At 44.5% G+C, this 144,179-nt stretch overlaps 2 protein-coding genes across 2 annotated transcripts; one reads left to right on the forward strand and one right to left on the reverse strand.

Moving 5' to 3' along the window:
• Positions 1 to 6,863: 6,863 nt before the first annotated feature.
• Positions 6,864 to 65,130, forward strand: LOC147115886 (integral membrane protein 2C-like). Its single transcript, XM_085990539.1, has 6 exons — positions 6,864 to 7,095; positions 36,471 to 36,608; positions 61,022 to 61,213; positions 62,099 to 62,209; positions 62,869 to 63,019; positions 64,566 to 65,130. The coding sequence occupies exons 1-6, from the start codon at positions 7,003 to 7,005 to the stop codon at positions 64,655 to 64,657; spliced, it is 777 nt and encodes a 258-aa protein (XP_085846665.1). The 5' UTR covers positions 6,864 to 7,002; the 3' UTR covers positions 64,658 to 65,130.
• A 58,038-nt stretch (positions 65,131 to 123,168) lies between these two features.
• On the reverse strand, positions 123,169 to 137,654 carry LOC147115887 (lysophosphatidic acid receptor 6-like). Its single transcript, XM_085990541.1, has 2 exons — positions 136,623 to 137,654; positions 123,169 to 124,151 (listed from the first exon to the last, which is right to left on the reverse strand). The coding sequence occupies exons 1-2, from the start codon at positions 137,325 to 137,327 to the stop codon at positions 124,107 to 124,109; spliced, it is 750 nt and encodes a 249-aa protein (XP_085846667.1). The 5' UTR covers positions 137,328 to 137,654; the 3' UTR covers positions 123,169 to 124,106.
• Between the last annotated feature and the right edge of the window lie 6,525 nt (positions 137,655 to 144,179).

Here is a 144,179-nt window from a genome sequence, read left to right on the forward strand (position 1 = left end):
CTCTTCACATATCTATAGAAGCTTTTACACTCAGTTTTTATGTTCCCTGAAAGCTTACTCATACTCTAGTTTCCCCCTCTTAATTACTCCCTTTGTCCAATCCTAAACTGCTCCCAATCCTCAGGTTTGCTGCTTTTTCTGACCAATTTATATGTCCTCTCCTTCGATCTTATGCTATCCCTAATTTCCCTTGTTAGCCACGGTTGAGTCACCTTCTTTGTTTTATTTTTATGCCAAACAGGGATGAACAAATTCTGTAGTTCATCCATGCAATCTTTAAATGTTTGCCATTGCCTATCCACCGTCAACCCTTTAAGTAACATTCCCCAATCCATCCTAGCCAACTCGCGCCTCATACCAGCGTAGTTTCCTTTATTTAAATTCAGGACCCTAGTCTCTGAGTCAACTACTTCATTCTCCACTTAATGAAGAATTCGATCATATTATGATCGCTCTGCCTCAAGGGGCCTTGCACAACAAGATTGCTAATTAATCCTTTCTCATTACATAATACCCAGTCTAAGATGGCCTGATCTCTAGTTGGTTCCTTGACATATTGGTCCAGGAAACTATCCTGTATACACTCCAGGAATTGCTCCTCCACAGTATTGTTACTAATTTGGTTAGCCCAATCTATATGTAGATTAAAGTCACCCATGATAACTGCTGTGCCCTTATTGCACGTGTCTCTAATTTCCCATTTAATGCCATCCCCAACCTCAGCATTACTGTTTGGGGGTCTGTATACAACAACCACTAATGTTTTCTGACCCTTGGTATTTCTCAGCTCTACCCATACAGATTCCACATCATCAGAGCTAATATCCTTCCTTACTATTGTGTTAATCTCCTCTTTAACTAGCAATGCTACCCCACCTCCTTTTCCTTTTTGCCTGTCTTTCCTGAATATTGAATACCCCTGGATGTTGAGTTCCCAACCTTGGTCACCCTAGAGCCATGTCTCCGTAAACCCAATTATATCATATCCGTTTACATCTATTTGCGCAGCTAATTCATCCACCTTATTACGAATGCTCCTCTGACTACCACTAATCTTCGCAACATTGTATGTCTTCTTTCAATTTGATACCATCCTTAACTTCCTTAGTTAGCCACGGATGGTTCATCCTTCTCGTAGAGTCTTTCTCACTGGAAAAAGCCTTTGAGAGTTATGAAATATCTTTTTAAATGTCTGCCACTGCTTATCTACCACCTTGCCCTTTAATCTATTTTCCCAGTCCACTTTAGCCAACTCTGTCTTCATACCATTGTAATTGCCTTTATTTAAGTTTAAGACACTAGTTTCAGACCCAAGTTTCTCTCCCTCAACAGAATTTGAAATTCTATCATGCTATGATCACTCTTCCCTAGAGACTCCTTTACTATGAGATCATTAATTAATCCTATCTCATTACACATTACTAGATCTAAAATAGCCTTCTCTCAAGTTGGTTCCACAATGTATTGTTCTGAGAAACCATCCTGACTACATTCTATGAACTCGTCCTCAAGGCTACCTTTGCCAATTTGGTTTGTCCAATCTATATGAAGATTAAAATTTCCCATGATTATCGCAGTACCTTTCATACAAGTACCTATTATTTCTTGATTTATACTCCTCCTACAGTGTAGCTACTGTTAGGGGGGCCTATAAACTATTCCCACCAGTGACTTATTTCCCTTACTATTTCTTATCTCCACCCAAACTGATTCTGCATCTTGATATTCTGAGCCAATATCACTTCTCACCACTGCACTGATCTCGTCCTTTATTAAGAGCTACCCCACCTCCTTTTCCTTTCTGCCTATCCTTCTGAAATGTCAAATACTCCATAATAATCAGTTCCCAGCCTTGGTCACCTTGCAACCACATCTCTGTAATGGCTATCAGATCATACCCATTTATTTCTATTTGTGCCGTCAACTCATCAATCTTGTTACAAATGCTGTGTGCATTCAGATAAAGAGCCTTTAATTTTGTCTCTTTTACCATTTTTCTCTACTGTGACCCTATTTGCTGGTGCACGCTTATGTTTGTACACTCTGTCTCCTCCTGTCACACTCTGGTTATCAGTACCCCGATCGCTACCACCGGGCAGGCAACACAGCCTTCGGGAGTCGTGCTCTCTGCTGCAGTGAACAGTATCTATCCCCCTAACTATACTGTCCCCTACTACTACTACTACATTCCTTTTTACTCCCCCAACTTGAATGGCCCCTTGTACCATGGTGCTGTGGTCAGTTTGCTCATCCTCCCTGCAGTCCCTGCTCTCATCCACACAGGGAGCAAGAACCTCGTACCTGTTGGACAGGTGCAAGGGCTGAGGCTCCTCCAATGCTAACTCCTGGATTCCCCGTAGTCACACCCTCTTGACCACGGAACAGATTTGTAGTAATTAACCTAAGGGGTGTGACTGCCTCCTGGATAAAGTATCCAGGTAACTTCCTCCCTGATGTATCAGTGTCTGAAGCTCATCAACTCTGAGTCGAAGTTCCTCGAGCTGCAGACCCTTACTGCAGATGTGGTCACTGTGGATCACACTGGGGTCCACCAGCTCCCACATGCTACAGCTGTAACACATCACCTGCCCTGCCATCTCTATTATATTTTATTTAACTAATTAGGTTTTCAAGTTTTGGAATATCATTCAATTGTCTATGTATAATTTTTAATCTATAATCACCGGCTCTTAATTTAAACCAATGCCTTAGTTTAGAGAAGGAGAAATACTCACCAAATACTCTGTATACTTGCGGCATCTCCCGCTTGCGGCATCTCCTGCTCAATAGGATATCTCCTTAATCAAATGAGATTTAAGGACTGGGAAATAAACACAGGAAGGAGGGTGAATTAAAGGGGTAAATTCAATGTCAAATCAAGAACAGAAAGAGAAATAAAAGATTGGATTAAGAGAAAAAAAAGTCAAAAGAATAGTTTTTTTTTAATTTGACATTTTTAAAATCGCCCTGAAAATGTTAAAACTTGAAGGAATGAGACTCCACACTTGTAATAGTTAATTTTTGGTGCCAGAGAGGTTGATTGGCAATAATTAGCAATTATCACATTGTTAAAAGGGTACTTGCACTACTAATTACTAGCCCTAAATATCTTCCGGTTTCGTTCGTATCTACCACGCAAACATAGCAACTCCATGACATTTAATGCATGTCAATGGTGAGCCAGCAGCGAAATGCCATTTTTGCGAAACGAGCGACGCAAATCAGACAGCAACTTTTGGATATTCGCAATTAACCGGGCACTTACCCCTCACCTGAAATTGTACCATTTATGCATAAATAGCAGCAAGCACCATTAGCCTCACTGTTATTTTGACACAAAATTCTGACCCATTTTATTGAGAGTAAGAAGAGGCAAAGAAGCAAAATTTTTAAAAAAATGTTTAAAGAATTAATGACATATAGGAATGAGACTTGATAGTTTAAATTGTTCCCTTTCTGATCTGGAGATACTGATTGGCATTGCATTAACAACGATCTCATTGTTAAAAGGGTACTTGCGCTATTAATTATGAGCCCTAACTTTAATAGGCAATTAATGTGTAAATCCAGCAAGTCCTTAAAAATAATGGGGAAGCTAAGGGCGAGATGCCGTTTGTCCGAGGCAAACTGGACTGGCATAAATTGCCCAGCAAGTTCTCACAGAAATCACAGAAAGTTCTGGAGATAAGCAACTCACGCCGTATCTCTTAATCCCCTGAACTTGCTGGCCAATTTGCACATTAATAACGACGTGCGTCATCAACGCACCGTTATTTTTCCAGGAAGATTTGGCCCATTGTTTCTGTAGTTTGAAATGCCCAGCCATCTGGTTTGAAACCCCAGTCAACCTTTGAGCTTCAACTAATTAAATAATGTACCTTTTGGAAAGATTGATGTTTTCACCTCTGATTTTTATTTATATTTCAGCAAATATGGATGACTGAACTACGTTAGATGGAAGTTTTCTGACTCTATTGTTCATAACATGATGAGGGAGCCAAAGGGACTGCAGAGCACAAGACAGGTGCTTTGCTCTGTGCCAGCCAGCTATCTCCAGGTCTAATCTGATTATTCCTCATCAAAGCATTCATTCAAAGTGCTCCCAGTATGTCTTTTATGCTGGCTTTGAAGCTCAGAGGGCTCCTGTAGATAAATACTGCTAGTTTGGCAGTTCACGTGTGAACTGAAACTCCGTGGTGCCCAGAAGCTCATTGTTATAAATTTCAATCTGCTCTGGATTTCAGGTTCAGCATCGCTACAACAACTACTACTTGCATTTATATAATGTTTTTAATGTAGTAAAACATCCCAAGGCATGTCACAGGACTGTTATCAAACATAATTTGACAATTAGCCACAAGAGATATTGGGGCAGATTGGTCAAAGAGGTAGGTTTTAAGGAGCGTCTTAAAGGAGGAAAGAGGAGGCTGAGAGGTTTAGGGAGGGAATTCCAGAGATAAGGACCTCTGCAGCTGAAGGCACAGCCTTCAATGGTGGAGTGATTAAAAGCAGGGAATGCAGAATAGGCCAGAATTGGAGCAAAGCAGAGATTTTAGAGGGTTGTTGGACTGGGGGAGGTTAGAGAGATGGGGAGGGACGAAGCCATGGAGGGAGTTAAAAACAAGGATGAGAATTTTAAAATCTAGGTGTTCAAGTGGGAGCCAATGTAGGTCAGTGAGCACGAGTGATGGGTGAATGGGACTTGTGTGAGTTCGGATACGGACAGCAGAGCTTAAGTTTATGGAGGGTGGAAGATGGGAGGCTGATCTTCCATCACTAATATTTCTCGTAAGCAAATTATTATTATGGTCCGTCTACCTTTACTACTTAATGTCTAGTCATACAATAGTGTGAGTTGGGGGTTGTAATAATGAAACTCATTTGGTATATGAACTGGATACTCTGATCTTGCACATGCAGCCACTCCAATCTTCTCTAATCTTTTGAAAGGGAGACGGACTAATACTTGAGTGACTAGGCCAAATGCAAATCAACAAACTGATTTATTTTACAATCATGTGAACAAAGAGTAATATTAATGGTATATCTCAGCGCACTTTAACTTAATTTGGTAAACCTCCCCCCTACTGTAGAAAATAACACACTTAACAGGAAAACTTTTCTGACCAAGGTTTCTCTGGGCCTGTGTTATGATGAAAAGAGGTCTAGTCTCCTCTGCCTCTCAGCAAGTTTTCCAGAACTGACTTTTTTGGGCATGTGTTCCCTGTGCTTTTGTCCACTTTGCAGCTTGCCGTGTCTTAATTCATACTTCGTCATTTCTCATAGCACATAAAAACTAGCTAATTGTTTGTTAACTGAGCAGCAAAAGCATCTAGAAAAGTGGAATATTAGGGTATAATTAACTTGGCCATTAAGTGAGAAACTATGAAAGAACTTGCATTTATATAGCACCTTTCATATCCGCCAGTCATCACAACGTTACCTCCTACCCAATGAATTACAGTTGGTTTGAAGGCAATTTGCACACATCAAGGTCCCACAAAGCGGTGTTGGGTTAAGGGGTGAATGGTGGTTAGGATATCAGGAGAGTTCCTTGTTTTACTTCAGATAGTACCATGGACTCTTTTATAACCCCCCCCCCCCATATAAGTAGATTTGACCCCAGTTTAACATATCATCCAACAGCTTAGATGACACTTTCGACAGTGCAGCATCTTCTCTCCTCTCCCCCCCCCCTGCGCTGTAATTTACTGTGGACTGTGATTGGAAAGTATAAAATCAATAAGGCTCCATTAAGATTAGAAGGCATTCCCCTACCCCCACACAGCATAATGGGCATGTGGAAGAGATTCCTGGCCAAAACAGTTGTTAATGTAAACACCTTTGAAAATGAGCTGGGCGTAGGCCACAACTCAAAACTACCCTAGTTTGGTACAAAAGGGAGATTTTCTGAGTGGAAGTACGTGAACCTGTCTCTTGCCACAGGTGTCTCTATTTTCTGAGGTGCCTTCATTTCAAGAATTATGCAGGGCTGAATGACCTATGCAGAGGGGGAGTGGAGGATAGTGGGGATGAGGGGCTCTTATTGAAAGGAGTCTATATAACCACATGGTTACTGGTGCTGAGGTTGGGAGCTCAGCCACTCTGAACAAGCGCAGAAGCCGCTCGATGGAGGTCGTTGTACTTGGGGGGAAAAAGTGATCAAGTCCTTCACCCTGGAAAGCAACGGGTCAGTACAGCGGAGCGCTGCAGGTTGAAGCCAGTGGCATAAAAGTTCAAGGAAGCAATAACTTTTAAAAGTCGTGGATAAAGTTTGGAGGTTTGAATACAAGAGACCGAATCATTAATTAAAAACAAAATTATCATTGAAATTAACCACCCGTACGAAACCCCTCTGTGGGCCTCACTGACTATGACCCTCCGGCCACTCAGATTTATGCGAATATTAATATGTTTGCCACGCTCACCGCTTCCTCTGATATTATTTTATCCGCTATTTTAACTGAATGTTACTCCATTTAAAATAACGCCTTATGTGGTATGCTAATGTTGCAAACTGTAATTTCTCGGTGCTTCGGTATTTTGATATCAATAATATTGGCATCTGTGCTTTAAAGTCTTCTATTTCCCACCACACTCAACCTCACCTTGATCAGTACAAAAAAATTGTTGCCCAAAATAAATAAAATGGACTGTGGCGCAAGATGAAATTTGTAATAAAGATATTGTACTAACATTGATATAAAAGCAACAAGACGGGAGAAATCAAGTTCTTCATACTTTACAATGAAATGAACATTGCTTTCAGCCCCACCTTTAAGCCTTCCGTGCTTTCGCGTGACCAGTTAAGAGAATGAACAGGAGAAAGGCGTTCCCCTTCCATAAAACACACGTACACAAACCCTGAAACTTCCGGAAACCGAGGAGGGAAACCGAAAGGGCAGATCAGAAACAGGAAGCGCAGACAACTGACGACATTTTTTATATTTTTATTTTAAGATCCGAGGGGAGAGAGAGAGTTTAATATATTTTTCTCCCAAAATGGTCAAGATCTCGCTCCCCGCAGCTCTGGGGCAGAAGCCGGAAAAAGCAGAAAGCGAAGCAGATAAAACCGAGATCCTCATCCCTCAAGATGTAAGTCAGTTTAAATTTTTGATCAATTGCACGTTAAGAGCGTCACAGCTGTAAACATCGCTACATTTCTTCCTTCGCTGTCTCCAGTTGTGGACTGACAGCGACAAGCCGTGTCTTTAATTTCCATTAAACTGGAAAAGGGACAGTCAGCTGCCTCGGAGAAGGGGATGGAATCGCGCTGGCAGTGCACCTCACTGAGTTTTTCGCTTCTTTTCACTGCGTATTGACAAAGGATGAACTGGAGCAGTTGAACACTGTTTGGGTTACGCTTTCCGTACAGTGAAGTGAGGGAGAGCGGGCGGGGGAGCACTGTCTGTTATTTTGTTTATCTGGTAACGTTTTAGTTAAAGCGCAATATCGTGAATGTCGATTTCTTGGATGGCACTCTTTAAAAAATATATGAACATGCGAATGGGGCTTTATCTCTGGGAAATCTCTGCTGCAGAGTATCTTTTATTTCAAAAATTACAACAACATTTTGAGTATTGAAAATAGGAATTAGCACAACCAAAATTCCCCTGTCATCGTTCTTTTTTAAGTGCCGCTTCTTAAATTAATGGTCAGTTGCTTTGAAATAAATGCATTTCATGATGATTCAAATGTAGAATAATGACCGATCAAACTATTTATCTTGCATCCATTATAGCAAATTCCTCGTATTTTATTTTTGATACTAGCTATTTACATTCCATTCACTCCTCGAGTCTCGGGAGTAGTTAATAGGGTTGTGATTTCAAGAACTGAAATTCGTTGTTGGGTTAAATTATATTGGAAAGAAGTGACAACAATGTTCCTAAATATAGTTGGAGCTGCTCAAAACTATATTTAAGTTTCAGTCAGGAAGCTTGGGCAAAACATGAGTAGGAGGAAGGAACAAGGTACTATATCAAAGTGAAATGCAGTACAGAAGTCAATGCTCCATGTATGATTGTATTAGTACTCGAGAATGTTCATTGTTCTTTTTTTAAGTGCCACTTCTTAAATTAATGGTCAGTTGCTTTGAAATAAATACATTTCATGATGATTCAAGTGTAGAATAATAACTGATCAAACTATTTATCTTGCATCCATTATAGCAAATTCCTCGTCAATGGATAACATTTAAATTCAAAATCCTAACTGAAACACACAATATTCCCCAATCATTTAGTTTTTAATACCTGCTATAGTCTGTTGCTAATTTCAGTTTAAAATAACAGCACAATATAGATGGCTCATCAGTCTAGTGTGTTTTAAAAAGTATTTTGTCTTGAATCACTGAATTGGTGATTGTCAATTATGATAGAGACTTACAAATTGACAATGTTTTTCTTCATTTTATTGAAATCCAAATCCAAATATAATGTCTTGCAAACTGATTCACCAGGATTCAGATATCTGCACTTAATTCCTTCTTGCTGTACTGATTAGATATTTCTTTTCTTGATTTATCAAAGGGGAGTTACAAAACCCAAAGGCAGCCATTTCCAGTATTTTACACAATCTTCTACATTGAGGTGACAAGCTTGAACACTGGTTATAGACTGTAATGAAAATGTTTCTTTAACCTGCTTAGTTTTGGGGTAGTCTTTATTGTTTTACTGCAAAGGTGCTATGCTGCAAAGTGACCAGAAGGAATGTACTCCTAAAAGGGAAAATCCAGCCTTCAATCAGCTGCAAATCCAATATATAGGGTATTAATCCAGTAGACAGTTCCTCACGCTAAATGATTTCCATCACTTGACCTCTGCTGTGAAAATGAGTTCCAAGTTAAATGTTTTCTACTTACCTGTCAACTATTAACTGTGTTGGAAAAATTGTCATTAAATAATGATGACATAGAGATTTATTGTACTAGTTGAATCCACGTAAGAAACTAAAATTGGCAATAGAGATTTTTTTTAGACTGGAATTTTCACTTGTAATTAAAGAGAAATAATAAAAAAAAGAAATACTTGCCTTTTATAGTGTCTTTCATGACCTAAGGGTGTCCCAAAGTGCTTTAAGTCAATTAAGTACTTTTGAAGTGTTGTCCCTATTGTAATGTGGGAAACATGACAGCCAATTTACACACAGCAAGCTCCCACAATCAGCAGTGAGATAATGACCAGGTAATATGTTTAGTGGAATAAAAACAGAAACTGCTGGAAATTCAGCAGGTCAAGCAGTATCTGTGGAGATAACGTTTCAGGTCAATGACCTTTCATCAGAATCTATTTTAGTGGTTTTGGTTGAGGAAGAAATATTGGCTAGAACACGGGAGAATTCCCCTGCTCTACTCCGAATAGTGCCATGGGATCTTTTACGTATGCCTGAGAGATCAAGCGGGTCTCAGTTTAACGTCTTGTCCAAAAGACGGCACCTCTGACAGTGCAGCACTCCCTCAGTACTGCACTGGAGTGTCCGCCTAGATTTTGTGCTAATGGCCCAGAAATTCGGGTCGAGGGCTTCCCACGGGTGCAAGCCCCCGACCTGCACTTACCTAGCGCGCCGGCCGTTGTGCTGTGGGCCCCCGTGGAATTGCGATCCTGGGCCTCCTCCAGCTACCGGCGCGCAGTGCTTGCGTATCCCAAGGGCACAGTTAGATCGATGCGTCCCCTGGGATCACGTGGGCCATGGGGAGCCAATCGGAGCAGGGAATGCTTCATTCCTAAGTTTGACAGGAAGGGCTGTCAAACTTATAAATACTATAAGCCCCAAAACATCACTAAATCTTCAAATAAATGTTTAAAAAATCACATTTTTTAAATAAACTATAAATTACATGAAATAACTTTTTACATTTTTGAAAAAATAATTTTATTTTCTAATGGGGCTAAAAATAAACTTACCTTTCTTTAAAGTATTTAAAAATAATAAACCTATGGAAAAAATGTTTTAATTTTAATTAATTCACCACTTACCTTGTAAAAAGCAGGCCTTGCGACTGCTTTTTACATGTCTAACTTCTGGAGACTTACCCTCCTGGGAAAACCTGCAAAAAAAAACGTAAGTTCGATGCGCACGCGCAGCCTCTCCTGCGCACGTGTTCGACCTCTGAACCCCTTCATTCAGGGGAACGGAAGTGCCGGTTTCCCGCGCATGTGCAGTGCATGCAGGAAACCGGCACTTCCATTGTGCCTACGGGCGAGTACCCCATGCGTACTTACCCGTGGAGACCCGAATTTCTGGGCCATTGTCTCTGGAGTGGGGTTAAAACCCACAACCTTCTGACTCAGAGGCAAGTGCTACAACTGAGTCAGACTTTTCCTTATCGTAACAGCTGTGCAGCAGTACAATGGATGAAGAAAACAGAAATTAAAAAGGAAGAACTCAGTCCCCAAGTAAGCTCTGTTTTCCCTTACAGCAGTTGTCTTCAGTCCATTGAGTCTAAAGTCCTAGTCTCCTATTCATTATAAGGAGCTTTACCAAATAGGCATTGTACTTTATAAAATTCATTCTCGGGATGTTGGCGTCGCTGGCATGGCCAGCATTTATTGCCCATCCCTAGTTGCCCTTGAGAAGGCTGTGAGCCACTTATAATGTATCTTTATTTTCTACTTGTTGCTAATAAGTATGAACTCTGTGCTGAAATAGTGGATTAATAGTGGATTCAGCATGCCTTCCTGTGATGAGGAATTCCATTACTTTATTGAACATCTTTATAACCCATAAAAACCCTGAATTTACAATTTCCTCTGAAACATTATGCGCTGAGCAGTTTTTTTCCAAATTTATTTCTGACTTGTGATTATGTCCTCTTTAATCACATGCCAGATGCCTAATTTTAAAAAAAATTATGGAGTGGGAGATTTTAGCCAATGGTCTGGAGATAACTGCTTTAAAGAGGAACTGTCTCAAAAACTTGGACGATGAGTTGTGCCTTTTAAGTTTGACCCACCAGTAATAGGGTGGAACATGCTGCACTCAAGGCTGATAGCTTGGACAGCAACAACTTGCATTTATATAGCATCTTTAATGTAGAAAAATGTCCCAAGGCACTTCATAGGGGTGTTACCAAACAAAATTTGACACCGAGGCACATAAGGGGATATTAGGGCAGATGAGGTAGGTTTTAAGGAGCGTCTTAAAGGAGAAAAGAGAGGTGGAGAAGTTTAGGGAGGGAATTCCAGAGTTTAGGGCCTCGGCAGCTGAAGGCACAGCCACCAGTTGTGGAATGATTAAAATCGGGGCTGCGCAAGAGGCCAGAATTGGAGGCATGCAGATATCTCAGAGGGTTGTAGGGCTGGAGGAGGTTACAGTGGCGAGCGAGGCCATGGAGGGATTTGAAAACAAGGATGAGAATTTTAAAATTGAGGCGTTGCTTAACCAGGAGCCAGTGTAGGTCAGTGAGCACAGGGGTGATGGGTGAACGGGACTTGATGTTGTGCAAACAGGGTTCACACTACTTGGGTACCTCGCTATTCTTTCTGCGCAGTCTGTGAGATCAGCATATGGTGGGTTAAAAGTTAAAGCAGCTTTCTGATGAGCATGGGTTGTAAATTGGCTAAGAGGATTTTGGGGAAAGGGTGTCTTCAGGGGAAAGATAATAGTAGGATGTGTAAGAGGCATATCAGAATTTGCCAACTTGATAACTTTTTAGGGAGTGGACCATTTTATTTTGTGTCAATAAAACAATTAGAAGGGTTGAGAGCCTGGTTGTTTAGTTTATGTTGTTATTCTGTGGCATTTGTATGTACTGTGATTTATTGATAGTATGCATGGAATGTAGTGATCAAAGGTGAAAATTAGTATAAGAAATGTAAGGGAACACTGTTTAGTGGCTCACACTGGAATCAGATAGTGTGTGTCTCAAAAGCAGCTTGTACTCACACTGGTTTTGTGAAGTGTGTGTCTCAGCAGCTCTCATACTGGTTTTGTGTAATATGTAAAGACTTGTGCACTCATACTGGTTGTGGATAGTATGAGGTTTCAATAAAGACCTGATCCTGCATTACTACAACTGAGTGTGTGTGTAATCTGACGTTTAAAGCAACAAAACGAAAAAGAACAAGAAAGCAGCCCAACAGATGTGAGTTAGGATACGGGGAGCAGAGTTTTGAATGAATTTAAGTTTATGGAAGGATGGCCAGGCGTGCGTTGGGATAGTCAAGTCTAGAGGTAACAAAGGCATGGTTGAGGGTTTCAGCAGCAGATGAGCTGAGACAGGGGAGGAGTCGGGCAATGTTACGGAGGTGGAAATAGGCAGCCTTAGTGATGGCACGGATATGTGGTCGGAAGCTCATCTCGGGGTCAAGTACAACACCAATGTTGCAAACAGTCTGGTTCAGTCTTGGACAGGTTGCCAGGGAGAGGGATGGAGTTGGTGGCTAGGGAACGGAGTTTGTGGCGGGGACCAACGACGATGGCTTTGGTCTTCCCATTACTTAGTTGGACGAAACGTCTGATCATCAATACTGGATGTCAGACAAGCAGTCTGACAATTTAGAGATAGTGGAGGGGTCGAGAGAGGTGGTGGTGAGGTAGAGCTGGGTGTAGTCAGCGTACTTGTGGAAACTGACGCTGTGTTTTCGGATGATGTTGCCAAGGGGCAGCAGGTAGGTGAGAAATAGGAGGGGGCCAAGAATAGATCCTTGGGGGACATGAGAGGTAACGGTGTGAGAGTGGGAATAGAAGCCGTTGCAGGTGACTCTCTGTTACGAGTAGATAGATAAGAATGGAACCAGGCGCGTGCAGTCCCATCCAGCTGGACGACAGAGGAGAGGCGCTAAAGGAGGGGATGGTATGGTCAACCGTGACAAAGGCTGCAGACAGGTTGAGAAGGATGAGGAGGGATAGTTTACCATGGTCACAGTCACATAGGATGTTATTTGTAACTTTGACAAGAGCTGTTTCGGTACTGTGGCAGATAATGCACTTATACTTTTTATCAGTCACTAAAGATGCAGACAAAATATACAGTCACCATGTGCCAATTGCAACTGCAGACTTCAGCTTGTTTCAAAGCTGGGAGTGCTATCTCTGGGTGGAAAAAAAATAGCTAGAGAAAAATAACGATTAGCTACTACAAGTACAGACTCAATGAAGTTTGGTACGTTGACAGGGCAGCCTGCTTTATAGAAGATTCAGAGCAGATTGTTATGAAATAGCTATAGACTTTTATAACTTACTGAGACATCCAAAAAGGATTCTACACTGGGATTTTGCCTTTAGTCTCAAACTACTAAATAGATCAGTACCCTGCTAGAATACACATAGAAACATAGAAGATAGGAGCAGGAGTAGGCCATTCGGCCCCTCGAGCCTGCTCCGCCATTCAATGAGATCATGGCTGATCATCCAATTTCAGTACCCTGTCCCTGCCTTCTCCCCATATCCCTTGATCCCTTTAGCCTTAAGAAATATATCCAACTCTTTCTTGAATATATTTAATGAAAACTGGCCTCCACCGCCCTCTGTGGCAGAGAATTCCACAGGTTCACCACTCTCTGGGTGAAGAAATTCCTCCTCATCTCAGTCCTAAATGGCTTACCCCTTATCCTTAGATTATGATGGGTAAAGTTTCATCATAATCATGATGTTGCCAGTTGGTACTTTACCAGCTGGGCCTAAATATGATTCTTGCCATCAGCGATTCTTTATGATGTACAGTTCAGTTGCAAAGTAAAATTGACTTGATTTGTATGTGACAAATTGGTGAATAACTTTAATGAAAAGTACAATGTTTGGTAAACCACTTCTGCTTCAGTCAATTTGAAAATAAAAGACCACTGCCAGAAATTTCTTGCTTTCGTGTCAAAATTTCTTTGACTTAAATAGGGTTGTTCGTCGGTGTCAGAAAAAATGGTGATGGGTCATCCAAGCTTCTTGTATTCTAAATAATTTGTGATTTTTAGGGACCATTTCGGAACACCCCAAATGGGATGCTGCCATAGTGTTCACTCAATGTAAACACAAGAAATATATTATCCCCCTGATAACTCAGATTATCCAGTACCTGAACCATACAAAGAGAGAGTTGAAGAGGTAACAGAGAGCATAGACAAGGGTAATGTAGTAGATGTAATTTATCTAGATTTTCAAAAGGCCTTTGATAAGGTACCACACAATAGACTAATGAATAAGGTTAGAGAATGCGGAGTCAGGGAACAAGTAGCAGAATAGATAACTAGCTGGCTTCAAGACAGAAAGCAAAGAGAAGGGGTAGCTATTCAGAGTGGCAGAAGGTGGGGAGTGATGTTTCACAAGGATCAGAACTTGGACCACTGTTCAATTTTTATTAACGATTTAGACTTTGGAATCAAAAACACAATTTCTAAATTTGCAGATGACACCAAATTGGGGGGGGGGGAATAGTCAATACTGAGAAGGACTGTAACAAATTACAAGGAGACAGTAATAAACTTGCAGAATAGGCAAATGAATTTCAGCACAGAAAAATGTGAGTTATTACATTTTGGTAAGAAAAATAAGGATCACATATTACTTGGAAAGTAAGAATCTAAATGGGTAGAAGAGCAAAGGGATCTGGGAGTACAAATACACAAATCGCTAAAGGTGACGACACAGGTTAACAAGGCCATAAAAAAAGCAAACCAAACATATTAGGGTTTATTTCTAGAGGGATTACATTGAAAAGTAGAGAAGTTATACTAAACTTGTATCAAACCTTGCTTAGACCTCACTTGGAGTACTGCGTACAATTCTGGTCGCCATATTATAAAAAGGATATAGAGGCACTGGAGAGGGTGCAAAAAAGATTTACAAAGATGATACCAGAAATGCGAGGGTGTACCCATCAGCAAAGGATGAACAGGCTGGGTCTCTTTTCTCTTGGAAAAAAGAAGGCTGCGTGGTGACCTAATAGAGGTCTTTAAAATTATGAAAGGTTTTGATAGCGTGGATACAGAGAGAGTGTTTCCACTTGTGGGGACGAGCAAAACTAGAGGCCATCAATATAAGATATTCACCAAGAAATCAAATAGGGAATTCAGAAGAAACTTCTTTACCCAGAGAGTGGGTGAGAATGTGGAACTTGTTACCACAGGGAGTGGTTGAAGCGAATAGTATAGATTCATTTAATGGGAGGCTAGACAAGCATATGAGGGAGAAGGGAATAGAGATTTTTGCTGATAGTTAGATGAGGAAAGATAGGAGGAGACTCGAGTAAAGCATAAACACCGGCATGGACTGGTTGAGTCGAATGGCCTGCTTCTGTGCCGTATAGCCTATGTAATCCTATGTAAAACAGTAAGGTCTCCATTTTGATGCCTGATCTTTACTGAGGTAGCTGATTGCAGCTGCGCAGTATTGGGGCTACAATTAGCTGTGGTGCCCTTGCGTTAATTGCTCAGGGTGCCTGCTACTAATCACCAACCAATGACCCCTACTGGAAGTACATACATGTAAATGCCAAGTAAGGGCAGGATCGGGCCTCTATAGGTGGATAGCCTGCTAGAACTCAAGTCTCCAGGTTCACACTTGAATAATGGCCACTTGGTCAAGGTACCAAAGTGTGACCACCACCGTTGGAAACCTACCCAGTGAGAGAGGCAATATCTTTGGGATGATAGAGGAGAAAATTGCTTCAATATTCGAAGACCAAAACTATGACGGCTTTAAGTGTGTTTGTGATCACATGATGCTGGCTAAAAAGAAGCGTACACAAATATGTGGACAAACAAGATTAAAGGCCCATGTTGGTGTCAACCCCTTTTCCAAGCATGCTTTATGAATCTCAACAGCAGAGGATATTCTGTAGTTTTTGCTAATCACAGGGTGGGGTAAGCTGAAATGATTATCAAGGAACTCAGGTTGAGGCTGACAGAGTTCAATTTTGAGAGTGAGTGAATAATTGTAAATAAAACAAAATCATACAGATTAAGGAAGTTGGATAGCGTGCCATAGTAGGACAGACTGTATAAGATCTCTTGGAGGAATACCCTTGCTGTGCTAAATGGTCTTTCTTTGTCCTGCTCATTTACATTCTTTTTATTATAGTTCAAGCTGACCAGTGTGACACTATAGAACAGATCTCTTTCACTTTGTACTGTAAGCTTTCATAAGGGAAGATTTTCTGGGTTCCAAATATGCATTTACTTATGAAAGGAACAGCTCTCCATTGAACAACCAGTTCCTTTTAGGAGCTATGATGTCACCTGGAGGATCTGGGTGGCAGCTTTGTAGAAGAAGCAGGAGTTCTCATCAGAAGTGCAATCAGCCTGAATAACACTCTACCATTTATCCCCAGTTACTAAAGCTGTGCTGCAGATTTGTATTTGTTGTAAATTTTCAAAACAAGTGGTAACCTAGTTTTTAGTCTTTCTGTTTTTAATTGCTGCTGTTATTTGTGAAGGTGTCTGCATAATCACAAAAGTTTGTTCTGTCCCACTTAAAGATCTGATGTACTATTGATAACCGTCACCATGGAGCAGCTGTGTTCATCATCATGTCCCTGTACTGATTTGTAAACAGATTTATTGTATGTTTTTTCTTCATCCAGATATTGCCTCCTCTGGTCATGTGCTGTTCTGATGCTGATTTGTTAAGTACATACTCTATCTACTTTCTAGATCTTCTAACGCTGAGGTGCAGTATGATCAAAAGTGTTGTATAACAAATCTCTACCTGGAAGAGCTCTCTGTGCAGAACTGTATTATGTGAAGTATAGACTAAGCAATTTCCTCTCATAAGCAAGCTGTTTAATGTGCATTAACCCATACCCTGCTGGATCAACAACAACTTGCATTTATATAGCGTCTTTAATGGAACAAAACGTTCCAAGCCGCTTCACAGGAGCGCTGTGAGACAGAATTTCACACCAAACCACATAAGGAGACATTAGGACAGATGACCAATAGCTTGATCAAAAAGGTAGGTTTTAATGAGTGTCTTAAAGGAGGAGAGAGAGGTTTAGGGAGTGAATTCCAGAGCTTAGTGTTATCTGAAGGGATCAGCAACAACTGACAGGGGACTTGCTGTTTGATTTCTACTGGCTATTTGTAAGTTTGTGCAACTGTTTGGAGCTTTCCACAGTTATTTAAAGTTGGTCAGGTGACAGGGACTGGTGCTGCAAGTGGAGAAGGCCTTGCTTCTGATTTCAAGGGTTCTGCTCAGACCACTTGCTCCCAGTCAGGAGGAGGGGCAGGAGGGCTCTCAGCAGGAGGCCTTACCCACTTAGGGTCTTCCGAAAGCACTTTTCTTACCTGCCCTTAAGCCAGGAGCAGTGTATTTGGATGCTCCCTTTCACCAAGGAGGTGGTCACAGAACTCTGCTACCTCCTGGAACCAGACCTGCAGCCTCAGAGTAGGGCAACCGTGGCTCTCCCAGTGGCCTCAAGGTCACCGTGGCCCTCAATTTCTTTTTGCCACTGGATCCTTCCAGTCTGGAGCAGGAGACATAGCTAACATCTCCCAGTTCGCCTCCATCGTTGCATCCGGGAGGTCACAGAGGCTCTGTACTCCTGGAGAAAGGACTTCATTGTCTTCTTTCTGATCAGAGAAAAGCATGGCCTTTTCAGGATATCGGGCTTCCCCATAGTGAAGGGCGCCTTCGACTGCACACATGTTGCTTTGCGGACGCCATATATCAATCCTGAGATGTACCGCAAAGGCTACCACTCACTTAATGTTCAGTTGGTGTGCGACCATGCCCAGCATATCATGATGGTGAATGCCCGGTATCTTGTCAGCAGTCACGATGCCTTCATCCTGCGCCAGTCCGGTGTGCCAGCAACCTTCCAGCCACCACGTCGAATCTGAGGGTGGCTGCTAGGGCGACAAGGGCTATCCGCTCTACACCTGGCTGATGGCTCCCCTTCACAATCCCACCACTCGTGGCCAGCACTTATATAATGAGAGCCATGCTGCCACAAGGAACCTCATTGAGCAGACCATCGGGGTACTCGAGCAACGGTTCCGCAGCCTTGACTGCTCAGGAGGAGCCCTCTAGTATATGCCAAAGCAGGTGTTTGTTTCGTGGTGGTCTGCTGCATTCGCCACAACTTGGCCATCATGACCTTGCCACCATAGGTTCCGTGACCACCTGAGGATGAGGAGGAGGAAGGGAGGAGGCAGGCAGCAGATCCCCATTCTGGATGGGCTGTCTATGAGCACCTCATCAGAACCTGGTTCCTCTGAATGAAATCCCAGATCCCTGTTGCTCCCGACTTCCCCACCTTACCATCCCTCTATCACGGAACATCACAGCATCCTCTTGGGTACAAAGCTGAAATGAGAGCCACCACAAAACAAACATTCCAAACCTAACTAATAAATTAATCAATGAAAAACTACATAACAGCATCAACTAATCAGCCTTGTGCATTCCCTTAGTGTCCATCTTTTGTGTTCCTTTGCCTACTCTAGTGCTCCTATGCAGTGCTACCTCAGTGGCTGCAGCATGGCTGCTGGAAGGCTTCTGACTTTCCATGGAGGAGACTGCAGATGGCCTTGCAGGATGACCTTGAGCAGCTCTGGGCCTAGAAGGCCCTATTGTAGACTGCGCCACCTCTGCATGTGCGGCAGCAGTCTGGGCTGGCTGGCTGACGGGCAGCAGCAATGGCATTGGCAGTGTGGTAGTGGTGGGAGTAGGAATGCTGTCATCCTGAGAGAAGATAGCAGGTTCTTGCCCCATGGAGCCACTGCCAATCCCCACGGTCAGCGCCTCAACATTCCTAGCCATCCATTGGAGCACAGATTACTGGACTGATGTGAAACCCTGCAAGCACCTTGCCACACTCGTAAACCCAGCTACGATGGCATCAGTCTGAGCCTGGGTGACAGCACTCAGAGGTTTGGCGCTTCCACTTGTGCTGCAATGGAAGCTGCGACATTGCCCATCACACCCAGCATCATGGTTGGGCCCACAAGTGTCCTAATGGAGTTGCCCATCATTTCCATCCTGGAAACCATGGGCTCTTAAGTTCTGCGCAAAGTGCAATGTTGGAGCCGGACTCCTCGATGCTCCTTGACAGTGACAAGAGGCTCTCTGGCAGGCTTGCCATTGCACCAAGCATTTCTGTGTGCATGCCCATCACCCTTCTTCTGAAGGCCACACCATCAAGGTCATCATCTGAGTCCTGTGCAGCAGAACCCATGCGCGAACTTGCCCTCCGGGGAGCTGGCACCTGAGCTACCCTTTCCCCCTGGCCTGGCTGCAGCCCACTCATGCCCGGTGACCCACCATGTGCAGGTACCACCTCTATACTACCCTCTAAAGTCCATTAAACTTCTTGCGGCACTGGATCCAGGTCCTAGGGGCAACACACGTGGCACTGATGGCTTCTGCTATCTCCTCCCACTGCTTTCTGGAGTGCTGCCTGGAAGGCCTCCTGCCCCCCTGCGGATAGAGGACATGTCTTCTTCTGTGCACCCCCAGGACCAAGGCCTCCAGTGCTGCATCTAAGAACCTCCTTGCCCGCTCGCTTCCCTGTTGAGCCTTTCCTTCATCAAGAGTGACAGTGAGGTGCTTCTGCAACAATGCACCTCCCCTTTAAGTAGTGTAGAGGGCCTAGGCAAAATTTTATTGGCCAGTAAACTGCACCCGATATTGGTCCCCCTCTTGTGCACTAAGCCAACCAGCAGCGCATTTAGCGCTGAACTCAGCGCTCCAATCATGTAAATGAGCAAGCAGCATGAATTTTGCGTGCTGCCTGCACCACCTTGAACGGGCGCAGGCAGATCGTGCCCGTTTTTGAGCTTAATCGAATTTCACACCCCCATTTTGTTTGCAACTATCTTAATTTCATCGTGTGCTATTTTTGGCACGCTTGTGGTGGTATATAGCATATTTAATTCTGAGTGGTTTAACAAGGAACCGTAAAAACACTCTAATTATCTGCCACTGATATAGAAATCTTTATGCGAGGACAGCCAGTGACAAAATGACATGTAATATTTTTTCTTTTCTACTTTGTTGCCTAAGTCCTTTAGGATGAAAGGTCTGGCAGTTCAGAGGATTCTTTAGAACCTGAAGATCAGAGAAGGTTATTACCCCCATAGCTAGAGACTTGGTTCTTTTCAATTATTCATTTCTTAGTAAATTTATTTTATTGCAACGTAGTAACACTTATCCTGCTACAATAGAATTTGTGCCATGGCAACATGCTACGTGTGTGCAGGTATTTTTGGTCCAGGTGTTGGAGCAAAAAATAGGTTTAATTTAATACCTGCAGTTATTTTATTTTGAACTAATGGGTAGCAATGTTAAGAAGCCTGGAATTTACTTAATATAGGAGGCAGGGGAGAAAGACTAGGGATGGAACAGACCAGACCTCTTTAGAAATAAAAAGGAAAAAAAATGCAGAAATAAAGACAGAAAATGTGGGAAATACACAGTATATCGGTCGGCATCTGGTCTGCAGTTCAGGTGAAGGATACTGTTATAAGTTCAGGGTTTGATCTTGAATATTTTTGAATACGAGGGTGTTAATCACTCCTGTAAGCAGTCTGAGCATCTTGTGTTTAGGGCATGCCCATACTGGCCAATATCTAACTATCAAATAGCATAACCCATGGGTATAACAATGGTACCCCTTGTGATCTGAACTGGATATTTGTTTCCTTCACGTGCTCCAGTGTGCACCTCCGCAATCTTTTTGGAAGGCAGACTGGGAAAACACTTCGTAAGATGAGGCCAGAATGGAATATTTAAGCAAGTAAACATACTGATCAACGGTTATGATTAGACTCACTGAATTCAATCAGTACAACTTGTCTTCATGTACAAAATAATGAATAGGCTCTGCTTCCTGTATTCTAATCTTCTGAATCTGGAAAAAGGTTGTCCGTGCAGCTTTCTGCTTAAAATCTTGACTGAATCTGTCTCTCTTTTATCTGTTGGATTAGAATCTATAAATTCTTTAAAAAGACAATTAGTTTCTCAAAAGAATAGGAATATTAAAGGGTGTGGGAGTGAGCAGGAAAGTGGAATTAGACTAAATGGCTCTTGTGGAGAAAAATACTGTCACAGACTTAAATGCTCAAATGGCCTGCTCCCAGTTGACTGCCAGTACTGTTCTCTAACCAGCTGGTAGGGGTGTAGAAAAGCTGCTTGGGTCGAAACTTTTTATTTTCCCCTCTGATGCCACTGGAAAGCACCTTTCCTGTGCATCATGCTTCCCATCACAGCATGGCTGTGTACTACGGGGCTTTTATATTATTCAATTTATTTGCTGTGTGGTATTTCATTTAGCGCTAATTGCATTTTTCTGCAAAGAAATCTGCAGATGCCTTTTAATTTGAAGACAAGCTCCTGGAAAAAATAATTTTAGATCATTTGTGAATTAGATGTCATAACATATGCAATAAAATTGCTGATGATTGTTGGAAAGGTTGATAATCATGGTGATCCTTTATGCTGCAGTTTAGCAGAAGATGACTGTGGTATCTACAAAATGTTGGAAATATTAAATAACTATCATAGAACACAGATAATTTTTAATGAAGGTGCAGGCCAGCCATAGGATCTAGTCAAAACTAAGTACCAAATGCAAAAACAATGTACAGTGTCCAATTAAATCAATCTGTAGCAGCAAACTTTTATTTGGCTCAATAAAGTTAATTTTATTTATGTAAATTATTTTCCATGCTAACAGCCCACCATATAAGATTTATGCAAAATGACATTTTCATGGTGGAAATGCTTGTCTGTCTTTGTTTAAATAATGCAAAGCTTATTTTACTGCAATTATACAGGTATATTGTTTGACTGCTCACTAATACTAAACTTAACATATGTAAGTTGCAACTTGCAGGTCCAACAAAAGAACTAAAGAAACTTATCAAATGTGTTTGGGGTCCAACAAAAATGGTTTTAATTACATTCTGTTCAGTAATTGCAAGACTACTTCAATTTATTTTTTTATCTAAGACACAAATTGACCAACTGTGATTATCCTCTTCAATTCTCTATCCTCCACCCGGCAGCGCTACACAAATTATTAATTGGTATCTTAAGCTATGATAATTTTTCTTTATTTTGTAATGCCATCAAGTAGGTTTTTTTAGAGGGTGAGTTTTTAAAATCAATGTCAGAAACCCAAAACACATTTGATAGTTTCTTTAGTTCAAATTGCAAAGAATGAATAAATGCCTCCGTTGCCCATGGCTTTGACATGTCAGCATACCCACAACAGCCTATTGACACGTCAGAAAGAACTGAATGCAAAATGTGTCAGTTGTACTGCGTAGAGAAAGTTCCACACCAATTAAAAAAGAGAGTGCCTCACAGCTGTCAAACTGGAATTAGTTCCTTATCATTGTGCAGATATCTAGTGAGAAGTCTCTTGAGAAGGTAACGGCTGGCAACTGAATGCAGAATAATCAGTTAAAAAATCCCCAACCCTCAGTCACAAGGAAATTGCAAGAGTAGAAAAGAGTTAAATACCAGGAACAGTATATTGAGGACACTTGCTCCATCTATTTCTTCTTCAGCTTCATTGGTTTGTGATATCTTTCTGCCATTGATTCGCTTGTTCTTTTAGATGCTGATTGACATGGTTCAAGTAGGGAGTAGTCTTGAGTTGTCCCTTGAGAAAAACATCTAATCCGCCATCATTCTGCAGTATCTTATCTCTCTAGCCATTCAGCTCTATCGTTAGTACATTTAAGAAGAAAGTTCCAGGCACTGTGCATACATTGTGATAGAATTCCTTGGAATAGTGACTGATGGGTAAAGTTTGGTGACCAGAAAATCTGCAGTTCCCAAAACATTAATTCTGAGTCCATTTTTACTTGTGTATAAGTGCTTGTTGTTATATATATATATATGTATATTCCTTTCTAACAAAACAGTAAATCAATTTTTGTGTTGAAAAAATTGGCAGCTACCCAAATTTTTGGAAGGGTAAAGTTTCAGATGATAATTTTGCATCTAGTGGAAAATTTCAGTGACTTGTTAAAATCAAATCTTTTATCAAGTTTTCTAATGGATGCCCCTTTATTGTGTACTTACGTTTAAGTCTCCTATTCTGATGCACATTACCTCATATTTATATTCACCGTAAAATGTATCTGTTAATTCTTATCCCATCCTCTTAACTTGTTTGTATCCTTTTGAATACTGCCAATCTCTTCTGTGTAACTGGAAATACGACTTGGTGTCATCAGTAAAATTATATTATTAGAATACACCCCTCCACTATCTTTCTTTTTGGTTATCAGTAGTGTAAGCAACAAGTGAACCATATGTCAAAATCAATTTGTTGAAGTAACTTTTCACATGTACAAGTTTTAATGCTGTTAACAGTACTCCAGGGAGTCATTTAATCTGTTTTAAAAATATTTCTTCCCTCAGGTTGAGTCTTCTCCAACCAGACACTTGTATTTTAATTTTCTTCTCCATTCTCATGTAAAAATGACTGAATTTTTAATTGTACATTTTTTATACTGCTTTGTTATACAACTACCGTAATTCAATTTTCACCCTTACTCATTTTAAATGACTGTAAATGGTCATGGAACAGCTCTCCGCAATAGTCACAGATGACATTCAGTACACTTTATTTTCTACTTTGTAGTATTCAGGACTAAATATGTGTTGGCATAATGTAGACATTTCAGCTTTACGACATTGTAAAATATAGCTTTACAGCTGATTATTAAAATGAGAGCTCTTGGGAGGCTGTGTGTGCTTGTCGTTGACAGTGATGTAGGTCTGCACTGAAAAGTAGGCAAGCAGTACTGAAAAATTGCAATGGGAAAGTGTTAAATCATTTTATTGGGTAATTCAAACATTCCATCAGATTTAATAAGTACAATATTTTAGATCTAGTGTTACAGAGCTGCTGCTTCTCAATCTATTGGAGTTGCTTTTTCAGCTCAGTTCTGGTGATTGTAGCCATTGTAAGCTCATAATGTGAACTGCAGTGTAGATTCATGTTATGTTTATAGGTCTTTTCTAACCATATCCTAAATTATTTTGGCTCTTCTATCTCAGATTTCATGGGCAAGTCTCAACTGTTGATAGTGTCTAGCCTTCAATTTCGAACAGTGAACCCTGTCTGGGAATTGCTTTTAGCTACTGGACTTATCCTATGCCTCCATAGAATCTCACTGCATCTTCCAAGCAGTAAAGCATCACATTCAGACTCATTTTAAGTTTAAAAAATATCAAACTAATTTATTTAACAAAAGATGAGCAAGCACATCAGTAACAGTTCTATAATATAGTTATATATTTACAGTAGACATCATTCTACCTAGCTCCTTGAGTGAACAAAATATCATTTCAACCGCATCTTTTGATATCCCATTCAGGATATCTTCATGAGATATACTGTACCTTCCGTCATTAGCCGGCCAATTAAGGGAAAGCCGGTGACAGAGGACATCAGCGTATGACGTTTCATCTGTCAAAAATTTTTGACAGATGAATTGTCAGCATTTGACAGCTTTGAGAAGCTGTCAATCACTGACAATCTCTGTTCAAAGGTGAGCCCTTGGACTGAAGACTCACCAAACCCCTCTCCTTTAGCAGAAAGCAGATGGCTGCTGCATCGGAGAATGCAGCAACCATTCTGTCATCTCTGCCATTGAGATGAGGCACCTCCGGGTCCCCAAGGGTTGAAGCCTGCAGAAAGAAACAAAGGTAAGTAAACTTTTTCTAACACTTTGCACTCACCTCTCATACTTACCTCTCCACACTTGCACCCATCACTCACCTCCACAGCGCACTTTTCGAGCCCTCTCGCCCCCGCAGACCCACTGCTTACTTCGCTGACTCTGGCGAGGTTTGCAGCTGTCGGGAAGCCCGCACTTGTGTGGGTAAAATGGGGATAAGCCTCTTAACTGCCTGTTAACTACCTGTTAACAGGCAGTTAAGTGGCTGTAATCCCCTTGCCGCCTTGAGACGGGTCCCTGCGCGAGTTGGGGATCCGCCTCCCGGGAAGATGGAACGGAGGCGTGTTGGGAGCAGGGTTGGTACCCGCTCCCAGTTTCTGCCATTTTCCTGGCAGTCCTGCCTCCATACCCGCCTCCCCAGGGCTGGCAAAATTCTCCCCATGAACTCTGGTTCTTCACCCAAGTACTTTACCCTATTGCAACTAGGCAGTATTTGTTAGCAGATTATTTGAGCATGAAGAGTATTACACTGAGCACAATCCTGTCCCTGCTCAATGTTCACAGACATGAACTTCCAGCAGGAAAAGCCAGCGGGAGTAGTCACCTTGATTTTTTTTGACTTTATAATCCCAGGGCTGCTGAATCCAGTTTTAGATCTCTCACTGCTGCTCCGCTTAAGAGCATCTAACTTGCAATCAATCGGGAGGCCAAACCCTTCAACAGCATAATTTTCAAATGGAAAAAGCGCAAGGATTCTTTATCCTTCTCCATACCCATATTATGATATAACTCTGGTATGATTCTGGATACTTTTACTTAGGCAAGTGCTATAATAATTGGAAAGTGCCCCATTATAAATGATACACTTTCCCACCTGTAATAGTGTTCAGCTTCTGCATCACCCATATTGGGGGAAAAAAAGATTCCGCTAAAAATATATATCCTCAAAATATACAAAGCCCCAGGGATAAGGTATCATCCTGTTAGCTTTCAAATAGCATCCTTGCTTTGCTGATGCTTTATAGTTTTTCCCTAATATTTTCTTGCTGCATCTGATGCTTCATGATTTGTTGCACTTCTTCCCCATCCCCCTGACTCGCCCCTCATTTATGAAAAATTCCTACATTTTATCCCCTTTTAGGATTAATTTCCTCTGGTTAAAATTCAAATATATTTTGATGAGTGGAAAGTGACCTTAGGCAAATTAGAAAAAAGAAATCACCAAAGCATTGCCCAACCTGTTCCAAGCACTGACATGCAGTTTGTATTTGAACCATAGTGAAAAATTGAAAAGAAGTGGGTTGGTTGAAAGATTCCACTTGCATTCCCATCCTTCAGTAAATTTCCTCGATTTCTTTGTACAGTACATATGCCTATATACAATATTACTTGATCTACCTATAAATAGATGCAATTGCACAACAAAGGCTGTATATTAAAGCCCTTGGTGATGATGCAATACACATCTGACTTCACTGTTATGTTGTAAGCACTTGAGTATAGAAGAAAGATTTCAACACCAGGGTGAAAACACCAACAAAATGCTGTGTGTTTACTCTGAGAATAGTGTGAATAGAAGCCTCTCTGTGGCCCTACATCTTCCTCTGATTCTCCTTCATATTTTACAAGTTTGTAGAAAAATGATTTCTTACAACTCTTACAGGGCAAATAAAGTTAGATGTTGCAGATTGCACGTGCCATTAAATGCTCAGAAGGTTAAAAATGTTTTTCGTTTGGCATTGGCAGTGGCATGTTTGCTCATATTTTTAATTCTACCACCAGCAGTCTTTCCAATTAATATCGATATTACAATTTTAAAATGAAATACTACAGCTGCCATGTCAGGGTCACTATTTTGAATTTGACCAAGCTGAGAGCGCTCTGGCTGCACATTTTCTTCTGCCACTGCCTGATCCTATTTCAAGCAGCATGCTGCACAGTGATGCGCACGCAGCTAACCGTCACATTTTCCACAGTACCTCGCTCAGAGTTGGGGTCTGCAGAGGGATGCAGACAGTCTGGGTTGAATGATCAAAATTGTTGTTGAAATGTTTTTTGTCAGGTGGAATGAGGTTACATTAGGCTTAGATTAAATGGGGAAGAAAAGAAATACAGCTCATTTCGGATAACAGGATTCCTCAGTGTTAATCCCTCGGCAGTGACTGTTTCTGATGATTACAAGATATCCTCTTCAATGAGAACTAAAAAACCTCCCTGCTGTAGTTTCACCTCCCAACTATCAGAGTGACTCTATAATTAGCATAAAACAAAGAACATTTCTTTACTAATTATAGTCTTCACGAAGCTGAGATAATCTCATACTATATTTTCCATTAAGGTGCAGAATTGTAATCCTCAGAGGGTCACAACTTCTGCAGTTGGCTTTGTCAATTGTACAGTAGAGAAAGTCTACATATATTTCATGAGAACACATTAGCCTTGAATTTTATTATTGCCAATCTTGATATTAAAATCAATCCTGTTGATAGAAGTAGAAAATGTTTTTCACTCTATTGTTTACAAGATGATGCCAGAGACAGATCAACCAGGTCATGTTGTCTGATCTGGTAATTAATTGGATAAGAGAGCAGAAGATATATAGCCAGCCATTCATACTCTCTCTGTGCAGGACAGTGCAATTGTTAATCACTACTCCTAAAGTCTGTGGCTGGGAAGCTTTCAAATCTCTTTTTGATTGATGATTTTGATTAATTCTGAAGGTATCTTTTTAAAAAAAAAAAAAAAAATCTTTTTGTATCAGCTTGACTTCAAATAATCAGGCTGGCAGCCTAACTTCTTCAGTTCCCTTTTCTTTGTAATATAGGGATTCCATGAAGTGTCTTTCTTATTTAAGAGCTTTTTATCAAGCTGATGTCGTCCAAAGTACAGAAGATATTGCTGAGTACTGCAACAGCTTCAGGTCTTTAATTGTTTTAAAATACTGTTGAGAAATCAAGTATTCTTTTACTATATTGCTAGACCTTCAAGATGCCATCTCAGTAACAAGGAGGCTCCTACTGAGGATTTCAATCACTAATATCTTATTGCTTTAGATCTGTTGAATTGCTGACATTTGATGCTGTTCTTGGCGGTCTTTGAGCTTGGTGTACCATTGCTGAGGATCGTGACTGTGGAAGTCTCCTCGTTTCAGCTCTCCTGCAGCTGCCCTAGTCTACTGCTTGCTGATCCTGGTCTGCTGTTCACATCCACATATGCTGGCACACTCGGATCCCCATCCAGAAAACGTAATAAATAAAAAGAAAAGCTTTAAAGATTTTCCCATTGAATAATATTGTATCAGGGGCCGAAGTTTTGTTTGTTTCCCTGCCACCCAGTGTCTTGGTCTATTGAAGATGAGCTGTTCCTTGCTTCAAAAAGTGATTTTTTTTTTCTCACCAGTTCATTCTCAAAACGTGCTCCTTCTGCTTGGTGCCAGGACAGTCTGCATATACAGAGAGAGGGAGAGAGAAAGAAAAAGGTAGTGTTCAAGGAGCTAAACAGAAGAGTAAAAGCTTTGTTACAAAAAATCTACGATCACCCATGATAAGGTCTGTTGCCCCAGACAACGAATGCTCTTTGCTTTCCCACCTAAGCTTCATTCCACTTTCAGCCACCACTTTATTGTTCTACCAACTCACAGGGCTCCTGGATTCGAGACTTCACTTCTGCTCCTCCACTGAATTTTTCATCGGTCCTTTTATCAATCTTCCCTCTTCCACTATTTCTCTCGGCGCTTGAATGAACCTCCATTGGCTCCTGACTGATTCTCTGCTCATTCCTTTGGCTCCCTGAATCGACTGACCTTTTGGATCAACCTCCGCTAGCACTTTGATTGATACTCTGCTCCAAGACAACTCTAGTCTCTACCCTTCTCCTCTACTAACTTGGAACATGGCATCTTTACTTGGCAACTGGTGGCTGCTTCACCTCCCCTACATTTGGTCTTCATTGCACCCCTGCCACCTGGCTCTCAGATGTTGGACTGATTATCTTCTCTCTTTGTCCTCAATCTGAAACTTGTCTCTGCCTCATGTTGATTTCTGTCATGTTTATGTAACTCAGGTTTCCTTTGTGTGTGTATCATTTCTGCCTCACTGGACCAGAGCCCACTACTCCTATTTTCCCCACTTCAATACATTTTGGGCTCTTTTCTCCTCTCTCTCCCTCCTCTTTGCCATCACTACTCCACAGAATACCTTATTTCCTGCCGTCCTATGCTTGCATCCCTCTTAAGTGAGCCCATGGCCCCTCTCTCGGCATTCTTCACCAGGCTCATTGCTGGCTCTTCCAGAGCACCAACTGCAATTCCCGCATCCTCTGCTGTCAGTGACCAACTTGGCCAGCGCACAACTCAGTTTTGCGAACAAAGGCATTTCTTGAACTATTTCCTTTAAAACTTGCCCTGTACTTGAAGTGGGAGCCTATAACAAGTTAATGGAAATGGAGGAAAGATCCTGTGCGAGTTTAAAAGGGTTCATTGGGTCACTTGATGTTCAAAGGCTTTGGGCTTTGATGGAGAAGAGACATTCAATGTAAGAGAATAAAGGAAACAAGGAATAAATTTGATTTAATATATTTTTTACCGGATATTATAATGGTTAAGGTACTGCAAGTAATTACACCATTCAGATCTGGTCAGGTACATAAAGCTATCATCATTGAAGAATTCTATTATCTGGCATACATGCTGTTGAGTACTGAATAATATTTAAAAAAAGTAAACTTGTAATTCAGCAGTGCTTCCATGCATATAATAATATAAAATGGAACTAATGATAAACTGGATTATCGACTGACTCGAACCATGGCATTGTCACTCACTCAACCTGCCTGTTCTAAATTCCCCAGTGAAAGAATGTGTACAAGTGCACTGTCATATGACGATGTCCTTTTTTATATTTGTAAGTAAATGTCAGTCAATGCCTTTGAATATGAGGAAACTGTCTATATTTTCCTGTTTTAAAATTGAGACAATGCCAATTCCAAGTTGATAGTGCAGGGAAATCCAGTCCATCTCATGAGAGTATTTGCAATCATGTCATGATGCCCTCAATCATATTTCAACGGATGCTTGGAAGCCAGCCAGTATGTATGGTTATCTACAGGCACGACTCTTGAAGAGGGTAAATTAAACTCAAATGTTGCACGTTGAGATAGCACAATGGGGCATGACATCCTGCTCAGCTCACAATTGAGGGTGTTTATCTACTACTGCTATGCTGGACCTTGCAAATGTTCTGAAAGCACCATTTAACAGACCATCGCTTATCAAGGCTTCTTATAGGGATCCTGCTTGTAGTTATCAGAACCTGTTTGCCTGTGGAGACGTGTGTGACTGCACTCACTGCGGGTTTTGATGTGTGCCTGCAAGCAAAGTTCTCTTATTATGTTGGTTTGAAAAAAAGGGTTTGCCTTATCAGTACTGGAATCAATCCTAATGAACTAATAATTGATGTTTTGTGGTGTTGCGATGTGCAAAAATATTTGTGCCATGCAAAGTAAATCCTTTCAGCAGCTGTGTGCATCTGTTTGGAATACCAGAAGCCGAGTTCAGTATAAATCACTGCCACTGCGAGCCTCATGTTCTTGCCCCAGGGTTCTCTCATGCATTTTTAATGGCTCTTTGGAACTGAATATCTTGACATTGACATGTACTGGTTTCAGGAATGACAGCTGTGAATCTGAGGGTTTGAGCACATAACTCACATAAGACTTGGAGTTTCTGAAACGTTGGCAGCACATGGATAGCATGTTGAGGCTGAAATTGGTCTTGGCCGGTAGCGCAGAACAGGCGATAGCAAATTGGCAGCCCGTTTCACACCCCACCTGTTTTTCTTATTCATTGATTTCAATGGAAAGGAAAATCATTCTGGGTGATGCTAATTCACTCTCTCCCATTTTCTGCAACTGTCCAAGACCAATTTCACCCCCACAGTATCTGAAAATACAGTTGCTGTCAACTTGAAGGTGTTTAGTTAAAACATAAAAGACTTATTTTAATCTTATGACATAGGCTAGTGTAGAATCAGCTAACAATGCACCTCGCTTGGTTTGTGATGCCAGACTGTTATCAGTTTTTTAAATTAATTTTTTCTACCACACCCTTAATTTAGCTGATCCCATATCCCTTTGGGATAGTTGGAGTGACGGATTCTCATTTCTGACCTTGTATGTCAGCTGACTGGGAAATGGAGCCATGGTGGAATCAGGTGCAATGTGCAGTTATGATCTGTTCAGCCCTGCCCACAGTCGGAATGCCAACACTATTGCATTAGCAAGAGCGGCACTCTGCTTAAAATCAATAGTTGATTTTTAAATATATAGGCCTAGAAATTCGGTGGGGCCCCGTTTGGGGCACCAAGCTCGCCTGGGCGCTGGAATTACCGCTCCGGACGGAGCCGCTTGCGCCAGCCCGATATTCAGTTTCAGCGCCCCAAACGGAAGCGCGGCGCTACTCGAGGCGCCCCGCATCCCTCTTGAGGCGCTGCAACTGAATATCGCAGCGCAACGTGCCGCAGCGCCACGCTGCGGTACTGCAGGCCTTCCTCCCCTTCTTAAAGGGGAGGGGCCTGCTGCAGCGCGATCAGAGATCGAGAGTGCCGGCAAAAGAGCCCGGCACCGAGGAGAAGTGCCGGGCTCTTGGGACACAGCTGGCACTGCCCGGGGTGGGGGGGCTCAGGAGGCCGGGGACAGCGGCGCGAGGAGGTGCTGGCAGGCGGCCAGCAAAAAAAATGGCCGCCCCGCACCTCCCCTTTAATTAGCGCCACTACCGCCGCAGGTAGGCCCCCCTGAACCGGTCACAAATGCGACTGGCGTTACAGCGGGGGGCGCGACCAAATATTGCGATCGGGGCACTGCGCACACCAATGACGTCATCGGTGGCGGCACAGCGCTACAGGCTAACGCCGCCATTAGCGCCCCGCTAAATTTCGCGGGAGGCGTGGCCAGTGGCGCTAAACCCACTAAGTACACTCTTTGGGCGCTAACTGGTAGCGCAGCCCACTGAATTTCTAGGCCATATAGTTTTACTTAGCAGTGTTGATAGTTGTAACAGAATTTTTTTCTGCTACTTTCTGCCAAGAGTGGCAGTGTAAAGCTAGCAGTGCAAGCCAGAAGTATGAGTAGAGATTGAGAATGCTGAGTTCCTCCCCCATTTTGTACTAAGTGACCACTTCCAGCCAGGCATAACATCAGCACTCAGCAGCTTTGCTGGAAACCGGCAAGATGCTGATTTTAATATTATAATGCGCAGGGTAATAAGCTGCCGAGGGTGGCACAAATACATCTAGTGTTGTGTCACATGCAGACCTCCACTTACGCTCCATTGCAGGCATGGTATTGTCATTGGCAGTGAAGGCCGCCATTGCCCTCAGTTTCTACATGCTAGGGTCCTATGCTTGCTTGCTTAGATAGGAATGAGTGATGTTGCTGTGAAGTATCTGGTGAAATTGCTCCTATTTTACTCTCCCGAGAAAGGAAAGAAAACTATTTACATTGGTTAAATCACACGCAAAACAAGTTCTTGTCACGTATATTCTGATGCTTGAGAAGAATGAATGAGGTCACAGATATTCATGCATACTTGAAGCCTTGCCCTTTGGGGTTTACTGTATTCATTGACATGGATTGCCACCTTCTCCCATGTATTTTGGACCACTCTACTATGAGGACTAATACCTTGGGTGCCAAACATAACTGCCCTCTTGATATCCACTTGCTGACCAGGACCTCAGTGCTTCCACCTGAGAACCATGGGGCGTTTGGTACTTCTACTTTAGTCTGGTCCATCTTCTACACTATTCCAATGTGAATCTTACCTCAAACCTTTCCCGCTTTAGAAACCAAATGCAGGTGTTTACAGTGGTGACCTCTCAATACAGGTATTGCACACACTGCTAGCTCGCTTGTTTAAAGTTAATGAGTGTAAAATGGAATTTTGAATGTGGCTGCTTCCAAACAAATTGGCAATTGTGAAGCTCGCTGTGCCCCCCTCTGTCCCCAGTACACACCGCGACTGAAGATGTTATTTTCTGTAATTGTTTATATATGCTAATTTGGTTTTGGATGCCTGTCAATCTTTTTTTTTCAAGAACTTGTAGGTGGGGGTGCCAGGGGAATGATGGTTCAGCACCATAGCTGCTCGGCAAATCCCTGTGCTTATTAGAGTCAATCTGCATCTCTTGTGTGCCAACTAGCCTCTGACTAAATATCACAAAAATCACACATAACAGGGTCCTGGGGAATAAAATAAGGGGAAAGAAGTTGTTTCTTAGTAATAATCTCTTGCACTGCAAGCAGTGTGGCTTTTGGAGAAGAAACATCAGAGCATAATACAGGATGAAAGGAGCTTTCAATTATGTTGTTACATTTGATGCAGTCCACGCTTCCCTTTTATGCTTGTTCTGTGGAAAAAGAGATTATTTACTGACCACGTCTTGTGTCTATTTTCCTCCTATCACATGACTTCGGGTGTACTTGTTTCAGGATTTTATCACTACCAAAGTCTGCTGGAATCACCAGTGGTCAACTGTGTATTGCAGTGTAATTAGATTGCCAAGAAAATGTATGCTTGGTTCAAGATTTCTGCACACTGCTCAGCATCGCCATTTTACACACTTGGACCTGATAGAGGACAATTTGACTTTTGTTCTCGTGCTTTAATTGAAGGAATAGTCCAAAGTAGTAACAAGGAGTCACCCACTGGTACCTCACCTGCTGTTGGAAGCCAGAATGACGAGGAGTATTGCACGTCCCACACAAGAACAGCAAACTTTAGGAATTTAGGCTTAAGAAACATATGCAAAGGCAATTTTAGGTCTCATTCTTTGAGGAGTTGAGCTAACAGGTTTGCTGAACAATGAATGATTTAATTTATACAAGCAAGACAAGGGAAACCATTATGCTTTTTGCCAGGCTTGAAAACTCTACACTTAGATGATAATGACTCCTTATTCTGGATTTGCATTGTGTAATCTTTTAGTCTTTGTTGACAAGATGTTTCCAGTGGTAGATGGAACAAATATAGTTGTCAGTGTTAAAAATTTTATGCAGTTCATAAAGAATTAAATGGTACATTGCAGCTCAAAATTGATACAGGAAAGGAAATATATAGTCAAGAGATATAGTGCAGTGAAGAGGTTCACTATACCATTTTACTAAAGAGCTCTTTGAGAATTGGAAAAGGAAGGTATATATTGGTAATCTAGCCTTTTAAAAAATCCTGAGAATATATATTACTGACTTTTTATTAAATGGTGAGAAAAAAGACCAGTGAATATTGTGGCCTGTGACCCTCAAGCCTTTGTTCTGCCATGCTTTTGAACTAAACGATTTGCCAATTTTTTTCCATTAGGAGAAATTATTAATTTCCTCATACCCTACATTAAGTCTTGAACTGGACAGAACAATGTGAAGCCAAATGACATAGATCAATATGCCAGTCGTAAGGCGAGTGTTTTTTTAAGCAACATTTGGGTCATAATATGTATCAATTAAAAGCATGACATTGTTTAATAGCATAACATCAAAGCTGCATACACCTGTGTTTAGGTTGATGACTATATAAATGATGAATATAAATGCACTTTGGCCATTTGTCTGCAGACAGTTATCACAGTCAAGAGTTACCATTTTGTTGAAAATCTTTTTTGTGGGCTCACAAAGACCCTTTATAAACTAATCAATAGTTAAATAGAGCTTAACCTATTCTGAACTTTTCTAAATATATAAAATAAAGTGGTTCTTAGTGTTGAAACAGGCACTTTCAGTAAAGAGGTATGTATCTTCATGTACTGTTAAAAGAATAGAAGAGAATCATTCTGTTAGATAATCAATATAACATTAAGCCAAACATAACTTAAGATACTATTAAACTGGATGGGATGCTAAACTTGATAAAACAGTCTGGATCAAATGTATTCTAATTTTTGTGTTTCTAGAATTTTATTCTGAAGTGTTATGCCAGGGTTTGAGGGTTAATGTGGAATTGGAAAACATTCTACCTGAATAGAAAAAATGTATTTTTGTGACGCTAGCATCAGTCTGCACTGTATTCAGTCTCGTACACTTTCTCAATATAAAGTTACCTGTAACAGGAGGTCCAGACTGTGGCTACATGCAGCACGTAACCTCCTCCCACCCCTGCACCAGCCTTTGAAGCCCAGGTAACACCATCCTATTTGCACTTATAGGCCTGTAATTTCATCAGAATTTCCATTTACGTGCATAAACAAGGTGTCCATCAAAGTTACAGTGGCGGAGTGAGAGAAGCCCGGAGGAAATCCACTCCTTACCTGTTACTAAGTTGCCCAAGCTCATGGTTGTACAAACAGCTGCCTTTGAAGGACAACAAATAAATTGGACAGTAGCCCAGCATAACTTCACAAGAAAAAGTGTGTTATTGTTATTGGAGCGTGTTTCATCATCTGATCTGACTGCCATCTGTTCAAGCGTCCGACCAGCTTGTAAGCAATGGGAATCTAACAGCATGGGATGAGGGCTGCTGGCAACTTCTAACAGCTTACAATGAAAAGTTCTACTGTAGCAATATAATGGTACATTTTTTTAATTTTACCTTGATGGAATAAATGCATTGTTATCAATCATAGGAATCACAGAAATACAGTTACAGTGACAGAGCGGGAGAAGACCTGAGGACATCACCGGCAATAATTTCTGTAACAGTTTTTAGTGAGATGCACTGAAAGTTTTGTATTGGTATTTATCAGGCACAGTTTTACAGTAAACCATAAAAATGATCGACTCTGTGCAGTACTGGTGTCTGGTTCTGTGCTGAATTGATGCATTCTGTGTAAACCGGAAAGCCTTGGTATAAAGTGGCAGCTTGCACGGTGTGGTGGTGCAAATTGCCGTTTTCCCAATGTTTCCGTATATGTGCACATTGATATTTGCTGCTATCTGTAAAGCACTCTGGAGTACTGTGATACATTAGTGTGAATTCAGTCCCCGAGGTAAACATCCAGAATGCCGACATCCAAAATACCAACCAATTCCATTCCACAGGTGACTCATCTGTTGCCCTAACAACCCAGGAACCATTTTGTACCATACAAAGTTTGATTTATTTTTGTCTTCATTTTTATAACCAATCTTAAACATACATTTATCCAACATATCCACAACTCGGGTGTGTGGGGGAGGGGAAACGTTATATTTTCTAGTCTTTAAGTCTGTTATCTATGAATTTATACCATCTAGTTCACCTTAATACAGTGCAAATTAACTAACATGCATATATCCATGAGTAGATACAATGTGTATCAAGCAGTTTTAGAACCCAGCTTTACTATACACAGGCTGTAATGCTAGCATCAGTCTGCACTGTACACAACCACGTACGCTTTCTCAAATATGGCTACACGCAGCCCCTGACCCCCCCCCCCCCCCCCCCAAAGCATTTGAAGCCCAAGTAACTCCATCCTATTTGCATTTGTACGCCTGGTATATCCATGCGGGCTCTCCCAATTTATTGCCATCACTACAGTGGGAGATTGGTGGAAAGGCTGAAGAAACAGTATAAATGGTTACCCATTTTTGCAGGGGTTCCACTGAACTTCCGCTGCACAGTTACAGCATGAGATCTGAAGAAGTCTGTGGAAATTCTGCCCTATTCTCATTCGGTGGATTGTGCTGTTTGAAATTTGCGACCCCACAGGTTTGGAAAAGGCTGCTGTTAGCATTGTTGCCTCGTTGGTGTAACCACCAAGACCTGTTACTATCGACGACTTGAGATATGAGCAATTTAATGGGAGCATGGATTTAAACTTTATATGTGACCCACAAGGTTCCTTGGTACACACCTACGCCACCCATAAAGTGAAAAAGCCTATACAGCCCTTGCCTTTAATGTCTAATGATTCTCTTCTCTTTTTTCAGGATGTGGACACTGTCCCAGCAAGAACTCGGAAACCTGTCATTAGTGGCTTTTGGTGCCTGACACTTGGATTGGTTATTCTTCTTTCTGGACTAGTCTTGGGGGCAGTATATGTCTACAAGCACTACTTTATTACTCGGGTATAGTATATATTTTATTGACTGAAAATATAATTCTTAAAGTATGAAAACAAAATGTTTGACTATAATGAAATGACACAGTAACTTCAAACATTCAACAAGGATTCAGCATTACCAGTGTGAGGCATTGATTAGCAAGAGATATCGAGGCCGATTTTCATTTCCCTAACGTCACGTTCATGCTGAAAAACAGAGCGGTAGGCCGATGATTTTTAAACAAAACCTACCGCTCACTGGTGCCCAAAGCCCACTCGACTTGATTTTTGAGCAAGCCTCAAAATGGGTGGCCAGTGCGCTCACCCAAAATGAGGTGTGAGCCTTGTTAAAATAGGACCCCAACATAATTCTCAGGTGCCTGCTGGTACTGGACATAGAGCAGCCTAACCAGTGGTCCCTAAAGGGTCCGCTGGAGCCTGCTCTCAAATGCCCCAAAATAACCTTTGGCGCTGATTTTTGTGTAGCCAAGAGGAGCACACTGTCGGTCCTTTTTATGCCTTTCTCCCCCACTCCCCAACACCATTGCCTTGCCCCTCCCCTGTAAGAGTGCACTTCCAGCTCGGCACCACAGAAGAGTTGCCAGATTCCCGCCCCTCCCAATCCACAAGATGCCTATCAGTGCTCATTGAGCAGTGGCTGCTCACTGATAATATGCAGATGAGGACCGACTGTGAAAACAGTTTGGGTCTCCCACTAGTCCCTGGTGAAATTGGGCAGGGGTAGCACGTGCCTCACCCACTACTCACCCGATTTGCACTACAGTTGAAATTCGCCCTCGTCTAGTCAAGTGTAAGTCCAATAATGATCCAGTGAACTGGTGCTGTATATACTCACGCCACCCTCTTCTAATAGAATATGTTCATAAGTACTGTTTCAGTTAAAAATGTTTATGAATGTGTTCTCTTATAATTAATGTCTACATCTGGAACTGTTGTATCTGTGTGTTGATAGAGACACTGAAGACAGGAGTTGGTTTCATAGGTGTTTACTAAACAAAGTCTGGAGGGGAACTAACTGATACAACACAATATACAGGCTTATATAGCCCGAGTGGCCATTACCGGCATTACAGTACACATGGGGCTCTTAAAGGCACATACACTACAATTCCTCCCCTTTTAGCCAACCAGTACATAATACTTTAAGTAATTATTAATTACATGTTACAAGAAAAATAATCTACACATTGCTGCAGTTAATTAATTATAAGTCAGTCTCTCTGGAGGCTTCCTGACTCGGTCCGGATAACGCCTCGGTGGTGTAGTAGTTTCTGGTGGTGTAGTAGGTTCTTTTGGCAAGGCTGATTTGGCTTGAATGCCAGTGTCGGGTTCATCGGGTTCCAGTATCACTGGATTGGAGGTAGATATGGTTATCTCTACTTCATCGTTAGGCGTATAGAGTTGTGGTGTAGGTTGTCCCTTTTTGGATGACTATGATTTGGTCAGCATGGCGCCTTATTATGCTTTCTCCGATGTCCACGGTATACATCAGCGGTCCTAGTCGTGTGCAGATAGTTCCAGGCTGCCATTTCTCGGTATGGTAGTCCCGGGCCAAAACTTGTTGACCTATCTGGAAGGTTCTAGTTGGCCTTTCATTCATGCCTTGAAATTGCCGGTTCTCCACGTCCCTTCTGATGTTGGGCTTGATCAAATCCAGCCGGCATCTTAGGCTTCCATTGAAGAACATCATGGCAGGAGTTTGGTTTGTAACCATATGTGTTGCATTCCTGTATGCGAACAAAAAGTTATCCACCTTGTGCTGAAGTTTTATGTCTTCATTACCCATGGCCTTTATGGCCTTCTTGAAGGTCTGGACAAACCTTTCAGCCAATCCATTGGTGGCGGGATGGTATGGGGCGGACGTGTAGTGCTTAACCCCATTGTTTTTTAAGAACTTCCTGAATTCTTCGGACACAAATTGCGGTCCATTATCAGAACAGATCTGTTACAGCAGCCCATTCCTGGCAAATATGGTCCTTAATACTGTGATGGTTTTTTCCGTGGTGGTGGAGGACATCTTTATTACCTCCGGCCACTTGGAGTGTGCATCAACCGCGATTAAGAACATTGAGTCCATAAATGGACCGGCAAAGTCGATGTGTATCATTTGCCAGGGAGATGAGGGCCACTCCCATGGATGTAGAGGGGCTTTGGGTGGAGCGTTTTGGACCTTCTGGCATCCTAGGCAGCTCTTGGCCATTTCTTCGATGTCTCCATCGATACCTGGCCACCATACAAACGCCCTGGCTAGATTCTTCATTTTCACTCCACCCAGATGCCCCTCGTGAAGCTCCTTTAGAACTTTACCCTGGAGTTTGGGTGGAATCACCACTCTGGATCCACACATCAAGGTTCCTCGGCACACTGACAGCTGTTCTCCTCTTTGCGAGAATGCTGGCAACAGTGGTTCGCCATGTGCTGGCCATCCCTTCACTGTTAAATCGTAGACTCGTGAGAGAGTCGGGTCATTTCTAGTTTCCCTTTCAATGGCAGAATTTGTTACTGGTAGACATTCGACTATGGTAGAGTGGAACATCTCCACTGTGTCTACGGTAGGTGCTTCTTCTACCGTTGGCAATGGTAGGCACGATAACCCGTCAGCATTCCCATGCTGTTTTGATCCTTTGTATTCTATGTTGTATTGGTGTGCCCCTAGAAAAAGGGACCACCTCTGTAGCCTTTGCGCTGTCATAATGGGAACACCCTTTTTAGGGTTGAATATGGAGATGAGGGGTTGATGGTCAGTTAACAAGGTAAATTTTTGTCCGTGTAGGTAATGGTTAAATTTCTTCACTCCCCATACCAGGCTGAGTGCTTCCCTGTCGATTTGGGCATAGTTACGCTCAGCTGAGTTCAATGAGCGTGACGCAAAAGCTATCGGCCGTTCCGAGCCATCAGGGAATTTATGCGATAATACTGCTCCTACGCCGTAAGGGGATGCATCGCATGCCAGTCTGATTGGCAGTGATGGGTTGTAATGAGCCAAAACTTCTTTGGACGTGATTAAGTCTTTGCATTTATGGAAGGCACGTTTACAGTCTTCGCTCCATTTCCAAATTACTCCTGTTTGTAGCAGTTCATTAAGAGGGTGTAGAAGAGTTGATAAGTTCGGTAACAATTTATGATAGTAATTTATTAATCCCAGGAATGACCTTAATTGTGAAACATTTTCAGGTGCTGAGGCTTTTATGACCGCTTCAATTTTTTCAGGTGACTTATGCAACCCTTCCTTATTAATTATGTGGCCACAATATGATATTTGATTTTGGAAAAATTCGCACTTGGGGCGATTTGCTTGTAGGCCCCATTCTCTCAGCCTAGTGAGCACCTGCTCCAAATTGGCAAGGTGCTCGTTGTCGTTTTCTCCTGTTACAAGGATGTTGTCTAGGTAGCATTGAGTCCCCGGAATCCCTTGCAGGACTTGCTCCATAGCTCTTTGCCAGATAGCTGGAGCGGATGCTACTCCGAAAACCAGTCGATTGTACTGGTACAGACCTTTGTGTGTATTTATCGTGAGATTTTTTTAGAGGCCTCTTCAACCTCCATCTGTAGATATGCCTCTGCCAAGTCAATTTTGGTGAAACGTTTCCCTCCGGATAGTGAGGCGAAGATATCTTCTTCTATCCTCGGAAGAGGATACTGTACCGTGTGAAGGACTGGGTTTACAGTCACCTTGAAGTCTCCACAGATGCGAATTTTTCTCTGTTCTTCAGATTTATCATTATTCAATGCTTTCTTCATGACTGGAACGATGGGTGTTGCCCACTCGCTCCAATCTATTTTGGATAATACGCCTGCCTTTTCCAAATTCTCCAGCTCTGCCTCGACTGCTGGACGAATTGCGTGTGGCACCGGTCTTGCCTTAAAAAACTTGGGAATTGCTGCATCTTCCACTTTTATTGAGGCGGTGATGCCTTTCAAGGTTCCTAGTTTCACTTGAAACACTTCTTTGGCGTTGGCCAAGATGTCTTTTAATCGTTCAGGTATGACGTCATCATCGTTTTTTTTCTTACTGGTCACCGTCAGTGCCTGAATGGAGTGCCAGTCTAAACGTATTTTCCTGATCCATTCACGTCCCAACAGCGGTGGACCACCATCTTATAGAATGTATAAATACAACTTTTGTATTTCCTTGCCGTTGTATACAACAGGCACCTTTATTTTTCCTTTGGGGTATACTTTCTGCCCGTATATGTTTTCAAGATAATGGATGTGTCTTTTAAAGGTATATGCGGAAATAGCCGCTCGTAATCCCGTCGATTTATGACGGTCAGAGCTGATCCTGTATCTAGCTCCATTTTAACTGGGGACCCTGCTATCGTGAGGGTAACCCAAATGGTCTGGTAATCATCTTTGGCAATTACATTATGTAATTTGAGACAGCTTAGTCTCTTGTTTTCGGAGTCGCTATCGCTCTTCTGGTCTTCGGAGCTGCTGTCCGTCATCATTTGTACCTTTCTGTACTTTTCTTTATTGATTTTTTTTTCCTGTCTGTGGATTTTTTTTGTCCAGATCGGCATACCCGTGCAATGTGTCCAATCTTTCCACATTGCCTGCATGCTTTGTCCTTGAACCAGCAGTCCCTCTGGTCATGGGTGGATCTGTCGCAGCGATAACATCTTTCGAAACCCTGTGTCATTTCATGGGTGCCGAAGTCCTGTGTCTTTTGTTGTATCTCTGCAGCTCCTCTTGCGGCTGCTTCGTATGATACAGCCATAATGAAAGCCTTGTCCAGTGTTAAATCTTTTTCAGAAAGCAGCCTTTTCTGTGTTCCTTCACTTACGAGACCGCAGACGAATTTGTCTCGAAGATAATCTGCTAGTCCTGCCCCGAATTGGCCGTGTTTTGATAGCTTTCTTAATTCGGTGAGGTAATCAGCATTACTTTCATTCTTGTGTTGATTTCTCTTGAAGAATTTGAATCGTTCCGCTATCAGCAGCAGTGTTGGGTTTAAGTGCTCCTGTAGGGTATCAACAATTTCTTTAAAATTCTTGTCCTTTGGTTTGGCTGGAGTGATTAAATTTCGTAACGGCCCGTATGTCTTTGCGCCCATTAGATTTAGCAGTACTGAAGCTTTTTTTTCATCTTCTATTCCATTTGCGGTGCAATATACCTCCACTCTTTCCACATATGTGGTCCAATCCTTTATCTCATTATCAAAAGCATCAATATTGCCAGACTTAGGCATCCTAGAAATAAAATGGTGCTTCCCGCGCTTTTCTTTCTTTTCTGCAGAAAAGATATGGCGCTTCCCCGCTGCTGCTGCCAATGGCGACGCTGTTTCCCGCGGTTTCCGTTCTTTTTATTTATTTATTTACAGTTGGAGACTCGTTCCCGCCGGACTCTCTCTCTAGGTCTGAATGCCGACCTGCTTGCAGCGCCGGCCGTCTCCCAAGTGCTCCCTCCCCGTCTGTTACTGCTTGCCTCTGCCTTCACTGCTTGGCCTCGCTACAGAGCCAGCCGCTGGAGCCCCAGCCCGACGCCCAGGAAGGATTATTGCAGTACCTGCCACCAGCTCGGCTAGCTGGTGAAACCACAGCTTTTTCTTTTTCTTGCTTTTTTTATTCAACTTTGGACGCCAGAGGAATCGATGTCCTTGAGGTGCTGCCGAATTGCAGGTAAGTCCGTTTCCAATTCATCGCCACTGTTGTGTCTGTGTGTTGATAGAGACACTGAAGACAGGAGTTGGTTTCATAGGTGTTTACTAAACAAAGTCTGGAGGGGAACTAACTGACACAACACAATATACAGGCTTATATAGCCCGAGTGGCCATTACCGGCATTACAGTACACATGGGGCTCTTAAAGGCACATACACTACAGGAACCGAGACCTTCCCTTGACAAAACATGATTATTGATTTATGTTTATGCTGAAATTCCCCTTTTAATGGAATCTTAGAATCATAGAAATTTACGGCACAGAAGGAGGCCATTTGGTTCATCGTGTCTGCACCGGCCGAAAAAGAGCTATCCAGCCTAATCCCACTTTCTAGCTCTTGGTCCTTAACTTTGTAGGTTATAGCACTTCATGTGCATATCCAAGTACTTTTTAAATGTGATGAGGGTCTCTGCCTCTACCACCCTTTCAGGCAGTGAGTTCCAGACCCCCACCACCTCTGGGTGAAAAAGGTTCTCCTCAACTCCCCTCTAATCCTTCTACCAATTACTTGAAATCTATGTCCCCTGGCTATTGACCTCTCTGCTAAGGGAAGTAGGTCCTTCCTATCCACTCTATCCAGGCCCCTCATAATTTTATACACCTCAATTAAGTCGCCCCTCAGCCTCCTCTGTTCCAAAGAAAACAACCCCAGCCTATCCAATCTTTCCTCCTAGCTAAAATTCTCCAGTCCTGGCAACATCCTCGTAAATCTCCTCTGTACTCTCTCTAGTGCAATCGCATCTTTCCTGTAATGTGGTGACCAGAACTGTACGCAGTACTCTAGCTGTGGTCTAACTAGTGTTTTATACAGTTCAAGCATATCCTCCTTGCTCTTATATTCTATGCCTCGGTTAACAAAGGAAAGTATCCCATATGCCTTCTTAACCATCTTATCTACCTGTCCTGCTACCTCGGGGATCTGTGGGCATGCACTCCAAAGTCCCTCTGTTCCTCTACACTTCTCAGTAGCGTACCATTTATTATGTATTCCTTCGCCTTGTTAGCCCTCCCCAAATGCATTACCTCACACTTCTCCGGATTGAATTCCATTTACCATTTTCTGCCCACGTGACCAGTCCATTGATATCTTCCTGCAGTCTATAGCTTTCTTTCTCACTATCAACCATACGACCAATTTTTGTATCCCCTGCAAACTTTTTAATCAGTCTAAATCATTGATAGAAATCACAAAAAGCAAGGGACCTAGTACTCAGCCCTGCGGAACCCCACTGGAAACAGCCTTCCAGTCACACAAATATCAGTTGACCATTACACTTTGCTTCCTGCCACTGAGCCAATTTTGGATAAACTTGTCACTTTCCCTTGGATTCCATGGGCTTTTACTTTTCTGACCAGTCTGCCATGTGGGACCTTGTCAACAGCCTTGCTAAAATGCATGTAGACTACATAAAACACGCTACCCTCCTTGTTACCTCCTCAAATAAATTCAATCAAGTTCATCAGACATGACCTTCCCTTAACAAATCCATGTTGACTGTCCTTGATTACCGTGCCTTTCTAAATGACAATTAATGCTGTCCCTCAGAATTTTTTCCAGTAATTTTTCCACCACCGAGGTTAGGCTGACTGGCCTGTAGTTACTCGGTCTATCCCTTTCTCCATTTTTAAACAACAGTAGAACGTTAGCAGTCCTCAAGTCCTCCGGCACCACACCTGTCTGTGTGGAGTTTGCACATTCTCCCGGTGCTCCGGTTTCCTCCCACAGTCCAAAGATGTGCGGGTTAGGTTGATTGGCTATGATAAATTGACCCTTAGTGTTAGGGGGATTAAATACGTGGGGTTACGGGGATAGAGTGGGATATGTGTTGGTGTAGGGGTTACGGGGATCGGGTGGGATATGTGTCGGTGCAGGCTCGATGGGCTGAATGGCCTCTATCTGCACTGTGAGGTTTCTGTGATTCTGTGTAGCCAGAGAGGATTGGAAAATGATGGTCAGAGCCGCTGCTATTTCCTCCCTTGCTTCTTTTAACAGCCTGGGATACATTTCATCTGGGCCTGGCGATTTATCTACTTTCAAAGATGCAAAACCCCTTAATAATTCCTCTCTCATTATGTTTATCTCATGTAATATTTCAAACTCCTCAACTACTGTACAATGTCTGCATCGGTCCTCTCTTTTGTGAAGACAGACACAAATGGAAGAGCGGCATACCCATTTTTCCCTCAGAAATCATGTATTTCAGAGCTGAACATACCTGCAATTCCATTAGCTGGTCATTAATTACTTAGAAAAACAGTGATTTGTTTTTGCATTTTTCATTAAAAAATATCATGGCTTTATTTTGACTATTTCTCTTGGTTCAGATGTTGATCAACTCCTTATAAGTGGATGTCACAGTCCCTTTGGCCATCTAATTGGCACCTTCCAGTTAAACCTTTCAATGTACATCTCTTGATTCAGTGCTAGTTAATTTGGAGAAAAACACTAACAATTGCTGGCAAACCAAGTCAATGTCTTGATGCTGTTTCCCAGTTTATAATGGTGTTTAAATGTTAAGTAGAACAGCAGTTTAAAGATTTCAGTTTGTGTTAATCGATGTGCTACTTTTTGTACCACTTACTCTTCAGCTTCTTTGATTTTCAACAATGACCCACCAATTTATTCAGTAATTACACCTACAGAGGATTGTGGTTCTCTTTTTTCCCCATTCTGCTGGATTCAGTAAATTCGACCAGTTTAAAAGAAAACATAAATCCAGCATTGACCAGTTAAAAACACAAATAGAAACAGAAATTAATTTCAGGACTGGAGCATATTACAACTTTGTAAACAGTATGTTTCAGAACTTTGCAAGTTGTTATTAGCTCTTTCAGAATTACATACAGTTCTATAAGTCATTGTTAACAACAATAGCCACCATTGAACCATTAGAAAAGGGTGATATAGTTCTCATAATGAATACCCAGGGCTACAATTACTGCTGATGAGATATCTGGGCAATTTAATAGCACTGCATGTGAAAAACTATTGAAATAATTGATGTAAGCCCCCAAAGTGTGGACTGAGTGATATACACAGTCGACAACACTGGCTTGTTGTAAGAAAGACAGACCCAATAATTGAAGTAAAAACGGTTTATTCAGGCCTGGGGAGCTATGGCTCTTGCGTCCCAACACAAGGCTCCAACTCCACCGAATCTCTTGAGGTTCTCACAGTTATACAAAACTTAAGGCCCTGCCCTAAAGGCGGGGATAAGCTTATTAACATATACAGAATTATAGTTAAATTGTAATTATAAAACCATGACATTCCATTCTTCCAGTCGCTTACAAATCTCACATTTCGTTATCAGTTGGTCTTGTTACTTTCTCATGACCCGGGCCTCAATTTTATTACTTTACGATCGTCCATTTGCTGTTGTCAGATGGCTTGGTCTTTCTAAGTATTTCTCTAAGATAGTAGATCTTTCCAAAGCGGGCAATCCGCAGACTTTCTGTCTCTCTCTCTTGAATTATTTCTACAGAGCAAAAACACTTTAGTTAGTTAAAAGAATAGAACCCTATTGAGCTTCACACTTAACAAACCCTTAAGTGCAAAGGTGTCGACTCGCGTGGCCGAACCCATATATCTCTCCCTCTTTCTAAGGGGTTGTTTTGACAGTTTTAATCTCTCAGCAGTTACCCCGTAGTCCTGTTTAAACCTTATCTGGGTTTATACAACTTTTACAGACTTCTATTGTTCAACTCGGAGCACGAATTAACCTATTCCCTCCATTTTGTATATTGGTGTTACAGATGAATCCTGGTTTGTTTTACCTTATTAAATCCAATTTTTAATATCTTACTTCAATCCCCCCTTTTGACCTTTGGACAATTGCTCCAAACAGGTCAACATGTATTTCCACTTCCTGGTGTCTGCCAGAGCGTGCACTCCCTGGCCTTCTACCAGTTTAGGTTATACATGTATATATATCTTATCAATTTGGAGGCCGACTTCCCCCTCTGTGGTATGGTGGTCTTTCCTTTACGGTGGGCTTTCCTTTATGCACTCCGTCCGGTGTAACCATTCCCGGGGCCCCTTAGACCCTGCACTAATGGTTGAGGCTTTTCTGCTCAAGCCGGTCCCTCATTCCCACGTGGGGTGTGTGACGTGCCAATTCAAGACTGTCATCACACACCAGTCCTCATTCACCACCCTCCTTCTGCCACCCTCCTTCTGCCACCTCCATCTTACGGTTGGCCGGCCCGGTCTTTAATTACCATGCCCAATTAATCCCACATAATTTCAGGGCTTCCCATCGCGTCTCACACCATTTGCCTTGGAGAGGCAGGGGAGTTGTCCATTCTTAACATCGCTACCTGCCCCTCCTCAGGCTCTACTTCCTTCACCGCACCACTTTCGGCCTTACTCATTCTGGCACAAAGGCACTGGAGAAATAAAAATACACAATATATCAGAATAACAATCAAGAGGAATATCATTATGCCTTGTACCACCGAGGCGCCCACAGTCCCCGACCATCCTGGTCCCCAATTATCAAAATATGAGGAAGTGGGTGAGTTTCCTCTAATGTTGCACTAATGTCTTTCTGTTGTTTCTTTAAGCCTTCTTCTATTTTATGATAGTACTTAAAATTTCCTTCGTTTCCTGCCGTAACTTCTGCCAAGCTTCCTCTAACTTAGGAATTGCCTTTGGCTCTGGTATGACATAAGTTTCAACCCTTTTTAGTAAGTCCCATATTATCAAATGACCAGGTTTTCCTATCTGTGTAGGTATCTTTAGACCAATACAACGGTTTGCTTGGGGAATGGTATAAGCCATATCTTGATATTCATATTTCTGTTCAATTGTGGTGACACAACAGGTCCCATTGTTCCTTGATGCTACCCGGGTCCGGTGTATCCCCTTGGGTGAACCTCGAGGGTGCAATTGGTAATTTTCGCAAATCCGCACTCGGATGTGTCTCCCTCGGTGGGGGGGTGTGTGCACACCCATGTCCTTCCCTTGTGGTGGCACCCATCCACTACCACCCCCCTTTAGGTTTTATTCTTCTGTTTATTATCTTCATCCCTTTCCCAAAGTGTCTTGGTAGGGACATCATGATATTTAACCCACTTTCCCTTTGTACTTCTCCTATATTAATCACATCGTATCGGGGTTGTCCCTTCTGGGAATTGTGGGATGGCCAGTACAAAGCCAATCATCTTAGTCCATGGGGTCAGACAATCACCGGCCCGGTGTACTTGTCCCATTTTACATTCCTTACATAGGCTTTTATTTGTGTCAATCCAAGGTTCCAGATCCTTATTAGTAATCCAATCAGGGATCTGTTCATTATTTATTTGCCTCATGTTATGCTGAGCATTCGACAATATCCATGAGTCCTACGTGGCACATATTAGTTCCTTATCGGTTTGGCGAGAAGCATTATTAAGTCTATCAATAATTGTATTGATTGTTTCTGCATGGGGGGCTACTATCTCTTCCACCCCCGACAATTGCATTATTGTTTGGTTTCCCTGCCAGTGTCAATTGCTGGCTATTTCCAGTAGCTTGTTTTAGTAACTTCTCTATTTTTGCTTGTAATTCTTCTACTCCTTCGTTTACTCCTTCTATGTCCAAGCTATTAACTGTTGCTAACCCGGCCGCATACCCTGCTCCGGTCGTTTCCAATACTCCCCGTTTCTTACATCTTTGTAAGATAGATTTTTTCCTCCTGTGGATCCTCTAATTGTTTTACCCACAGGGAGTTCCAGGTTTGTTTTGTATCTCAAAAGTACTCATATTAATGGCAAGCTTAGTAACTCTATGTGCTACACTAAAATACACCTCATCCTGTGTTCTCCTTATTACTAATCCCCCTCGATAATGGCAATACTTATATTTATCCCTAGAATCAAGGCGAGGACGCTCCATCTCATTCCGGACGTCCAATGTTCCTGTAATTACAAAAAGGGGGCTGGTCGTCACCAGCCAGTTAGAATTATTCTGCTCTTATCCATTTTATCAGTTCAAAATGCTGTACATCTGGTTCATTTCTTGTTCTGTGGCTCTGTCCCCAGACACACCTGAAGATGCAAACTATGGCATATAATATCATCATCATACACAGCCTATTATCATCATACACAGCCCTATCATTGATATATGTAGTAACTCCCCTTCCCATTCTTTATATCTTCTAGTATACTCCTCACTCTGTCAAAAAGGGCACCATCTCTGGTTTACTCATTGTCTTTCTTATATATTTTTTAACTGAGTCCAGTGTTTCCACCTTCCTTTACCCGTTCCAGACCCATCTACATGAGCACGTGTCATTATTCATTAATACTTCATAAGGTCCTGACCATCTGGGTGCTAGCCCTGGTTTGGCTGGTATTATTTCTGCTATCACTTTGCTATCTATTGCGAAGACCTCCTTCTGGTCGTCCCGTGTATCCTGTTCTCGATCCCGTATAATCTGTTGGTCTTTGGCCTCATGTCTCTAACTATCTGTCCAGATTTATCTTTGGGTAACAGGACAGCTTCCCAAGCAGCCTCCCTGCCGTTTGAGACGGTGCTGCAATTAGTTTATAAGATAACTTCCATTTATCAAATCCTAATTTTCCTTCTATCACTGTGGGGAAATATTAACTCAACATTAAGAAATTTACATTTAATAATGTCCAATATCTTTAAATTCTGTTCAGTAATACTGAAGTTGTTACTTGGTGAACTCAAACAGCTGTCAGTGGAAAGGGTTAACTCCTTCGCAGGCTTTTGAAGGTGGAGCTAAACATTATTGCGTCACTTCACGCAACCCAAAAAAACATCCCTGACTGAAAGACAGTTGTGGTTTCACACTTTGATTCAACATGAACATTTGGGCTTCATTGGTCAGATTCCCTCTCTCAGTTGATCGTTTAGCTGCCCATCCTCTTGTGTGCTTTAATTTATTATTACGGACTCTTTGGGTAGGAGAGAGGTTCCTACTAATTCTTTGATTATATTCTTGTCTCTTACGGGTCTTCTCCTGGTGTCATATATCCCTGCCTACTCCCGCTATCATGTAATCAGACACCACCCCAAAGGCATTCCGACTATCTATATAGGTTTACACATTTTCCTTTGGCTACCCCCCTTTGATCAAATCCTGTATAGGCTGGGCCATTTCTACTTTGTTTCCCGGGCCTGCCTGTTTGTTTGACTTATAATCTGGGGGCCAGTACACTTCATTCGCTTTAGGGTCGACTAAAGCTCCTACTTCTCGCAGTATATCTATCCCTAGGATTGTTCCTTCGGTGTTCTCGCATACCCACAACTGTGTAGGTATTATTATTATAGCCAATTTCTAGTAAGACTGTTTCGCTCTTATAAGCCCTGATTCTTCGTCCACCGATTCCTGCTATACTAACTGAAAGTTTCGTTCGGGGTAAGGGTAAGTCTGTCAATGAGATTGTGGCTCCTGTGTCTATTAACATTTTGCACTGTCGGCCCCCTACCAATGCATCAACAAACACCCTCGGATCCCCCTCCCCTCTCTGGCGCGGTCCCTTCCTGCTGCCATCCCTAGAAGCTTGCGAGCAATCAAAGCACGCAGCCAGTCCTAATGCCCCTCCCATCTGTTTTTGGGCATTTGTCTCTTCCCTTGTGTCACTATGTATCCTAGGTAGACTACTTCATCCTTCCCTACCTATACCTTTCTAAGGTTTAACTCTAGTCCCGCCTTCTATAAGGCTTCCAGTACCATAGTCAATTAAATATTGTAGAGGGACCTGCCACTATCGGATATTCTTGCGGAGTTGAGTTATCTTATTCAATTTGGACTACACCAATTTACATCAACCAGAATTTCACTGTGGCCACAATGAAAGTCTGGTTTTAATAGGTTAATTTACCTCATAACTCCAAGGTTAGATCTTAGACTGAAACTTAATCTTTCATTAAACAAACTTTTTGTTGCTCTTCTCAGTTTTTACACTCCAACTTAACTTAACTTGTAATAGGTTTTTTTCATTCTGAGGGCACAATCTTATTTGCACATTCTTAAACTTCCAAAATCCCCGACAAGACAAAGGGGTTAAATGCTTTTACTTTAACACAGAGAAGTGGGTGGAGCTACAACACACAGCAGACAGTTCTTTTTCTTAACGGACAGATTTTCAGACAAAGGAATATTGAATCCTCTTAAACATTCCTAATCAGGAAAACATCCACACTCACACATTTTTATACAAACTGTAATTTCAGCATATGTCTAAGGTTCCTTTCACTCAGCAAATCTCGTGTTTTACTTGTCTTGGTACAGATGCTAATAACTTCCATGTTGGTAAAGCTTTAAGTTTATCTTTTCCTTCCTTTTTAAATCTGACTCAACAGCTTTCCCTAGTTTCCAAATCCCTGTTTGTTTGTTTTTTTTGCTGGGGTTTCAAATTGGTTCGCCTGCAAATTAGATCTTTTTCCTACTTTATCTCTCCCTTCTGTTTCAATTCCTTACATTATCTGTTGCCTCTTTATCTTTAGCTCCTCCCCACCAAGCCTTTGGCTCTCTGCACTGTTTCTTTTTATTTTCCAGGAGTCGGGTTATAGAATCCAGGTCCCTTGAGGATTCTTCTTCCACCTTCTTAGTCATAACTAACTGCTATGTTTCACGCATAATTCACGATGTTGAGGAATTAGGTTTGTACGCTACGTTGTTCGCCCCATAGCGTCACCTTCATTAGTTTCTTGCTTTCTATTAGTCACTTCGTTTCGTTAGACACACACCAACCCTTTAGTCCCGAGGTTTTGGTACTGTGGGGTCTGTAGCTCCCGGCGTCCTACTTGATCCTGGCCGTCACGTGGGACTACTGTCCTCTTAATTCAGGCTCAGGCTAGGTGCTGGGGACAGACCTCACCCTTGTCCGTTCTCACCTCCTTATGACCGCAGGGTTTTATCTCATTCACTCACCACGGTGCACCCATTCATTCAATTGTTGAGATTTCGCCGTCTCACGGATAAAGAGGATTTCCCGCCTCCCCGGGGTAGGGGTCTTTCCGCCCCTGTCGGTTCGCCTACCTACGGCTAAATGAGGACTTCTCTGCCTCCCGGGGTTTTTCCGCCCCGTCGGTTCGCCTACCTACGGCTAAATGAGGACTTCTCTGCCTCCCGGGGTTTTCCCGCCCCGTCGGTTCGCCTACCTACGGCTAAATGAGGACTTCTCTGCCTCCCGGGGTTTTCCGCCCCTGTCGGTTTGCCGCTATACGGCTTAGGGAACACCTTATCCCTATCTTTTTAACCGCCTTCAATTAAGGGTGTCTTTCTTTTTATAGTTCTTTTATACGTCGATTCTGACTCACCGTCTCGCCAGCGATTAACCCCTAATTTTACAGGTGGTAATTAAAACATACTCACCCGTCTTAGGTTAACGCTGTCCGAGAGTCTGGTTCAGAACGCGAATCCCATCCTCGTCGCCAATTGATGTAAGCCCCCAAAGTGTGGACTGAGTGATATACACAGTCGACAACACTGGCTTGTTGTAAGAAAGACAGACCCAATAATTGAAGTAAAAACGGTTTATTCAGGCCTGGGGAGCTATGGCTCTTGCGTCCCAACACAAGGCTCCAACTCCACCGAATCTCTTGAGGTTCTCACAGTTATACAAAACTTAAGGCCCTGCCCTAAAGGCGGGGATAAGCTTATTAACATATACAGAATTATAGTTAAATTGTAATTATAAAACCATGACATTCCATTCTTCCAGTCGCTTACAAATCTCACATTTCGTTATCAGTTGGTCTTGTTACTTTCTCATGACCCGGGCCTCAATTTTATTACTTTACGATCGTCCATTTGCTGTTGTCAGATGGCTTGGTCTTTCTAAGTATTTCTCTAAGATAGTAGATCTTTCCAAAGCGGGCAATCCGCAGACTTTCTGTCTCTCTTGAATTATTTCTGCAGAGCAAAAACACTTTAGTTAGTTAAAAGAATAGAACCCTATTGAGCTTCACACTTAACAAACCCTTAAGTGCAAAGGTGTCGACTCGCGTGGCCGAACCCATATATCTCTCCCTCTTTCTAAGGGGTTGTTTTGACAGTTTTAATCTCTCAGCAGTTACCCCGTAGTCCTGTTTAAACCTTATCTGGGTTTATACAACTTTTACAGACTTCTATTGTTCAACTCGGAGCACGAATTAACCTATTCCCTCCATTTTGTATATTGGTGTTACAGATGAATCCTGGTTTGTTTTACCTTATTAAATCCAATTTTTAATATCTTACTTCAATAATTCCATTATATTTTCATTTGACGCTATCTGCACTGCAAGATGCAGTATAATTCAAGGGTTGAAACTTTTTAATGGAAAATAGTTTACATTGATTTTTCATGAATAACCTATTGACATCAATTTTCCATGTATTCTGTAAAACACCAAAATCCTAGAACTTTGATTGCCCAACAGGTTCTATAATGATGCACATTCCCTTATACATAAATTTTCTTTCATTTTAAAACACTTGAGACTCTACAGTTTTTTCTAAGGCATGTAATACTTTTTCATAAAGGTACGAAATACACAAAGTACCAGCAGATGAGATTCTTTATTTATCAGACTCATGTTGATAAATACCATGGGCTAGAAATTTGTGTGGCTCACACGTTAACGGCAGGAGATGGCGTTAAAGTGCTGTCGACAGCTGTAACGACAGCTGATGCCGGTTCCAGCGCCGCATGCCAGATTGGTGGTGCCCGTAGTACTGCCGGTAACCTTGATCGCCAGGGAGCTCGCCATGATGGAAATCGTGACGTCAGTGAGTGTGCAACATTCACTGGATGCCCGACCTCCCAACTTTGTTTTAGCCAAGGTTCTTACTGGCTAGAGAAAACAACGACAGCTTCAGGTGGCATGCAGAAGCTGGCTACAGTGATGATATTTAAAGGGATCTTCACCAATCACTCGCACCTGTCAGGTTTGTGAAGTTTGAGTGGCTGTGTGCTAATTCTTGCTACTGCAAGAGTTTTGCTTAGTCATTTCAAGGTTCTTTGGTATTAGGGAATGTTCTGGCAGGTACAAAGTTCCCTCAATATTTTTGAAAGGCTCCAAAGTACAACACTTGCTAAAAATCACTCACTCACTTAATGTGCAGTTGGTGTGTGACCACAGACAGTGAATCATCAATGTCAATGCCAGCTATCCTGGCAGCAGCCACAATACCTTCATCCTGTGCCACACTCCCACTCCAAATATGAACCTGAATTCCACAATGCGAAACATTGCAGTCTGACCAGTATGAAAAACCTCTTATTTCCAGATACAGTCCTCTTGGAAGCTCCTAGTTGACCACATTTACTTGAAAGAAAAGTCGATAGTTACACAAATTAATAAGGATATATACGCATTATACTTTATGGGAGGAGAAATCAATCTGAAATTAATAAAATGGCATTCCCTTTTAAATACTTTACATAACCAATTCCCCCTCACTTTCCCAGGGTAGCCCTGTGCACTAGTAGAAGGCAATACTGCTTAATAACCACAAATTGGTACTTCAGGGATTAAAGTGATTGCTTCCAAACCAGTCTGAACTCAAATCTCTCTGGTCAGAATGCAATGATTTGTCAGATCTTCTGTCTACGAGGTAAAGCACCTAAAAATAGCAGTGTTCAGCCTTGGCTAGAGGCAAAAACTGATCTGCTGCTTGGCCTACTGCAAGTTAGTCTGTTGATTGTTATTGAGCAATACTTGTAGCATTGAATGAAAATTTCACGGCCTGGACAGTTTGTCTATATTCCCAGATGAAGTGGATCAAATGGAGGTAAAAGGCTTTGTAGAAAGGCAAGTTGTGGAGAAAAATTTGAGTGTGAATAAAGAAAATAAAAAGCAATGTACTGGTACTTTAACTTGGCTAATGAACTTTTCTCTCTGTAATATGTGACATTACAAGTGTAAATGTAAATTATATAATAAGTCAGTGCATGCAGGACTATTCTCAATCTGAAGAACACTGGATTTTATATTAGATATACGATCGACTTCACAGAACAGTGTGGACAGTTAATCCATATGATTAAGATAAAAATCCTTTACAGGAAAACAAGTCAAAATCTAATGATTGATCGCATTTGGAAAAGTGAATGTGATCTGCCTCATTACTTTAGTTGCATGATGAAATGGAACGTAACACAGACAGTGATTTATACAACATGCATGACATTCACTGGGTTAGTAAAGGTATTCTAAACCATAACAAAATATTTCAGACCATACAGCAATAATGTAAAACATTGGCAACGACCAGGAATAGTATAAAATGGAAGTCAAGATTGTTATCTTAAAAAGACTAGCTAAATAGATTTATTCTGTAATAGTTTCTTCAAAATATGTTCTTTGGTGCAAGTATGTAAATTAGATTCTTATGTGTGGCACTGAAGCCACAGTGGTTGTGACATTTAGCAAGCTGAGATTATCCAGTTACAGTTTTTAGTAAGTCCACCTGGTAGATGGCTAATTCAAGTCTAAATAGCCCTGATTTAAACAAGATCAAAAACCATAAAATGAATTAATTACAGCTATCACTTTTAGCTAAGTGAAATGAAATAGAGGTGAGCTATTTTTAGATGCTTTATCTCACTGACAAAAGAAGAAATGACGCATCATCACACTTTTGCGAGGCGGATTTGAGTGTCCGCCTGCTCCAGCACTTTAATCTTTGGGTTGCCAGGCTGCGGTTATAAGCAGTATTTTCTTGGATTAGTCTTATTTTTTAGTGCACAAGGCTGCTGGGAAGGTAAGGAAACTGGTTATGTAAAATATTCCAAATGAAATTATATTAAATTTAGATTGAGTTCATGTTGGTCAGATAAACAAAGTATTGTCTATATATCCATATTAATCTAGATAATATCATTGTTTCTTGACTGAATTCACTGTAATTCTCAACTCCTACATCTATTGATGAGACTCCATTTCTCTGAATTGCAAAAGCATCAATTTGGTCATCAGAACTTTTTTGGAAGGGAGAGAAAGTATTTTGTGTTCATCCAGATGTATGCATGCTAACATTAAGAAATTAAACATTTTTCCATCTTTTGGTAACAGTATTAGCATTAAGCACTCCCTGGTAAGTTATAACATGCATCAGTTGGTAAAGCTCCTTGTATCCGTGTTGATATGTGTTGGTGGCATCATAAACATAAGTGGGAAGATTTCTTCTTGTTGCCATTCCTATCAAAATCATAAAACCATTCTTTTAGAATCTTTCCACTATGTTTAGAATGTCGCTAATAAGTAGGGACGAGTGAAAATCTTCCTCAGCCTGTCTTAACTTAAGACTTGGAAGAGTCCCTTCTCCTGCACCAGTGTGATATTTCCAACTCCCATATGAGTCATCTTTGTGCCATCTCTCAGTGAGACTGACTATTTGCTGCCAGTTGTTGCTGGATTATGAGCAGTTTTGTGCTGTGTTCTATCATCCACTAAAAACTGGGTTATGACTGAGAACTTAAATTTATGGCAAAGGTTTTCAAACTGGGTTCTGCGAATCTTATGGGGTTCATGAGCAGGTCCTAGGGCACCTGTGAGGCCAACCGATTTCTATCTATCTGGGGCTGGGTATGCTGCATGGCTCAAGAGTTCTGTATTTGTATTTGTTGACTTGCTAACACATTGAGTTAATTTTACCCTAACCCGCCTGATGGGAACCCAATGAGATCTGATCAGCCGCACATTTTCCTTTGCATTGAAGCTTGTTTCTGTTGCTGTTTACTAATAATAAAGTGTGGTAAACCACTGTTATCGTTCACTACCGTTACACTATGGTTATCACTGTTATATCGTTACACTATGGTTATAACTGTTTACACTGTTGTATCACTACACGAGGTCGCCTCTTGCCACGCTGTTATACCTGGGCTGACCACTGCTGACTCCGCCCATAGCACCGCCTACTTGCCCAGGTATAAAGGTGGTCGACTGGCTGGTATTCCTCCTTGTTGGATCCGATCACCCACGAGGGTGGGCTCTGTTATTTAGCCAATAAAAACCTATAGTTACTTTCTTACCTCGTCGCTTTTCATTGGATGAATTGATAGGTATATCAATTTTATTGGCTAAATTTTTTAAATGTCTAACGAACCGTCAGACGCCCAGCTACAACAGCCACAGCAGCCGGCCTGGCTGCGAGCCCTCCGACCGCCATACCTGGATCTAAACCCACAGGCAGCAAACTCAGCCCTCGACTTCAAACACTGGCTGAGCTGTTTCGAATCCTACCTGGGAGAATCCGGCGTGCCTCAGAGATCCAAACTAAGAGTGCTGACCGCCCAAGTGAGCCCTAAAGTATTCGCACTCATACAGGACCTTACTACATACGAGGCCGCCATCAACCTGCTGAAACAGCAGTACCGGAGCCCGGTAAATTCTATGTATGCCAGACACCTCCTAAGATCCCGCCCGCAACAGCCAGGAGAGTCTGTAGATGAATTTTTACGGGCGCTACAAACACTCGGCAGGGACTGTGACTTTAAAGCGGTAACGGCTGCAGAAAATACTGAAGAGAATATCCGCGATGCCTTCGTGAAAGGCCTTCGGTCCGACTACTCACGGCAAAGACTGCTCGAATCAAAGGACCTCGACCTGAACACAGCTGCAGCCCTTGCCCGCTCCCTGGAAGTGGCCCATCGGGACCTCGAGGCGTATTCCAGGTACTGTACTGCGCGACCCTGGGACTCCGGCCCGACCCCGGCCGCAATACCCCTCGCAACGCCGCCTCCGGGACCTACCTCAGCGTCGGCGTCCCAGAACCGATCGGGACCGCCACCCCCGGTACCGGCTGCAACATCGGACCCCCGCGATCGGGCCGTCGGCTGCTTCTTCTGTGGCCAGGCGAAACACCCGAGGACGCGCTGCCCTGCGAGAAACGCAACTTGCTCCCATTGCCAGAAGAAAGGCCACTTCGCTAAGGCCTGCAGGGGGAGAGCCACAGACGCCAGCAGTGCCTCATGCGAATTGTGGGGGCGGCCATCTTTCATCCAGGCCACAGATGCCAGTATCTCCTCGTGTGAGTCGTGGGGGCGGCCATCTTTGATCAAGGCAACCAACACCAGCAATGCCTCATGTGAGTTGTGGGGGCAGCCATCTTATTCAACCTCGTGGGCGCCGCCATTTTGTCCACCACAGTCGACCGCCACCTTGTCGCCAGACCCAACCACCACCTCACCCGCAGACTACAGCAGCTCGCTCAGCCATACACTAGCCTCCGTCACACTGGACCAAGCTCGCCCGCATCACCTGTCCAAGTCCATGATGGACATCAAAGTAAACGGCCACGCCACGACCTGCCTGTTCGACAGCGGAAGCACGGAGAGTTTCATACATCCAGACACGGTGAGCCACTACTCCCTCACTGTCCGGCCAACGCGCAACCGGATCTCGATGGCATCGAGGTCCCATTCTACAGACATCAGCGGCTACTGTATTGTGACCCTGTCGGTTAGGGGCACGGAGTATAAAAATTTTAAACTCCTCGTCCTGCCCCAGCTCTGCGCTGCCGTCCTACTAGGGCTGGACTTCCAATCCCACCTGCAAAGTGTTACTTTGGCATACGGTGGACCCCTCCCCCCACTCAGTCGACAACCAGCAGCCTTTAAACCGCCCACCGCATACCACCTGCGGCCTATCCACCCTCAAGGTCCCGCCCCCCTCCCTGTTCGCTAACCTCACCCGCGACTGTAAACCCGTCGCCACCAAGAGTAGGCGGTACAGCGCCGGGGACAGAGCTTTTATTAGCTGTGAGGTGCAGCGTCTCCTGAAGGAGGGCATCATCGAGAGGAGCAACAGCCCCTGGTGTGCCCAGGTCGTAGTCGTTAAGACCGGCGATAAAAACCGCCTAGTCATCGACTACAGCCAAACCATAAACCGGTACACCCAGCTGGACGCATACCCCCTTCCCCGCATATCTGATATGGTCAATCAGATTGCGCAGTACCGGGTATTCTCCACCATCGACCTTAAGTCGGCCTATCACCAACTCCCTATCCGCCCTGAGGACCGCCAGTATACAGCCTTCGAGGCGAACGGCCGCCTCTACCACTTCCTTAGGGTTCCCTTCGGCGTCACCAACGGGGTTTCGGTCTTCCAAAGGGAGATGGACCGGATGGTTGACCAGAACGGGCTGCACGCCACGTTCCCCTATCTAGATAACGTCACCATCTGCGGCCGCGACCGGCAGGACCACTATGTTAATCTGGAAAGATTCCTCCGTACGGCCCAACGGCTGAACCTCACCTACAATAAGGAGAAATGTGTGTTTAACACCTCGCGCCTTGCCATCCTCGGCTGCGTAGTAGAGAACGGAGTCATCGGCCCCGACCCCGAAAGAATGCGCCCCCTCATGGAGCTTCCCCTCCCCCACTGTCCAAAGGCGCTGAAGAGAACCCTGGGGCTCTTCGCCTACTATGTCCAATGGGTGCCAAACTATGCGGACAAAGCCAGACCCCTCATGAAGTCCACCTCCTTCCCCCTGATGGCAGAAGCGTGCGCAGCCTTCTCCCTCATTAAGGGAGACATTGCTAAGGCCACAATGCATGCGGTGGATGAGTCTATCCCTTTCCAAGTGGAGAGCGATGCATCCGACTTCGCCCTAGCCGCAACCCTCAACCAGGAGGGGAGACCGGTGGCCGCCTTCTCAAGGACCCTCCAGGGCCCTGAGATCCGACACTCTTCGGTCGAGAAGGAGGCCCAGGCGATCGTGGAGGCTGTACGACGCTGGAGGCATTACCTGGCAGGCAAACGATTTACCCTCCTCACCGACCAGCGTTCGGTCGCTTTTATGTTTAATAACAAGCTGAGGGGCAAAATCAAGAATGACAAGATCTTGAGGTGGAGAATCGAGCTCTCCACCTATGATTATGATATCTTGTACCGGCCTGGTAAACTGAATGAAACCCCAGATGCTCTATCACGAAGTACATGCGCCAACGTGCAAACTGATAGACTGCAGACCCTCCACAACGACCTCTGCCACCCCGGGGTCACCAGATTTTACCACTTCATTAAGGCCCGCAACCTGCCATACTCCATCGAGGAGGTCAGGACCATGACCAGGAACTGCCAAACCTGTGCCGAATGCAAACCGCATTTCTTTAGGCCGGACAGAGCAAGCCTGATCAAGGCCACCCGCCCCTTCGAGCGCTTGAGCATCGATTTTAAGGGGCCCCTCCCGTCCTCTGACCGTAATGTGTACTTCCTCAACATCATTGATGAGTACTCCCGTTTCCCCTTTGCCTTCCCCTGCCCAGACATGACCAGCACCACGGTCATCAAATGCCTGAACGACCTCTTCGCCTTGTTCGGGTTCCCGAACTATATACATAGCGACCGGGGCTCCTCCTTCATGAGCGAGGAACTTCGCCAGTTCCTATTAGCGAGAGGTATCGCTGCAAGCAGGACCACCAGCTACAACCCCCGAGGGAACGGCCAGGTGGAAAGAGAGAACGCGACTGTCTGGAAGGCCGTTCTCTTAGCCTTAAAGTCTAAGGGCCTCCCAACCTCTCGCTGGCAGGAAGTCCTCCCGGCAGTGCTGCATTCCATCCGGTCACTGCTTTGCACTGCCATTAACGCCACCCCCCATGAACGAATGTTTGTTTTCCCCAGGAAATCGACTACGGGAACCACGCTGCCAACTTGGCTGACTTCTCCGGGGCCCGTCTTACTGCGAAAGCATGTGAGGGCCCATAAAACGGACCCCCTGGTCGAGAGGGTGGTCCTCCTGCACGCCAACCCCCAGTACGCCTACGTGGCATACCCAGACGGGCGGGAGGACACAGTCTCCTTATGAGACCTTGCACCCTCGGGCACCCCTGAGACACCACCGTTACCCCCCACCACCCCCCCAAATCCAGCCCAGGTAGACGGCATGCCGGAACCCCACGAGCCTTCGTCAACCACGCAGACACCAGCATTAACACCGGAGACTGCAACACCGCCGCCGCTGCTGCGCCGATCAGAAAGACTTACGAGGCCTCCGGACAGACTGACATACCCGAACTGGTAGTACACTTCACCCCGCCGGACTCAAATCTAAACAAGGGGTGAATGTGGTAAACCACTGTTATCGTTCACTACCGTTACACTATGGTTATCACTGTTATATCGTTACACTATGGTTATCACTGTTTACACTGTTGTATCACTACACGAGGTCGCCTCTTGCCACGCTGTTATACCTGGGCTGACCACTGCTGACTCCGCCCATAGCTTCGCCTACTTGCCCAGGTATAAAGGTGGTCGACTGGCTGGTATTCCTCCTTGTTGGATCCGATCGCCCATGAGGGTGGGCTCTGTTATTTAGCCAATAAAAACCTATAGTTACTTTCTTAACTCGTCGCTTTTCATTGGATGAATTGATAGGTATATCATAAAGCATGTTTTCTGCAGTGATATCACTCTTGCTTTGGAGTAGCTGAAGCTGCGTTTTGAAATTTAGGGTGGGGGGAGGCCCATGTTTCCTTCAAGATGACAGTGTAAAAATGCCATTGTCTTCGGAGGGTGAGTGTGGAAATTGGGGTGGGGCCCAGACATGCCAGGAAGACCCTGCCCTTTTTCTACTGAGCTGCATTTCCATTTGAAAAGCAGGAAGGAGCATAATGCACCAGTCCACAAATGGGTGGACTTGTGCTGCCAAAAAAATTAGGGAAAGGTTATATGATATATTCCCTTCAAGGTGTTTATTTAGAAAGGAACTGGCAGAGACTCCAAGGTGAACATTTGTAATATTTGTGGCTGTTAGCTATATTGAAGACTTCAGAGTTTAATTATTTCCACTCTTTAAATAGCTCCCGCAGGAGAATTTGTTTCACTGCGGCGTACTGTACGATGAAGATTTGGCCTACGCACCCTTCAAAGCCCGGATGCAACTGGAAGAAGATGTAAAAATTTACCTGGAGGATGAAGTAGAGTTGATCAATGTCCCTGTGCCCCAGTTCAAAGGTGGTGATGCTGCCGATATCATCCATGACTTCCAGCGGGTGAGTGCTGACCTAGATACATATGGCCATAATAAACATGTAAGTAATTTAGTTATTAAAAAATGTAAGTTAAATGTAAAAAAATAATTGCAACAAGTAAAAAAACCCAAAAAGATTCTATTATCATTGTTGGAGTGTGTGCTGTTACTTGCCAGAATTCAAACAGTATCTGATTCTAAGCTTATTAGTGGTGCTACAAGTGCTCTGTGCCCCAGTGGAGGGATACAGATGCGCTGTCATTTTTGATCCTTTGGCCCCTCATAATTTCCCAAACTCAGCCCAGTGCGTTAAAATGTTAAGCAAAGGGCAAGTGCTTCCTCACAAGGAGGAAGGGAAAAATCAAAGCGTGGGCATGTTCTAGAATACTTACTAGAAGCTGGTTTCAGAGCAACATTCATGGGATCCCAGGAGTGTGTTGTCCACCTACGTTGGTTTGAGATGACACGCAAGGTGACGTAAGAAAACTACTAGGCACTTAGTCTGAGTATAAAGCTTTAATCAACTGTTTTTCAACATGGAGATCTAGTTGTGTCCTTCACTAGTTCCTGAGCAAGCTGGGCCCATGCCCGAGTATTTATACTCTCCCTGGACAGTGCCACCAACAGGCCACCCAGTATTACTTCATAAGTCATTTCCACATGAATGACAAGATTCATGTCACAAGGCATCTTAGAAAATTGCACTCCCAATGCAGAACTCCGAGTCTCAGTAACGCATGTTAGGAGTTTAGGTGTGGCGTAACACAGGAAGACTTTTCTGTCTAATAATTAAATTCTACACTGGGAGGGTGAATTTGTTAAATCCAACCTACAGTGCAGAGAGACCAATGTGGGAAAAGGAGGGAAAATAATTTCCAAAATAGAAACTATATTTGCTTTTTTGTAGAGGTTGACTGCTTACCATGACCTCTCTCTGGATAAATGCTACGTCATTGAACTCAACACCACCATTGTAATGCCGCCTCGCAATCTCTGGGAACTGCTTGCCAACGTTAAGGTAAGTAATTCTTTTTTGTGCTTTAAGACTTGTTAAATATTTAATCTGAATACTGTATAAATGAGAAATGTTCTATTTAGTAATAATGATTTTCAACTTAGCGCATGGAAATTTAAATCAGCGCTTTCGATAACGGGCAGCTGATCTGCAACGGCAATTTTACACCGGGCAGCAAGTTGAAACTCTACCCTGATGTTGCAAAAGACCCGAGGAGCGAAATTGTACTGAGAGATTTGTGGAACAAACGTGTTAATACCTTCGATTGAAATTCCTTTGTTCATTGTTTTAACATTGGCACCAACCTATTTATTTTAAAACAATAGCAAAATACCGTGGATGCTGGAAATCCAAAATAACAACAGAAAATGCGGGAACTATTTATTTTAAATGCAATTTTAATTCCCCAGATTATTTTCGCTGCTGCCTTACCTGTCATGGTTCCTCACCCCTGTTAGTAAATGATGCTTATGATGAGGTTTCTTGTTAATGTCACCTGCGTGGAGACAAACACAGGATGAGAGACTTCATTAAAGTAAAGCTGTGAGGGACCATTTCCCCCTCCTTCCAAGTACAAAAACGGGTGCTAACTCGAGAACAGACTGTCCCAATGTGCAATTATCATTTTTTTGAGTTAACATTCAGATCATTAATCTTCACAGAAGGGAACCTACCTGCCACAGACTTACGTTATTCAGGAGGAGATGGAAGTCACAGAACAAATCAGCAACATGCAGCAACTGGGTACCTTTATCCCCAGGCTGTGCAATGGAAAAGAAACCTACAAACTGAAACGCAGGAATGTTAAGAGAAGTAAGCCCTGCAACTTTTACACTGTTGCTCCCAGTGTGGGTTCTCAGTCTCGTTCAAGGTGAATGGCACTCACCTGAGACATGAGTGCTGATCTGAGCTCAGCTGACAGCAGATAAATTTGTTATAAGGAGCTATGGGTGATTTAATTTTATTTGTTTCCTCCACAAAAGTAATAGCTCTACTATTGCGTGAGACAGTAATGTCAAGCACTGCTGAAACTCATTAAAATACAGTCAATAGATCTGAAGTACTAGCCACCACTCTGATTCAACGTGTGACTACAAGATTGTGATTGAAGGGATAAGTATTTTGACTAAAACTTTAGAATCAAACTCCACTTTGTTGAAGCACCCTTATTGGAAATATTGACAAGTAGAGAAATGAAACTGATTGGCGGTTGACTGGGCCTAATAGGGACAGTGCTACATTTAACAGCTGATATAGCCTCACAGTGACCTAAGCATGATGTAAAAATATGAATCAGCCAGACCGGCGTGAGCTCCTATTGAGTAAATATCACACTTTAAGTAATACACTGAAAGAAGCTGGCACAGTATCAAATGAAGCATCAAATGCCATTGCTTCAGGCTGAATTCACAGTTCTAAGAGAAAAGTGGGGAGGTGAAATGAAAGGACAATGAAAGAGATTGTGTTATCCAGCGGGAAAGACTCAGGGTAAGAGTAGTTCTTGGTACAGCTTGCACCATGAAGCCTTCATGTGGCTCTGACCACACACAAAGAGATGAAATATGGGACAACTTCAACACATTTTTTCTCTTAAGGGCAATGAGCAGAGCAAATGATCATACTGTTTCAGGCCAGTTATATCATTGAGAGTTGTGATAAACCATCTCGCAAGAAAATTTAATATGATGACTGTGTTTCTTTAAATTGATTATACAGTAATAATATGTATAGTCTGGACAACTACAAAATGAGCGTGTTCACAATAACAAATTTGGATCTTTAAACAGAAAATGTATTTGTTACTATGGGGAAACAATCTGATCGCTTAATGAAGCAAAAAAGCATATAAACAATATAATCTGTATATGAAAATTTTTACATCTGCATGCATTTCCTGGCAACTTGTTCAAAAAATTCTATGTCCACATTTATAGTGGGAAATGACTGTGTAACCTTGTTAAACTGTCATATTCTCCCTTAGCACCATCACTGGTGGGAGGATGTAATTACAATATGACATTTTACACAGGCTGTTTCCATTATAGATGTGGACATAGGAATTTATAATGTAAATATAAATAAACAGAGAATGTAGGATTTTAAAGTGGGGACTGAATTCTATCTGCCTTCCCTGATCTAATTTACCCCTGCTATCTAACCCTGCTTCACTCAGTGACTACACTCAATATTGATCACTGTGTGCAATGACAGGAGAGAAAATATGAAAAAGATGAGTATAGTGCAAAAATAATTTGTTCAAAAAATAATTAAAGTTAAAAAATCTTCCTCTTTAAATTGAACCATGGACGGACATGTGCATTTATAGAATGTACCAGTAATGATTTCACTTTTGTTTCAGCCATTGAGAAGCGTGATGTCAAGAACTGCCAACGTATACGACACTTTGTAAACATATTTGTGGTTGAAACATCCATCTGCGAAAAGGACTGAAGTAATGGAGCCAATAGCTTACAGTATCTGTGTTATTCAAGGCACAGCTGCTTGCACTCACTCTTGCACTCAAGGTCAATAATGTATTAGTTTCCTGTACTTTTGTTCACGTTTCTGTGATTCTGTAATGCTGCTATTTAAGTGGTCACAGTTGCATTTTAACATTGCATTAGTTGCTTTTTACAGTCTTACATGCCTTTATGCTGAAGAATAACTCAGAACACAAAGGATAGCCTCTCCTTCCCTCCTTTAACACTGCATGGCTGAATCTGTTGAAAATTTGAATTGGGAGTCTATATTTCACAGCATCAACAAAAAGTTTCAGTTGAAAATAACAAAACTATTAATTCAACCAAAATTAGAAAAGAGAAATGTACATCTGAGCCAAAAATGAATGTTGTGTGTATTTAGGTTGTAAATGCAGCATAACAGTAAATAACATGCCTAAGAAAATAAAATTGATGATTCAAAAATGGGCTCAAATGTTTCTTCTTGTCTCCATCTCCCTCTCACTGTTTCTTCAGTGCAGATGTGGGCTGTTTGTCAGACATGTTGTGGGTGCAATGCCCATGGTCACACAGTTGCAGAAATTTGTCCTGTTCAGCCCTACTGTGCTGAACCCATATAGAACGCTGAGAACCAAATTGAGTGCAGAGCATGTTTTTGTTTCAAAGAACAGGCCCATCATTCATTTTTCCTTCTGCAATGTTCATCATGCCCATACTCCAGCAGGAGATACATTCAAGCTGCAACTTACACTCGAGAGCCTTATACTGTATTCCAAAAGGCTGCACACACAAAATCTTTGTAACACACCTCCCCTGCATGATTCATGGTTACTTACTGAAACAAAGGATGGACTTCAGGATGGTCACATACCTCCCAATAATGAGATCTCTACTTTGGGAAATGCAGCAGTGTGGTGACCTTGGGCAACTGTATTCTGCTGCTGTTGCTATTCAGTGGGCGAAAAAGGTGCATCAATCACTTGTTTGATATGTGTGGGTGGCACATTGGCTGAAACTGCAGATGACCTCTACGCTTGCTTGAAAGATGGTAAGAAAAGGTTGAAGGAGGGGGTGACCTTTGGTATAGGTTGGTGGCAGATGTCCTCACGCATCTGCAAATGGCTCGATGCTTGCCTAGAGCCTGTGAAGACAGTCCCCATGTTCATTACCAAATACATGTGTCAGGACCTGCAGGCATGCTTGTTGGCATGACGCAGGTTGGAGGAACTACAGCTCTGGTGCCTACTGATCTCCCTGGCATGCCTTTCACCTTGCACTGTATTGTTGGTGCTTCAAAACCAATTGCCATCATGATTTTTTAACTTGACATGCTGGCTAGCAGATGCTGCTTGTTGTTGCTCGAGCTCCTGTAAACATCTTTTTTCACCTTTTCTTGTTCCTGATGAAACTTGGAAATGCTTCAATTACAGTCACATTCTTAGTGAAGTAACAGATAATATTGGGCTTTTTAAGTTCCAAATAAACATTTGAGGAGAGATCAAGCATAGCGGCAGCAGAGGGACTGTAAGGTGGGATGAAACTTGTCTCCAACATGATTCCTTCCCTTGGATGAAGGCATGGCAAATTCTGATTTGGGGGAGGGGTGGCGGGGGAGAGTTGGGGTTGTTCTTCCTGCACCTACACCCCCTCCTTCCTGATGTCAGTTTGGGAGCAAATCCCAGTGGGGGCAGGGGTGGGGAGGCTCCTAAGCTCCCCCAGATATCCAGTCAGATACACTTACTTCCTGCTGTTCATTAAAGAAGTGTATGTGCAATTCTGTGCCACAAGTGGGTTCCACTAAGAGGATTTCAAATGGCAATCAATCTCCGACTGATCAGTTACCATTTGACTTGGGCGCAGAAGATAACAATGCAAAACTTACTCAAATCTTCAGCCTGTGGCCATCTCCTTTGGAATGGTAGAGTGTCACTTATGCTGGGTCGGTACCCTGTAGTGTAGATACTGATGTAGGTATTTGCCCCCACCCCCTCTATGTTGATCACTCCATTCCCAGGATTTGGGATAGGGTCTTGGTGGGACCAAAGCCACAGGTAGAAGTTCCCATGTACTGTTAGGATAAAGAAGAAAGATTCTCCCAAAAATGTGAAGAAAAATTAATAATCCTTAAAGGTGGCAGGGCAAGTTGATAAGGTGGTTAAAAAAGCATATGTGTGACTTGGGTTTATAAAATAGAGAAATAGAATATAAAAGCAAAGAGATCATGCTAGAACTTTATAAATCACTGGTTAGGCCTCAGCTGGAGTATTGTGGACAATTCTGGGCGCCACACTTCAGGAAAGATGTAAAGGCCTTAGAAAGGGTACAGAGGAGGTTTACCAGGATGTTACCAGGGATGAGGGACTTCAGTTATGAAGAGAGCTTGGAAAAGTTAGGACTGTTCTCCTTGGAACACAGAAGATTAAAAGGTGAACTAATAGAGGTTTTCAAGATGATGAGAGATTTTGATAGAGTAGGTAGAGAAAAACTATTCCCTCTGGTGAGCGGGTCAGTAGCTAGAGGTCATAGATTCAAAATTATTGGCAAAAGATCTAGAGGGGAGATCAGGAGAATTTTTTTTCACTCAGGGAGTTGAGGGGACCTGGAACGCTCTACCTGAAAAGGTGGTTTCAGCTGATTCCATAAATAATGTTAAAAGGGAGTTGGACAGGTACTTGAGGATGAGGAACTTAAGGGTTACGGACAAAAAATGGGGATGTGAGACTAAGCACAACTGCTCTTTCAAACAGTCACCACAGGCACAACAGGATGTATGGCCTCCTGTATTTTAAGATTCTATGATTCTATAACAGAAGCCAGTGCTAAAAATATTTTGTAACATAGCAAAAAGCCCCAAGACTCTAAGAGCCCATTTTAAATATAAGAAAAAAAGTCTTGGATTTATATAGCGTCTTTCACAACCACCGGACGTCCTAAAGCACTTTACAGCCAATTGAACTGTAGTCACTGTTGTAATGTAGGAAATGGACTAAAGGGAGCAGCCAACCAAATATCCAAGTAATGCCCACAATGGATTTCATGGGTTTAGTCAAGGATCTGCCTATAGCTTTCGCCTCGCACATAAAACTGTCTGTATGAGTGCTAAGAATGGCTTCTTAAAAGGTAGTTTGCAGATGTTTAGATTGTATTTCAAGTACTACTTTTGTGACAGGAGCATTTCTCAGCTTCTGCATGGAAAATTTTGAAGTTTGGTTTCCTGGTGTTTCCTTTTTGCACAATCCCTTACTCGATTGTGCTACACTTGCATTTACTATTTTCTTTTGCACTCCTGCTGACTCCTTAAAATTTGCTGTCACGTTTGGAAGCAGGAGGACCCCTTAACACCTGAGATTGCAGCTGATCAATAAAAGCCTTCTGATTTTAACCAGTGCTGGACATATGGCAGAGAACATGGCTGATGACATCATCGGTTTGTTCGAGAGCTGTTGTTTCAGCCGCTGGCATTGGACAGAACAAGTAATGTTGGAGTTGAGAAATTACAAGGCAATAAGTTTTTGCTATGCTTGGCTGGCTGTTGAACATGTCGGGAATCCAATCACAATGCTGAAAAGTTTCCAAACCAAATTACTGAGAAATCCAAGCAAGTAGGTCTCTTGTTTGCCTGAAGTGGAATGCACACGATCTCCCCAATCACCATCGCAGTGATGCTATCAACAGCCCGATCATGGTTTCCACTTCAGCGCCTGGCTGTTTGAGCCATGCCAGCTCCACTGAAATGAGGCATGAGGCCCAATATCGGGGACACCTCGGGCCTCAGCATTCAGACGTAGGGAATGTACCCCCCCACATGCCCACAAATGGGTGCGCCCAAATTTCTACCCCATTGAATCTAAATGCCACAGAATTGTTCAGTGACTCACGCTGTGCTGCCAAGTTAGTTTTGAAACAGCAGATATTACCACATAGACTACAGTATACAGATAAAGACCTGTGCTAACGTTTGCCTGTCACTCTATAATTGCTAGGTGGTGCTGTTGCACCTCACCATCATGTTTCCCACATGCTTTGCCTCTCCTATGCACACAACTCAGTTCTGCCCATGTATCAGTACATCAAGAACAGTAATTAACCAACATTTTATCAATTGAAATTCTCAGCCTGACTCTGTGAAAAAAATCCCTGGACACCGGTATAAAATAGATGTAGATGTGCTACCAAACTGTTGATTTAGAACTCCAGCACGAAAGCTGGGTTGCCATATTTTTGAGACTTGCATTTTACCTTGCCAAACTGAACATTATGGGGGCGATTTTCCCAGCATCAAGGAGGCGGGTTTGGAGGCGGGACAGTTGGGAAAATCGCAAAAAGTGAGGGCGGGCTCGGAACCCGCCTCCACGCAATTTTGCTGGAGGTGGGTTTCATGGGTGTGATTTGGTCCCGCCTCCCATCAGTCGGGAGACCCTTAAATAGTGTTTAAGGGCCACTATAATCCTATTTTGCGAGGTCTTTGTTATTTTACCACATTTTCAGCATGTTGCACGGCCCTCCTAAACCACGCCAGCTAATCCTGGCAGGTTGACAAGTGGGTGGCCTCCTCACAGCTGCAGCACCACCATTAAAACGGAGCTTTTAACAGGGATCAGTTGCAAGTGGCAGAACTTTTGATCCACAGGTCTTTCAGCACTTTTAGCAGGCCTACCGAAGTCGGAGGTGCTGCAGCTTATATCTCTCAACTGTGGGACCTCCTTGGAAACCCTCTCCATGCTTAGACTGAGCACTTCCCCAACGGAGGTATCTGCCAGCAGCATGGGAACCATTTATTTCTTTTCAGTATGGACCTCAGATTCGGATGAGGAGCAGCCACGACAGCAGCAGATTCAGGCAACTCAGCAGCAACAGCGCCAACCTCCTGCTCACCCACCTGATGTTGCACAGGGCAGAAGGTGCCAGCGCATGGAAGCAAGCCGCCGCAGGAGATACCCCCCTCTCAGGGTTTACAGACAGAGGATGAGCTACCTCAACATGACTGAGCAGCAGTGCCAAAGGAGGCTGAGAGTTTCGCGAGAGGTTGTCGGAGACATCTGCGCACTGCTGCAATCAAACCTGGAGCCCAGAGGAACTAATGGCTGTCACAAGTCACCACCGCACTCAACTATTTTGCCTCAGGCTCCTTCCAGGGATCATCAGCAGACATCAGCGGCATCTCCCAGTCGGCCACTCACAGTTGCATCACGCAGGTTACCGATGCCCTTTTCGCAAAGGCGCACAATTACATCTACTTTTCAAGGGATCAAGCAAGTGTAACCGCGCGTTCGGTTGGCTTTGCAAATATGGCAGGCTTGCCAATGGTACAGGGCATTACAGACTGCACACATGTGGCCCTTAGGGCACCCCATCACAACCCAGCTATCTTTGTCAACCGCGAAGGCGTCCACTCCCTCAACGTACAGCTGGTGTGTAACCACAAGAAGGAAATTTTGCATGTTTGCACCAAGTTTTGTGGTAGTTGCCATGACTCGTTCATCCTGCGGAACTTTAGTGTTCCTCCACTCTTCAATCCGCCAATCCAACTTAACGGATGGCTCCTTGGTGACAAGGACTATCCCCTGAAGAAGTGGCTAATGACACTGAACAGGAGGCCAGCTAACGAGGCTGAGAAGCGCTACAACGCCAGCCACATTTTGACAAGGTACATCATCGAACAAACCATTGGCTTGCTGAAGATGTGATTCCGATGCTTTGACAGATCAGGTGGAGCCCTGCAATACTCAGCAGCCAGGGTCTCTAGAATGGCCGTGGTCTGCTGTGCACTGCACAACATCACACAGCTTCGTGGCTTGCAGCTTCCTGATGAGCAAATGGCTCAGTACATAGCCTCCTCAGATGAGGAGGAGGAGAAGGAGGACTGAGCAGCGGCGCATCTACCAGCAGCAGCGGAAGCACGCGAGCACATTGTTGGCCGTGATGCAAGGGATGCACTAATCCTGGCCAGATTTGCATAGGCTGCCCATTGTGGCACATGTACTTGGCTCCTTCTTAACACGTGATAGACAATGGACATGACTCTCTGGCCTCCTTTCACTCTGACCACCAACCTGACCACGCAAGTGTTGCGGAGCCCGCAATGTGGAGCTGCCTAAGCTGAAATTACAGATGCCATCACGCCAACAGTTTGCCATCACCTAAGAGCAAACTTCAATAGCAAGTTCCCAAACACATGGATAGCACTCAGGATCCTGTTAACCATGCCTGAGTCAGTGGTGAGCAGCGAACAGAGCTTCTTGGAGTTGAAGCTCATAAAAACATATTTGCAATCGACCATGGGAGGTTAAAGGCTATCTTCGCTGGCCATCCTGTCTATTGAGAATGATGTGGCTCAAAATATCTTGGTGGACAAAGTATTTCATTTGTTATTTATTAGTTTAGTGTTCAATGTTTAGTTTATTTTCTTAGCTATAAGGTTATTTTTATGACTTATAGCATTTATTATTTAAATTATAAAAAACTTTTGAGATTAAAGCTTTATTTCTGAAACTTTCACTAAAACTACTACATAATCGAACGCAAAGAAAAGGTGCCAAAATATAAGTTCACCCAGGGCACCAGGTACTCTGTTTCCCTCGCTGCGCCATTATCAGCTCGCATTTTCAGCAACTTAGTGGGCAAAGTTTGGGGGGCTGAAGGGTGCAGGGACAAGTCTACCTAATCGTACAAACAAATATGCGTGAAGTTAGAGGAGCTTTTAAATCAGTAAGTACTGAACTTCACAAAATAGCTGATGGGCTTAATGCGTTTTAATGGTGTGGTGTATGTAACCTGTTCCACCTTAAGAGAACTTAAGCCTGTTCCACCTTAAGAGATGTACTACTTTCTCTGGCTGCTGTATACGTAATACCGGTGGTGGCCACCGGTATATAAGTACTGTGTAGTGAGATTGTATTTAGTATTGTCCTGACCTCCAACTAGTAAAGACCTGTTGAAACTTTATTCTTGTAGTCTGTGTCAGTAATTAAGCTTAATACAGCTGGAACACACAGACTTAACAGTGGCGACGAGTCCGATTCTTACCCTGCGGCAGTTTATATCCACGGCGGCTTCGTCCACAGAACGGGCGTCGAAGAGAGGCATCCACCCTCATCACCCTGCTGGAAGACACGTCGCGCGGCAGGCATCGAGAACCCAGAGTGCAGAAGACATCCTGAACTCGAAGCCTCCATCAGCGGCAGTCAGCTATCTTCTTTCTACCTCGGTGGTGGGTAAGCCAGTCAGCGACGCGAGCAGAAAGTCGGCCGCGTTGGCTGTACAGACGGGGGAGGAAGACGGAGGAATAAGGGCGGTGAGATCGATCGCGACCGGAGATAAGAGCCGGGCCGCATTCGGGCCGAAAGGTGCAGCGCGGGGACATCGATCGCGGCTGGTGATAAGGGCCGGGCCACTTTCGGGCCAAAAAGGCGCGGCGACTGAAGGCGCGAGAGCCGCGGTGAAGGCGAATGCAGCCGGTGCTAATAACCGGGCTGCAAGAAGGGCTGCGAGGCGCGACATCGGGGAAGCGCGAATGCCTGAGGGAGCCGCGGTGAAGCGGAGACAGCGTCGGGGGAGTTACTAACCGCTGGGAAAGGGGAGCAGCAGCGGCACGCCAAACGCCATTGCAGCCAGTGGGTGAAGACCGCCAAGCGCGGGAAAACCGCCATTTTGTAGGCGGAGGACGAAGACAAGAGCGGGAAGCCGCCATCTTGGGATAAAATTTAAAAAAAAAAAAAAAAAAAATTGCAACAATGCCTAAACATGGGAACATTAATACCTTTGATAGCGACATCGAAGATTGGGCCATGTATGTAGAACGCATACAAAATTATTGTAAAGCAAATAAAATCCCAGATGCAGAGAAAGCACTAACTTTATTAAACTTAATGGGTGCAAAGACATACGGGCAATTGAAACACCTTTTATCACCAGATGAACCGGCGGATAAGACGTTCGAGGAGATTGTTACTGTCCTGAAAAATCATCTAAACCCCACGCCGCTGATGCTAGCGGAACGATTAAAATTTTACAGCAGAAGGCAGCTGAAGGATGAAAGCAATGCTGAATATTTAATGGAATTGCGTAAGCTAGCAAAGTACTGTCAGTTTGGAACGGGACTAACAGACGCGCTAAGAGATAAATTTGTGTGTGGATTATTAAAAGAAGATACACAAAAGCGACTGCTCGAGGAGAATGAGCTGACGCTTGAGAAAGCGGTCACTATGGCAGCAGTACACGAAGCCGCAGCAAGAGGCACGGCAGTAATGCAGCTACGGTCACCGGAACTCAGTACAAATAAATTGGGTTTGAGTACTGTAAAATGTTATCGTTGTGGAAAGACAACACACGATCAGAACCAGTGTTGGTTTAAAAACCAAGAATGCAGTACGTGTGGCAGGCTTGGCCACATAGCTAAAGTATGCCGGTCAGGAAAGGAGACCAGCAACAAAAAGTCACCGCAAGGAAAATACATAAAGGTGCACAAGGTGACAAAGACCAGTTCGAACGAACAGAAGTCAGATTCAGATGCTAGCAGTAATGAACTGGGTAGCTTAAGAGTACACAACGTTGGTAAGGATGCAGATCTCCAGACAATTTGGGTCACTCTTCAGATAGCAGGAGTCCAAGTAAAGATGGAATTGGACACTGGATCGGCATTGATGGTCATGAATAAGAAAGATTACAAAAGGTTATTCCAACATATTCCCCTATGGGATACGGAAATTATATTGAAAACATACACGGGGCAAAGAGTGTACCCCATCGGAAAGATAGAGGTAAAAGTGGCCCACAAGGGCGAAGAAAGCCAAGTAATGGACTTATATGTGCTACCTGACGGAGGTCCACCACTACTGGGACGGGAGTGGATTAGGAAAATGAATATGGACTGGCACTCCTTAAAAGCACTAACGGTAGATTCCGGGGAAACAGATGTCAAACCTAAACGATTGTCCAAAATATTGGATGATGCTAAAGAGGTGTTCCAGCAAGGACTGGGAACACTGAAAGGAATTACGGCAAACATCAAGATTGAAGAACATGCGCAACCAAAATTTTTCAAAGCCAGACCGGTACCCTATGCAATACGACCTACTGTAGAAGCGGAACTGGAAGCGCTAGAACGTTCAGGTGTACTGTCTAAGGTAGATTGGAGTGAGTGGGCTACGCCCATTGTTCCCGTTATGAAACGTCCTTCGAGCAACAAGCCAGGAGAACCAGGGAAGGTTCGCATCTGTGGAGATTTCAAGATCACCGTTAATCCGGTGCTTCACATGGTGCAGTATCCACTTCCGCGGATTGAGGATATTTTTGCTTCGTTGTCTGGCGGGAAACACTTCACCAAGATAGACCTGGCGCAGGCGTACTTGCAGATGGAGGTTGAAGAAGAGTCACGCCAGTACCTCACGATCAACATGCATAGAGGTTTGTACCAGTATAATAGGCTGGTTTTTGGAGTGGCATCGGCTCCGGCAATTTAGCAGAGGGCCATGGAGCAGGTATTACAGGGAATTCCAGGCACACAATGTTACCTGGACGATATTCTGATTACAGGTGATGGTGATGAAGAACACCTCGCAAACTTGGAACTGGTGCTCAACAGACTGAAAGAGTATGGACTTAGAGTTAATCGGCAGAAATGTGAGTTCTGTCAGAAGCGGATCTCGTACTGTGGTCATGTCATTGACCGGGAGGGGCTTCATAAGTCTCCTGACAAGATAGAGGCAGTTGTAAAGGCTCCCGCTCCGGATAATGTCTCTCAGTTGAGGTCGTTTCTGGGATTGATTAACTATTACCATAAGTTTCTACCGAATCTATCCACGGTACTGCACCTGCTGAACGCTCTTTTACAGAAGGGGGTACCATGGGAATGGAGCGAAAACTGTAAGAAGGCATTTCGCAAAAGCAAAGAATTGATCACCTCAGAGGAAGTGTTGGCTCACTTCAACCCGACACTGCCTATTCGGTTGGCTTGTGATGCTTCTCCATATGGTATTGGGGCAGTACTCTCACACAAGTTGCCAAATGGCACGGAAAGGCCAGTCGCGTTTGCATCCAGATCATTGACCTCCGCTGAGCGCAACTATGCGCAGATCGATAGGGAGGCTCTCAGCCTTGTATGGGGAGTGAAGAAGTTTAATCATTACCTGCAGGGCCAAAAATTCACACTTCTGACAGACCATCAGCCGTTGGTATCCATTTTTAACCCTAAGAAGGGTGTTTCGGTGATGACAGCACAGCGACTCCAGAGATGGTCCCTTTTCCTAGGGGCACATCAATATCAAATAGAATTCAAAGGTACAAAGCAGCATGGCAATGCTGATGGGCTGTCGCGCCTGCCACTACCTGAAGCAGAAGAGATGACGAAAGTTGACCCTGTTGAGTTATTTCATTCGACCATCATCGAGTGTTTACCAGTCACCAATGCAAGTATTGAAAGAGAAACCAGGAACGACCCGACACTGTCCCGAGTTTACGAGGTGACAGTGAAGGGATGGCCAACACATGGTGATCCTCTGTTACCGGCATTCTCGGCAAGGCGAGACCAGCTGTCCGTCTGCCATGGTACTTTGATGTACGGGACAAGAGTGATTATTCCTCCCAAGTTACGGGAAAGAGTTCTAAAGGAACTGCATGAAGGTCATCTGGGGGGAGTTAAGATGAAAAGTCTTGCTAGGGCTTATGTATGGTGGCCGGGCATTGACCAACAGATAGAGGAGTTGACAAAAAGCTGCGCTGGGTGCCAAAAAGTGCAAAATGCACCTCCGATCGCACCGCTACACCCATGGGAATGGCCTTCAGCCCCATGGCAACGCGTACATATTGACTTTGCTGGTCCATTCATGGACTCCATGTTCCTAATTGCGGTGGACGCACATTCCAAATGGCCAGAAGTGATCAAGATGAATACCACTACTTCAGAAAACACAATTGCGGTGTTAAGAACAATATTCGCAAGGAACGGATTGCCAGAACAGATATGTTCGGACAACGGACCACAATTTGTGTCGGAAGAATTCCAAAAATTCTTAAAGAAGAATGGGGTGAAACATTATACCTCTGCCCCATATCATCCGGCGACAAACGGGTTGGCCAAGAGATTTGTCCAAACATTCAAAAAGGCAATAAAGGCCATGAACGATGATCAGATTCCGTTACTACACAAGGTGGACAATTTCCTAATAGCATATCGAAACGCCGCTTATGCAGTGACTAACCAAAGTCCTGCCATGATGTTTTATAACAGGAGGTTGTGGTCCAGGTTGGACTTGTTAAAACCAAATGTGCGGAGGGAAGTGGAAAACAAACAGTTCCGGCATATTAATAACAAGTCCACTCGAAGTTTCGACGTAGGACAACCAGTGTTGGCAAGGGGCTATGGAAACGAAAAATGGCAGTCCGGAACAATTCGGGCCAGACAAGGACCTCTAATGTACACAGTAGATATGGGTAACAATGTGATAAGGCGTCATGCGGATCAACTGGTAGAATCAAGAGCAAGGGTCGAACCCATGGTTGCGACAGAGACAACTGTGGAAGACGTTAATGAACCTGAAGCATCTACCTCGGCAGGGACTGTACTTGATGATGACGTCCAATACATAGGAAACCAACAAGAAGAGTCACCTCAGCAACAAGAATCAGAGACCACTGAAAGGCGTTATCCAAACCGAATCAGAAGGCCTCCTGAGAGACTGAACCTTTGAACTGTTTATACCTGAAGTTATATATGTATATATGTTATTATGTTATGTTAAATGGGGATATGACTGTTAAGCTAAAAAGGGAGGATTGTGGTGTATGTAACCCGTTCCACCTTAAGAGAACTTAAGCCTGTTCCACCTTAAGAGATGTACTACTTTCTCTGGCTGCTGTATACGTAATACCGGTGGTGACCACCGGTATATAAGTACTGTGTAGTGAGATTGTATTTAGTATAGTCCTGACCTCCAACTAGTAAAGACCTGTTGAAACTTTATTCTTGTAGTCTGTGTCAGTAATTAATCTTAATACAACTGGAACACACAGACTTAACAAATGGATACCTATTGTGATGACAAATGGTTCGCGCTATTTGCCTGATATAGGCGGCTGCCCATGATAAGCACAGACAGTGTTAGTGGAGGGGACTCTACTATGTACTATTGTGGTACACTTCTGCAGGGGAAGCAGGTACAAATAGTGACTACAGCAGCATTGCTATCTATATTTAATGCAGTGTAAAGTCTTGCAACTTTGGTTTCCGTACCCATGTTATTTAAAGCTGTATTAAGTAGTTCCACTTCAACAACAGTTTGAACGATGTTCAGCTGTTCAGCCAGCCTTATTTGTTAAGTTTCAGTCTTTATCACAAGGAGAATAGTTCCATATAATCAACGCATGCCTTCCACACCTCTACAGAAGAGCCTGCGATAATATTTAAAGTCAATCATATGTCTATTTTTTGTGGTTCCCGTTTTTTAGTCATCTTGTTTTCTCTCATTTATTTATTCTGCACTGGGCTAATGAGGGGGAACTTTGAGTGTGGGGTTGTCCAAGTTTGAGAAGCTTATTTGGGTGACCTGAACTCTGCTACCTACTAATGACTGAGAATTACCAGGGACAAGTTCTCCACCAAAGATAAAACATTCAGATTTGTAGGTTCAGTTCGTTAGCATGGTCTGAACATGCCTGCCCCCTGGAACAGCTATCCATTTAATTAACCTGGCTGTTCTCCATACCCTTTAAAAAAAAATCAAATACTTATCCATTTCCCTTTTTATAAGCTATGGTAGATTCTGGTTCTGTTAGAGCATTCTATGTCCTAATAACCCTTTGTGTAAAGTTAATGTCTTCTTACTTAAGAATATAAGAACATAAGAAATAGGATCAGGAGTAGCCTGCTCCGCCATTCAATAAGATCATGGCTGATCATCGACCTCAACTCCACTTTCCAGCCCGATCTCCATATCCCTTGATTCCCCTAGAGTCTAAAAATCTATCTATCTCAGCCTTGAATATACTCAAAGACTCATAATTCACAGCCCTCTGGGGCAGAGAATTCCAAAGATTCACAACCCTCTGAGAGAAGAAATTCCTCGTCATCATGGTCTTAAATGGCCTACCCCTTATCCTGAGGCTATGCCCCCTAGTTCTAGACACTCCAGCCAGGGCAAACAACCTCTCAGCATCTACACTGTCAATCCCCTTCAGAATCTTGTATGTTTCAATAAGATAACCTCTCATTCTTTTAAACTCCAGAAAGTATAGGCCCATTCTACACAATCTCTCATCATAGGACAGCCCTCTCATCCCAGGAATCAATCGAGTGAACCTTTGTTGCGCCGCCTCCAAGGCAAGTATATCCTTCCTTGGATAAGGAGACCAAAACTGTGCACAGTATTCCAGGTGTGGTCTCACCAAGGCCCTATACAATTGTAGCAAGGCTCTTATACGTCAACCCCCTTGCAATAAAGGCCAACATGCCATTTGCCTTCCTTATTGCTTGCTGATAGCTTTCTGTGTTTCTTGCACGAGGACACCCAAATCTCTCTGAACACCAACATTTGAAAGTTTCTCACTGTAAAGTCTGTAGGTTGTGCAGTAAATAACTTCAGAGACTTTAGAAGTACAAACAAAACAGGTCTTTACTATTCAGAGGTCTGGGCGATTTCTGCCCTAGTTAACGTATCACAACCCTTATATACTGGTGTGGTCACTATCGGTATTACAGTATACATGAGCCAATAAATAGTGCCACCCTGAAGTAGTGCTCTTAAAGGCGAACGGTCACATTCTATAGTTCCCTTAAAGGTAAACGGTTACATACACAACACTCCTCCCTTCCTAGCTTATTACTTACAGAATCCCGTTAAACATACAATCTTCAATTTTATATAAACAGGTTGCAGATATACTCTCGATGGAGTCAACGTCATATAACAATTTACAGATATACTCTCGATGGAGTCAACGTCATATAACTTCATGTTTAACATAACATAATAACATATATAACTTCATGTCAAAACAGATCACAGATTCAGTCTCTGTGGAAAACAGTTCATAGATTCAGTCTCTGTGGTGTAGTCGGTTCACATTGCTGGAGTGACTCATTCAATAGTCCTTCCATGGGTTTAACAGTTTGAACTTCCGAACTGAATTGGCTCCGTTCGGAGGGACCACGTGTGTGATCTGGTAGAGGTAATCATGGTTCAGATGGGTCATCTTCTGTTTCGACTTTTCCTTTTCTGCTTCTTGGAGACTCTCTGGGCTCCACTGTCAGCTGCCAGCTGCATGCGCAGTTCCTCCTTCTCTTCCTCCTTTTTCCGTAGTAGAGCCACCTTCTCCCGATGTTCCGTAGACTTTCGGTGCTCCTCCATGATTTCTGTATGGTGGGAGTCGAAGTTACAAGTTGGGCAGGACAGGACATAGTAATATTCGGAGTCGTCCTGAGCTAGGCCAGCGAGAGGGTCTTCTATGTCCTCCCTACCCAGCTGGACGTCCGCCAGCTTTTGTTCCAAATCCAGACATCTTTCCTGAAGAGACTTCTTCACGTGTTCCGCTTCCTCTAACTTTTTCTGGGCTTTCAGCAAGTTGTTTACTAATGACCTCATTTGTGATTTTAATACTTCAACTTCCTTTGGAGATTGATTGATCGGACTATTCAATCCCTCTACCGGAGCAGTTGTTTCAGCGTTCTGTTCAACCTTGACATGAGTCAGCGTACTTTTGGTATCTAAGGGTTGCTCTGTTGCCATCTTCTCAGTCTGTGTTGCAACCTCGGCTATTTCAATAACTTTTGAGAGCTCCAAACCCTTCTCCTCTGACGATTTAAGCTTATGTTCATGGCCCATTCTTACGGTCTCTGTGTTTCTTACAGTTCCCTTTTCTTCCACTGAAAAGATTTCCAGTTGCATCTGTTCTTCAAGTCGTTGGACCTCGGCCATTGCCGCTTCATATTTATTTTGTGTTTCCTTTAATAATTTAACGAGTTCTTGGACATCCTGTATTCCCTGTTCTGGTATGTCTTCCACCACTAATTTTTTTCCTATGGATTGAATCCCTAATGATGAGTCAGCCTTGGCCTGAAGCTCATCAAACATTTCCTGCAGACTTTGTAATTCTTGCTTATGGTCAACCTTTAGTCGTTCATGTTCTTTCACTAACACGAGCTTTTCGGAAGTTGCCAAGTTAACCCCTTCCAGGATTGTAGTCCGAGCCTGTTCATACTGTTCTTTCAACTCGTTACACTCTGCTTGCAACAAGTCGTAGAGGTGAACTGGAATACCATCCTGACTTCCTGAAGATTCCTCTTCCTTTGGATCGTTCTGTGTATATTCTAGTTCCTGAACAGCCTCAGGGAGATGTGATTGGTACTTGGCCACGATGGCTCTATGGTCGCTCTCTGCTTGAGCGAGCTGTCTCTGTTGTCTTTCCAGGGACTCCCATTCGGTGTCCCAGAACTTTTTCACCTTTTCCATCTCTTGTAGGAGACGGGCACTCAACTGTTCTAATTGTCGTTGTACTTTGACATAACGTTGAGTTCTAGCCCGGTGTTCCTCCGTAATGCATCTGTCTGTAGCTTGAACAGACTCAGAATTCTCTGTCTTTATGCACGCCATCGATTTCCCAACCTTAGTCCGTGAGTTCATGTTAATCTTGTTTTTCATACATAAGCTGGACTTATCGTCTTCCGGCTCGGAGTCTGAGCTGCTTGTCTGCACCGAGTCCTCACTCGTCATTGCTTGTCGGTAGTGCCATTCCATGTCTATTTTCTTGATCCACTCCCGTCCCAGAAGTGGTGGTCCTCCCTCAGGTAGTACGTACAGATACATTCGTGGGTGTTCTTTACCCCTATCTCTCACCTTGACTCGTATTTTTCCCAGGGGGTATACATGATGCCCCGTGTATGTCTGTAATACGAATTTGGTATTTCTTAAGGGTATGTGAGAGAATAGCCGGTGATAGTCCTTTTGGTTGATGACGGATACAGCTGATCCCGTGTCCAGCTCCATTCGTACTTGGACTCCCGCTATTTTTAGTGTGACCCAGATCAACTGTAGATCAGTTACTTTACCCACATGGTGGATTCTCAGACTATCCAGCTCCTGGCTGTTTGGGTCTGAGTCTGAATTTTGTTCGTCTGAACTCTTTTCAGCCACCTGATGCACCTTGTTGTACTTTCCTTGTGGTGGTGGCTTCCTTTGCTTGTTGATCTTCTTTCCGGACCTGCATACCTTCGCGATGTGACCCAGTTTGCCACATTTCCTGCACTCTTGGTTCTTAAACCAGCACTGATTCTGGTCGTGCGTTGTCTTTCCACAACGGTAGCATTTGGGAGTGCTTGTTGTAATTTGGTCCACCCCGAGTGCCGCCGCCTTTAGCTGCATTTCCGCCGTCCCTTTCGCTGCGGCTTCGTGCGATGAAGCTATGAGGACAGCCCTGTCCAGTGTGAGGTCGTTTTCTTCCAGAAGTCGCTTCTGCGTTCCTTCTTTGGCCAAGCCGCATACGAACTTGTCCCGCAGCGCCTCTGTCAAATTCCCTCCAAACTGGCAGTATTTCGCTAGCTTACGCAGTTCGACTAAGTATTCCGCATTGCTTTCATCTTGCCTCTGGGTTCTGGCGTAAAATTTAAATCGTTCAGCCAGCATCAACGGTGTGGGGTTCAAGTGATCCTTCAACACTGTTACGATCTCTTCGAAGGTCTGGTCCACTGGTTTAACTGGTGCTATTAGATGTTTCAAAAGCCCGTATGTTTTTGCTCCCATCGAATTTAACAAAGTTATTGCCTTGTTGTCATCCTCAATTTCGTTGGCTACGCAATATATTTCTATGCGTTCCACATACGTGGCCCAGTCTTCTATTTCTGCATTAAAGTCATTAATATTTCCTCGCTTAGGCATCTTCTTCTCTTTTTGAGAACAGTACAAGTATTACTTTACTTATTATTAATTTTCTTCTCTCTTCTTGAGAACACACCAGCCTTTCTGAAAAATCTTATTACTTTTCTGAAATTCTTAATAATTTCCAAGATGGCGGTTTCCCGCTTCTTCCTTCTTCTTCAGCGGTTTTCCCCAAAAAATGGCGGCTTTCCCGCGCTTCTCGCTCTCCCCGCCCACTTCAATGGCGGTTTTCCCGCGCTTGGCGGTCTTCACCCGGTCCCCCGACGCCGTCTGTCAGCCCGAGTGCGGTCCTTATCTATAATGCGATCACTGGATCGCGAAGCGGCTGCCGGCCCTTATCTGTAGATCCGATCGCTCTCGCGGCTCTCAGCCCTTACCTGGAGATGCGATCGCTGGCTTGCAACGCCTCCCGCTCGGCTCTGGCTCCCCCGCTCGCGCGGCTCTCGGCTCTGACACTCCCGCGCCTACTCGCAGGCTCAGCGCTTCGTGGCAGCGGTTGCTGCACGGCTTCTCACATTGCCCGCGGTCCGGCTGTCACCCGACGCCGTTGGACCCGAATGCTTTGCCCTTCTCCTCCAAATACTTCTACCCCGTTTTTTTTTTTTAAATTTATTTGTTTTAACTACTCACAGTCTCTTCGGCCGCCTTGTTTTAGGCTGATTGGCTCGCTCAAGATGTGGTAGCAGGGTAATCTGTGCCTGTTGCTGCCGCAGCTTTGCTGTTAATCTTCCAGCTTCCAGTAAGTACTATACTTTTAGTAGACGGAGCCTCGTGTTTTCTTTTTGAAGCTCTCTGCTACTGGTTAGTCTTGCCGCAGGGTACGATCGGACTCGTCGCCACTGTAAAGTCTGTAGGTTGTGCAGTAAATAACTTCAGAGACTTTAGAAGTACAAACAAAACAGGTCTTTACTATTCAGAGGTCTGGGCGATTTCTGCCCTAGTTAACGTATCACAACCCTTATATACTGGTGTGGTCACTATCGGTATTACAGTATACATGAGCCAATAAATAGTGCCACCCTGAAGTAGTGCTCTTAAAGGCGAACGGTCACATTCTATAGTTCCCTTAAAGGTAAACGGTTACATACACAACACTCACGATTTAAAAAATATTCTGTTTTTCTATTCTTCCTACCAAAGTGAATAACCTCACATTTCCCTACATTATAATCCATCTGCCACCTTACTGCCCACTCACTTAGTCTATCTATATCCCTTTGCAGACACTTTGTATTCTCCTCACAGCTTACTGTCCCACCTAGCTTTTTATCATCAGCAAACTTGGATACATTACACTCGGTCCCTTCATCTAGGTCATTAATATAGATTGTAAATAGCTGAGGCCCCAACACTAATCCTTGTGGCACCCCACTAGTTACAGCTTGCCAACCTGAAAAAGATTTGTTTATCCCTACTCTCTGTTTTCTGCCTGTTAGCCAATCCTCTAGCCATGCTACAGGAAACTCTCGATTTACCGGCACCCAACTGGAAATCTCGGTTAACCGGCAAAATTCAGGAGTAGGCTCAGTTAAGTTTTTCTTCATATTAGTGGCCGTTTCTTGATTCTCGGCTGTGTAATCGGGGGGTTCTGCACTTGTTGCTAAGCAACAGGGACGCTTGGTTTGTGGCCGGGTTCCTGCAGCTGTTGCTAAGCAACAGGGAAGCCTGGATTTGTTGCTGTGTACGGAGCTCTCGTACCTTTTAACTATAACTCTCTGTAATCCGGACTTTTTGATAAACCGGCACCACGCCGGTCCTGTCGGCGCCGGATAAAAAAGAGTTTCCTGTACTATATTAGCCCAACCCCATGAGCCCTAATCTTGTGTAATAACCTTTTTTGTGGCACCTTATCAAATGCCTTTTGGAAATACAAATATACTACGTTCACTGGTTCCCCTTTATCTACCCTGTTAGTTACATCCTCAAAAAACTCTAATAAATTTGTCAAACACGATTTCCCTTTCATAAACCATGTTGACTCTGCCTAATCATGTTATGATTTTCTAAGTGCCCTGATATCACGTCCTTAACAATGGATTCCAACAGTTTCCTGATGACTGATGTCAGGCCAACTGGCCTATAGTTCCCTATTTTTTTCTCTCCCTCCTTTCTCGAATAGTGATGTTACATTTGTGACCTTCCAATCCGCTGGGACCGTTCTAGAATCTTGGGAATTGTGGAAGATCAAAACCAATGCATCCACTATATCTTCAGCCACCTCTTTTAGAACCCTAAGCCATCAGGTCCAGGGGATTTGTCGGTTTTAGTCCCATTAGTTTCTCTAGTACTTTGTCTCTACTTATATTAATTATGTTAAGTTCCTCACCCTCATTAGACCCTTGGTTCTACACCATTTTGGTATGCTTTTTGTGTCTTCTACTGAGAAGACAGATACAAAATATGTGTTTAATGTTTCAGCCATTTCCTTATTCCCCATAATAATTTCTCCTGTCTCAGCCTCTAAGGGACTAACGTTTACTTTTGCTACTCTCTTCCTTTTTACATACTTGTAGAAGCTCTTACAATCTGCTTTTATATTTCTTGCTAGTTTTCTCTCATTCTATTTTTTCCCTTTTTATCAATTATTTGGTCATCCTTTGCAGGCTTCTGAAACTCTCCCAATCCTCAGGCTTACTATTATTCTTTGCAACATTATAAGCTTCTTCTTTCAATCTAATTCTATCCTTAACTTCTTTAGTTAGCCATGGCTGGATCACTTTTCCCATGGAGTTTTTGCTTCTCAATGGAATATATTTTTGTTGAGAATTATGAAATATTTCTTTAAATGCTAGCCACTGCTTATCTACTGCCATACATTTTAATATTTTTTCCTTAGCCAACTCGCCCCTCATACCTAAGTAGTTGGCTTTATTTATGTTCAAGACCCTAGTTTCGGACTTAGGCAATTCACTCTCAAACTTAATGTGAAATTCTATCATATTATGGTCACTCTGCCCCAGAGGATCCTTTACTATGGACTTCTCCCTTCATTGTTTTTGTGATGATTTGAAATTTATGCCTTCTAGTTACTGTGTGCTTGTCAAGGTGAGGGACGTTAGTGGTGAATTTCAGGCGCCTAGCAGGTATCATTAGCAAGCACTCACAGTTCATGTATATAGGGTTCAATGTGGAGTGAAGGTCCCTCTACTGTGCCTGAACAATGTGACATAATGCTAACCTCACAAGAGCACCCTACCGCACCAATGAGGCATATTTTCTATTCACTACACCGGCCATCTCATGGCCTTTCTGAGTGAGATGGCCTGTAATGGCACTTTTGTGTCCATGTTTACTAGGAACTAGGCTAAGGCTGCCCAAAATAGTGGTGTTTCATCATTAATTAAAACTAAAATACTCAAAGTTATAAAGCTTTATACGTAATTATTTTTTTCATTAGTAGAGCAATACACAAATCGTGAAACTTTTGGTAAATCTGTTACTTTATTGATAATTAAAATGTTCAAAAAAGGTGGTAGAGAGAAAACGGGGAATTACAGACCGGTAAGCTTGACATTGGTAGTGGGGAAAATGCTAGAGTCCATTATAAAGGATGTAATAGCAGAGCACTTGGAAAAAAGTGACCGGATCGGACAAAGTCAACATGGATTTACAAAAGGTAAATCGTGCTTGACTAATTTACTGGAATTTTTTGAGGATGTAACTGGTAAAATAGATAAGGGAGAACCAGTGGATGTGGTGTATTTGGACTTTCAAAAGGCTTTCGATAAGGTCCCGCATAAGAGATTAGCGTGTAAAGTTAAGGCACATGGCATTGGGGGCAAGGTATTGACTTGGATAGAGAACTGGTTGGCAGACAGAAAGCAAAGAGTTGGAATAAACGGGTCTTTTTCTGAGTGGCAGGCAGTGACTAGTGGGGCACCGCAGGGATCGGTCCAAGGACCCCAGCTATTCACAATATATATTAATGATTTGGACGAGGAAACTAGATGTAATATCTCCAAGTTTGCAGACGACACAAAGCTGGGTGGGCGTGTGTGCTGTGAGGAGGATGCCGAAAAACTCCAGTATGATTTGGACAGGTTGGGTGATTGGGGAGATGCATGACAGATGCAGTATAATGTGGATAAATGCGAGGTCATCCACTTCAGTGGCAAAAACACAAAGACAGATTATTACCTGAACGGCAATAGATTGGGAAAAGGGGAAGTGCAACGAGACCTGGGTGTCCTTGTGCACCAGTCGCTGAAGCTAAGCATGCAAGTGCAGCAGGCGGTTAAGAAGGCAAATGGCTGATACCTGGGATGGCAGGAATGACGTATGAGGAGAGATTGGGTCGATTGGGCTTATACTCACTGGAGTTTAGAAGAATGAGAGGGGATCTCATCGAAACTTATAAAATTCTAACAGGACTAGACAGACTAGATGCTGGAAGGATGTTTCCGATGGTCGGGGAGTCCAGAACCAGGGGTCACAGTCTAAGGATAAGGGGTAAGCCATTTAGGACAGAGATGAGGAGGAATTTTTTCACCCAGAGAGTGGTGAACCTGTGGAATTCTCTACCAAAGAAGGCAGTAGAGGCCAATTCATTAAATGTATTCAAGAAGGAGTTGGATATATTTCTTAAGGCTAAAGGGATCAAGGGATATGGAGAGAAGGCAGGAACAGGGTACTGAATTTGGATGATCAGCCATGATCTCATTGAATGGCGGAGCAGGCTCGAGGGGCCGAATGGCCTACTCCTGCTCCTATCTCCAATGTTTCTATGTTTCTATAGTAATCATAACAGTACGGCCATTCTCACTCTTGTCATCATTCAACATACACTTTGCAGCAGGGCTGATCAGAGAGAGATTTCTGGAGACATGATGGCTCCTGAGCCTCAGTGAGGTTCCGGCATTGTACTGGCAGTCACTCTACTGAGTGAGTAGCGATGTACTGGCTTCCACAAGGGCGTATGTGGGCCCCACCAGTAGGGTCCAGGCCAGGCAGGGCTGGGGTTGGGGACAGGTCTGGGAACCTCCCCTGCCTCCCCTCATCCCCCAAGCAGATGGGCACCAGAGTTTCTGGAAAGCATGGACAGGCAGGTGCTGAAGAGGCATCTGACGTGGTGCCCTGCATCTCCCTGACCCATGCAAATAACGTGCCTTTCCACTGACCCCACAAACTCCACAAACATTTTAAATGTTATTTTTGAGCTCCACTCTGAAAGGACATGCTGTGTTTCAGACCCTGAAGGTAATGCAATACATGATACTGTGTGGAAAATATATGCTAACTCCAGGCTGGTATCGAGGTGACTCACCTCCATTTATGTTATTACCTATAAACAAAACCGAATCTGGTCAAGATTACTCATTTAGGACCTTTAGCTTGTGAAATGCTAACATGGTTTGCCAGTGCAAAAAGAAAGAATTTGTGTTCTATGAGATGGCTTCACTCTGCGTAGCTAATTCTTAGAAATCAATAACAATTTAAAAGTGCAGCCTAGCTAAAAACTCAGAGGAAAAGATATAATGCAGAAACATTTTGAGATATGTCTAAACCAGGAAGTATAACGCAGGAAATCTAAATTAGATTTAAATGATGTACAGAAAGTCAAATAAAGATTGGGAAATACAGATGGGATGAAGGGAGAGAGATAAAAGAGACAGACAGAAAAGTAAACAAAAATTATTTAAATTTTTATTATTTTTAAGAATCTCCAACACTAATTTTCTTCTGAGGGAATGAACCTCCACACTCCTAAAATCAAATTTTCAGGGCCAGAGAGGTTGTTCAGCAGTAATTATTACTTATTACACCGTTACAAACTCACTTACTGTTGAATGCACCAGCCCTAACTTTTTCAGACATTTTTAGTGCGGAACTAGTGGGCAAGTACCCCAAGTTCATGCCCGCGAAAACTTTGTGGGCAGCTCTTAGTGAGGTGGACGGTGAACACTGTTCCTTCATGCCTACTGCAAAATCCGAGTCAATACTATTTATAAAGCCTTAGCCACATTCAGCAGCAAAATCGCGGTATTTTATTATTTTTTCTGTTCTAACCGACAGTTTTTTAAAAAAGTCATTAAGATACAGATTTAATTCAATATAAGTTTCAATTACTCTACAAAGAGCTTCTTATTACACACTTGCAAAACTATCCAACCATAATTCAGATGCATATCTATAGCTGAAACTTTCTTAGGCTCTGAGTGATGCACCATCCATGGTAGTTTGATGTCTTTTTATTAATTGCATTGTGTTGTGAGTGTCCTTTTTACTTTTCAATGAAAAAGCTCTGAAGGCATCTGTGGTAAAATAATAAATCATGGGATCCAGGCAGCTGCTGATGCTGGCCAAGCACAGAGTGACGGCATGAGCTGTGAAGAGCTGCAAACTGTTCCCCACCAAGAAATGCCTTGCTTGATGCATTCCATACAATATTAAAACAACATTGAAAGGCACAAAGCACACAATGTAGACCCCAACATTCATTAGAAACAAACGTATGATCTTGTACTTTTTATACTCTTGAGATTCTTTTCTGATTCTGATCATGACCCTAACAACAGCAAAAAAGCAACTGATGATTATTATGAAAGGCATTGAAAATCCGATTGTGGTTACCAGTAATATGAATTTAAAAGCAGATTGCCAAGTCTCAGTAGAAAAGCCCTCATAACATCTTGTGGCATTGAGTGGATCTGTCTCATGGAAGTTGTGACCAATCAGAATACTCAACAACATGACAATCAACCAGACAACAGTGCAGGCAACTTTGGCTGCTTTAGGACTTCTAAGACTACGTGAATTCAGCGGATGAACTACAGCAAGATAGCGATCCAAACTTATTAATGTAATCAGTAAAGAACTCGTGTAAAGATTGACTGAAAATATTGTTTCGGACACAATGCAAACAAAATTTCCAAAAGTCCACGTAGCAGTTGCAAAGTAATATACTCTGAATGGCAACGAGAGAATGAAGAGTAGATCTGAAATTACCAGATTAGTCAAGTAAATAGCCGGGGCTGTTCGCATTTCCAACCTTGTGAAGAACACCCATAACGAAATGCTGTTCAGAGGTAATCCAATTGCCAACGTCAACCCATAAACAGAAGCAAACAGAGGGTAGTGAAAGTGGATTGTGTAGTTCAAAACATTGGAATCGTTTTCCATTTTGTCCCTTGTTTGATCAGCTAAAGAGTACAGCTTTTAATTACAGTTAGCTTAAAGCAGGCGACTGGAACAAACTCCAGCGGGTTTGATTTGCAGTAGAGAAATGAGAAAAGATCTTCTGAGGAGTTACACCACAACGTCAACGCACCGCTCTGTTACCATTTATGGTTAGGTAGTTATTTTGATAGTGACCGACGTTCACTGTAATTACTACAGATCCCTGCTGCCCAGTGTAAATTAAAGAGTGCTAACAGATTTTGGCAATAGCGACTACATGATTAAGTTTGATATGATTTAAGATTCAACACTGACCAGGATCAATGCAAAGTATGCACAACAAAGTTAGAGACAAATGGAATACCTTCAAAGGTATACCGAGGAACATGCTAGACAAATATATATCCACGATTATCAAGCATAGACTGAAAAACATAACATTAAATGAATCAAGAAGAGAATCAGAAGTGAAATAAGAAAGATAAATTAGCTTCACATAGCCTGCAAAGAAAGAGGAAATGAGCCCTCAGTGATGATTGCAGGAAATTTCAGAAATGTATCAAAAGTGTAATATAAGAGACAAAGAGGAATTGGAAATTAATATAACTGCAGAAACTAAATATAACCGCAAGAAATCCTTCTAGTACCATAACAGCAGGAGGACAGTCAGAGAAGAAGTGAGAACCTTAAAGGATGTCAATGGGGATGAACTTGAGAATGAGCAGAAATGGTTAATGTGCTCTGTGTGAGCGGGCTCTATTGAGGGTTCTGCAAGTGACCTTTAGAAAGGCTTGCATTTATATAGCACCTTTCACTAACTCAGGACTTATAACCAATGAAGTACTTTTGAAGTGTAATCAGTGTTGTAAGGTAGGATGTCCCCAGATATTTATTTACAAGCTTCCAGACTCCCACAACTATTCAATAATATTTCTTGCCACTCTTCTTCCTGAAAAGGCGCTATCCTTTTTTCTCAGTTTCTCGAACTCTATGAGGGTGATTGTGACTGGCCATCCGCCAGATTACTTATCCACCCTGTCGTTGCCAGAAGCCAACCGATTGCAATTTAACCTGCTTAGCTCACCTTTCCAATACCGGTGGGGTCCTTTTTAACATAGAAACATAGAAGATAGGAGCAGGAGTAGGCCATTCGGCCCTTCGAGCCTGCTCCGCCATTCAATGAGATCATGGCTGATCATCCAAATTCAGTACCCTGTCCCTGCCTTCTCCCCATATCCCTTGATCCCTTTAGCCTTAAGAAATATATCCAACTCTTTCTTGAATATATTTAATGAACTGGCCTCCACCGCCCTCTGTGGCAGAGAATTCCACAGGTTCACCACTCTCTGGGTGAAGAAATTCCTCCTCATTTCAGTCCTAAATGGCTTACCCCTTATCCTTAGACTATGACCCCTGGTTCTGGACTCCCCGGCCATCAGAAATATCCTTCCTGCATCTAGTCTGTCCAGGCCTGACAGAATTTTATAGGTTTCGATGAGATCCTCTCTCAATCTTCTAAACTCCAGTGAGTATAAGCCCAATCGACACAATCTCTCCTCATACATCATTCCTGCCATCCCAGGTATCAGCCTGGTGAATCTTCGCTGCACTCCTTCCATGGCAAGAACATCCTTCCTCAGGTAAGGCGACCAAAACTGCACACAATACTCAAGGTGCGGTCTCACCAAGGCCCTGTACAACTGTAGCAAGACATCCTTGTTCCTGTACTCGAACCCTCTTGCTACGAAGGCCAACATACCATTTGCCTTCTTAAACGCCTGCTGCACCTGCATGCTTACCTTCAGCGACTGGTGCACAAGAACATCCAGGTCTCTTTGCACTTCCCCTTCTCCCAATCTATTGCCATTCAAATAATAATCTGCCTTCCTGTTTTTGCCACCAAAGTGGATAACCTCACATTTATCCACATTATAGTGCATTTGCCATGTTTCTGCCCAATCACCCAACCTGTCCAAATCGTACTGGAGTTTCACGACATCCTCCTCACAGCATGCCCTCCCACCCAGCTTTGTGTCGTCTGCAAATTTGGAGATATTACATCCAATTCCCTCGTCCAGATCATTAATATATATTGTGAACAGCTGGGGTCCTAGGACCGATCCTTGTGGTACCCCACTAGTCACTGCCTGCCACTCGGAAAACGACCGTTTATTCCAACTCTTTGCTTTCTGTCCGCCAACCAGTTCTCTATCCAAGTCAATACCTTGCCCCCAATCCCAGGTGCCTTAATTTTGCAGGCTAATCTCTTATGTGGGACCTTATCGAAAGCCTTCTGAAAGTCCAAATACACCACATCCACTGGTTCTCCCTTATCTATTTTACCAGTTACATCCTCAAAAAATTCCAGTAGATTAGTCAAGCATGATTTACCTTTTGTAAATCCATGTTGACTTTGTCCGATCCTGTCACTGCTTTCCAAGTGCTCTGCTATTACATCTTTTATAATGGACTCTAGCATTTTCCCCACTACCGATGTCAGGCTTACTATAATTCCCCGCTTTTTCTCTACCACCTTTTTTGAATAGTGGGGTAACATTAGCTACCCTCCAATCCATGGGTACTGTTCCAGTGCATGTCAGGCCCTGATGATGTCATCAAGACCCGACTGCAATTTTAACTCAGTGGCCTGAACACGAGTGGTCATGAGTTTCCCGCCAGCCCAACCTAGCGGGGAAGTGGATCAGGGTCAGAAAAGGTACATAAAGGTAAGTTTTATTTTTTTCCTCTTTCCTTACAGGGCCTGGAGGAGCAGGAGTACAAAGTACGATACTTTTGAAGTGTAGTCACTGTTGTAATGTGGGAAACGCGGCAGCCAAGTTGCGCACAGCAAGGTCTCACAAACAACAATGTGATAATGACCAGATAATCTGTTTTAGTGATGTCGGTTGAAAAATAAATATTGGCCAAGACAGTGGGAAGAACTCCCCTGCTCGTCTTCAAAATATTGTGAGGGGATCTTTTGCATCCACCTAAGAGGGCAAACAAGCCCTTGGTTTAATGTCTCATCTGAAAGACAGCACCTCCAACAGTGCAGCACTCCATCAGCATTGCACTGGAGTGTTTGCCTGAATTATGTGCTCAAGTCACTGGAGTGGGACTTAAACCCACAACCATCTGACTCAAAGGTAAGAGCACTACCACTGAGCCATGCATCTAACACCTTTCGTGCTATTTTTCAGAATGTTGTTTGCTGTAGTCGGCATGATTCAAAAGATAATATAACCACAACTTCCTGTTGTCCGTATGAAATAAATTGTTTTCATTTTGTGACATTTATTAAAGTTAGTTTGCAAGGTGCGACTTCAATGGCCCAGAAATTAGGTTTGGGGGCTTGCCGCGCGTGCAAGCCCCCGATGTGCACTTACCCGGCGCGCCGGCCGTTCTGCTCCCGGGACGCGTGGAATTCCTTTTTTCAGATGATGACCCCCGGGCAGCGTCTGACGTCACGCCGCCCAGGAGTGCAGCCAACGCGAAGCGTCCAGCGCGGAGTGTAAGTGAGACACACCCCGTGAGGTCTCATTACCATAGGACACGTCCCCAATCTTTCTCACAAGTTGCAAAGCATTTTTACATGCAGAGCAGCATTTTAGATAGGTTCTTTGTATTTTTATGAATCTTTTGGTAACTTTTATAAACTTTTAAATACTTTTACATTATTTTGAAGAATCTGAAGTAGTTTTAAACAGAATTAAAGCAATTTAAAGAGTTTTAAAAGCCCTGAAAGCAGTTTTTTCATTCAATTTATTTAATTAGCAACGTGAAATGGCTGGAATGAGCACAATTCACGTCATTAAAAGAACTCACAATTTAACTGACGATGACCTCAGCAATTTTCTCAACGAGGTGGAGGCGCAGTGCCTGCGCATCATTGGGAATGAGAACTCCAAGGTGCCGCGAAAAGGACAGATGATAGCTTGGTCTTTCAAGTGGCAGCATAGGGCTCCAGTCACGGGGAGGGAAAAGGCGCAGGAAACGTATGGCTGTCACCTTTTGTGCGGAGTGAGCCTTTGGCGTAGCGGTAAGCATCCCCACCGCTGGACCAGAAGGAGTAGGGTTTCGAACTCCGCTCCAGACAGTCCAGGCAAGTGGAGTGGGAGCTCCGACTATAAATTCTGGGTGGACATCCAGCGGGATACTTGCGTCCGTGGGTGTGGGTAGCCCCCCCCCGCCTCGTATGGGTTGTGGGAGCCCGTAAAACCCTCCCGCCATAGGACTAACCACCCTAATGGCTGGTATGAAGATGGTGTGGAGATGCCGGAGTTGGACTGGGGTGGACAAATGTAAGAAGTCACACAACACCAGGTTATAGTCCAACAGCTTTATTTGAAATCACAAGCTTTTGGAGCGCTGCTCCTTCGTCACCTGACGAAGGAGCAGTGCTCCGAAAGCTTGTGATTTCAAATAAAGCTGTTGGACTATAACCTGGTGTTGTGTGACTTCTTACATTGGTATGAAGATGGTTACGGTCACGGAAGGAGCGTTAACGTGGCCAGAAATCCTTCCACCACTTCATACAGTTCCCGAAAGGGAACAGTGTGAGGACATGTATGACGATGACCTCTTGTGCAATGCACCTCCTTGGACCCTTAGTCGCAGATGCGAGGGGCAAATCGTTCAATTGTTAAATTTTTCATTTTATTGACATGTAAAATGTTGTGTTTGCTGTTTTCATTGAAATGTTTATTTGTGACTGAAAGGATATGTAACCTTTTCCTTTAAACAGTGCAGCCTGTAGTCACTTTGAAAAAAATTTGCAACTTTTATTGGAGCCAAAGTATTTTTACAACTGTTTGAAAATTAGAACATAGCTAGTTTCCACCTTGAATGTCTTTATTGCAGTAAGAAAGCAGAAAAAGTCACTTTAAGCTGTTAACACATTTTTTTCGGAACTATTCATGTTTACAAATGTTTGAAAAGTAGGAAATAGCTAGTTAACATTAAAAGTTATAAACTATCTACATCAAAACTGACCCTGAAAACTGATTTATGATGCAATAAAAGTTCACTGCTTCACTTTAAATTGTGTCTGCTCCTTTCTTTGCCTTGCGGGGGGAGGGGTAGGTACAAGGCGCCACTAACTCGTGAAGGTGTTGGCTACTAGCAGTTCCCGAGCAGCCTTACTTTCGGCAGCACTTGGCTCCTCCCCATGAGGCCTGGCCACAGGCACATTGGCATCACTTATGTCCTCCATTTCAGCAGGGAGCTCTTCTGCAGTGTTAAGGGTCAGTCCTTCCTGCAGGGCAAAGTTATGCAAAGCACAACAGTCCATCACAATCCTTGTCACTTTCTGGTGAGAATACTGCAAGGTCCCCCCTGACCTATCCAGGCACCGGAAGCGTGATTTCAGAACTCCGATTGTCCTCTCCACCACTTGACGTGTGGACACGTGTGCCTGGTTGTATCTCTCCTGAGCCTCACTGACAAGGCAGTGCGGGTGTTCGAGTGTGGTTGAAGGTCCTCCTTCATCATGTCACATAGTCGGCCGATTGCCTCTTTACTGAAGCGCAGCCTCCTCACACACAAATCCTGCGACAGCATCTGAAATGATTGCCTCTCCCTGTACAGTCTCTGGGGTGGGTAGTAGTTCCTTCTGATCAGGAGACGGTTATGGTTCCTCAGTCTTCTATGTTGTTCCCTGCTGTTTCGAATTCTTTGAAGCAAAATCACACACAGCATCAGGGCAGCATTTCGAGAGGGCATTTTTCTCGCTCACAGGCCTCCTCCTTACACAGACGTCCTTGCAAGGAAGAAATGGAAAGAGTTGTTAAAGTAATTTTAATGAAGTGACTGGCTAGAAAATCACCCCGGCCTATGGCAGGAGAAACGCGTTATCGGCTTGGTAATACGTCATACCCGCCTGATCAATTTCACAGCCCAAGATAATTTTCCAATAAGTTACTTTCTCTGAAAGTCATAATTAAATGCATACATTCATACACATAAGTAAAGGAATATATACAGACATACATATATAATTACTTAAAAAAATATATTACTGATGAAAAGTTTCTTTCTTAAAAATGTTGGAAATGTTACATTATTCATTTTAAAACAGTCATTTTCACATTTAATAAGCACATCAAATTCAATTAGGCCTTGCACACAGCCACAATTGCTCCTTATACCTACATTACTCAAAACCCATTTTAAAAAAAAAATGAAAGTTGCAAACTTACCTCAGACTTTATTAAAATAACTTTTCTCCCTTTCCCAACCAAAAATGTGCCGTTCAGAAGCTCCACTGCTGAAAGAATTCTTCATCCAGAGCTTCTCAGGGACTTTACTCATCCTTTTTTTATGTGTAAATTGTGGGGACTTACCCTCACTCAAACCATTCATGAAAATGCCGAAGTTTAATGCGCACGCGCTGCCTGAAACGTCGCACGCGTTCCGCCTCTTAATCCCTTGGTTCAGAGGACAGGAAATGCCGGTTTCCAGCGCATGCGCTGTGCATCCTGAAAACCGGCACTTCCATCGGGTCCACACGTGAGTACCCCGTCCGTACTCACGCGTTGGGACCCGAATTACTGGGCCATTATTAAATTAATGAAGTCCTTTCTTCCAAATGTTAGTTATGGCAGAAACAAAAGCAGATGTTTGTCTTTTTGGAGGATGTGGGTTCGGGTTGAAACAATAATGTTCTACCTGGCCTAGATCCTGCAAAGGAATAGCTTTGTTAAAGAGAACAGTCTGCAAAATGCAAATTTCTAACCAACTACCATCCCTTAGAAAGAATTGAGGGACTATATGTTATTTAGTTTTCAAATCTGAAGTCATTTGAAAATGAATACTTGTAAAATAAACCATATAAAGTAACATATAGGACTGAACTCAGCAGAGGTATCAAACCTTTCATGTTCGGTTGACAGGAATCCAAGAGATGTCAAAGTATGCAAATAGGTAACAAAGAGGAAATGACAAATAGCTTACATAGAGACCTCAGGCAGCAATATATTAGACATTATGTAATAAAAAAGTAGCTGTCCTATTTTTCCAACGTAATTTCATATAACTGTTTCCAAACACACAGTGCCTACTTCTGCTGTTAGTAAAACTATAGAAATTTACATCACAGAAGGAGACCATTCGGCCCATCGTGTCTGCACCGGCCGAAAAAGAGTTATTCAGCCTAATCTCACTTTCTAGCTCTTGGTCTACAGCCCTGTTGCTTACGGCACTTCAAGTGCATATCCAAGTACTTTTAAATATGATGAGCTTTTCTGTCTCTACCACCCTTTCAGACAGTGAGTTCCAGACCCCCACCACCCTCTAGGTGAATAGAGTTCGCAACTCCCCTCTAATCCTTCGACCAATTACTTGAAATCTGTGCACCCTGGTTATTGACCTCTCTGCTAAGAACATAAGAAATAGGAGCAGGAGTAGGCCATTTGGCCCTTTGAGCTTGCTCCACCATTTCGATATATAGATAGTTAGAACATGGTGATGACTATACTCAGCAAAGAAGGACTTAAGGGTTTATAATAATGGTTACCATTGCAGACAATATATTCATTTATTGACTTTTGGATAGTTAACATGTAGTCATGATAAATGGCTGGAAAATTGGACCTATTTGCGCCGGCAGTTAAGGTCAGTTTGGAAGAAAAAATGGCGGCTGCCTCGCTTCTGCCCACTCCCACGGCAGTCGCTACTTTGGGAAGGTCGGCAGCACTGCTGTTGCCTGCGCTCGCTGCAGAAATGGAAATGAGGCAGATCGTAACGTCAATGAATGTGCAACGCTGATTTGATGCACAATCTGTCATTTTGGATGTTGTCACTTCCCTTTCCTTACAGGGCCTGGAGGAGCAGGAGTACAAAGAAAAATACTTTTGAAGTGTAGTCACTGTTGTAATGTGGGAAACGCAGCAACCAAGTTGCGCACAGCAAGCTCCCACAAACAACAATGTGATAATGACCAGATAGTCTGTTTTAGTAATGTTGGTTGAAAAATAAATATTGGCCAAGACAGTGGGAAGAACTACCCCTGCTCATCTTCAAAATAGTGCCAGGGGATCTTTGGCATCCACCTAAGAGGACAAACAGGCCCTTGGTTTAATGTCTCATCTGAAAGACAGCACCTCACTCCACTGGAGTGTTTGCCTGAATTTTGTGCTCAAGTCACTGGAGTGGGACTTAAACCCACAACCATCTGACTCAAAGGTAAGAGCACTACCACTGAGCCATGCATCTAACACCTTCCGTGCTATTTTTCAGAATGTTGTTTGCTGTAGGCGGCATGATTCAAAAGATAACATAACCACAACTTCCTGTTTTCTGTGTGAAATAAATTGTTTTCATTTTGTGACATTTATTAAAGTTAGTTTGCAAGGTGCGACTTCAATGGCCCAGAAATTAGGTTTGGGGGCTTGCCGCGCGTGCAAGCCCCCGATGTGCACTTACCCGGCGCGCCGGCCGTTCTGCTCCCGGGACGCGTGGAATTCCTTTTTTCAGATGATGACCCCCGGGCAGCGTCTGACGTCACGCCGCCCAGGAGTGCAGCCAACGCGAAGCGTCCAGCGCGGAGTGTAAGTGAGACACACCCCGTGAGGTCTCATTACCATAGGACACGTCCCCAATCTTTCTCACAAGTTGCAAAGCATTTTTACATGCAGAGCAGCATTTTAGATAGGTTCTTTGTATTTTTATGAATCTTTTGGTAACTTTTATAAACTTTTAAATACTTTTACATTATTTTGAAGAATCTGAAGTAGTTTTAAACAGAATTAAAGCAATTTAAAGAGTTTTAAAAGCCCTGAAAGCAGTTTTTTCATTCAATTTATTTAATTAGCAACGTGAAATGGCTGGAATGAGCACAATTCACGTCATTAAAAGAACTCACAATTTAACTGACGATGACCTCAGCAATTTTCTCAACGAGGTGGAGGCGCAGTGCCTGCGCATCATTGGGAATGAGAACTCCAAGGTGCCGCGAAAAGGACAGATGATAGCTTGGTCTTTCAAGTGGCAGCATAGGGCTCCAGTCACGGGGAGGGAAAAGGCGCAGGAAACGTATGGCTGTCACCTTTTGTGCGGAGTGAGCCTTTGGCGTAGCGGTAAGCATCCCCACCGCTGGACCAGAAGGAGTAGGGTTTCGAACTCCGCTCCAGACAGTCCAGGCAAGTGGAGTGGGAGCTCCGACTATAAATTCTGGGTGGACATCCAGCGGGATACTTGCGTCCGTGGGTGTGGGTAGCCCCCCCCCGCCTCGTATGGGTTGTGGGAGCCCGTAAAACCCTCCCGCCATAGGACTAACCACCCTAATGGCTGGTATGAAGATGGTGTGGAGATGCCGGAGTTGGACTGGGGTGGACAAATGTAAGAAGTCACACAACACCAGGTTATAGTCCAACAGCTTTATTTGAAATCACAAGCTTTTGGAGCGCTGCTCCTTCGTCACCTGACGAAGGAGCAGTGCTCCGAAAGCTTGTGATTTCAAATAAAGCTGTTGGACTATAACCTGGTGTTGTGTGACTTCTTACATTGGTATGAAGATGGTTACGGTCACGGAAGGAGCGTTAACGTGGCCAGAAATCCTTCCACCACTTCATACAGTTCCCGAAAGGGAACAGTGTGAGGACATGTATGACGATGACCTCTTGTGCAATGCACCTCCTTGGACCCTTAGTCGCAGATGCGAGGGGCAAATCGTTCAATTGTTAAATTTTTCATTTTATTGACATGTAAAATGTTGTGTTTGCTGTTTTCATTGAAATGTTTATTTGTGACTGAAAGGATATGTAACCTTTTCCTTTAAACAGTGCAGCCTGTAGTCACTTTGAAAAAAATTTGCAACTTTTATTGGAGCCAAAGTATTTTTACAACTGTTTGAAAATTAGAACATAGCTAGTTTCCACCTTGAATGTCTTTATTGCAGTAAGAAAGCAGAAAAAGTCACTTTAAGCTGTTAACACATTTTTTTCGGAACTATTCATGTTTACAAATGTTTGAAAAGTAGGAAATAGCTAGTTAACATTAAAAGTTATAAACTATCTACATCAAAACTGACCCTGAAAACTGATTTATGATGCAATAAAAGTTCACTGCTTCACTTTAAATTGTGTCTGCTCCTTTCTTTGCCTTGCGGGGGTTGGGGTAGGTACAAGGCGCCACTAACTCGTGAAGGTGTTGGCTACTAGCAGTTCCCGAGCAGCCTTACTTTCGGCAGCACTTGGCTCCTCCCCATGAGGCCTGGCCACAGGCACATTGGCATCACTTATGTCCTCCATTTCAGCAGGGAGCTCTTCTGCAGTGTTAAGGGTCAGTCCTTCCTGCAGGGCAAAGTTATGCAAAGCACAACAGTCCATCACAATCCTTGTCACTTTCTGGTGAGAATACTGCAAGGTCCCCCCTGACCTATCCAGGCACCGGAAGCGTGATTTCAGAACTCCGATTGTCCTCTCCACCACTTGACGTGTGGACACGTGTGCCTGGTTGTATCTCTCCTGAGCCTCACTGACAAGGCAGTGCGGGTGTTCGAGTGTGGTTGAAGGTCCTCCTTCATCATGTCACATAGTCGGCCGATTGCCTCTTTACTGAAGCGCAGCCTCCTCACACACAAATCCTGCGACAGCATCTGAAATGATTGCCTCTCCCTGTACAGTCTCTGGGGTGGGTAGTAGTTCCTTCTGATCAGGAGACGGTTATGGTTCCTCAGTCTTCTATGTTGTTCCCTGCTGTTTCGAATTCTTTGAAGCAAAATCACACACAGCATCAGGGCAGCATTTCGAGAGGGCATTTTTCTCGCTCACAGGCCTCCTCCTTACACAGACGTCCTTGCAAGGAAGAAATGGAAAGAGTTGTTAAAGTAATTTTAATGAAGTGACTGGCTAGAAAATCACCCCGGCCTATGGCAGGAGAAACGCGTTATCGGCTTGGTAATACGTCATACCCGCCTGATCAATTTCACAGCCCAAGATAATTTTCCAATAAGTTACTTTCTCTGAAAGTCATAATTAAATGCATACATTCATACACATAAGTAAAGGAATATATACAGACATACATATATAATTACTTAAAAAAATATATTACTGATGAAAAGTTTCTTTCTTAAAAATGTTGGAAATGTTACATTATTCATTTTAAAACAGTCATTTTCACATTTAATAAGCACATCAAATTCAATTAGGCCTTGCACACAGCCACAATTGCTCCTTATACCTACATTACTCAAAACCCATTTAAAAAAAAAAATGAAAGTTGCAAACTTACCTCAGACTTTATTAAAATAACTTTTCTCCCTTTCCCAACCAAAAATGTGCCGTTCAGAAGCTCCACTGCTGAAAGAATTCTTCATCCAGAGCTTCTCAGGGACTTTACTCATCCTTTTTTTATGTGTAAATTGTGGGGACTTACCCTCACTCAAACCATTCATGAAAATGCCGAAGTTTAATGCGCACGCGCTGCCTGAAACGTCGCACGCGTTCCGCCTCTTAATCCCTTGGTTCAGAGGACAGGAAATGCCGGTTTCCAGCGCATGCGCTGTGCATCCTGAAAACCGGCACTTCCATCGGGTCCACACGTGAGTACCCCGTCCGTACTCACGCGTTGGGACCCGAATTACTGGGCCATTATTAAATTAATGAAGTCCTTTCTTCCAAATGTTAGTTATGGCAGAAACAAAAGCAGATGTTTGTCTTTTTGGAGGATGTGGGTTCGGGTTGAAACAATAATGTTCTACCTGGCCTAGATCCTGCAAAGGAATAGCTTTGTTAAAGAGAACAGTCTGCAAAATGCAAATTTCTAACCAACTACCATCCCTTAGAAAGAATTGAGGGACTATATGTTATTTAGTTTTCAAATCTGAAGTCATTTGAAAATGAATACTTGTAAAATAAACCATATAAAGTAACATATAGGACTGAACTCAGCAGAGGTATCAAACCTTTCATGTTCGGTTGACAGGAATCCAAGAGATGTCAAAGTATGCAAATAGGTAACAAAGAGGAAATGACAAATAGCTTACATAGAGACCTCAGGCAGCAATATATTAGACATTATGTAATAAAAAAGTAGCTGTCCTATTTTTCCAACGTAATTTCATATAACTGTTTCCAAACACACAGTGCCTACTTCTGCTGTTAGTAAAACTATAGAAATTTACATCACAGAAGGAGACCATTCGGCCCATCGTGTCTGCACCGGCCGAAAAAGAGTTATTCAGCCTAATCTCACTTTCTAGCTCTTGGTCTACAGCCCTGTTGCTTACGGCACTTCAAGTGCATATCCAAGTACTTTTAAATATGATGAGCTTTTCTGTCTCTGCCACCCTTTCAGACAGTGAGTTCCAGACCCCCACCACCCTCTAGGTGAATAGAGTTCGCAACTCCCCTCTAATCCTTCGACCAATTACTTGAAATCTGTGCACCCTGGTTATTGACCTCTCTGCTAAGAACATAAGAAATAGGAGCAGGAGTAGGCCATTTGGCCCTTTGAGCTTGCTCCACCATTTCGATATATAGATAGTTAGAACATGGTGATGACTATACTCAGCAAAGAAGGACTTAAGGGTTTATAATAATGGTTACCATTGCAGACAATATATTCATTTATTGACTTTTGGATAGTTAACATGTAGTCATGATAAATGGCTGGAAAATTGGACCTATTTGCGCCGGCAGTTAAGGTCAGTTTGGAAGAAAAAATGGCGGCTGCCTCGCTTCTGCCCACTCCCACGGCAGTCGCTACTTTGGGAAGGTCGGCAGCACTGCTGTTGCCTGCGCTCGCTGCAGAAATGGAAATGAGGCAGATCGTAACGTCAATGAATGTGCAACGCTGATTTGATGCACAATCTGTCATTTTGGATGTTGTCACTTCCCTTTCCTTACAGGGCCTGGAGGAGCAGGAGTACAAAGAAAAATACTTTTGAAGTGTAGTCACTGTTGTAATGTGGGAAACGCAGCAACCAAGTTGCGCACAGCAAGCTCCCACAAACAACAATGTGATAATGACCAGATAGTCTGTTTTAGTAATGTTGGTTGAAAAATAAATATTGGCCAAGACAGTGGGAAGAACTACCCCTGCTCATCTTCAAAATAGTGCCAGGGGATCTTTGGCATCCACCTAAGAGGACAAACAGGCCCTTGGTTTAATGTCTCATCTGAAAGACAGCACCTCACTCCACTGGAGTGTTTGCCTGAATTTTGTGCTCAAGTCACTGGAGTGGGACTTAAACCTGATATACCTATCAATTCCTCCAATAAAAGGCGAAGAGTTACGAAGGTGACTAAAGGTTTTTATTGACTAAATAACAGAGCCCACTCTCGTGGGTGATCCGATCCAAGCAGGAGGAATACCAGCCAGTCGCTCACCTTTATACCTGGCCTGGTGGGTGGAGCCAAGGCGGAGTCGGCAGTGGTCATCCCAGGTATAGCAGTGTGGCAAGAGGCGACCTCGTACCGTGATACAATAGTGGTCAGTGATACAGTTATAACGAACAGTGGTGAACAGTGCTAACTACTAACAGTGATACGATAGTGAACGTGGTTTACCACATTCACCCCTTGTTTAGAATTAAGTCCGGCGGGGTGAAGTGTACTACCAATTCTGGTAGGTCAGTCTGTCCGGAGGCTTCGTAAGCCTCTCCGATCGCCGCAGCGGTGGTGTTGCCTTATCCGGTGCTGGTGCCTTATCCGGTGTTGATGCTGGTGTTTGCGTGGTCGGCGAGGGCTCGTGGGGTTCCGGCATGCCGTCTACCTGGACTGAGGTTGGGGGGGGTGGTGGCGGTGTTTCCGGATCGGCTGAGGGTGCGAGGTCTCGTAGGGAGACAGTGTCCTCCCGCCCGTCTGGGTACGCCACGTAGGCGTACTGGGGGTTGGCGTGCAGGAGGTTCACCCTCTCGACCAGGGGGTCCGTTTTATGGGTCCTCACGTGTTTCCGCAGCCAGACCGGCCCCGGGGCGGTCAGCCAGGTTGGTAGAGTGGTTCCCGTAGTCGACTTCCTGGGGAAAACGAACATTCGTTCATGGGGGGTGGTGTTAGTGGCCGTGCAAAGTAATGACCGGATGGAGTGCAGCGCTGTCGGGAGGACTTCTTGCCAGCGGGAGGTTGGGAGGCCCTTAGACTTTAAGGCTAAGAGGACGGCCTTCCATACCGTCGCGTTCTCTCTTTCCACCTGACCGTTACCTCTGGGGTTGTAGCTGGTGGTCCTGCTTGCTGCAATACCTCTCTCTAGGAGGAATTGCCGGAGTTCCTCGCTCATGAAGGAGGAGCCCCGGTCGCTGTGTATATAGTTCGGGAACCCGAACAAGGCGAAGAGGGCATTCAGGCACTTAATGACCGTGCTACTGGTCATGTCGGGGCAGGGGAAGGCAAAGGGGAAACGGGAGTACTCATCAACGATGTTGAGGAAGTACACATTACGGTCAGAGGACGGGAGGGGCCCCTTAAAGTCGATGCTCAGGCGCTCGAAGGGGCGGGTGGCCTTGATCAGGCTTGCTCGGTCCGGCCTATAGAAGTGCGGTTTGCACTCCGCACAGGTCTGGCAGTTCCTGGTCATGGTCCTGACCTCCTCGATGGAGTAGGTCAGGTTGCGGGCCTTAATGAAATGGTAGAGTCTGGTGACTCCGGGGTGGCAGAGCTGGTCGTGGAGGGTCTGAAGCCTATCGATATGCGCGCTGGCGCATGTCATTCGTGAAAGGGCATCAGGGGATTCGTTCAGCTTGCCTGGCCGGTACAAGATCTCATAATCGTAGGTGGAGAGCTCGATTCTCCATCTCAAAATCTTGTCATTCTTGATTTTGCCCTTCAGCTTGTTATTAAACATGAAAGCCACCGAACGCTGGTCGGTGAGGAGGGTAAATCGTTTGCCTGCCAGGTAGTGCCTCCAGCGCCGTACTGCCTCCACGATCGCCTGGGCCTCTTTCTCGACCGACGAATGTCGGATCTCGGGGCCCTGTAGGGTCCTTGAGAAGAAGGCCACTGGCCTCCCCTCCTGGTTTAGGGTGGCGGCTAAGGCGAAGTCGGATGCGTCGCTCTCCACCTGAAAGGGGATGGACTCGTCCACTGCGTGCATCGTGGCCTTGGCTATGTCTCCCTTAATGAGGGAGAAGGCCGCGCACGCCTCCTCCGTGAGGGGGAAGGAAGTGGCTTTCAGGAGGGGTCTGGCTTTGTCCGCGTAATTGGGTACCCATTGGGCATAGTAGGCGAAAAGCCCCAGGGTTCTCCTAAGTGCTTTAGGGCAGTGGGGGAGGGGTAGCTCCATGAGGGGGCGCATTCTTTCTGGGTCGGGGCCGATGATTCCGTTCTCCACTACGCAGCCGAGGATGGCAAGGCGCGTGGTGTTAAACACGCATTTCTCCTTATTGTAGGTGAGGTTCAGCCGTTGGGCCGTACGGAGGAATTTCTCCAGATTCGCGTCATGTTCCTGCCGGTCGCGGCCGCAGATAGTGACGTTATCTAGGTAGGGGAATGTAGCCTGCAGTTCGTTCTGGTCAACCATCTGGTCCATCTCCCTTTGGAAGACCGAGACCCCATTAGTGACACCGAAGGGGACCCTAAGGAAGTGGTATAGGCGCCCATTCGCCTCGAAGGCGGTATACTGGCGGTCCTCAGGGTGGATAGGGAGTTGGTGGTAGGCCGACTTCAGGTCGATGGTCGAGAATACTTTATACTGTGCAATCTGATTGACCATGTCAGATATGCGGGGGAGGGGGTATGCGTCCAGCTGGGTATATCTGTTTATGGTCTGGCTGTAGTCGATGACCAGGCGGTTTTTATCGCCGGTCTTTACGACTACGACCTGGGCACGCCAGGGGCTGCTGCTCCCCTCGATAATGCCCTCTTTCAGGAGGCGCCGCACCTCAGAGCTAATGAAGGCTCTGTCCCCGGCGCTATACCGCCTGCTTTTGGTAGCGACGGGTTTGCAGTCAGGGGTAAGGTTAGCAAACAGAGAGGGTGGCGGGACCTTGAGGGTGGAGAGGCTGCAGGTGTTACGCGGTGGGCGGTTTAACGTTTGCTGGTTGTTGACTGTGAGTGGGGGGAGGGGTCCACCGTATGCTAGGGTTACGCTTTGGAGGTGGGATTGGAAGTCCAGCCCTAGTAGGACGGCAGCGCAGAGATGGGGGAGGACGAGGAGTTTAAAGTTTTTATACTCCGTGCCCTTAACCGACAGGGTCACGACACAGTAGCCGCTGATGTCCGTGGCGTGGGACCTCGATGCCATCGAGATTCGGCTGCGCGTTGGTAGGACAGAGAGGGAGTAGTGGCTCACCGTGTCTGGGTGGATGAAGCTCTCCGTGCTTCCGCTGTCGAACAGGCAGGTCGTGGCGTGGCCGTTCACTTTGATGTCCATCATTGACTTGGACAGATGGTGCGGGCGGGCTTGGTCCAGGGTGACGGAAGCTAGTGTGTAGCTGAGCGAGTCGTTGTCATCTGCGGGCGAGGCGGTCGGGCGTGGTGAGTAAAATGGCGTCTCCCACGAGGTAGGGCCCCATGAGGCACTATTGGGGTCGGTTGCCTTAATCAAAGATGGCCGCCCCCATGACTCATGTGTGGGGATGCTGGCCTCAGTTGCCCTAAACAAAGATGGCCGCCCCCATGACTCATGTGTGGGGATGCTGGCCTCAGTTGCCCTAAACAAAGATGGCCGCCCCCATGACTCATGTGTGGGGATGCTGGCCTCAGTTGCCCTAAACGAAGATGGCCGCCCCCATAGTTCGCATGCGGCACTGCTGGCCTCTGAGGATCCGCTCCTGCAGGCCTTGGAGAAGTGGCCTTTCTTCAGGCAGGTTTTACATATGGAGTTCTTGGCTGGGCAGCGCGACCTCGGGTGCTTCTCCTGGCCACAAAAAAAACAGCCGGCGGCCCGATCGCGGATGCCCGATGTCGGGGCCGGTGCCGGGGGTGGCGGGGCCGGTCGGGTCCGGGACGCCGACGCAGAGGTAGGTCCCGGGGGCGGCGCTGGGAAGGGTGCTGTGGTAGGGGTCGGGCCCGAGTCCCAGGGTCGCGAGCAGTACCTGGTGAATGCTTCCTGATCTTGGTGGGCCACTTCCAGGGAGATAGCGAGGGCTTCAGCTTTTTCCATGCTGAGGTCTTTAGCTTCCAGCAGTCTTTGCCGTGAGTACTCGGACCGTAGGCCTTTCAGGAATGCGTCGCGGATATTATCTTCAGTATTTTCGGCTGCCGACACCGATTTAAACTCACAGTTCCTGGCGAGTGCATATAGCGCCTGTGAGAATTCGGCTACTGATTCTCCTGGCTGTTGCGGCCGTGATCTTAGGAGGTGCCTAGCGTACATGTAGTTTACCGGGGTCCGGTACTTCTGTTTCAGCAGGTTGATGGCGGTCTCGTAGGTAGTCATGTCCTCGATGAGAGTGTATACTCTCGGGCTCAGTTGTGCCTGCAGGACACTTAGTTTGGATGCCTGAGGGACGCTGGATTCTCTCAGGTATGATTCGAAGCAGACCAGCCAGTGTTTAAAGTCTGCGGCTGAGTTTGCTGCTCGTGGGTTCAGGTCCAGGTACGGCGGTCTGAGGGCTCGCAGCCAAGCTGGCTGGTGTGGCTGTGCTCCTGGGAGCTGCGCTGGTGGCTCCTCCGCCGGTTGTGACTCGTTGTCGGACATCATTAAATTTAGTCAATAAAATTGATATACCTATCAATTCCTCCAATAAAAGGCGAAGAGTTACGAAGGTGACTAAAGGTTTTTATTGACTAAATAACAGAGCCCACTCTCGTGGGTGATCCGATCCAAGCAGGAGGAATACCAGCCAGTCGCTCACCTTTATACCTGGCCTGGTGGGTGGAGCCAAGGCGGAGTCGGCAGTGGTCATCCCAGGTATAGCAGTGTGGCAAGAGGCGACCTCGTACCGTGATACAATAGTGGTCAGTGATACAGTTATAACGAACAGTGGTGAACAGTGCTAACTACTAACAGTGATACGATAGTGAACGTGGTTTACCACAAAACCCACAACCATCTGACTCAAAGGTAAGAGCACTACCACTGAGCCATGCATCTAACACCTTCCGTGCTATTTTTCAGAATGTTGTTTGCTGTAGGCGGCATGATTCAAAAGATAACATAACCACAACTTCCTGTTTTCTGTGTGAAATAAATTGTTTTCATTTTGTGACATTTATTAAAGTTAGTTTGCAAGGTGCCACTTCAATATTAAATTAATGAAGTCCTTTCTTCTTCTGTGTTAATAGTAGATCATTGTCATAATTAGAAATGTTAGTTACGGCAAAAACAAAAGTAGATGTTTGTCTTTTTGGAGGATGTGGGTTCGGGTTGAAACAACAATGTTCTACCTGGTCTAGATCCTGCAAAGGAACAGCTTTGTTAAAGAGAACAGTCTGCAAAATGCAAATTTCTAACCAAGCACCATCCCTTAGAAAGAATTGAGGGACTACATGTTATTTAGTCATCAAATCTGAAGTCATTTGAAAATGAATACTTGTAAAATATAATCATATAAAGTTACATATAGGACTGAACTCAGCAGAGGTATCAAACCTTTCATGTTCGGTTGACAGGAATCCAAGAGATGTCAAAGCATGCAAAGGCCGGTTTGGAAGAAAAAATGGCGGCTGCCTCGCTTCTGCCCGCTTCCGGCGGGTCCCATGGCAGTCACTATTTTGGGAAGGTCGGCAGCGCTGCCGTTGGCTGCGCTCGCTGCAGAAATGGAAATGAGGCAGATCATGATGTGAATGAGTGTGCAACGCTGATTTGATGCACAATCTGTCATTTTGGACGTTACTGCTCCTTTTAACGGGCTTCCAAATCACAACCAGCTCAGCAGCAGGAAGGACCCTCCTTCAGTGGTATTTAAAGGGTTCATCAACAACTTGAAGCTGACTTGCTTTTTGATTTCTACTGGCTCTGTGTAAGTTTGTGCAACTGTTTGGAGCTTTCTAGAGTTATTTAAAGTTGGTCAGGTGACAGGGCATGGTGCTGCAAGTGGAGAACACCTTGCTTCTCATTTAAAGGGTTCTGCTCACACCACTTGCTCCCAGTCATGGGGGCTTTACTTGCAGTCCCCCTTACGCTCGAGTACTACAGGGAGATGGAGCAGAGGCAGTGAAGAAGAGGACACATCCAGTCGTGAATGGTGGTGGACCATTAAACAACTAATGGGAGGAGGAGGCTCCATGAATATCCCCATGCTCAATGATGGTGGAGCCCAGCACGTGAGTGTAAAAGACAAGGCTGAAGCATTTGCAACCATCTTCAGTCAGAAGTGCTGAGTGGATGATCCATATCGGCCTACTCCTGAGGTCCCTACCATCACAGAAGCCAGTCTTCAGCCAATTTGATTCACTCCACGTGATATCAAGAAATGGCTGAGTGCACTGGATACAGTAAAGGCTATGGGCCCCGACAACATCCCAGCTGTCGTGCTGAAGACTTGTGCTCCAGAACTAGCCGCGCCTCTAGCCAAGCTGTTCCAGTACAGCTACAACACTAGCATCTATCCGACAATGTGGAAAACTGCCCAAGTATATCCTGTCCACAAAAAGCAGGACAAATCCAATCCGGTCAATTACCACCCCATCAGTCTACCCTCAATCATCAGCAAAGTGATGGAAGGTGTCATCGACAGTGCTATCAAGCGACACTTACTCACCAATAACCTGCTCACTGATGCCCAGTTTGGGTTCCGCCAAGACCACTCAACTTCTGGCCTCATTACAGCCTTGGTCCAAACATGGACAAAGAAGCTGAATTTCAGAGGTGAGGTGAGAGTGACTGCCCTTGACATCAAGGCAGCATTTGACCGAGTGTGGCATCAAGGAGCCCTAGTAAAACTGAAGTCAATGGGAATCAGGGGGAAAACTCTCCACTGGCTGGAGTCATACCTAGCACAAAGGAAGATGGTTGTGGTGGTTGAAGATCAATCATCACAGTCCCAGGACATCGCTGCAGGAGTTCCTCAGAGCAGTGCCCTAGGTCCAACCATCTTCAGCCACCGGATCATTCCCGTGTGGAGCAGGAGACATAGCTAACATCTCCCAGTTTACCGTCCATCACTGCAGGTCACAGAGGCTCTGTACTCCTGGAGAAGGGACTTCATTGTCTTCTCTCTAAACAGGGAGAAGCAGCAGGAGCGCACATGTGGCTTTGCCAGGATATTGGGATTTCCAATGGTGCAGGACACCATCGACTGTACACATGTGGTTTTGCGGGCACTGCATATCAATCCTGAGATGTTCCATAACCACAAAGGCTACTGTAGTAACCTGGGAGGTTATGAGTAACCTGATCCACCAGGTGGTGCTGTGGCAATTGCTCTCCTGAGTTAAGTCTGATCTGTACTGTTGTACTCTTTGTTTATGCTGCCTCATGGCAGAAGCTTTTATGTGCAAGGGTTGATTAAACCATGTTACGGAGTTAACCTGTGTCTGTCTCCATCTATGGCCAGCTCAAGATACCACATATGGTGACGAGAATAAAGGACGGAAAAGTTTTGGTGGATCAGTCATAGTTAGGGAGTATTCGGAAGAGGTGCTCGGGTTGGTTAGCAAACTAGTCGGAAAAGCACGAGGCTAGGCCGCGGGAGTCGAAACGGAGTTTGATTTTTTGGCTGAAGTGACCGGACTCCAAGGATGGCAGGAACGGTAGGCTCCGTGGTACCTTTTGACAGCAAGTCGCAGTCTTGGGAGGAGTATTGTGAAATACTGAGCCATTTCTTTATGGCAAACGAGGTGGACAGTGCTGAAAAGAAAAGGGCCATTTTACTGAGTTGTGTGGGAGCGCAAACCTATACACGGATGAGGAATCTGCTGAGCCCGGAGCGGCCAGGAGAAAAATCTTTTGACGAGTTGGTGAGTCTACTAAAGAATAATTTCAATCCGAAACCTAGTGAAATAGTACAGAGATGGAAATTCAATTCGAGGATTAGGAGGCCGGAAGAAAGTGTTACTGAGTATGTGGAAGAGCTTCGGAAGCTCGCACAGGACTGTAATTTTGGAAATGCGCTCACAGTCATGTTAAGGGACAGACTAGTATGCGGAGTTAACAACGACAGTATACAGCAAAGGTTGCTGTCAGAAGAAGGATTAACGTTTGAGACGGCACTTAAAAAAGCACAAGCCATGGAGACGGCTAACAAGGACATTAAGGACTTAAATAGTATGAGCAAGGAGAAATGGAGTAAACCAAGGGGAGGAGCTGTTTTCAAGATGGAAGCTGGCGCGAAAAGTCCACCAGTCGGGGTTGGGGATTGCTACCAATGTGGCGGGACGAGCCATTATGCAAAGGACTGCAGGTTTGCAAAGGCAAAGTGCCACAATTGTGGAAAAATATTGCACTTAAAGAAAGTCTGTAAAAGGGCAGTGAGTGAGAGAAGCAGTGCTAAAGGGGCAAAGCATGCAAAAGGGGGGAGGGAGAAGTACACAAAGCGGGCAAATTACATACAAGAGGAGGAAGAGTCTAGTGAGGAGGTTTTCACTGTATACAGTATAGACACTTCAAGGCCCAACGTACCCCCTCTCACTCAGTATTTGATAGTGAACGGAGGTCAAGTAAAGTTTGAGATTGACACCGGATGTAGTGTAACCATAATGTCGCAGACTGAGTACGCCAAGCTATGGGGGGAAGCAAAAGTACCAGAGCTAGGTACATGCCCCATTAGTCTCAAAACCTACACAGGACAGAAGGTGGACATTTTGGGGGCGGCCAAAGTACAAGTGGAACACAAAGGAGTCACCAAAGCGCTTACGGTGGTAGTGGTAGCAGGGTCAGGGCCAAACCTGTTAGGGCGAGGGTGGATCAGTGAGTTGAGTGTGTACTGGCAGGCAATGAATAAAATGGAGGACAGTACAGAGGCACTGCAAGAAGTGCTGATGAAGCATGAGTTAGTGTTCAAGGATGAACTGGGCACCTTAAGGGGAGCCACAGCCAAGATTCATGTAGCCAGTGATGCCATGCCTCGTTTCTTTAAACCAAGGTCGGTACCTTTTGCAATGAAAACCAAGGTTGAGGCGGAACTAGATCGCCTGCTAAGGGACAAAGTAATAGAACCAGTGAAATTTTCAGACTGGGCGGCACCAATAGTCCCGGTATTGAAGCCCGACGGTAACGTAAGGGTGTGTGGTGACTATAAGTTAACAGTGAACAGAGTATCATCACTGGAACAGTACCCCATTCTGAGTATGGAGGACATGTTAACATCGCTCGCTGGGGGAGAAAGATTCAGCAAACTGGACATGAGTCATGCGTATCAGCAGATATTGCTAGATGAAGAATCAAAAAAGTTTGTCACAGTGAACACGCACAAGGGGCTGTTCACGTATGCCAGGTTACCATTTGGTGTCAGTTCTAGCCCAGCAATATTCCAACGGACTATGGAAGGCATTCTGCAGGGCATTCCAAAGTTGGCCGTGTATTTAGATGATAGTCTGCTAACAGGAAGTGACGATCAGGATCACTTAAAAACACTGGACAAAGTGCTACAGTGGCTGGAAGAGGCGGGGCTATGCCTGAAACGGAGTAAGTGTAGTTTCATGGAGAAGGAAGTTACATTCCTGGGACATCGGGTGGATGCCACAGGATGCACCTGCACCCACCTCAGTGACTGAACTGAAAGCCTATCTAGGGCTCCTGAATTATTATAACCGGTTTCTTCCAAACTTATCGATGCTGCTGGCACCCCTGCACAAACTGCTGAGAAAGGAGGAGCCATGGCGTTGGGGGCCAGAGCAAGCGAAAGCGTTTCAGCAGTCAAAGGGATTACGACGAGAAGAAGGAGCTGATAATGTCCTGCGACGCATCACCCTATGGAGTGGGGGCAGTGTTGGCCCACCGCATGCCAGATGGAGCAGAAAGGCCCATCAGGTTTGTTTCACGCACGCTCACAGCTGCGGAAAAGAACTATTCACAGCTTGATAAAGAGGGGTTGGCCATTATATTTGGAGTAAAGAAATTCCATAAGTACATATATGGGAGGAAGTTTGTAATCAGTACTGACCACAAGCCTCTTATTAGCTTACTGAATGAGATGAAAGCGGTGCCTCAAATGGCATCACAGAGAATAATGAGATGGGCAGTAATACTAAGAGCCTATGAATATGTGATCACGTACAGAGCCGGCAAGGAAAACGGGAACGCGGATGCTCTCAGCCACCTGCCCCTCTCAAAATCTCCTCGCAGTACTTCCCCTGAGGAACACGTCCTGATGCTGGATCAGGAGATCAGTCCCCTGATGACTTCAGCGCAAATCCAGGGCTGGACAGCCAAGGACCCCGCCTGTCAAGGGTCCGTGAGTATGTGTTGAAAGGCTGGCCAGATCACCGTGAGGGACCGGAGTTCGCGCCGTACAGACAGAGACAGCACGAGCTCAGTGTCCAAGATGGATGTGTGCTATGGGGAGCACACATCATAGTCCCAGAGCGGGGACGCTCTACTTTGATGGAACAGTTGCATCAATCGCACCCAGGAATGACTAGAATGAAAGGACTGGCTAGGAGCTACCTGTGGTGGCCTAACTTGGATGCTGAAATTGAGTCAAAGGTAAAGTCATGCACTATATGTCAGGAACAGAGGAAAGCGCCTGCCGGGGCACCACTCCATCCCTGGGAGTGGCCCAGCAAACCCTGGAGGAGAATTCACATAGACTATGCGGGACCTTTTATGGGCAAAATGTTTTTGGTGCTGGTTGACGCTCACTCAAAGTGGATCGACATTTATCCAGTGAGCTCTGCAACGACTGATGCCACACTGAATTGTCTCAGGAACAGCTTCAGCACGCATGGTATTCCAGAAATGATTGTATCCGACAATGCACAGTGTTTTGTTAGTGAAGGGAGCAAAGAATTCATGGTAAGGAATGGAATCACACATGTCACCTCGGCTCCATATCACCCAGCCTCAAATGGGTTAGCCGAGCGAGCTGTGCAGACTTTTAAGGAGCTCATGAGGAAGAGCTCAGGTGACACCCTGGAGACCAAGCTCAATAGAGCCTTGTTTAGTTATCGTATAACACCCCAAGCTACCACGGGGCTTTCTCCGGCTGAGTTGATGATGGGGAGAAAGTTGCGGTGCACGTTAGACCTGATACACCCAGATCTCAAAAGCAAGGTTGAGACAAAACAAACAAACCAAAAAGCGTACCATGACAAACATACTAAAGCTCGCCATTTCGCCATAGGGGACTCTGTGTACACCCGGAACTTCGGTTATGGACCTAAATGGATACCAGGACTAATCCAGGACATTACAGGACCTGTGTCATACTCCATGTTACTAGGGGATGGTCGAGGGGTTTGTCGGCATGTGGATCAACTTTTCAGCCAGCAGCAGGGGGAACTGCCTCAGATGGAACAAAGGGCAGTAGAGGAGGCTGTTCCAGGACCCAGCATGGCTTATAAGGTTCCAGTGGACACTGGCACTGCCAGGCCACAGCGGGACAGAGTAAAACCAACATCAGAGACTACTCCAATCTCAAGTGCAAATGGATCTGAGAATCCACCACAAGTGGAATTAAGACATTCACAAAGGATTCGCAAGCAACCAGAAAGACTTATACAAACCTGTTAAATTAGTCAGGGGTTAACCATGGTTAGAGCATACTGGTTAATTAAAACGTAGTACCTAGTAAGGGTTATTGTTTAAGAATTGCATACGGCAATCTTAAGGGGGGAGGAGTGTAGTAACCTGGGAGGTTATGAGTAACCTGATCCACCAGGTGGTGCTGTGGCAATTGCTCTCCTGAGTTAATCTGATCTGTACTGTTGTACTCTTTGTTTATGCTGCCTCATGGCAGAAGCTTTTATGTGCAAGGGTTGATTAAACCATGTTACAGAGTTAACCTGTGTCTGTCTCCATCTATGGCCAGCTCAAGATGCCACAGCTACCAATTACTTAACGTGCATTTGGTGTGCGACCACACCCAGTGCATCATGATGGTGAATGCCCGGTATCCTGGCAGCAATCATGATGCCTTCATCCTGCGCCAGTCCGGTATGCCAGCAACCTTCCAGCCACCACATCAAACCTGAGGGTGGCTGCTCGGACGCTCTACACCTGGCTGATGACTCCCCTCCGCAGCCCCACCACTTGTGGCCAGCAATCACATAATTCGAGCCATGCTGCCACAAAGAACCTCATCGAGCAGACCATCGGGGTGCTCAAGCAACAGTTCCACTGCTTTGACCGCTCGGGAGGAGCTCTCCAGTACTCGCCGTAGTGGGTGTCCCATTTCATGGTGGTCTGCTGCATGCTCCACAACTTGGCCATCATGAGGGCGCAGCCCTTGCCACCACAGGTTCTGGGACCACCTCAGGAGCAGGAAGAGGAGGAGGAGGAGAAGGAGGAGGGGGTGGAAGAGGTGGAAGAATAGGAGGAAGGGGAGGAGGAGGAGGGGGAGGAAGAGGTGGAAGAGGAAGAAGAGGAGGAAGGGAGAAAGAAGAGGAGGAGGAGGAGGAGGAACAGGCAGCAGATCCCCGTTCAAGACAGGCTGTCCATGAGTGCCTCATCAGACTCTGGTTCTAATCAATGAAACCCCAGATCACTTCCTCATCTTACCATCCCTCTGTCATGAAACATCAAAGCATCCTCCTGGGCACAAAGCTGAAATGAGAGCCACCACAAAACAAACACTCCAAACATAATTTATAAAGTTATCAAATCCAAATCAAAAAAACGTCAACTAATCATCCTTGTGCATTCCCCTAGTGTCTGTCTTTCATGTTCCTTTTCCTACTCTAGTGCTCCTATGAAATGCTCCCCCAGTGGCTGCAGCATGGCTGGTGGAAGGCTGCTGACTTGCAGTGGGGGAGACTGCAGATGACCTTGCAGGATGACTTTGAGCAGCTCTGGGCCTAGAAGGCCTGGCTGTAGACTGCACCACCTCAGCATGGGCAGCAGTAGTCTGGGTTTGCTGGATGACAGGCAGCAGCAAGGGCACTAGTGGAGTGGCAGTGGTGGGAGTACGACTACTGTCATCCTGAGAGAGGGCATCAGGTTCTTGCACCACGGAGTCACTGGCACTCCCCCGGGGCGGCGCCTCAGCATTCCTAGCCATTTGTTGGGGGGCAGATTGCTGGACTAATGTGAAACCCTGCAAGCACCCTTTCCACACTCGTAAACCCTGCGACGATGGCAGCAGTCTGACTTTCCACTGCAGCGCTGTTGGCTCACTTCCACCCATGCTGCAATGGAAGCTGCGACATCGCCCATCACACGCAGCATCATGGCTGGATCCACAAGCTCTCTCATGGAGTTGCCCATCATTTCCTTCCTGGAAATCATGGGCTCCAAGATCTGCACATAGCCCCGTACAATGTTGGAGCCGGACTCCTCGATGCTCCTTGACACTGACAAGAGGCTCTCTGGCAGGTTTGCCATTGCACCAAGCATTTCTGTGTGCATGCCCATCACTCTTCTTCTGAAGGCCGCCCCATCGAGGTTATCATCTGAGTCCTCTGCAGCAGAACTTGTGTGCGAACTTGCTCTCTGGGACCCAAGCTTTCCCCCTGGCTGCAGCCCACTTGTGCCCAGTGACTCACCACATGCAGATCACGCCTCTGTACTACTCTCTAAAATCCGCACTGTGCCATTTTCTGAGCTGGTGCCTGCGAGTGTCAGATGTAGTGACGGTGTGTCTTCTTTTCCTTCACTCTCCTCCTTTATCACTTCAGGGACTGGCTGTGGTGATCGGACTTCTTGGGTATCTAAATGGAAAAAGGCACAAGAGTTGGATTGTGGTGAGGGGAGGGGGGAAGCAAGATATCCATGCAAACACCATCAGCAGCTTGTAAGTGCGAAGGGATTGTGGGATGAGTGGGAAGTGAAATGTGAGAAGAAGGACTAGCTGGTATGAGGCACGAGTTGGCTAGGATGGATTGGAGAACGTTACTTAAAGGGTTGACGGTGGATAGGCAATGGCAAACATTTAAAGATGGCATGGATGAACTACAGAATTTGGCATAAAAATAAAACAAAAAAGGTGACTCAAGCGTGGTTAACGAGGGAAATTGGGGATAGCATAAGATCCAAGGAGAGGACACATAATTTGGCCAGAAAAAGCAGCAAACCTGAGGATTGGGAACAGTTTAGGATTCAGCAAAGGAGGACAAAGGGATTAATTAAGAGGGGGAAAATAGATTATGAGAGTAAACTTGCAGGGAACATAAAAACTGACTGTAAAAGCTTCTATAGATATGTGAAGAGAAAAAGATTGGTGAAGTCAAGTGTAGGTCCCTTGCAGTCAGAATCAGGGGAATTTATAATGGGGAACAAAGAAATGGCTGGCCAATTAAATACATACTTTGGTTCTGTCGTCACAAAGGAGGACACAAATAACCTCCCAGAGATGTCGGGGAACATAGGGTCCAATGAGGGGGAGGAATTGACTGAAATCAGTATTTGTAGGGAAATGGTGTTAAGGAAATTGACGGGATTGAAGGCCGATAAATCCCCAGGGCCTGACAATCCACATCCTAGGGTACTTAAGGAAGTGGCCCTAGAAATAGTAGATGCATTGCTGGTCATCTGCCAAAATTCTATAGACTCTGGAACAGTTCCCATGGATTGGAGGATAGCTAATGTAACCCCACTATTTAAAAAAAGGTGGTAGAGAGAAAACGGGGAATTATAGACTGGTAAGTCTGACATCGGTAGTGGGGAAAATGCTAGAGTCCATTATAAAAGATGTAATAGCAGAGCACTTGGAAAACAGTGACTGGATCGGACAAAGTCAACATGGATTTACAAAAGGTAAATCATGCTTGACTAATCTACTGGAATTTTTTGAGGATGTAACTGGTAGAATAGATTATGGAGAAGCAGTGGATGTGGTGTATTTGGACTTTCAGAAGGCTTTCGATAAGGTCCCGCATAAGAGATTAGCGTGCAAAGGTAAAGCACACGGGATTGGGTGTAAGGTACTGTCTTGGATAGAGAACTGGTTGGCAGACAGGAAGCTAAGAGTTGGAATAAATGGGTCTTTTTCTGAGTGGCAGGCAGTGACTAGTGGGGTACCGCAGGGATCGGTGCTAGGACCCCAGCTATTCACAATATATATTAATGATCTGGACGAAGAAACTAGATGTAATATCTCCAAATTTGCAGACGACACAAAGCTGGGCGGGTGTGTGTGCTGTGAGGAAGATGCAGAGAAACTTCAGTATGATTTGGACAGGTTGGGTGATTGGGGAGATGCATGGCAGATGCAGTATAATGTGGATAAATGCGAGGTCATCCACTTCAGTGGCAAAACACAAAGACAGATTATTATCTGAACGGCAATAGATTGGGAAAAGGGGAAGTGCAACAAGACCTGGGTGTCCTTGTGCACCAGTCACTGAAGCTAAGCATGCAGGTGCAGCAGGCGGTTAAGAAGGCAAATGGTATGTTGGCCTTCATAGCGAGAGGATTCGAGTACAGGAGCAAGGTTGTCTTGCTGCAGTTGTACAGGGCCTTGGTGAGACCACACCTTGAGTATCGTGTGTAGTTTTGGTCACCTTATCTGAGGAAGGATGTTCTTGCATGGAGAGGGTGCAGCGAAGATTCCCCAGACTGATACCTGGGATGGCAGGAATGACGTATGAGAAGAGATTGGGTCGATTAGGCTTATATTCGCTATAGTTTAGAAGAATGAGAGGGGATCTCATTGAAACTTATAAAATTCTAACAGGACTAGACAGACTAGATGCAGGAAGGATGTTCCCAATGGCGGGGGAGTCCAGAACCAGGGGTCACAGTCTAAGGATAAGGGGTAAGCCATTTAGGACTGAGATGAGGAGGAATTTGTTCACCCAGAGAGTGGTGAACCTGTGGAATTCTCTACTGCACAAGGCAGTTGAGGCCAATTCACTAAATATATTCAAGAAGGCGTTAGATATATTTCTTAAGGCTAAAGGGATCAAGGAATATGGGGAGAAAGCAGGGACAGGGTACTGAATTTGGATGATCAGCCATGATCTCATTATATGGCGGAACAGGCACGAGGGGCCAAATGGCCTACTCCTGCTCCTATCTTCTATGTTTCTATGTTTCTATGGGCATACTGTCATCATCAGTAATGCTTGCAACTTCGCTGCTCGCCATGGACTCTGTGACGGCAGGTCCATTAATCTCCAGCACTGTTTCCTCCAGCTCAGTCAGGTTCTGAGGACGGGCTTCCCCTCCAGCCATCTGCTGCTGCTCCCGATGGTTATGAGCCATATTTGCCTGTAACAGAAAGGGAAGTGTGTCTGTGAGTGTGGTGCAATGTGTTTGGGTGATATGTCTGCCATGGTTGAATAGCTTGCAGTGTGTGCAAGTTGTGAGATGCGGGTGTGAGTATTGCAACAGTGGTAATTGTGTGAGGGTGAAGTGAAGCTTTGATTGAGAGATATGAGTGGTGATTGCTAGAGATTGTTGGTTGATGAATGATGGGGGTGTGGTGTATTGAGCAGCATGTGAGGCTTGTGGAGCAGTTGGTGGGATATGGAATTGAAGATGCATTCACTCACCTTGACCACTCATGTGTGGTCATTAAAGTTTTTGTGGCACTGAATCCAGGTCTTGGGGACAACATTCGCTGCACTGGCAGCTTCAGCGGTCCCCTCCCACAGCCTTCTGCTGTTCAGCCTTGAATGTCTCCTGCCCTGCTGTGGGTAGAGGACTTGATGGAATCTTTGAACCCCCAGGACCAAGGCCACTAGTGCCACATCAGAAAATCTCCTTGCCCTCTCTCTTGGCTGTTGGGCCATGGCTTTCTCCACAAAGACAATGAGGTGATTCTGCAACAAAGCACCTCCCCTTTAAGGAGTGCCTATAGCCTAGGCCAAACTTTACTGACCAATGCTAAGCCAATCAACAGCACGCTTAGCGCTGAGATCAGCGCTGCAATCAATAGCCCAGATTTTGCGGGTCTATGACAGCTTACACACAGCGTACGCCGTCGCAAGTGCCCCGCAAGTTCCAAGTTTCCGCTTGCGATGCGCATGCGCGAAGACTCGGAACTTGCGATCTGTCAAGTTTCTCCTTGAAAGATCGTACGCATCCGCTGGAAATTGACTTTTGCTGGCTTCTTTTACCAGCGTAAGGGTTAAAATAAATGTGAAAATAATTTTTTTTAACGATTTAAACATTCACTTACATTTAAAATTAGTTTAGGTCAATTTTGTCCCGGTTAAAAGTGTTCAAATTATTTTTCAAAAAATTACATTTTTATTTTAAATGTTTAATTAAGTGGTATTTTAATTAATTTTGAACCTGAGATCATTTATTTTTATTTCAGTGTTGTGAAATTGTATTTTTTAGGTGATTTCTATTAAACTTATGAGGATTCCATACTTAAATGGAATTCTTATAAGCATAATAGGAATTCCCCCTTTTTCATTGGTTGGCCTGGCCCACGTGATCCCAGGGATGCTTGCGAACTGCATGCGCCCCGGGATACATGGGCCTTTACGCGGGCGTACCCCTGCAGGCCTAGGACTGCAAGACTCCGAAAGCAGCAGGTTAGTGCGAACTTTTCTTGCAGTTCGGAGGTGTACGTGGGCAGCAAGCCTCCGACCGCAATTTTCAGGCCATTATAATGAGCAGGCAGCACGAATTTTGCATGCTACCTGCACCACTTTGCTCAGGCGTGGTCACATCGTTTTCGGGCCTTATCCGATTTCTACACCACTGTATCTCCTCATTACAACATCGAAGGAAAGGACATATATGCTTAGCTTCATTTTGCTCCTCACCTTTATCTGGAAGCTGGTGGATTTCTTCTCAGAATCACAGAATCACAGAATCCTTACAGTGCAGATAGAGGCCATTTCGGCCCATCGAGCCTGCACCGACACATATCCCACCCTATCCCCGTAACCCCACGTAATTAATCCCCTAACACTAAGGGTCAATTTATCATAGCCAAATCAACCTAACCTGCACATCTTTGGACTGTGGGAGGAAACCGGAGCACCCGGAGGAAACCCACGCAGACACAGGGAGAATGTGCAAACTCCACACAGACAGTCGCCCGAGGCCAGATTTGAAACCGGGTCCCTGGCGCTGTGAGGCAACAGTGCTAACCACTATGATTTTGGGCAGTATGGTCATGTGGCACATTGAAGCATCAATCTGTGGGACAGTGGAGCGATCAAGTTCTGCCTTCCTCCAATCTGCTGCATTCCTGATCTCAGCTGCTCATTATGAGGAGGTGCCAAGTTTAACCTTGGCCCTTCACCATAGTAGGAGGGAAAATCAGAAGAATCATTGATGTGCTGCTGTTACAAACTTCCATCTTCCCGACATTGCGGCTGCACTCTATTAAAATTGTGCAGCCATTAGAGGGAACTAATCGGAGGGATTGGATGTGTTGCTGTCCTAAGAGAAAACACCATTATCCCTGTACTCATTTCGGCCATGTCCCTGTTGCTGGGCCCTATCTCATCATGAACACAAATTGGCATAAGAACAGAACTACTGGCACCAATGAGATTAGTGAAGTTCTGCCTCATGTTCCTCCATTGCCAATCCCCAAACCTGTCAAAGCTGAAAGAGATAGATCACCCACTCTGCAATGCTAGGCCTCTATGGCAGCAGTATGAACACTCATGGGAGATTCACCAACTAGGCCATAAACCCCAGCATGGGTGATCCACGGAAGATAGCCCAGGAAATGCTACATTCTTCATGGTGGAATGCACTGTTACAAAACCATCATGTGAGGCAACACACATGGGGCTAGTGGACGCTTCCACGTGAGCCACCATCTCCAGCACATTGGTTGACACCAATGCATGACACTCAGAAAGCATCCTTCTTTTGAAAGCAGGCCCTGTGAGGTCCACATCCCTGGGCTCATGAGTCACGGACTAACATGAGCTGACCCACCAGATAACATTGTTTTGTTCCTCCTCTGATACTGCTACCTGTTTCTGTTCAGTTGTGCTTTGATCTCTACCAGGGCACACCCCTCTACTGCACTAACAAAATCCCTGTGGTTAATGTATCTCAGCTGGTGACTGGGAGGGATAGATGGTGTGTACTGTGAAGTGCTGCCAGATCTGCTGTCACTGGGCCTGGCATGACTTCCTCTGGCACATTTAGAGAAAGAGAAGAGGAAGGGACGATACAATGGTATCCTTATGAGAAGCCTTTGCATACAAGCCCCAAATTTGCAAAGCTGGGATTGAGCTGGCACCAGGCAGAGGCTCACTTGCAGAGAGAGGGTCATCCCATATTTTGTGACAGGAGTCTTTTCCCCTAATTTGAATAAGTTACTAGCACATGAATGGGAAGGAGACGGAATAAGAGAGGTGAAAGAAAGAATGAAGAACAAGAAGATGTTGGGCCGGATTTTGCTCTCAGCGGCAAACGAATGGCACCAGACATTCATTACACTTACACTTGCCCACAGGCTTTCTGTGGGATTTTACACTGGAACTTACTGTAAATTAGAAATCCAAAACAGTACGGCGCCCTCTACAGGGAATATTCGACCTGTGTGAACAGGGCAAGAAACTGTATATCTCCTTAACCAATCAGATTGAGGAATTGTTAAGGTGCAGCGCAGTGTCTGAACCAGGAAGTGTAAGTTAGGATATTTAATTCAATGTCAAACCAGTTACAGAAAGCATAATAAAGAGAGAAAGAAAGATAGTATTTAATTTTTTTAAATCTGCAATGAAACTCCACACTGGTAAAAGTTAATTTTCAGTGCCGGAGGGGTTGTTTGGCAATAATTAAGACCTACTATGCTGTTTCAAAGGTAATTACACTGGAATGGGCAAGCCCTAACTTTTTCTGACGAGTTTAGTTTCTATCTCTGAGGTAAGTACAGGAACTTCATGCCATTCACTGTATTTGAACAGTGAGTCAGATGGCGAGATACCATTATAGTGTAGCTTTTGGAGGAGCTGGATATCCAGACAACAACTTCCTGAATTCTGCATTTAACTGCGCATGTGCAGTCATTGGAAGTTGCTGTTCGATTTCCATGTAAATAATGGTGAGCGTTGTCAACCTCACCGTTATTTCTACAGCAAAATCTGGCTCAATACCTGACAGAGAGGGGGAAGAGAGGGAATGACAGATCTGGGGAAAGAGGTAATGACAGTGGTAATTACAGGAAAGTAGTAATCATACAGAGAGAGACTGAGTGAGAGGGAGACTCGAATCTAGATTTCAAATAAATAATGAATAACAAATCATTTCAAAAGTCACATTGATGGACTAGGTTTTAACAACATGTTTTACTTGTAAGCAGGCTGCATATAACTTTTGGTAAAGATACACTGTCAGTCTTTCAATTTTAAGGTTTTGAAACTACAGAAATAATCTAAGAAAATGGAACTTCTAAATGGTGAAAAGCTTGAAATAGTGGAGGTCCAAAGAGACTTAGGAGTCATTGGCCCAGTAATTCCGTTCCAAACGCGTGAGTACGGTCGGGGTACTCACGTGTCTGGCCGGAGGAAATGCCGGTTTTCAGCATGCACAGCGCATGCGGGGAAAACCGGCATTTCCTGTCCTCTGAACGAAGGGGTTCAGAGGCACAGCGCGTGCGACTGCACAGGCAGCGCGTGCGCAGTGAACTTCGTCGATTTCATTCATGGATTCAGTGAGGGTAAGTCCTGACAACTTGGAAATGAAAAAAGCAGGAGTAAAGCTATCGAGAAGCTGCGGAGGAAGAAGTCTGTCATCGTGGAGCTTCTGAAAGTCATTCTATTTCTGTTTGGGAAAGGGAGGAAAGTTATTTTAAGAAAGGCTGAGGTAAGTTTAAAAAATTTTTTTTGTTTAAAACGGTTTTTCAGTACTGTAGGTAGAAGGAGCAATTGTGGCTGTTGTGGACAAGGCCTCATTGAATTTATTTTTATAAAATGTGAAATTTACTGTTTTAAAAATAATAAAATGCTTACAAAATGAAATTGTCATCAGTAATATTTAGTAAGTATGTATGTATGATTGTATGTATGTCTGTATATATTCCATTAAGGATGTGCATTTATGTGTGTATTCCTTTTAGTACGTGGATGAATGTATTTATGTAATGATGAATTTCTGCAAATGTAATTTATTAGAAAAGGATCTAGGCCTGTGATATTCATCAGGCGGGAAGGATGTGTTTGCAAGCCGTTAAAGCATGCTTCCTGGCATAGGCCGAGTTGATGTTATAGGCACTCAGTTTATTAAAATAACTGTAACAACTATTTCCATTTACTCCGAACAGGTACGTCTGTGTGAGGAGTAGTCCTGTGATACAACCATGCACATGCGTCTACACGTCAAGTGGTGGAGAGGACAATAGGAGTTCTGAAATCACGCTTCCTGTGTCTGGCTAGGTCAGGGGGGACCTTGCAGTGCTCGCACCAGAAAGTGGCAAGGATTGTGCTGGCCTGTTGTGCTTTGCACAACCTTGCCCTGCAGGAAGGACTGACCCTTAACAATGAGGAACAGCTGCCTGTTGAAATGGAGGATGAAGGCGATGTCAATGTGCATGCTGCCAGGCCTCATGGGGAGGAGCCCAGTGCCGCCGAATCTAAGGCTGCTCGCGAACTGCTGGTAGCCAACACCTTCACGTGGTAGTTACGCCCTGTAACTACCCCTCCCCCCGCAAGGCAAAGACAGAAGCAGACACATATTGAAGTGAAACAGTGACCTTTTATTGTATAATCAAACACTTTTCAGATTCAGTTTCAATGTATAAAGTGAATAACTTGTAAATTTTAAGTAACAGTTATGAACTTTAAAAAAATTTATGGACAGGAACTGTGAGGAAGTGTTATTGGCAAGAGTTCGCTTTTACTTGTCTTTCTTTCTTCGTTCAAGGATGTTAATGACCTATTTTATGCAATTTAAAAATGTTAACATTAACAATTTTGAAATCACTTTGTAAACAGGTTTAACTCATTTGCGTTTGATTCTTAGTGAAATTACAAAAATTAAGATGCTAACTACCTCTTTCAACGTTTTCAAACATGTGCAAAATGGTGACTGTTACAAAAGAAAGTGTAAACATTTTACAGTAATTTTTACTTTCTTACTGCAATACAGACAATCAAAGTGCAAACTAGCTATTTTATAATTTTGTAACATTTGTTGTAAAAGTTTTTGAAGTTAAATAAATGTTTAAATTCTTTCAACATTGATTACTGGGTGTACTGCTGAAACGATAATGTTACCTATCCTTTCCTTCATAAATAAACACTTGAATTTAAATATGTTAGAAAACATTTAACATTTAAATAAAGTGAAAAATATAACTATTTAACGATTTGCCAACTGGCCTGTGCGACTGAGGGTTGAAGGTGGCGGAGTGAGCTGAAGGTGACACTCTAATGTTTCCTGCGCCTTTTCACTACCCGTGACTGGAGCCGTCCAGATCTATTTGCAAGGGCCCTGTCAGATTGTTCCTGCTCTTCAGCAGCGGCTTGAGGAAAGGGTTGTTGCTGAGGCAATTCTACGCTGCCCTGCATCATGACTGGCGCAGCTGCTGGCTCCTGGGACCAAAGTGGCTCTGCACTGTGACGTTGAGGAGATTGCTGAGGTCATCATCAGTGAAGTTCTGAGTTCTTTTAATCACGTGAAATGTGCTAATTCCAGCCGTTTCACTTTGCTAATTAACTGAAAAGAATTAATAGAATGTTTTCAAGGCTTTAAAAAATGCTTAAATAGCTTCAATTCTCTTTAAAACTATCTAAGAGTCATCAAAATCATTTAAACGTTTAAATTTTTTTATAAAAGTTCGCAAAACATTCATAAAATAGCAGATAACCTACTTTCCCTGCAGCTGTGTAACTACAAAGTCCTCTGCAGCTGCTTGGAAAGATTGGGGGCGTGTCCTATTACAATGAGACCTTAAGGGGCGTGTCTCAGTTGCACAGCGCGCTACAGGCTTCGCGCTGGCTGCACTCCTGGGCGGCGTGACGTCATACGCTGCCCGGGATTCTTCTCTTTCAAAAAGGAATTCCAGGCGTCCCTGGAGGTGAACGGCAGGCGCGTCGGGTAAGTGCAGATCGGGGGCTTGCACGCGCGGCAAGCCCCCGATCCGAATTTCTGCCCCATTATACATAGATCATTAAAATGTCATGGACAGGTACAGAAAATAATCAAAAAGGCTAATTGTAAGAAATCGTGGATTGACAGAAATAATAGACTGTTACGGGTTCCCTAGATCAGCAGTTTGCCTAAGTTGATGACACAAAAAGATTCCAGTCATGTCAGAAAATTAGCTGTACAGAGAGCTGAATTATGAGGTCAGAACAGAAAAACAGGCCTTCGAGTGGGCATAACTAGGCCTGATAAGGGAAGCAGCAAGGAACTGTAGGATAAACAAGCTGTCTACGAGAAGGCAACAAGACCTTTAGAACAGAGATAAGGAAGAAAATGACCTCATGAGGCTGGGAGGGGGCTGTCATAGATAGCCTCTCCCTTGTAATTCGACAATGGGATGGGTGAAAATGATTGACACCAGGTATCCACCAGCCCATCGAAATAAGGTATAAAAACAGACGACTGAGAGAGGGCAACAGGCAGTTAGAAGGCTTCCCCGAGGTGGCTACGGCTTAACACCTTGGTTAAGTTTAGTCTCTGAGGTGGCTGACGGCCTAACACCTCTAACAGCTCGAGGGACGACCCAACGGAAGTGACCACTGCCACAGACTGCAGGAATCTACCCAATCCAAGACCACCGTACTGCCTTACCATCCGTTCGGTTGTTTTGTTCCGTTCCAGGGCCGTAGATCACCCTTATCTATCACGGGTTGTATGTCTACTGTATTTATTTCAATCGCATGTACTAATATCTGGTTAGACCACACCTGGAATACTGTGAGCCAGGCCTTTCAGGAGTGAAGTTAGGAAACACTTCTACACACAAAGGATGGTAGAAGTTTGGAACTCTCTTCCGCAAATGGTAATTGATGCTAGGTTTTTGTTAACCAAAGGTATTAAGGGATATGTGGTAAAGGTGGGTATTTAGAGTTAGGTCACAGATCAGCCATGATCCCATTGAATGGTGGAACAGACTCGAGGAGCTAAATGGCCTACTCCTGTTCCTATGTTCCTATAAGTAATAATTTTGTGTAAAATAGTTTCACTTACTATTTCTCAATCTTAATCTCTAACAACTCCTTTTTAAAAAGCCAATGGCTACTCTAATGGATACGCAGATAAGCCGACTCATGAAATTCTGGTGCAAACAGATCTCCATCAGCGGGTGCAGTTGATTTCCCATTGGTGTAAATGAGATGCAGCTCAGGGCCACAAAGTCAGCTTGAATTCCTAGCCTGTATGGAGTTAGCTGATTTCAGAAGTAGCAGGGCTAGGGTTCTACGATTGACCTCAGTTTCCCTGGCTAGGGATGCAAAAGATTCAGCCAGTGTTTCTATTCCTGATTAATATCCAATGGGTCTTGCCTATCAGCAGCACAAATTTGTAAAATGGCCCCACTGATGCCTGTGTAGAAAGGCATATCTTTTTCTGATTCAACCACTGGTTAGAAGCTTAATGTACTACATCATGGAGTTAGATCCTTCATCTGAGCTGAATGAAGGTGTACTTCAGATTTCCCTTTTGAATGTAAGCTTTAACCCAATCATTAAGAGTTAACTGCAGTTAATTCAGAAAGATTTGAGGAAAGATGAATAGATTCTATCTGATTGCTGGTGTAATTTGCACGTAACATCTTAAACATTTTAGGCTAAATATTAACTTTGGACCAGTGCTCAACACATTTCGTACACCTGAGTTGCAATTAGACAGCAGCACAAATTCTGCCCCAATGTTTGCCTGAAATTCAAATCCTGCTTGACTCTGATCTCAACTCCTCCAACCTCCAATATCCAAATGTATTTTCCTTCAATTCCCTCTTCCTGTCTCTGCTCTGCATGGCTGTCCTGGACTTGTTTAATAACTCCAAGTCCTCCTACTTGCCCTATCCATATGCATCTAAGATTTCCTTTCCAGCCACTCCTTGCACTTCAACGTCTTCCTTCCCTTCCTGTTTCATAAGCCTTTTGGAGAACAGCAGCACCCCCTCTTGTTGTTAATGATTTTTATGTTCAGGGAATACTATTGAAAGAAGGAACTTTGAAACTAATCCATCTATTCTTACTGTGGTTCAGTTGCAAATGGAATTGAGGTGATGAGTGAAGGTTGGGTAGAAGTATATGAAGAAGGCAGCGGAGAAGAAAAAATGGCTTGTCTCATTGGGCAACTGCTTTAAAAGCCCACAAACACCATTTGGATGCCTGATGACTATGGATACCCAGTGATGACAAGCTCTACATATTGGTTATTTTAGAATGGAATTGTACGAACTTAAGATTAATGCCAAAATTTTGTACCATGTGGAAAAGATAGATTTAAATTTTATTTCATAAATGCCACAGCACAAGAAATGCTTTGCAAAATATTTTTTATTCACTCAACACAATAGGCTAATAAAGTATGAGACTTTCATGGAACACAGCAATACACTTAGGCCGCAAAATTCGGTAGGTTAACGCCTCCCATTAGCGCCTGGCGGGGGCGCTAACGGGGCACTAAGAGGTTAGCGCCTGGCCACAGCAAATCCAACTCCGCACTCGACCTTCAGTGGCGAATTAGCGCTGGCGGTAACTGTTAGCGCCTAGGCCACTAGTGCCTCACATGGTGACGTCAATGCGTGTCCAACGCCCCGATTCAAAATTTCCTTTCGCCCCCTGCTTTAGTGCCTCGCACCGACAACACCAGTAACAGGAGGCGTTGTGCACTCGGAAGGGCGCTGCAGGAGCGGTAATTAAAGGGAATGCTTCCGTGTTACTTGAACATTGCGAAAAGGCGCTTTCAGTGATCGCACCGTTTATTACTTGCGCCAGTCTACTGCTGGCACAACATTTTTGACAGCTTTTCCTCAAACATCTCCAAATGCTGCACTTTCTGAAAGTGATGGGGGCTGCAATGGCAATTGCCCAGGTCATGTTGAAAAACACCACTGATGGCTATGAGGTTATACAGCATGATTGGCCCTTCCCTTTAAGAGATGGAAGCAGCCTGTATGATTAAAGAGTGCCGTTTGGACTGCGCGTGACCTTCTTTATCGCTCTGCCAGTAGCGCCCCACTCTCAGAGGGTAGAGCCCTAAGTTAGGAGTGTAGCGCTTGATTTAGCACTCTACTTCCCTCTTGGAGCACTAACAATGGATTTCGCGGGAGTCAAAATGATTAGTGCTTGGTGCTAATTCTTCAACTTTTAAAGTTTTATCGTCCGAATTTCTCCCCCTTAATTTCTAAATAGCTTACAGACAAAATATTTTTGTGAAAACACTGTAATGTAACAGTTAGTAGTAAATTCATGTCGAGAATTGCATATTTACATTCGTGGACTAAAAAGAGGTAATCACTTGAAAATCTATCATGTGTGAGAAATAAGAAACCATACCTAACTGCTATCAACAAGCGATTGAACAGGGAGACATTTACTATTTCAAAATAGAGGGAGTGTCTAATGTAAAAAGTGCTGTAGTTTGATTCACTTTGGATGTGACCAGGCAATATAACTTATTTTGTCTAATACTTAAAGTGTTCATTTACCACTATAACCTTATCTCCAATCAAAGTATAAATACATATCATAAGAACATAAGAACATAAGAAATAAAGAAAAAAAGAAAGACTCGCATTTATATAGCGCCTTTCACGACCACCGGATGTTTCAAAGTGCTTTACAGCCAATGAAGTAATTTTTGAAGTGGAGTCACTGTTGTAATGTGGGAAATGGGGCAGCCAATTTGCGCACAGCAAGCTCCCACAAACAGCAATGTGATAATGACCAGATAATCTGTTTTTGTTATGTTGGTTGAGGGATAAATATTGACCAGGACACTGGGGATAACTCCCCTGCTCTTCTTCGAAATAGTGCCACAGGATCTTTTACGTCCACCTGAGAGAGCAGACGGGGCCTCGGTTTAACATCTCATCCGAAAGACGGTACCTCCGACAGTGTAGCACGTAAATAAGAGCAGGAGCAGGCCATATGGCCCCTCGCACCTGCTCCACCATTCAATAAGATCATGGCTGATCATCGACCTCAACTCCACTTTCCCACTCGATCTCCATATCCCTTGATTCCCCTAGAGTCCAAAAATCTATCTATCTCAGCCTTGAATATACTCAAAGACTCAGCATTCACAGCCCTCTGGGGCAGAAAATTCCAAAGGTTCACAACCCTCTGAGTGAAGAAATTCCTCCTCATCATGGTCTTAAATGGCTGATCGCTTATCCTGAGTCTATGCCCCCTAGTTCTAGAGACTCCAGCTAGGGCAAACAACCTCTCAGCATCTACCCTATCAATCCCCTTCAGAATCTTGCATGTTTCAATGAGATCACCTTTCATTCTTCTAAACTCCAGAGAGTATAGGCCCATTCTACACAATCTTCTCATCCCAGGAATCAATCTAGTGAACCTTTGTTGCACCACCTACAAGGCAAGTATATCCTTCCTTAGATAAGGAGACCAAAACTGTGCACAGTACTTCAGGTGGTCTCACCAAGGCCCTGTACAACTGTAGCAAGACTTCCTTACTCTTATACTCCAACCCCCCTTGCAATAAAGGCCAACATGCCATTTGCTTTCCTTATTGCTTGCTGTACCTGCATGCTAGCTTTCTGTGTTTCTGCATGAGAACACCCAAATTTCTCTGAACACCAACATTTGAAAGTTTCTCACTATTTAAAAAAATTCTGTTTTTCTATTCTTCCTACCAAAGTGAATAACCTCAAATTTCCCTACACTATACACCATCTGCCACCTTACTGCCCACTCACTTAGTCTATTTATATTCCATTGCAGACTCTTTGTGTTCTCCTCACAGCTTACTGTCCCACCTAGCTTTGTATCATTAGCATTAGCTTGGAATGTTGTCTTATTAGTAGAGTCTAAGTTTTATTCTGGCAACAAAGGCTTTGTAAAAGTCTTATCTATCCAATTGATTGTCCTGTATTGATGGTCTTGTATGAAATCGGCTTGGCTACTGAGTGGACAATCCTACTTGGCCTCCTTTTAACTTCCCAGCATTATAGATGCCAGTATCCAGCCATTTCAGTTCATTCCACATGACATTAAGAATTGGTTGAATGCATTAGACACAGCAAAGGCTATGGACCCTGACAACATTCTGGCTGTAATACGGAAAGTATGTGCTGTCTTGTTTTGCACACTTTGTACAAAAATAATAAATTGCAGGACAACAGAGTATTACAGTTTAACTCTTTTATTAAGCATTAGGTCTGATCTTACTCATAGCAGCTCCAATGGAGACAAGCCTGACATTAGGACCCCTAGCCTGGGTCTTCAAAACAATAGTAGTCCTTACAGATGCCTGCAGGCCAATGACAACTCAGCATGTGATCACATGTGAATATAATCGGTATTCCTTACAGATGCCTGCGGGCCAATGATAATTCAATATGCAAATGTTACATGTGCACCAGGGCTAGCCGCAACTCTATCTAAGCTCTTCCAGTACAGCTATTACACTGGCATCCACCTGACAATGTGGATGATTATCCAGGTATGTCTTATCCATAAGTAACAGGATAAATCTAACCTGGCTAATTACTGCCCTATCAGCCTCCTTCCAATCATCAGCAAAGTGATGGAAGGAGCCATCAAACATGCCATCCAGTGACACCTACCCATCGATAACCTGTTCACCTCAGTTTGGGTTGCTCCAGAACACTCCGCTTCAGACCTCATCACACCCTTGATACAGACATGGATATAAGAGCTGAATCCAAAGGAGAGATGTGAGTAGCTGCCCTTGACATCAGGCAGAATTCAATCAAGTATGGCACCAAGGAGCAAAATGGTGAGAGCTTTGCATTTCAGCTATTTCATGTTCTCCATATCTGACCTTGAAATATTTGATTCAGTCACTGGGACCAAAAGTGAACAATCTTAATGAGTACAATTTTGCATGTGCAAATTAGAAAATGTAAGAGAACCATAATGTTCACAGTTAGACGGCAGAGTGTCAGCTTATAACAACAACAGCAACTTGTATTTATATAGCGTCTTTAACATAGCAAAACGTCCCAAGGCGCTGCACAGGAGTATTTTAAGACAAAACATTTGACACCGATCTACATAAGGATAAATTAGGGCAGATGACCAAAAGCTTGGTCAAAGAGGTTGGTTTTAAGGAGCATCTTAAAGGAGGAAAGGGAGGTAGCGAGGCGGATAGGTTTAGGCAGGGAATTCCAGAGCTTAGGGCCTAGGCAACAGAAGGCACGGCCATCAAAGGTTGAGCAATTATAATCAGGGATCCTCAAGAGGGCAGAATTAGAGGAACACAGATATCTCGGGGGGTTGTGGGGCTGAAGGAGATTACAGAGATAGGAAGGGCCAAGGCCATGGAGGGATTTGAAAACAAGGATGAGAATTTTGAAATCGAGGCGCTGCTTAACTGGGAGTTAATGTAGGTCAGCGAGCACAGGGGAGATGGGTGAGCGGGACTTGGTGCGAGTTAGGACACGGGCAGCTGAGTTTTGGATGACCTCAAGTTTACGTAGGGTGGAATGTGGGAGGCCAGCCAGGAGTGCGTTGGAATAGTCAAGCTAGAGGTAACAAAGGCATGGATGAGGGTTTCAGCAGCAGATGAGCTGAGGCAAGGGCTAGGGAATGGAGTTTGTGATGAGGACCGAAAACAATGGCTTCGGTTTTCCCAATATTTAATTGGAGAAAGTTTTTCCTCATCCAGAACTGTATGTCGGACAAGCAGCCTAACAATTTAGACACCGTGGAGGGGTCGAGAGAAGAAGTAGTGAGGTAGAGCTGGGTGTCGTACCGTACATGTGGAAACTGATGCTGTGTTTTTGGATGATGATGCCAAGGAGCAACATGTAGATGAGAAACAGGGGAGCGCCAAGGATAGATCCTTGGGGGACACCAGAGGTAACAATGCGGGAGCAGGAAGAGGAGCTGTTGCAGGTGATTCTCTGGTTACGATTAGATAGATAAGAATGGAACCAGGCGAGCGCAGTCCCACCCAGCTGGACGACGGTGGAGAGGCGTTGGAGAAGGATAGAGTGGTCAACTGTGTCAAATGCTGCAGACAAGTCAAGAAGGACGAGGAGGACTAGCTTAACTTGGTCACAGTCACAAAGGATATCATTTGTGACTTTGATGATAGCCGTTTCAGTACTGTGGCAAGGGCGGAAACCTGATTGGAGGGATTCAAACATGGAATTGCAGGAAAGATGGGCATGGATTTGGGAGGCAACAACACGTTCAAGGAATTTGGAGAGGAAAGGGAGGTTGGAGATGGGGTGGTAGTTTGTAAGGACGGAGGGATCAAGGTTTGGTTTTTTTTAGGAGAGGGGTGATGACGGCAGATTTGAGGGAGGGGGGGACAGTACCTGAGGAGAGATAACCGTTAACAATATCAGCTAACATGGGAGCCAGAAAAGGAAGTTGGGTGGTCAGCAGTTTGGTGGGCATAGGGTCAAGGGAGCAGGAGGTGGGTCTCATAGACAAGATGAGCGCAGAGAGGTCATGAGGGAAGATCGGAGAGAAACTGGAGAAAGATGTGAGTTCAGGGCTAGAGCAGGGGGGAACCTTAGAGGAAGTTTGGCCCAGTGGGCTAGGGGAAGGAAGGGAAGTGGCAGAGGCAGCTGAATGGATGGTCTCAATCTTAGAGACAAAGAAGTCCATGAGCTCCTCACATTTGTTATCGGAGGTGAGGGTGGAGGAGACAGGGGAGAGAGGTTTAACAAGATGGTTAGCAGTAGAGAATAGGAGCCGGAGTTTATCTTTGCATTCCAGAATGATTCTGGAATAGTGAGCAATTTTGGCAGACGAGAGCAGGGCCCGATAGTGCTTTATGTGGTCCACCCAGATCTGGCGGTGAATGGCTAAATCAGTTGTCCGCCATATCCGTTCGAGTCTGCTTCCCTTGGACTTAAGGGAGCGAAGATGAGAGCCGTACCGAGGGACCGGCCAGGGTGATAGAGGGTAATTGCTTTAGTAGGGACTAGGGCATCAAAGATAGTGGTGAGGGTGTGGTTGAGCAGATCGGTAGCTGCAGAAATGTCATGGTGAATGGAGGGCCAGAGGCTGGACAGTTGGTATTTCATAAGTGCAGTTGTAAGAGAGTTGGGAGAGAGTTTTTTCCAGGGGCGGATAATTTTAAATTCCACTATGAAGTAAGCACCTCCATCAAAGAATACTTAAAAGACAAAGAAGGACTGCAATCCATCTCTATTGCAAAAGCAAACCTCAAATATACTATGAATATATTAAAAATCACACACCTATGTGCATTTCCTGACTGCAAAACCATACGTGTTGTCATGTTTTGGCACACTTTCCATTATGAATTCCTCACCAGATCTCCTGCTGTAACTTTCGTGGAAGATTGGCGGAAACTCAACAGAATTGGCATAAACTGCCATTTCTTCCGAAACAGTGAGGTAGGGGACATCCCTATGGAGATTCTACCCCCCCCCCCCCCATGTCCATAGTAATGGTTTATAGCAGCGGGCAATTTTTTGTACTGCCTACAGCAGCAAGGAGATTAGGCAGTGAATATCGTTAACCCACACATTTCCAAATGCTTACTAATTTTGTCTTGAGTTATGGATTCTAAGAGTTTGCCCACAAATGCCCAACCCACCCACAACCCGCCTCCGTGCCATCTTGCCAGGAGGCGGGTAGCTGACCTGCGCCGGGTCCCGTCTCCTTGAAGGCGGGAAGAGGATTAGTGCCACTTATCTGCCTGTTAACAGGCAGATAAGAGGATTACCCCCATTTTGCCCACACAAGTGCGGGCTTCCCGAAGGCTCTGAACCCCGCCAGGGTCACCGAGATGAGCAATGGGTCTGCGGGGGTCGGAGGGGTGCAAAAGTGCGCTGTGAAGGTAAGTGATGGGTGCAAGTGTAGAGAGGTGAGTATGTGAGGTAAGTGGAAAGTGTTAGTAAAAGTTTATTTACCTTTGTTTCTTCCTGCAGGCTTCAATCGGTGGGTATGCGGAGAGTCTCGCACCTCCGCGGCAGAGATGACAGATGGTTGTTGCATTCTCCAATGCAACAACCATCTAATTTCTGCTAAAGAAAGAGGTTTGATGAGTCTTGAATTCAAGAACTCATCAAACCACAGAGAATGTCAGTGTTTGACAGCTTCATAGAGCTGTCAAACGATGACAATTCATCTGTCAAACATTTTTGACAGATGAAACGTCATACATTGACATTCTCTGTAACTGGCTTTCCCTTAATTGGCCTGCTAAGTCCGCTGGGTGGGCTTAACAAGGTCAATCAAGTGAAAATAGCGCGGGTTGGCCAGAAGTTGATGTAGGCGGGACTGAAATCTAACAAGTGGGAGTCCCGCCTCCAAAAGCTCCCCATTGGTAAAATCCAGCCCTTAGAGTTTGTCCACAACTGACATTAGACAACCTCGACTATAGTTTATCTTTCTATCATTTCTTGAACAAGGGCATTACATCAGCTACTCTCCAGTCGCATGGAACAATTTGCATATTTAACAAAAATACAAAAATTGCAGCCAAATCCTCTGTTATCTCCTCTCTAACTTATTTCAACAGCCTAGGGTGTGTGCCATTAGGGCCCGGTGACCTATTCATCTTGTGTTCCCCTTTTTTTCAGAACCAAATTCTTTTCTACAGTTAGCTCTTTCAATTTTTCCATATTCTCCTTTAGCACACCTATGCTCTCACTTTTACCATCATTTGTAAAAACCAATGCAAAATATTTATTTGATATCTCTTTATCCTCCACAATTGGACTCCCTCCTTTATCCTTGAGTAGATCTACTCTCTCTTTAGCAATTCATTTTATATGCTTATAAAATCCCTTACTATTTTCTTTTATATTATCTGCTAGCCTTTTTTCATATTCTCCTTTAGCCCTTTTATTCTCCATTTTCCCCTACTTACTACACTTTCTATATTCCTCATGATTATCATTAGTATTGTTAGCCCTAACTTTATCATTTGCCTCCCTTTTAAGTTACAGTTTAGTTTTAACGTCTCCAAAATTCCATGGGGATTTTATTGGAACTTTCATCTGCCATCATTACCTCTCTCCAAGAACATTCTCCGATTCCACAATGCCTACAAATTCTTGATTGTCCTGTCAATTAAACAAAGCCAGGGCTCTCATTTGCAACCTGAATTCTGAAGTGAACCCACCATTAATTCCAAAGACAGAGAACAATTATGCCTTCTAGCCTTAAAAGGCACACCCCAACATCCTATTTTACATGGTATAATTTGTCCTTAAAAAAGTTACATCCTCTGACTTGCCATGAGCAGTGCCAAAGAAGACTCGCAATTAAATATATGCATGATTTGCTAATTATTTTTAGTCTTATGTTGACCCAGGATTTTGGGTATCCACTTCAGTAGCATAGACAAGGGGGTGGCCTATGTGCATCCTAGATTTTCTGCATTGATTTTAATGGAAACCCGCACTTTGATTTAGCTCCTATATCATGAATTGGACTCTTAGCGATAGGTAGAATAATCGGCCATTCTAACTCATGTCTTGATCTAATGCACAGAGATCCACGGGACAAGGATTGACATCCTTTCTGCTTCTGGCTGCTGATTTCAAACTCAAGTGAAACATCATTCTAGCTGGGGCTCAAAACTGACTGGTATTGATTCTTTGATCTGGACTTAGCTGCTTGGATCAACAAACAGGAGCAGGGAGGTTGCCAATCCCTCCTCACTGCAATTGTAGAAAACTGAAGGTGGACCCACTGGATAAGTCATTCAAGAGAGAAACCAACATGACATGTATACCAAGATTACTTCCAGCCCTGTGCAAGTTGAAATATTTCCTATTAAGTAGAACATGTTATAAATATAGATCTTTCTTCCTGCTTAACATTGAAAGCAATTCCTCCAGAATAATATTCATCTTTAAAGAGCAGTGAATCCCATATGTACCAAGGCCCCATTAAATTTGAATATAACATGGCGCTGTTTTAAAAGAAAGTAAATGTAAAATGCCATTTTGAATGTTGCATTGAAAGCTTCCTTCTACCTTCCTAACCATATTAATTAATATTCAAAGAATGACTAAATACATTTTGGTAAAAAATTTAAATGAAAAGTTTGAATTTGCTCCTTCTGTGCTGCCTCACATTTCTCGATTCTTTCTACGTTCCTAACTTCTATTTGCACCCTTTGAACCTTTATTTTATATAATTTCTTCTGCTTACTATTTGTTTTAACTCTTAAATTCTATCTTTTTATATTTAAAATCAGAACTTCCTTTTGTCCTGTATCTCAACTGACTTCCTGACTCTACTTAACATTCTGGGCTTGTGACCCATATTTCATAGATTGATTTTATACTACACTTTTTGCAAACTAAAACTGATATGTAATGGACTCCTGAGGGCTTGACTATTCTGAGTTATATGGCAACCTTCATCTTTGTGCTCACTTCAAACCAATTTGCAATAATACAAAAGTGTCAGTAAAATACAGCCTAAAATTTCATCTGTAATTCACTAAAACCAGTCCCAAAGGCTGCTTTTCCAGCCAATCTAGACTGAACATTCACATTGGACCTTGGCACGTCATTGAAGTGACCAGCTCAAACATTAATATCTCTTTCAGGCTGCCCTTTGCCAACATGAAGGCCCCAATAAAATCAATCAGTTACCTCATTGGTAGCAGCCTAAAAGTAAAAATAATGTTTTCCACCATTGAAAATATTGGATCCAAAACATTGGAAAGCAATTTTTCAGTCTATGTTATCATGTGAGCTCGTCAGCGAGACTATTTTCATTACCAGCATCCAATATTCTCCAAATTATTGTTATACAAAGGGCAGCAGTAGATGATTATAAACTGATTTGATCAGGCCCATGATGTACAGTTGAATTCTGGAAGTCAACAAAGATGGGTTGAAATCTTTACCTTTGATTTCCAGAACTCCTGAATGATCAAATAGTAGTACATTGCATCCAGGCAACAGTTTATGGTTGCCAAACACTGAGAGATTTGGAGAAAGACACGCAGAGATGACAAGTGATCATTTGCTATATAGCATTTTCTTGCTAAAAAGTACAGCAGCATGGCTACCTGAGATGGTGTAAAACAGAGAAGGAAGGTGGCCAGATTTGAAGAGATAACATTCACAGATGTCCGCATGTTCATATCTTCTCTCTCTTCATCCACTCTTTGCAATGTTCTGATTATCTGAATACTACAGAAAATCACAGTAACGGCAGCAATTAAAAATATGGTGATCATACTCATGGGAATTGTGCCCGTTTTCCAAAAATCAGAAAAATTCGCGAAGCACCGTCCGTCGTGCTGATTACTGTTAGGTTGGGTGTAATTTGGAATGCTTGCAGACCAGACACAAACCCACACCACAGTGCAGGCGATGGCGGCTTTCTTTGGCGATCTGAGGGTTCTTGCCAGAAAAGGATGTTTGATGGCGATGTACCGATCCAGAGATATCAGCGTTATTAACAGGATAGACCCATAAGTGTTCACAAAGTACAGGGACTCCACAAACTCACAGAACCCTGGACCCAGATGCCAGTCTTCAACCACCCGGTAGGCATGGATTTTGAAAGGCAGAGAGAAAAGCAGAAATATGTCGGAAAATATCAGGTTTGTCATGTAGATCGTAGATTCCATCCACTTCTTTAATCTAAAGCAAAGTATCCAGAGCGCCACTGAATTGATGATCAGTCCCACGATGAATGTTGGTATATACACTACATACTGAAATGTCTTCACGAATTCAAAGTTCGTTGTGTTGCTCAAATTGCACATGTTTCCTGATAAAAGTGGAAGCGGGAAGGTTGGTTGTATATACGGTATCCGACTTAGTTTACCAAGTTCTATTGTGTGCTTAAATTTTCTGTAATTTTCTATTGCAATTTCAGGAGTGTAAACGTTTCAGCAAATTAAACTGAAAACACTATTATAGTAACAACAACTACCAATTCGAACTTACCAAGACCAGCAGTCACGCAATGTTGGGCAGTTGGCTCTGATAACCCCGTGTTTATAGCATTCACCACATCCTGTGCCACATGCTTGTCAGAATCAGAATGGTGACACAGCTCGCGTCAATATTTAAAAAGCATGAAAAAATAGTTAAAAGGGCATTTTCAGTTATTCCCATGATGCCTTTGCGTGAGCATATTGACCACCCATGTGGTGTTGAGTCACACAGACTGGGGAAGTCCCAGGCTCAATCCTTATCTGTGTTCTGCTAACTGATTTCAGCCTGGTAGCATCTGGAGTGTTGCAGTTGACTACAATACCTCTGGTCTAGGCAGATCTAAACCAGTCAGATTTTCCACCTTGATTGTATCCTCCAGTGAACCCTGCTGGAAAATATATCTGTGCATATGTTAGGACAGAGGAGGATTAGGTTTGGCTATGATGTATCCCACGCAAGAATAACAGGCTGACACTTGGTTTAGATTTTCAGATCTGTGTCATTTTAATGTCAATGTTAACCCATTTAAGATTTATTTAAGATATTAGGGGCTAGATTTTCAGTATAGACAGTTTTGGGGCGCTAAGCTTAGCGCCCGCCCGAAGTTATCGCCCGCCCCAAAGTAGCGCCCCGTTGCCGGAAATTCAGTGGCTTCGCCCTAAGAGGTTGGTGGAGCGCTAAAAGAGGCGTTCCACTAGTATCTTTAGGCGCTAAGCCGGCGGTGGAGAGCGCAACACCCGAGCTCGGGCGCAGCGCACGGCAGACACTCTGGTGCCAGTGAGCTCTTAAAGGGGAAGGGTGCATGTGTTTTTTTCAAATGCAAAGTCTGGGATGATGATGAAGACGAGGAGGAGGAGGAGGAGGAGGAGGAGGAGGAATAATAATAATGTGGTGGCCCAATACACCGTTCACAACAACACACTGGTTACTTCCGCACAACACATGCAGAGTGCCTTTTATACGAGTGCCCTTTAATTTGCGCTCCCCAGGGTGTGTTGCGTTCCATTTTACAAACGCTCTGGACGCCAGCCGCACAATGGGGCGGTCCGACTGAAGTTTGGATTCGGGGCGGCCAAAGGGCGTTGCACGAGGATGTGACGTCATTTTCTGCGTGCGCATCCGGGCGGCCGCTAAACTTTGCGCCGGCGCTAACGGGCAACTTAATTTGGGGCGGGGCGCAAACTGCGCTGCGCCCAGGCGCTACACGCATAGCGCCCGAAAATCACTTCTCTTAAGGCGCTAACTGCTGGCGCAAGCAACTGAAAATCTAGCCCTAGGTATCAGCCTTGGCTGCGTGGTAGCACTCTTGCCTCTGAGTCAGAAGGTTGTTTGTTCAAGTACTACTCATAATTGAGGCTGACACTTCAGTGCAGTACTGAGGGAGCGCTGCATTGTCGGCAGTGCCATCTTTCTGATGCGATGTTCAACCTCTCAGGTGGACGTAAAAGATCCCATGGCACTACCTGTATTTTGAAGAGCAGCAGGGGAGTTCTCTAAATCCATCTACTAAATATAATTTCGATCTCAAGTAATTTTATGACATCTAAAATTAAATTACTACTAACAAATAAATAAATAATTAGAAACTAGAAACGGCAGTGTCGGTACCGAAATATGTGGGAGTTTGTAGGCAGTGAGGCTGTCCCGGTATTACCACACCTGCAGGAAATGTCCGTACCTTGAGACACTGCAGCTCAGAGGCCTTGAGCTGCAGTGCGAGTTGGAGACACTCTGACACATAAAGGAGGGGTGAATTTCTGGATTGTTTTCTCCGGCATAGTCACACTTCAGAGGCAAGCACAGGTGCAGGAAGGGGAGCGTGTGACTGTCAGTCAGCAGGGTAGGGGAACCGAGGGGAGATAGAGGAGGTAACCCCACAGACACTGGTCCTATCCAACAGGTACAATGTACCTAATTGTGAGAAACCCTTGTGGAAAATGGAAGAAGTAGTGTCTAAGTAAGAACACTGAAAGAGTGGGTAAATAATGCAGAGGTTCAGTATCAGCCGTGGAATGTTCTGAACAGAGGGCTCATAGGTAACCTTGTCAGACATGGGTGAGGTCACTACAGACACCAGTTAACAAAATGGGGAGGAAAATTTGGTATCGCCCTATTTGGGGCGCCATTATCGGCCGTGCGCAAAGTTTAGCGCCTGGCGCTAATTATCGCCTCCGACAGTAAACTTAGCTTTTATCGCCCCTGGAGGTGATTGGAGCACTAAATCAGGCGCTTCACACCAGTTTTAAGGCGCAAAGGCTGAGGAGCGAGGCACTACCTCAGAGCGCTGGCGAAGCAAGGAAGGGCAAATCAAAATAAACCTGCAAAGTGCTGCGCAGTACTCAAAACGCCTTCACACAGCATTGAATCTCTCCAGACGTCTCTCTCTCTCTCTCAGAATGCGTGGTGCAAAAATGTCACCGACAAAAAAAGGCAGGAAGCGGTCGCCTTTAAATAGCACTCCCCTAGTCCCTTTCTGACAGTATAACGCTCCCCTCAACCTGTCTTTGCTAGCGGCAGGCAGTAAGGCAGGGGGCGCCACTCAATATCCAGTCCGGGGTGCTAACGGGGCGTTGCGCACTCGACTGACGTCACAATTTGCCGGCGCAGGAGATCGTGGCAATAGTGTTTAGCGCCGCTGCAAAATGTCTAGTTAATTTCGCGAGCGGCGCAAACATCGCCGCGCCCGGGCGCTAGTTGCTTTGCGCCGCATTAGCGCCCTCTTAAGGTGCTAACGGGAGGCGCAAACAACGGAATTTTCCCCCAATGGGTCAATTGGAGAAAATGGATGAAGTAAGACGTAAACTAATCAAGGAGATGAGGCAGGATGTGGAATAGGGTAAACTAATCATCAGGGCGCAGGAAAAAAGGAACAAATGTGTAACCAAAGAGATGGGACAGATTATAGGATAGTATAAACCAGGAGGGAAAACCCCAGATAGCAGCGAGGACCTAGGAGCGACACTCGACAGCAGGGACCTGGGGACAGAAACCCTACGTCGAGGTTTGGACAGAGGTTGATCACCTCGGACCAAATCGGGTAATATCAATATAAGTTGTGAGTCTTATATTTTGGAATTGTACTTTAAACTACGAACAGTGTTTGTTAAGCATTTATTAAAGATAAACCTTTGTACGCAAAATCTGTTGCCTGTGTGTTTGTTCAGACCAAACTTACATTTGAACCCTAAAAGGAAAAATTGCAAACCTATTTGATCTTTCAAACATCTAGTGAATTCGGAGCAACACCCTAGTTGTGTATACATATATACGTAGGATTAGCATTTGGTTTAATCTCATGATTAAAGTTTTGGTTTCTTTTTACTGAATGAAATGGTTAAAAGTTGTTCATTCCCAGGATGCTTTAGGGTTTGATGAGTCAGCTGACACTGTGGGTCTAATTGTTTGCTGAAACACAGGATGTGTAAGATTTGACTTGTTTTCATGGCCATGTTAGGAAACAGTTAGCTAAGGCAGTTTTGAAATAAGGAGATGGAACAATGAAGACAGGATAAAAACCAGTTGACATCTGATGTTTTGTAGGAAATACATACTTTCTAGGGGTCTTGTTCACAATAACACTTGTCATGCCATAATCAATTAGCAATGAAGTGGCCTATAAAGATCTTGGGCTAGATTTTCAGTATAGGCAGTTTTGGGGCGCTAACCTTAGCGCCCGCCCGAAGTTAGCGCCCGCCCCAAAGTAGCGCCCCGTTGCCGGGAATTCAGTGGCTTCGCCCTAAGAGGTTGGTGGAGCGCTAAAAGAGGCGTTCCACTACTCTCTTTAGGCGCTAAGCCGGCGGTCCAGAGGGATAGCACCCAGGCGGGGCGCAGCACGGGTGCGGTCATTTTTGCACTGACAGCAGACCCCGTGGTGCCGACCAGCTCTTAAAGGGGGAAGGGACGAATTGGTCTGCTGCCACGCCCTGCACACTGCAGCCTTGCAAAGAGGCCTCAACACTACTGCTCAGCCCCAGGGAGTCATGGCAACGCCAGAGAAGGCCCGTCAGCGTGCCCTGCGCTTCTCAGAGGGTGATCTGGACATCATGCTCACAGCTCTGGAGGTGAGGCGCAAGATCTTGTTTCCAGACAGTGGGAGGAATCCAACCCACCACGACTACACCAAAGCCTGGAAGCAGATCGCCCAGAGGGTGACGTTCACCGGCGAGGCCCCCAGGACCCACACACAATGCCGTAAGAAGTACAACGATCTGACCAGGATTGTGAGGGTGAGTAGCCTTTCCAGTCTCCTCCTCATTCTTGCATGTACACCTGACATGATGGGCAAAGGGACCTGAAAGTCCTTTTGGCCAGCCCTCAGCCAGCAGCATTGGGACAGTCATGAGCATCAAATGGCCATTCGGCACTCTACACTTTGGCCAAGCTATTCCACCATGGGAGGCAGTGCACACTACATCAGGGCTTCACTCTGTCCAAGCTATTCCACCATGGGAGGCAGTGCTCACTACATCAGGGCTTCACTCTGTCCAAGCTATTCCACCATGGGAGGCAGTGCTCACTACATCAGGGCTTCACTCTGTCCAAGCTATTCCACCATGGGAGGCAGTGCACACTACATCAGGGCTTCACTGCGCACTTACAGCCCGTCCTTTCTCTTGCAGGCTAAAGTAGCGTTTAATCGCCAGGCCCGTGCCAGGGGTGGCCGCGCCAAGCTGCAGAAGCTCACTCGGCTGGAGGAGCGCGTGTGTGTGCTCATGGGAGCACGTGTGATTGTCCCCACAGCGTGCGGTGTATCCGACCCTCCACTGCCCGGCAATGGTAAGGACCTCGCCTTTTGGCCCTCTCGCGTCGCACTGGCCCATCCGAGCTACCTCCTTTGCCACTGTCCCACCAATGCGCTGAATCCCACCAGTCCTAACTCCCTCGCTGACGCCGTCTCCTCACTCTGAAGCTACTCTTGTGCATTCCTGCTTTCAGCTGGTGACGACCAGGACCCTGAGGCTGCCAGTGACAGCACCTCCAACCAGGAGGAGGAGGAGGAGCAAGCCGGACCTTCGGGGGAACAGTCACGTCCCGCAGGAGAGGAGGAAATGCTCGACACCTCCTCACTGGACGAGTGCCTGGAGGAACTGTCGCAGGGCAATGCAGCTTCTGGGACCAGTGGCGTCCAGCCACCCAGCAGCCGTGCGCGTGGCCCGCGGCCTTCCCCCCAAAGGGGGGAAGGATCAGAGGGGAGTGCTGCTGCTCGGCACACTCGCCGTCACCAACGCGGCAAGGGTCCCCTAGTTCGGCCCCCTCCTCCCCAGCGGGAGAGTCGCGACTCCAGTCCGGACACCTTCACTTCGGAGGAGGTGCGGAAGCTCGATCAGATGGCCGACGACTCGGACCGGCGCCACACGGAGCTCATGAGCGTGGTGGGGCGCATGCCTGAGGCCATCGAGTCGCTGGCGACCAGTGTGCGCGAGTTCGGGGCAGCAACTGCCGCGACTGGCCGCATGCTAACTGATGCCGTCAAGACCCTGGCGGATGTGATGCACGCGCACACCAGGACCACAGGGCCACTCACTGCTGCCACACGCGCTGTCTCAGGCAGGCATCGCCAGGGCAGGCGCCGCGCTGGACCATCCCAGCAAGCCGGCCGTCGGCTGATTGCTGCGGATCCTGCAGTGCGGGCCCGGCCGAGTGCCACCGCGCCACAGCACCAGCCAGCGCATCCCAGACGCCAGCTGGCCCACATTGCACCATCCGTCGCTGCCATTCCCCCTCTGGGGCGTCAAGGGCAAGCGGCTGCAGCTGATGGTGGCCAGGCTCAGGCGCGCCACTCAGGAGACGGCCCCTCGAGGCCCAAACGCCGTGTAGGCCGCCCCCCAGCGGCATCTGGCGGAAGGGCATCTGAGCCTCAGGCGCCTTCCCCCAGCCTCGCAGCAGCCACTGGGCAGAGCTTGCGAAGGAGCAGCAGGCAGGGCAGGGGAGGCAAAATGCTGGCCAAGGTCTCGCTCTCGCGGGCCACTCAGTAGAGGGTGTGGCCAGCTTTCCTTTAATATGGCGGTGGCCATCTTTATTTTGCCCATGGTTGTGCTTTTGGAGGGCTTTTTTTTTGCGTTAGGCCGACGTTGAGGCCCGGTTTCAATAAAGGTGGAGTGGCTCCTCCCCAGTTTGTGGGAGTGAGTCGTTTGTTGGGCTTTTTGTGGGGCCCGTTTATTGTTTTTGGGGATTCATGTGGGAAGGGCTTTTCATTTTTGTTTAATAAAAAATTATCTTTATTCATGCAGTCTCCATGGTTGTTCTTCTTAGTGTTTGTTGGCTTCGCCGGCTGAGGGCTTGCGGAGCGGCTGCATTCATCTTCCCTCATGGCCCCTGGCCATTCCCTGACAGGGGGCTTAGAAGTACCGTGTAATAAGGTGGCGTCGTGCGGCCCTTGGCCCTGGTCGCTCCCTCCTGGGAACGTACTCCTGCTCCTCCTCCTCCTCCTCCTCCTCCTCCTCATGCTCCTCCTGCTCCTCCTCCTGAGGTGCTGGTCCAACGTCAGGTGGCAGTGCCTGAGTCCTGCGGATAGCCAGGTTGTGTAGCATGCAGCAAACCACCACAAATTGGGAGACCCGGTCCGGCGAATACTGGAGAGCTCCTCCGGAGCGATCAAGGCAGCGGAACCGCTGCTTGAGGACCCCAATAGTTAGCTCGATGATGTTGCGGGTGGTTTGATGGCTCTCGTTGTAGGC

The sequence above is a fragment of the Somniosus microcephalus genome, chromosome 6 (genome assembly GCF_052327205.1).
Source record: "Somniosus microcephalus isolate GS21.2 chromosome 6, FLI_Smic_1.0, whole genome shotgun sequence".
NCBI lineage: Eukaryota > Metazoa > Chordata > Chondrichthyes > Squaliformes > Somniosidae > Somniosus > Somniosus microcephalus.

What these genes read in the sequence shown, in the direction of transcription:
- LOC147115886 (XM_085990539.1), top strand. Translation starts at nt 7,003, where the DNA reads ATGGTCAAGATCTCGCTCCCCGCAGCTCTGGGGCAGAAGCCGGAAAAA. An exon ending in AGCACTACTTTATTACTCGG is followed by an intron (nt 36,609 to 61,021) that starts GTATAGTATATA and finishes CTCTTTAAATAG; the next exon opens with CTCCCGCAGGAGAATTTGTT. An exon ending in TCATCCATGACTTCCAGCGG is followed by an intron (nt 61,214 to 62,098) that starts GTGAGTGCTGAC and finishes GCTTTTTTGTAG; the next exon opens with AGGTTGACTGCTTACCATGA.
- LOC147115887 (XM_085990541.1), bottom strand. Translation starts at nt 137,327, where the DNA reads ATGTGCAATTTGAGCAACACAACGAACTTTGAATTCGTGAAGACATTT. An exon ending in TCTGTTTTACACCATCTCAG is followed by an intron (nt 124,152 to 136,622) that starts GTAGCCATGCTG and finishes AATTCTTTTCAG; the next exon opens with TTAATTAGCAAAGTGAAACG.